The 118,105-nt window shown below is 41.8% G+C and overlaps 1 long non-coding RNA gene across 1 annotated transcript; it reads left to right on the forward strand.

Moving 5' to 3' along the window:
• Nucleotides 1–14,403: 14,403 nt before the first annotated feature.
• LOC112080869 (uncharacterized) lies at nucleotides 14,404–87,367 on the forward strand. Its single transcript, XR_002896252.2, has 3 exons — nucleotides 14,404–14,604; nucleotides 25,655–25,699; nucleotides 87,269–87,367. It is a non-coding gene; the product is annotated as an uncharacterized lncRNA (long non-coding RNA).
• Nucleotides 87,368–118,105: the final 30,738 nt, after the last annotated feature.

Below are 118,105 nucleotides of genomic sequence, written 5' to 3' on the forward strand. Positions count from 1 at the left end.
GAAGCCATCAAGCATTTGTGGGTTCGATTACAGGCTCAAAAATGGCCAGAAAACAAGCACTTTGTTCTGAAACTCATCAGTCTATTCTTGTTCTGAGAAATGAAGGCTATTCATGTGAGAAATTGCCAAGAAACTGAAGGTCTTGTACAACGCTGTGTACTACTCCTTCACAGAACAGCACAAACGGGCTCTAACCAGAACAGAAAGAGAAGTGGGAGGCCCCAGCACAACTGAGCAAGAGGACAAGTATATTTGTCACGCCCTGGCCTTAGTTATCTTTGTTTTCTTTATTATTTTAGTTAGGTCAGGGTGTGACATGGGGATGTTTTGTGTTTTTTGTCTCGTCTAGGGTGTTTGTATTGTCTAGGGGGTGTTTGTAGAGTTCATGGGGTTGTGTTCATTGTAGGGTTTATGTAAGTCTATCGTTGCCTAGATTGGTTCTCAATTAGAGACAGCTGTCTATCGTTGTCTCTGATTGGGAGCCATATTTAGGCAGCCATAGTCATTAGGTAGGTTGTGGGTGATTGTCTAAATGATTGTCTATGTGTAAGTTGCCAGTGTCTGCACTTATTGTCGTATTATAGCTTCACGGTCTTTTGTTTAGTTTGTTTTAGTGTTCTTCATCTTCCTTAAATAAATACATAATGTATTTATATCACGCTGCGCCTTGGTCCTCTCTTTCACCCGAAGACGATCGTGACAATATTAGAGTGTCTTGTTTGAGAAACAGACCCCTCACAAGTCCTCAACTGGCAGGTTTATTAAATAGTACCCGCAAAACACCAGTCTCAATGTCAACAGTGAAGAGGCGAGTCGCCTCTCGAGCAGTACACAGCGTTGTGCGAGATCTTCAGTTTCTTGCCAATTTCTRGCATGTAACAGCCTTCATTTCTCAGAACAAGAATAGACTGACAAGATTCAGAACAAAGTGCTTTGTTTCTGGCCATTTTGAGCCTGTGTAGATATTCCATTCAAAATCAGCCGTTTCCAGCTACAATAATCATGTACAACATTAACAATGTCTACACTGTATTTCTGATCAATTTGATGTTATTTTAATGGATTTTTTTTTGCTTTTCTTTCAAAACAAGGATATTTCTAAGTGACCCCAAACTTTGAACGGACTGGTGTTTTATTTGGTATCATTCAAAGGTTTGGACACACCTACTCATTCCAGGGTTTTTCTTTATTTTTACTATTTTCTACATTGTAGAATAATAGTGAAGACATCAAAACTATGAAATAACATGTAGTAACCAAAAAAGTGTTCAACAAATTAAAATATATTTTTTATATTTGAGATTCTTCAAAGTAGCCGCCCTTTGTCTTGATGACAGCACACTCTTGGCATTCTCTCAACCAGCTTAATGACCTGGAATCCATTTCAATTAACAGGTGTGTTTTGGTGAAAGTTAATTTGTGGAATTTCTTTCCTTCTTAATCTGTTTGAGCCAATCAATTGTGTTGTGACAAGCTAGGGGTGGTATACAGAAGATAGCCCTATTTGGTAAAAGACCAAGTCCATATTATGGCAAGAACAGCTAAAGTAAGCAAGGAGAAATGACAGTCCATCATTACTTTATTAAGACATGAAGGTCAGTCAATGCGGGAAATTTCTAGGACTTTGAAAGTTTCTTCAAGTGCAGTCCCAAAAACCATCAAGCGCTATGATGAAACTGGCTCTCATGAGGACCGCCAGAGGAAAGGAAGACCCAGAATTATCTCTGCTGCAGAGGATAAGTTCATTAGAGTTTCCAGCCTCAGAAATTTCAGTCAAAATAACTGCTTCACAGAGTTCAAGAAATAGACACATCTCAACATCAACTGTTCAGAGAAGACTGTGTGAATCAGTCCTTCATGGTCGAATTGCTGCAAAGAAACCACTACTAAAGGACACCAATAATAAGAAGAGACTTGCTTGGGCCAAGAAACACGAGCAATGGACATTAGACCGGTGGAAATCTGTCCTTTGGTCTGGAGTCCAAATTAGACATTTTTGGTTCCAACCACCGTGTCTTTGTGAGAAGCAGAGTAGATGAACGGGTGATCTCCGCATGTATGGTTCCCCCCGTGAAGCATGGAGGAGGAGGTGTGATGGTGTGGGGGTGCTTTGCTGGTGAAACTGTCTGTGATTTATTTTGAATTCAAGGCACACTTAACCAGCATGACTACCACAGCATTCTGCAGCGATACGCCATCTCATCTGGTTTGCACTTAGTGGGATTATTATTTGTTTTTCAACAGGACAATGACCCAACACACCTCCAGGCTGTGTAAGGGCTATTTGACCGAGAAGGAGAGTGATGGAGTGCTGCCTCAGATGACCTGGCCTCCACAATCACCCGACCTCAACCCAATTGAGATGGTTTGGGATGAGTTGGACTGCAGAGTGAAGGAAAAGCAGCCAACAAGTGCCCAGCATATGCGGGAACTCCTTCAAGACTGTTGGAAATGCATTCCAGGTGAAGCTAGTGTGCAAAGCTGTCAAGGCAAAGGGTGGCTACTTTGAAGACTATAAAATCGAAAATAATTTGACACTCTTCACACTTTTTTGGTTACTACATGATTCCATATGTGTTATTTCATAGTTTTGATGTCTTCACTATTATTATTTGTTTTATTTTCCTGTTTATACTGAATTTATTATTACTTGAACTGTGTATGTATTTCTTACTTTTGAAGTGCAGACCATACCTGTACCCCCTACCCTCGACCAAAAAATGAAATAGAAATAAAATATTTTTAGGATGCCTACCTGTATTGCCTTGTGTATTGAGAAGTGTGCACATTTAAGAGATTGGATGTAAGAAAACTTGAGCTCACCCTGTGACAGACAGTTACAGTTATCTCAGCAGCAACTGTATAACAGTCATGTATGATCAATCTAAATAGCATTAGAACTGCATGGAAAATATTATTCCATGTGACAGCTGGAGGGAATATAGCAATCAAGACACAATCAACAACAATGTCCTGGTATATAGGGACCCACAGCTACTCATGTCTAAAAGAACCATTCAATCACCATTTGCCTGATTGGATTAATCTTCTGAATAGGATCCATTTCTCCTGGATTCTAGCAAACATACCATCAGGCGATTGGAAACACCATTCTCTCTGTGATGCACCACCGTGGGCTTGTGTGAATCATTAAAAGACAACATTTGATTGCATGTAAACATTTGCTCATCAGTTCATAGGAAGTAAGCCCTCTCCACTGTGTTGCACGGATGCCTACAGGCATGATCAGAGCACTTCTTGGGTGTTGTTGCTAGGATACAAAACTTTTACTGTGAATCACAGTGGACATGATGAGGTTTGTGCAGTCCTGAAACTCGAAATGCTTCGCACCATTCCACACACTGTGTACTCCAAAAATACTTGGGATGCAAGGCAGTGTAACATCTAATGAGAAAAGCAGAGTGGCTCAGAGTGGAAAAGTAGTGCACCTTTGGAGGAAATAGGATGCCTGCGGAGGTGTAGGTATCCACAGACTCACACGTTTACACTGCTGACAGGGAAAGGCATGTTTTCTACAGTGTACAGCAGGTTATTCCATGTAGGCAATCTCCTTTTCATGTTCTGACTGGACTTTGTACTGTTAAGCCTATATAGCCTATATACTGTAGCTGGCAGTGAAATCACTGTAACGTGTAGTAAATTGCTTACAACATGTATGATCTGAGAGTACATTAGCTATTCGCTGGGGCAAGTGGGGACACTTCAGGCTAAGGAGTAAGTTTCACACATCCCCATGTGCAACAAAGGCTTAATCTGTGTCCAGGAAACCACCCCTTAGACTTTTCATTGGAGGCTGTGATACATTTTCAAGTGGTTCCTAAATAGGTTTCTATTGAGGGATTTTAACTCAAATGTGTCAACCTAAAACATCTGACTTTCCGCTGGGACCTACCTGATATCTACTCACTGTGTGTATTATCTTGCTTCTTAAGGTCAGTCATCAATAATGTATTCAACAATGGGAATGTAATGTAGCCAGGCCTGTACTACACAAATAATGCAATATTTGTAGTACTGTATTGTGTTAGACAGTACAGTTTTCAAACTGTACTACTCACAAACTACAAACTACTCACATTTCAACTATATTTAATCTTCTGAAGGTATTATAGAAGCCAGTTTGAAGGTAAAAAAAAGAAGCTAAATATACCAAGATGTTGACTCTGGTACGTTTTGTTCTACAACAAATCTTCACAATGCCTGGGAATGGAAAATGAAGCTCTGAGCTGCACTGTAGGCTAAAGGAGCAATCTGCACATCCTCCCCTGCTGTTAACCAAGTAACAGKACATCCTCCCCTGCTGTTAACCAGATAACAGCACATCCTCCCCTGATGAGACAAAGATGGTAATGGTATTATCACCCAGTTGGGAATATTAGCGGATCATTATATGGTGATAAACTCCCCAGATCAGCATAAATATCATACAGTTAGACAAACCACATTTTTACATGTGTGCTAGACATTGGTGGAAATATATTGTTATTGATGCTTTGTTACAGTTTTTTCCAACTGCTTACACACAAAATCTTTTCATGTCACACGATTTTTGAAACCTCTCACTCAAAGAGCAAAACTACACACCAAATATCCAAAACCATAAGCTATTTCTCAGCCTTTGACTCAGTTGTCAATTGCATAAAACACTTTTTTCAAAACACTACACACAATTCTCTACCTAAAACACAAAAATCTAACAGGAAGTGACTTGCTTTCCTTTTCCAAACACAACCAATCAAAATGCTACACTTATTCACCAGGTCACACACACACTCCTCACATGTGCAAACACTAATAGCTTAACTGATCACTAACCAATCACTGCTTTACTGTAGTATAGGCCTATAAATAGGTCAAAGGTCAGATTACCTGTTTCTAACACATGGAGCCATACCAATGGATGCAAATGGACTGAAGAAGAGGGTTAGGAGGAGAGGAAGAGGAAGAGAGGACGAGGGCAAATGAAGAGACGGAAGGAGAGCCAATCTCTGATGAGATTAGGGTAACACTTGTTGATCATGTGATCAACCACGGTTTGACCATTGACGAGAGCTGGACTGAGAGTCCAGCCCAATTTGAGTCGATTTACCAAGTGGCGTCCATTAAGTTCGAACCTTCAGAAATGAGAAAACGGTATGCAAACTTATCTAAGTGACCTATCTTAAGCATAACGTATGTACTGCAAATACGTAATGAACGCATAGTATGGCATTAACTTGTAACTCTAAGCCATCCCTATGAACTGCACTGCATTGGAAATGAATGAGGTTGGTTATCAGTGCTGTACTACATTTTTTTGAGTACATTGTTACAGTTCATGCTGAACCACATACTGTGTATTGGAATTCTGTACAGAGTGGAAAGGTAAAGACATCCATGGAGGACGAGGACGCTTGTTTCAATGTCAAGAGACTGCAATTATAAATATGGTTTTATGGCCACAATGTAATTAGATTCAGAGATAGTGAGCATATCTCTTGATATATATGACACCATATTTAACAACATCAATCTGTAAAGCCTGTTGACCATACAAACGCATCTCAACGGCACGAGTAATGAAACAACTTTACAAGTGCATTTTAAGACGAAACTCTGACAAGCCAAGAATATGCGACTGATTTGTAGTAGTATTGTATGCAACACTACTTCCAGTACTTCAGACATACCATATTTTACTCACTCATGTATTACTTTTGTCGTTACAGAGAGTTATTGGAGCTGATGCCATGTATTCGCACGATGAATTATTATGTGCGATGAGTTGGCTTCAAACCTCACCAAACGGCGCTGTGAAGACAATGTAATAGGACCAGAGGGCAATTACATGTCCCTGAGCAGCGGTGGGGGTAATATAACTATGTGTGCTAGCCATCACTCTCAAACGGGGTCCTCCATCACATGCCACAACTGGGTCCCAACACCAGCCATATGCTGACTTTGTCTGGATGCATTTACACAATGCTGTCCCTGATCCAGATCAGGAGCCTGCTATATTTGTGGTTTTGATGGGACAATGGTTAGTTTTCACCGGGCTGTTCTGGTCCAAAACTGGTTTTGCCACCCACCACAATTTGTAGTTTTGTACTACCCTCCATATTCACCTTTTCTAAATCCCATAGAGGATTCTTCTCAGCCTGGCGCTGGAAGTGTATGATCGCACCCTATGCCCGCATACCGCTTCTCCAGGCAATGGAGGACGCAATGTGGGACACTAGAGGTTGCCTCTGTCCAATGTTGGATACGCCATGCTAGGAGATACTGTCCCCCGATGTTTGGCAAGAGAAAACATATCTTGTTGAATGTGGACGAAGTATTGTGCCAGACCCAGCCAGAGAAGAGATGAAGCGTAGCTTAGCACTGCTGACTGCCCCCCCCCCTAAACCAATTTCCTGGACTGCCGCCCCCTGGACTCCACCACAATTGTGTTCTTTACTGTATTCTAAAGAATATACTTTTGGTTTACATATTTTTATGGTTTTGTTGTATGCTACTGTATACAACAGTAATGTTTGGCCTAATAAATATTTTCTGTTTCTACATTGCATTGGTGTTTACAGTGTACTTGTTACACCTCTCAGGAGATTACTTTCACTGTAGAACATTGTATTGAAATGTAGATATAAGCCTATGAAAGACCAAAGAGCTTTAGATTTAGAACAAAAATGTACTATTATGAAAGCAGTGTTTGCCATTTGATGCAAATGGTTCATTCTGACATGTGTTTATGGCATTTTGAATGCAGTGTTACATTTTGAAGGAGATGTGAGGCATTTTGCATTTTGTGTGTGCAGTTTTGGGAATTGTGTGTAGAGTTTTGAAAAAAGGAGACAGTTTTGAAAACGTGTGTAAGCAGTTGGAAAAAACTGTAATACAGACTAAAATAGATGTTCTAGATGGCAAATAATGATTACAGGACAAGGTATAGCCATAATCCATTGCAAACACACCAAGATGCATAAGTCCACATTTAAATGTCATAACATGTCAAATATAATCACATGCCTTGGTGGTGGGGGTGGGGCATTAGTGATGAACTGACTGTAAATGGTCCAAATAGTTAATGATGTGGGATTGCAGAGCATGCTGGCACATTTGATAATCCCCCTGTAATGAGAATACACTGGATATCACTGGCTTTGTTCATATTCCGGCATTACACACTGAGCTTATTAATGATCACAACAGTAACCATAGAGCCACGAGGCAGGACACGACTACCAGGCATGCAGTCTCCTATTTCCCTTTTACTGCAGTGGGATAAATCAGTGTTTGAAACAAATGTATACACCTCACACACATGGTTATGAGCTTAAAAAATAGAAGACACCTGTACCATGTCAGATATAGAGTTTTAAATGTATTAAATAATGAGTGTGCATCCCAGTATTACACTTTATATACATCACAGAAGACTGATATATAACAAAACTGTTTGGCATTGAAACATCGGATTGTCAACTGGATTTTTGAAATAATATTTATAAATATATATTTTTAAATGTTAATATTCCACCCACTAGGTCACCTTACTGCAGGAAACGGCTACAGAAGAAGACAAATAAGAATAAGAAAGCCTCAGTAAGGCTGTTCCTAAAGGGTACCCTATTCACTATTTAGTGCACTACTTTTGACTAGGGCCCATAGGGCTCTGTTCACTATACAGTGCATTTGGAAAGTATTGAGACCCGTTGACTTTTTCCACATTTTGTTATGTTATAGGCTTATTCTAAAATTGATTAAATTGTTATTTTTTTCTCATCAATCTACACACAATAACCCATACTGACAAAGCAAAAACAGGTTTTTAGAAAAAAATAATGTTGTAAAAACTGAAATATCACATTTACATAAGTATTCAGACCCTTTACTCAGTACTTTGTTGAAGCACTTTTGGCAGCGACTACAGCCTCGAGTCTTCTTGGGTATGACTCTACAAGCTTGTCACACCTGTATTTGGGAAGTTTCCATATGGTCGACTTCAATTACTATTTATTTAGTTTCATTCCACAATGGTATTACATTTCTTCAATATCAACTCACAGGGGTAAAGAAGTGTCCCCACTAGACATTGATTTCAAACAGTTAATTTAGAATCCCATAGAGCGAGAGGTCGAATAGAATGTTCTATATAGAGAGAGACAGGTCATTTTAGTAGTATGCCATACAGAGGATTCAGAAAGTATTCAGAGCCCTTTTAATTTTTCCACATTTTGTTACATTACAGCCTTATTCTAAAATTGATTAAATGTATTTAAATTGATCAATCTACACATAACACTAATGACAAAGCAAAAACAGGTTTTTAGACATTTTTGCATGATATCACATTTACATAAGTATTCAGACCCTTTACTTAGCACTTTGTTGAAGCACCTTTGGCAGCGATTTACAGCCTTGAGTTTTCTTGGGTATGACGTTATAAGCTTGGCACACCTGTATTTGGGGAGTTTCTCCCTTCTCTGCAGATCCTCTCAAGCTCTGTCAGGTTGGATGGGGAGTGTCGCTGCACAGCTATTTTCAGGTCTGTCAGCAAATGTTCGATCGGGTTCAGGTCTGGGCTCTGGCTGGGACACTCAAGGACATTGAAACTTGTTGCGAAGACACTCCTGCATTGGCTTGGCTGTGTGCTTAGGGTCGTTGTCCTTTTGGAAGGTGAACCTTCGACCCAGTCTGAGGTCCTAAGTGCTCTGGAGCAGATTTTCATCAAGGATCTCTCTGTACTTTGCTCCATTCATCTTTGCCTTGATCCTGACTAGTCTCCCAGTCCCTGGCGCTGAAAAACCTCCCCACAGCATGATGCTGCCACCACCATACTTCACCGTAGGGACGGTCCCAGGTTTCCTCCAAACGTGACTCTTAGCATTCAGGCCAAAGAGTTAAATCTTGGTTTCATCAGAACAGAGAATCTTGTTTCACATGGTCTGAGAGTCCTTTAGATGTCTTTTGGCAAACTCCAAGTGGGCTGTGATGTACCTTTTACAGAGTAGTGTCTTCCGTCTGGCCACTCTACCATAAAGGCCTGATTGGTGGAGTGCTGCAGAAATGGTTGTTCTTCTGCAAGGTTCTCTCATCTCCACAGAGGAATTCTGGAGCTCAGTCAGAGTGACCATCGGGTTCTTGGTCAACTCCCTGACCAAGGCCCTTCTCCCCCAATTGCTCAGTTTGGCTGGGCGACCTTCTCTAAGAAGTGTCTTGGTGGTTCCAAACTACTTCCATTTAAGAATGATGGAGGCCACTGTGTTCTTGGGGACCTTCAATGCTGCACACCTTTTTGGTACCCTTCCCCAGATCTGTGCCTCGACACAATCCTGTCTCGGCGCTCTACAGACAATTACTTCGACCTCATAGCTTGGGTTTTGCTCTGACATGCACTGTCAACTGTGAGACATTTTATAGACAGGTATGTGCCTTTCCAAATCATATCCAATCAATAGAATTTACCGTAGGTGAACTCCAATCAAGTTGTAGAAACATATCAAGGATGATCAATGGAAACAAGATGCACCTGAGCTCCATTTCAAGAATCATAGCAAAGGGTCTGAATACTTATCTAAACAAGGAATTAATTTATTTTTGCAAACATTTCTGAAAATCAGTTTTTGCTTTGTATTATGGAGTATTGGGTGTATTGATGATAAAAAATATATATATTTAATCAATTTTAGAATAAGGCTGTAACGTAGCAAAATGTGGTAAAAGGGAAGGGGTCTGGGATACAAACCATGTCCCCACACTGGGAGAATACACTGCACCCTATCAACAGACCAATGCCATTACTAATTAGTCGTAAAAACATGACAAATAAATACAAMTGATGAATGTATATAGCCTACAGTTACAGTATGTAAGCTTGTGTACATGTATGGGTTCAGGCCTAAAGGAGACATAGGCTTATGGGAGAAATTATGAGATGGGTGTTGATTGCACAGTGGTTTGTTGGCAGGGCAGGGGTGGAACATATCACAGGTGAGTGCCACCCTCAGGTCAAACAGACTGCTGTGTTATTACAGATCAGACAAGGCCCAAGGCTGGGTGGCATGTACATATACGGCATGTTAGGTTAGATACTGGATACCTTCTACCAGTCTGATTACATGGAAGACCGAATCATGAGATTTATAGTAGTAATCTAACAAGCAATTCTCAACATTTTCGTCATGATATTTTCAACTCTTCAACCACATATCATTTTGCATTTGATATATTTTATTATGGGAGTGAACATTAAGAACATTTTGGCATTGCTTTTATGCATATTTTTCCTCTTCTCCTCTGTACTGGCATTGTAAATCTTGACCATATCTGTTAAATATTATTGTATTAAATTTGACAGTGACTCCCAGAGAACCCATTAAAAGACTCTAATATGAATAATTTGACAGCTGTAAAATCGGATAATGACTTCTGAGAAACGTAGCTGATGGACAGAAATAACAGGGTATTTTTAGCCACTTGTTAAACCAAGGGAAAGTGGGAGGCAGCCAACTATAACCTCAGTAATTATCTTATCTTTTGTGCATTTGGAAAAGACAGTCATCCAATTTTCTTTGATCGTGAGGGAAAGAGAAGGAAAGCTAATTCTAGACTCAGGAGTTGCACCTGAAAAAGGACTCTGGAGTCTTACTGATAATGTTACTGGAAAACTAATTTAGAGAAATTTCAATTTATTACTAAATACACCAACGTGTTCCAGTGGCAGTATCCATTATTTTGGTTCTATTGCTAGCTTGATTAAGTCACTGGACTTTCATACACACAAACAGACCATTTTGTTTGCCAGATAGCAGAGGCGTGGACTCCAGTCACATGACTTGGACGCAAGTAACAAATTTGATGACTTGATAGAAAATAAAATAAATATCTCCAGATTTGACTTGGACTTGGAACCTCAAGACACAGGACTCGACTTTGACTTGAAACTAATGACTTGAAATGGTTTTGTCACTTCTTTTGTGGCACAGGGTCTCCGTGGATTAGGCCTATTTTCCACGCAGCCAGAGAGAGTATCGCATATTCAAAAAAACAAATTGGCTAGTAAAACGCACACTGATTGGACCAGCAAACTGTCAATCAATACAGGTCGAATAAGGGTAAACTAGTGCACTGAGAAGGTTTTAGGGGGCTGCGAGTGTGAAACTTAATGTGGAAAATATATTTTTTCCATATATAGACTATTTGAATAGGCTACACATAGTCTACCATTTGTATCTTATATTTATACCTGTGCTTATTCGATGTGGTCACTAACATAGGCCTACGGCATTGCATCAAATTCTTGTTTCAAAAACATCTAATCTGTGCATCAGAATCCAAAAATTGCACGTTTTAACTGTTGACCAATGACCAGTTAGCAACATTGGCGCACATATCCAAATTAGTAGCCAGGTTTCAATCCTATTGACGACAGATTTTCATGCGAATATTCTAAAATCTGCATTAAACAATGTGAGTATATTCCCACCAGTTTCAATCAAATGTATTTATTGGGGATAAAAGGCTGTGCGTGATGACGTGTTGCACATAAACAGTTATTGGGGATAAAAGGCTGTGCGTGTTGATGTAGTGCACATAAAAATAACTTTTGRGATTAAAATCCCATGTACTGAATAAAAAAATATATTCAATGAGTTTCCATCACATTTTAAACTCAACTGATGGTTTTGTTACAAAAACTGTTGCGGTATATAACAAACGTGCCCAGTCCGGTCTTGGCACATGACTCTAACCAACAGGTCGCAGATACAGTGCGAGTAGGCTACCTACATTATGAGATTATTACAGATAAGAGCAATATTTTTAATGGTCAAACTGCAGCCAAGAATTGATCACCGTGCACGTCCACCACCCTGTGAAGTTCATCATAATTGATTTAATCTGCAGCCTAATAAACTGCATAGTTTCCTGAGTCGTAGTGAGAGGATCACACATCATATCATCAAGTGACTCCCAATTTACTTCGATATGATGGAATATCATATCAATATTTGCGCATGAAGGCATTTCCATCGCCATTTCTCTTATAATTAATTTCACCAACACAAAAAGATCCCACCATGTCTGTCGGCATTTATAAAATTGTACCGGCATATCCTTTTTCCATCAACTCGGTCTTGACTGTTTTCATGCATCAGGTAATTCATCCTCATTAAATTGTTGGATGGAAACCTGATTGGTGACCAGACATTTTCTTTGGTTTTGCCTGGAAAAAACAGAGTAGCCTAACTACATTCATATTATCCATAAAAATACAGTTTAGCAATCTGCTACGGATGCATCTTTGCCAGAACTTGAGTCTACCTGCTGATTTCATTGATCATTTTCATATTTCAGAAAGACCTAGTTTGGGTGGGTTAATTATATAGCCCTACCTGTGGTCGGTACTGGCTATATGATTAAAGATACTGTACACTACATGAACAAAAGTATATCATGGGCATTAATATAGCCTCCACTCTGTTAGGAAGGCTTTCCACTAGATTTTGGAACATTGCTGTCGGGACTTGCTTCCATTCAGCCACAAGAGCATTAGTGAGGTCGGGCACTGATGTTGAGCGATTAGGCCTGGCTCGCAGTCGGCGTTCCAATTCATCCCAAAGGTGTTCGATGGGGTTGAGGTCAGGGCTCTGTGCAGGCCTGTCAAGTTCTTCCATACAGATCTCAACAAACCATTTCTGTATGGATCTCACTTTGTGCATGGGGCATTGTCATGCTGAAACAGGAAAGGGCCTTCCCCAAACTGTTGCCACAAAGTTGGAGGCAATGAATCATCTAGAATGTAATTGTATGCTGTAGTTTTAGGATTTCCCTTGACTGGAACTAAGCGGCTTAGCCCGAACCATGAAAAACAGCCCCAGCCAATTATTCAAGCTCCATCAAACTTTACAGTTGGCACTATGCATTGGGGCAGGTAGTATTGGTGCAGTTTGGAACTTGGTAGTGAGTGTTGGAACCGAGAACAGATGATTTTTACACGCTATGCGCTTCAGCGGTTCCGTTCTGTGTTTGGTCTACCACTTCACAGAAATTTTACAAACTGACTTGTTGGTAAGGTGGCATCCTATGACGGTGCCACATTGAAAGTCACTGAGCTCTTCAGTATGGCCATTCTACTGCCAATGTTTGTCAATGGAGATTGCATGGCTGTGTGCTCGACTTTATACAACTGTCAGCAACGGGTGTGGCTGAAATAGCCAAATCCACTAATTTGAAGGGGTGTCCACATATTTTTGTATATATAGTGTCGCTGTAACATTGCGCTACCTTAAATAGTTCCAGTAAACCCAGAGACACCTCTTCACTGTTGACGTTGAGACTGGTGTTTTGCGGGTACTATTTAATAAACCTGCCAGCTGAGGACTTGTGAGGCGTCTGTTTCTTACACTAGACTCACTAATGTACTTGTCCTCTTGCTCAGTTGTGCACCGGGGCCTCCCACTCCTCTTTCTATTCTGGTTAGAGCCAGTTTGCGCTGTTCTGTGAAGGGAGTAGTACACAGTGTTGTACGAGATCTTCAGTTTCTTGGCAATTTCTCACATGGAATAGCCTTCATTTCTCAGAACAAGAATAGACTGACGAGTTTCAGAAGAAAGTGCTTTGTTTCTGGCCATTTTGAGCCCGTAATTGAACCCACAAGTGCTGATGCTCCAGATACTCAACTAGTCTAAAGAAGGCCCGTTTTATTGCTTCTTTAATTAGGACAACAGTTTTCAGCTGTGCTACAAAAAGATGCCATTACTATTTCTCTCTATAGTGACTTCGTCCCACCTCTGCCAGATAGGCTACCTTGCAAGTGAGGCAAAGCCTTTATATAAGGATTAGGCTAGTTTAATGTTTATTTTCCAAGTCTGTTGTATCTAGAGATAACTGAGTGGCCAAATTCAATATCTTTGAATTAATTAATTATATTTTATATCGAGGACATTACCTCTTAGATTGAATGGTCATGAGAGATGTAGTCTAATAATTTGTCAAATAGGAAAATAAACCATAGAGACAATATTTATGATCAATGCCTCCTTTCAGCATGAAGGGGTGGCAGGTAGCCTAGTGGTTAGAGCATTGGGTCAGTAATTAAAAGGTTGCTGGATCGAATTCTCGAGCTGACAAGGTAAAAATCTGTTGTTCTGCCCCTGAATAAGGTAGATAACCCACTATTCCCTGGTAGGCTGTCATTGTAAATAAGAATTTATTCTTGATTGACTTACCAGGTAATGTAAAGTTTATATAAAAAATGAAGAGCATAGATTTTCTCTCCAAGTGGTTCTCCGACAGAGGACGCTATTACGCCTTCGACACGTGTTGTTGTCCTCCGGGTTCCCATAAATCAATTTTGTAGTTTATTTTGGCACCGACTTTAACCCAGCAGTAAAATCTCGCGTAATTTGGTCAGCTGACACACTGCCACTGGACAGGGCCGTTGCCAGTGAGTCGCTTGCATCAAAGATTGTGAACTCTGTGCGGCTTGCATCGTGCTATACCTCTGTGGCTTGCAAAGCTATTAGCTAGTAACAGAGGACATACAAAAAGATCCGGGAAAGGGGTGTCGTCTGAAAGCTGGAAACTGTGAAAGAAACAACTGAAGTAAGGAACTTTTAGTGAACAGATATATCGTTATCACTATTCCGCTCTTATAGCATTAGCTAGTTAACTTCCGCGTGTGTAGCTAGCTAACGTTAGCTGGCTAGCTAACGTAGCTAAGTCACAAACCCAGCCAACTAACGTTAGCTAGTTAACTAAGTTAATAACTCTAGGAACGTGTATTTGTTTGGTAGTTAACTAGAAGGCACAGCCCATGCAATATTTCTTGCAGTTCGTATCAATTGGGTTTTCCGGTTAGTTAGTTATCTAACGTTACCTCACAGATAGCAATAAGGCCGGTTATTTATACAAATCCTTGGTTACCTAGCTACGTAGCTAGCTAACGTTAGCACAAAGACCGTAGCAAACAGTTGCAAACGTTTTGAAACGGAAACCGTCTACTCCAAACGTAAAACGTTTTGCAACGAAAACTAGATTTTCTATTGGACAAATTCAGGTAGGCCCCTCCCCGTTTAATTCTGTTTGCTTCCGTCTGGTTCTGTTTGGTTCCTAGTGAATACCTAGATCGAAAATATAAAAGACAACGTCGTCACAAATCTGGGACCAGCGCCCATAGCGATCCTATTCCTAATTCTATACCAGCGTCCTTGCTAACGATGAGTGCCGTAACTAACTAGCATAGTTGGTCCCTCTGGCATAGAAATATAACGTTAAATCCATCCTGCTGGTCCCAGAGCCATGCATTTAGAGAATTGGGCAATGCTATTTATGCAATATGATGCATTTACATGACAGTTCGACATTATAAGGCAGCCATGTTAGCTCCCCATTAACATTTCATGGGGAATACATAACAAATGCGATGTAACAATGTCTAGATTTATAACAATATTAAACATTCTGAAAGTTGGCCTAGCTCTCTGTGTCGCTGGCTGATCCCGTTGTTGAAAATAGTTCTGTGATATTAGAATCCCGTTGTCTTAACCTTTGTCATCTTCAACCTAGGTGTATATACTAGTCTCTACCTGGTTGGTTACTGCTGGCTAGCAAAGAACCCATATGACAGAAAAGTGCTGACGGTGAGGCTTGGTACTGGCTAGTAACGTTACTGCGTACCATAATATTGGTTTATGGCTTAGGCTAATGTTACCTCCTGCTGGGATAGCATTTGGTTCTTGAGCTAGCTTTGACATTTACCAGCTAGCTACCTAAAGCAAAACAACGTGGCTAGCTAAGTTGGCTAGTTACGACCTTTCTAACTCATTATCTACTATACCTAGTGTGTGTGTGTGAGAGACTGAGAAAGAGACAGGGAGACTGTACCAGGAGGACTAACATACAAACTTGTTATTCATATGGAGGATATTTTTTTGTAACCTAGCAACACAAGAACAGCCCCTTACTCACAGCCATCATCAGTTCAAGGCGGCTAAGAGGAATCACTGTCTGAACAGATTAGTAATTGTGGTCTTTTAATGATTCACCCACGGTGCATCAGAGGTAACGATGATGATCTCTGTGCTCATGAATGTGCGTGTAATCCTGTTTACCACTCACAGGCCTGATGTTATGTTTTAAGTTTTAATGTCACATCCACAGGTACAGTACAATTCCATTCTTGCTAGCTCTAAACCCAACAATGCAGTAATCAATATCAATGTAGTACTAAAAATAACACAAGGTAGAACAAAAACACACAAGAAATAAAAATAACATGAGACYTAAGTAAGCTATATACAGGGCCAGTTCTAATACCATATTTACACTGTGCAGGGTTACTGGACTGCTCGACCTTGATATGTATAGGCGTAAGGTAACTAGGAATTTGGTATTTTATTAGGATGCCTATTAGCTGTTGCAAAAGCAGCAGCTACTCTTCCTGGGGTCCACACAAAACATGAAACATGACATAATACAGAACATTAATAGATAAGTACAGCTCAAGGACAGAACTACATCAATTTAAAAATAGAATACGTAGCCTACATATCAATACATACACACAAACTATCTAGGTCAAATAGGGGAGAGGTGCTGTGAGGTGTTGCTTTCTATTTTTTTTAAACCAGGTTTGCTGTTCATTTGAGCAATATGCGATGGGAGTTCCATGCAATAATGTCTCTGTAATATTGTACGCTCTCTTGAATTTGTTCTGGATTTGGGGACTGAAAAGACTCCTGGTGGCATGTCTGGTGGGGAAAGTGTGTGTTAGAGCTGTGTGTAAGCTGACTATGCAAACAGTTTTGAATTTTGAACACATTAATGTTTCTTATAAAAAAATAAGTGATGCAGTCACTCTCCTCAACTCTTAGCCAAGAGAGGCTGGCATGCATAGTATTTATATTAGCCCTCTGATTACAATGAAGAGAAAGGCATGCTGCTCTGTTCTGGGCCAGCTGCGGCATAACTAAGTCTTTCCTTGCAGCACTCGACAACGCGACTGGACAATAATCAGATAGACAAAACTAGAGCTTGCGGGACTTGCTTTTTGGTATGCAGTGTCATAAAAGCAGAGCATCTCTTTATTACGAACAGACCTCCCCATCTTTACAACCATTGAATCTATATTCTTTGACCATGACTGTTTACAATTTAAGGTAACACTGTAATTTTGTCTCTTCAACTTGTTCTATAGCCACACCATTCATTATCAGATTCAGCTGAGGTCTAGAACTTAGGGAATGATTTGTACCAAATACAATGCTTTTAGTTTTAGATGTTCAGGACCAGTTTAAGGACAGGTATTTTTGGGAGAACAGACGCATCGGCAAAAGTCTGTGAATCTCAAGGTCTTAGGGTAAAATATTAAGACACTTTGAAAGGAAGGCTTGCCTACACAAAAACAACAATGATGAAAATATTAATATTTTCATAAATACTTTAGAGGAAAATTGACAGTTATGGATGCAAAATGAGTGTTAATATACACTGCTCAAAAAAATAAAGGGAACACTTAAACAACACAATGTAACTCCAAGTCAATCACACTTCTGTGAAATCAAACTGTCCACTTAGGAAGCAACACTGATTGACAATAAATTTCACATGCTGTTGTGCAAATGGAATAGACAACAGGTGGAAATTATAGGCAACTAGCAAGACACCCCCAATAAAGGAGTGGTTCTGCAGGTGGTGACCACAGACCACTTCTCAGTTCCTATGCTTCCTGGCTGATGTTTTGGTCACTTTTGAATGCTGGCGGTGCTTTCACTCTAGTGGTGTAGTGTGGTTTTCCACTTTAATTTTGAGTGTGACTCCAAATCCAGACCTCCATGAGTTGATAAATTTGATTTCCATTGATAATTTGTGTGATTTTGTTGTCAGCACATTCAACTATGTAAAGAAAAAAGTATTTAATAAGAATATTTCATTCATTCAGATCTAGGATGTGTTATTTTAGTGTTCCCTTTATTTTTTTGAGCAGTGTATTATTCCAAATTTCATCATGATACTGTTGTAGTCATCTGAAAATTCAGTGTACCTCATAAGCCAAGAAATCACCATTAACTTGAATATATTAAGAGAGAATGCCAGGAGTGTGCAAAGCTGTCAAGGCAAAGGTTGGCTACTTTAAATAATTTAACACTTTTTTTGTTTACTACATGATTCCATGTGTGTTATTTCATAGTTTTGGTGTTTTCAATATTATTCTACAATGTAGAAAATTGTAAAAATAAAGAAAAACCCTTGAATGAGTAGGTGTGTCCAAACTTTTCACTTGTACTGTATTTGCGCTCCACAGGAGCGGAATAAGTGGAATACTGTCAAATACATCGAACACGTGGTTTTCCATGTGATTGATGCCATTTCATTCACTCCGTTCCAGCCATTATAATGAGCCGTCCTTCCCACATTTTTTTTTTTATACCCTACCAATGGCACATGGTTCGCACTTTAGTCAATTTCTTGTTAGATTGTAAATCACCTCAGGCTTGACAGCTGCAGTTCTCAAATGCGTGAGTGCCTCTATCGCCGCAGTGCAGTCCACACAGATACAGACCAATATTGTCTCTGGGGGAGTACCTGTGCTTACTCAGGAAGTCAACAAACTCCGCATGACTGGTGAACATTTCTTTAATTATGTTTATGAAATTAAGACTGTTATTATGCCATGTGATGTGATCACATGCAATGCTCCGGTTATCAGAACAATGCTTCATTGCAGTTCATATGAGAACGTGAGTACACCCAAAAGGGATCACTCGCACATATTACGATAGCCAGCTAGCTTTTTAACATAAACACTGAAGGGTTAATAACGGTTACAAATGTTATGCTTAGAACGAGTACTGACAGAAAGCCAACCAATTACACATCACCGAAGCCCTTGATGAAAGTTAGCTTTGCATCAAAAATATGGTTGATTGAAAAGCCTTATTTTGAGACTTTGTATCCTACCTTGTAACAATAACACTACATTTGGAAAATGTAAAGGCCAATTGTAGTCTGTACTTCAAAATACACACATTCAAAGTAAATATGAAAGTAGTTAAAATAAAATAGCTATTTTTCTAATCATTCATGCTCCGTTTGACCTTACAATGGAATTGCCCCAATGCGTATATGGTTGCGTCATCAGCATACATGGGCACACATGCTTTGTTACATGCCAGCGGCAGGTCATTGGTAAAACAGAAAAGAGTAGAGGGCCTAGAGAGCTGCTCTGCGGTACAACACACTTTACATTTTTGACATTAGAGAAGCTTACGTTAAAGAAAACCCTCCGTTCTATTAGATAAAAGGCATAACACATGTTTTTTCAAAAACAGGTTATAGTCAATAATGTCAAAGGCTGCACTGAAATCTAACAGTACAGTTCCCACAGTTAATTTATTTCAACCAATCATCAGACAATTGTCAGTGCAGTACATGTTGAGTGCCCTTCTCTGTAAGCATGCTGAAAGTCTGTTGTTATTTTGTTTACAGAGAAATAGCATTGTATTTGGTGAAGCACATTTTCTTCCAACAGTTTGCTAAGAGCTGACAGCAAGCTGATAAGCACTCTTGGGTAGTGGAATGACTTTGGCTTCCCTCCAGGCCTGAGGACAAATACTTCCCCCTAGGCTCAGATTAAAGATATTACAGACAGGTGTGGCTATAGAGTCAGCTACCATCCTCAGTAGCTTTCCATCTAAGGTATATTATTATTGATCGATAACAATAATTTCCCCACCTCTCCCACACTAACTTTACAAAATTATAACTGGCAATGCTTTTCTTTAACTATTAGTTATTTTTTATGAGTGAGTACGATGGCTCACTTAGTTGTTGGCATTTCCTGTCTGTTTGCCCACTTTGCCAATTTAAGTCATTAAAATAATTGGCAACATCAAATGGCTTGTGATGAATAAGCCATCTGATTTGATTAACCTCTCTGGGATATGTGGGACGGTAGTGTCCTACCTGGCCAACATCCAGTGAAAATGCGGAGCGCCAAATTCAAATAAATTACTATAAAATTACTATAAAAATTAAACTTTCATGAAATTACACATTCAATATACCAAATTTAAGCTACACTTGTTGTGAATTCAGCCAACGTGTCAGATTTCAAAAATGCTTTACGGCGAAAGCAAACAATGCTAGTATCTGAGGATAGCGCCCCAGCTAACAATCACAGACCATCATATTTCAACACTTCCGGCGCGACACAAAACACAGAAATAAAGATATAATTCATGCCTTTGACGAGCTTCTTCTGTTGGCACTCCAATATGTCCCATAAACATCACAAATGGTCCTTTTGTTCGATTAATTCCGTAGCATGCTTTCTGGTCACGCGCCTCTAACAAACAGTACACTTCACTGGAGCCTCATTCTGAACATGGCTACTTCTTAATTTCTCAAAGGAAAAACCTCAACATATGTTCTCATGTTATTTGAGACTAAATTGATTTTATTTATGTATTATATTAAGTTAAAATAAAAGTGTTCATTGTTCATTCAGTATTGTTGCAATTGTCATTATTACAAACGTGTGTGTGTGTATGATATATATATATATATATATTTTTTAATCGGCCGATTAATCGGTAACGGCTTTTTTTGTCCTCCAATAATCGGTATCGGCGTTGAAAAATCATAATCGGTCGACCTCTAATATTTATATCCACAAATCTCGGTTTACATTGGCGCCATGTTCAGAAATGCCTCCAAAATATCCGGAGAAATTGCAGAGAGCCACGTCAAATAACAGAAATACTCATCATACACTTTGATGAAAGATGCATGTTTTACATATAATTAAAGATACAGTTGTTCTTAATGCAACCGCTGTGTCAGATTTCAAAAAAACTTTACGTAAAAAGCACACCATGCAATAATCTGAGACGGCGCTCAAACATAACAACATTTCTCCGCCATGTTGGAGTCAACAGAAATTACATCATAAATATTCCCTTACCTTTGATCATCTTCATCAGAATGCACTCCCAGGAATCCTAGTTCCACAATAAATCGTTGTTTTGTTCGATAATGTCCATTACTTATGTCTAAGTAGCTACTTTTGCTAGCATGTTTAGTGCACATGTCCAAACGCTCGCGCAAATGCAGGCGAACTCGGACGAAAACTTAAAAAAATTATATAACAGGTCGAATAAACTGGTCAAACTAAGTAGAGAATCAATCTTCAGGATGTTGTTATCATATATATCCAATAACGTTCCAACCGGAGCATTCCTTCATGTCGGTAGAAGTTATGGAACGCAAGGCGATATCATGAGGAAAGCGCGTGACCAGGAACTGGCATTCTGCCAGACCAATGACTGAAACACCTCCCATCCGGCCCCACATCACACTAGAGGCTTCATTCAGCGTTCTACAGACTGTTGACATCGAGTGGAAGGCAGAGGAAGTGCAAACATATCTTACAGGGAATTGAATCGGCGATGAGTTGAACATTGACCAGTCTCAGAATTCTCACTTCCTGTTTGGATTTTTTCTAAGGTTTTTGCCTGCCATATGAGTTCTGTTATACTCACATACATCATTCAAACAGTTTTAGAAACTTCAGAGTGTTTTATATCCAATAGTAATAATAATATGCATATATTAGCATCTGGGACAGAGTAGGAGGCAGTTCACTATGGGCACGCAATTCATCCAAAAGTGAAAATGCTGCCTATCATAAAGAAGTTAAGTTCTTGGCTTTTACCGGAACAGCTACCATGTCCTTGAACCTCAGGAAGTTGACCACTATCGGCTTGGGCCGGTGATGGGTTTTCCAGTTCTTTTGGCGAGCATCTAGAGATATGATAAACAAAGTAGGAGCAGCATATATAGTTTGTAGAGTCAATATACAGTTGAAATTGGAAGTTTACGTACACTTAGGTTGGAGTTATTAAAACTAGTTTTTCAACCACTCCACACATGTTTTGTTAACAAACTATAGTTTTGGATAGTCTGTTTGTACATCTACTTTGTGCATGTCACAAGTATTTCTTCCAGCAATTGTTTACAGACAGATTATATCAGTGTTATGACTTGGGGATAGAGCAGGGTTCCCTAATTGGTGACCCACGGGCTGAATTTTCCCCCACAAGCTTTCTGAGCAAAAAATTATAYTCTTATTTTTTATTTTTTTACTGTAAAAACATCAGGAAATCAGCCCCAAATCAAATGTATTTATATAGCCCTTCTTACATCAGCTGATATCTCAAAGTGCTGTACAGAAACCCAGCCAAAAACCCCAAACAGCAAGCAATGCAGGTGTAGAAGCACGGTGGCTAGGAAAAACTCTCTAGAAAGGCCAAAACCTAGGAAGAAACCTAGAGAGGAACCAGGCTATGAGGGGTTGCCAGTACTCTTCTGGCTGTGCCGGGTGGAGATTATAACAGAACATGGCCAAGATGTTCATAAATGACCAGCATGGTCAAATAATAATAATCACAGTAGTTGTCGAGGGTGCAGCAAGTCAGCACCTCAGGAGTAAATGTCAGTTGGCTTTTCATAGCCGATCATTAAGAGTATCTCTACCGTTCCTGCGGTCTCTAGAGAGTTGAAAACAGCAGGTCTGGGACAGGTAGCACGTCCGGTGAATAGGTCAGGGTTCCATAGCCGCAGACAGAACAGTTGAAACTGGAGCAGCAGCACGGCCAGGTGGACTGGGGACAGCAAGGAGTCATCATGCCAGGTAGTCCTGAGGCATGGTCCTAGGGCTTAGGTCATCCGATAGAGAAAGAAAGAGAGAATTAGAGAGAGCATACTTAAATTCACACCGGATAAGACAGGAGAAGTACTCCAGATATAACGGACTGATCCTAGCCCCCCAATACATAAACTACTGCAGCATAAATACTGGAGGCTGAGACAGGAGGGGTCAGGAGACACTGTGGCTCCATCCGATGATACCCTCGGACAGGGCCAAACAGGCAGGATATAACCCGACCCACTTTGCCAAAGCACAGCCCCCACACCACTAGAGGGATATCTTCAATCACCAGCTTACATTCCTGAGACAAGGCCGAGTATTGCCCACAAAGATCTCCGGCACGGCACAACCCAAGGGGGGGCGCCAACCCAGACAGGAAGATCACGTCAGTGACTCAACCCACTCAAGTGACGCACCCCTCCTAGGGACGGCDTBGAAGAGCGCCGGTGACTCAGCCCCTGTAATAGGGTTAGAGGCAGAGAATCCCAGTGGAGAGAGGGGAACCGGCCAGGCAGAGACAGCAAGGGCGGTTCGTTGTTCCGGAGCCTTTCCGTTCACCTTCACACTCCTGGGCCAGACTACACTCAATCATATGACCTACTGAAGAGATGAGTCTTCATTAAAGACTTAAAGGTTGAGACCGAGTCTGCGTCTCTCACATGGGTAGGCAGACCATTCCATAAAAATGGAGCTCTATAGGAGAAAGCCCTGCCTCCAGCTGTTTGCTTYGAAATTCTAGGGACAATTAGGAGGCCTGCGTCTTGTGACCGTAGCGTACGACAGGACCAAATCGGAAAGATAGGTAGGAGCAAGCCCATGTAATGCTTTGTAGGTTAGCAGTAAAACCTTGAAATCAGCCCTTGCCTTAACAGGAAGCCAGTGTAGGGAGGCTAGCACTGGAGTAATATGATCAATTTTTTGGGTTCTAGTCAGGATTCTAGCAGCCGTATTTAGCACCAACTGAAGTTTATTTAGTGCTTTAGCCGGAAAGTAGAGCATTGCAGTAGTCTAACCTAGAAGTAACAAAAGCATGGATACATTTTTCTGCATCATTTTTGGACAGAAAGTTTCTGATTTTTGCAATGTCACGTAGATGGAAAAAAGCTGTCCTTGAAACAGTCTTGATATGTTCGTCAAAAGAGAGATCAGGGCCCAGAGTAACGCCGAGGTCCTTCACAGTTTTATTWGAGACGACTGTACAACCATCAAGATTCATTGTCAGATTCAACAGACGATCTCGTTGTTTCTTGGGACATAGAACAAGCATATCTGTTTTGTCCGAGTTTAAAAGTAGAAAGTTTGCAGCCATCCACTTCCTTATGTTTGAAACACAGGCTTCTAGCGAGGGCAATTTTGGAGCTTCACCATGTTTCATTGACATGTACAGCTGTGTGTCATCCGCATAGCAGTGAAAGTTAACATAATGTGTTCGAATGACATCCCCAAGAGGTAAAATATATAGTGAAAACAATAGTGGTCCTTAAACAGAACCTTGAGGAACACTGACATTTACAGTTGATTTGTCAGAGGACAAACCGTTCAGAGACAAACTGATATCTTTCCCAATTGATTTTTATTTAAGGAATCTGTTCCCAAGTATTCTCTCACACAAGAGATGTGATTGTATACAAATGTGAGCAAGGTTTAAAATTATTGTTTTAGTCAAACATTATATATTCTATTTCAAATTTTCTTTTTTTCTTAGGCTAGCTTAATTTTGTCAAAAATGTCCATTCAATGCAACTGATATCCATGCGACGGAACCAACATTTTTTCTAATTTTCAGATATTTTCCAAAATAGTTTTGTTGGTGACTCTATTGCCAATCTTACTGTGTTATCCACTGACTGACATTGTAAGTGTTTAGTTCAGCATAGAAAGGGATAGCTAAATGGCCTAATTGAGTTTCGCAGTGTACCGTTTCAGGCCTCTGACATCTAGCATCAACTAAGGGGTCTGGAGTCTGGACCTCTATAGTGTAAAGTCAGTCGTGCTCAATAACAGGGTTCCCCAACTGGTTTTATTTGTCCCCGCAAGCTTTCTGAGCAACAAAGAAAAACACCAGGAAATCAGCTCAAAGTGATTTCTATTTAAGGAATCTGTTCCCAAGTGTTCTCACACATGATCATATACAAATGGAAGCAAAGTTTAAAATAATTGTTTTAGTCTAACATATCTGTTTGGTCTTCTTGCAGTCAATTTGCATCCCTCTGAATCTAGTTGATAATCCCTGGGATAGCGGCTGAGTTGATGCACTGGTGCCCCTTTTCCGAGCCTTCCTTTCACACCGCATGATATAGACGTCCTGGAAGGCAGGGAGCTCGGCACAGTTATGTTTCCTAGAGTTCAGGTGAAATGGATCTAATCACTGGATTGTGATAAGGGTCTCTGGTACTGTTAGACATGTCTCTGTCGTGGAGCTTAAAGTTGCTTGATAGAAAAACATTGCTGCTGATTGTGCCTCATCGCTGATTGTGCCTCATATGGAAGAGAGTTTTGTAACCTAGCAACACAAGAAAAGCTCCTTGCTCACAGGCATCAGTTCAAGGCGGTCAAGAGGACTTACTGTCTGAAAGGAAAGGGGATACTTTGTCAGTTGAACAACTGAATGCATTCAACCGAAATGTGTTCCGCATTTAAACCAACCCCTCTGAACAGATGAGCAGCTGTTTACATGCAATCAAATGTGGTCTTTTAATGATTCACGTAAGCCCACGGTGCATCAGAAGTAATGATGATGATCGTTGTGGTCATGAATGTGGATGTAATCCTGTTTACCACTCGCAGGCCTGATGTTATGACTCCTAGAATGTATCTAATCACCAGATTTGTGTTGAGGGTTGCTTGTACTGTGTTAGACATGTCTGTCGTAGAGCTAGTTGCTTGTGAGAAAGAAACATTGCTGCTGATTGTGCCTTGACTTCTATTTCTTTTTCCCCTCAGGGTCACCTCAGAGAGTGTTGTACATCCAAGTGGGTATTTTGTGAGGTGAGTTTTTACATAATTTCTAGGGCTTGACATTCACTTTTTTTGCCACTTGTTTTTCGGACAAGTAGGACTGGTTCAAGTCAATTCATTTTTTAAACGATTTGGATAGGAAACACACTAACGTTTCTAAAACTGTTAAAATAATGTCTGTGAGTATAACAGAACTTATTTGGCAGGCGAAACCCTGAGGACAAACCATCCAGGATTATATTTTTTTGGAGGTGACTTTTCTATTGGTTTCTATGGGTAACTAGATTTATAAGGCACCTGGTTGCAGTTCCTATGGCTTCCACTAGATGTCAACAGTCTTTGGAAATTTGTTGATGTTTTTCCTTTGAGAAATGAAGAAGTACGGCTGTTCAGAATGAGTGTCAAGCCAAGAGTACTCTTTTGTTTGGTGCGTGCTCCAGGTCACGCGCTCCACGTTGATTTTATCCGCTATTGAACACAGTATATTCCGTCTTAAATTTGATCGATTATTTACGTTTTAGGATACCTAAAGTTGGATTAGGAAAGTTGTTTGAAATGTTTGGGCCAAGTTTACAGGTAACTTATTAGATCATTTGTAGTCATGTTGGGCGAGTTGGAACCAGTGTTTTTCTGAATCAAACGCGACAAATAAATMGACATTTTGGGGATAAAAAAGGGAGTTTATCGAACAAAAGGACCATTTGTGATGTTTCTGGGACATATTGGACATATTGGAGTGCCAACAATTATATCGTTATTTCTGACTTTCGTGTCGCACCTGCTTGGTTGAAATATGATTTTCATGTGTTTGCATGGTGGGGTGCTGTCCTCAGATAATCGCATGGTTTGCTTTCARCGTAAAGCCTTTTTGAAATCTGACACGGCAGCTCGATTAACAAGAAGTTAGGGGGCAGCATTGGGAAGTTTGGATGAAAAGCGTGCTCAGAGTAAATTGCCTGTTACTCAGGCCCAGAAGCTAGGTTATGCATATTTGGATAGAAAAAACTCTAAAGTTTCTAAAACTGTTAAAATAATGTCTGAGTATAACAGAACTATGGCAGGCAAAAACCTGAGAAAAATTCGACCAGGAAGTGGGAAATCTGAGGTTTGTAGTTTTTTAAAAGTGATTGTCTATGCAATATCCTGTATCTGTGGGGTCATATTGCACTTCCTAAGGCTTCCACTAGATGTCAACAGTCTTTAGAAGTTGTTTCAGGCTTGTATTGTGAAAGGGGATTGCAATAAGAGCTGTTTCAACAAGTGGTCAAGCTGAAAGACATTAGTTTAGTCTCGCGCGTGGCTGTGAGCGCGACGCTCATTCTCTTTCCTTTCTAATGACAACGGAATTGTCCGGTTGGAATATTATTGGAGATTTATGATAAAATCATCCTAAAGATTGATTTTATACATCGTTTGACATGTTTCTACGAACTTTAATTGACTTTAACCTCTACTGCCTCAGAAACCCGGATCCGGGAGCACCCCCCACCCCCCACACACTGATTAGCATAGCTAGCATAGCTTCACAAGTAAATAGTAGCATCTAAATATCATTAAATCACAAGTCCAAGACACCAGATGAAAGATACAGATCTTGTGAATAAACCCATCATTTCTGTTTTTTAAAATGTTTTACAGGGAAGACACAATATGTAAATCTATTAGCTAACCACGTTAGCAAAATACACCATCTTTCTTTGTCCGCCATTTTCTCTCTCCACCACTAGCTATCACCAATTCGGCTAAACTAAGATATTGATAGCCAACAAACAAGAAAAAACTCATAGCGACAGTCTGATAACATATTTTATGGTATAGGATACGGTGTTTGTAGAAAAAGTGCAATATTTCAGTAGAAATCACAGTTTACAATGCACCGACCATCACCAAATCGACTAGAATTACTAGATAGAGCAACGTGTATGACCAATTTACTATCAATAAAACATTTCATAAAATAGACAAGCATAGCAATGGAAAGACCCAGATCTTGTGATTCCAGACAATATTTCAGATTTTCTAAGCGTTTTACAGCGAAAACACAATAAATCGATAAGTTAGCTACCACATGTGAAAACGTTACAGAGCATCGATTCCAGCCAAGAGCGCTATAACGTAATCACCGCCAATATATAAAATTTTTTCACTAACCTTCTCAGAATTCTTCGATGACACTCCTGTAACATCATTTTACAACATCATATACAGTTTTGTTCGAAAGGTGCAATTTAGCCATACAAAACCGTGTTACACAATAAAAATCTAGGAAATCAAGCTCAATATGTCTGACGTCATCTATCAGGTGATCTAGTTTAATTGAAAGCTAATCATATACTTGACAAAAAATACAGGGTTGACAGGAATCGAAAGACAAATTATGTCTTAATGCAACCGCTGACTTACATTTTTAAAATTATCCTTACTTTTCAATACAGGGTTCGCCAAGTGACGCGATAACAAACAAAATGGCGAAATATGCGTTTAAATATTTCGAAGAACAACGATTTATCATATTAAATATTGCTTACTTTGAGCTGTTCTTCCATCAGATTCTTGGGCAATGTATCCTTTCTATGTTGTAATCTCTTTTGGTCGATAGATGTCCTCTGTCCTTCGAAATGTCCACAACGATTCGAACGGGACCCAAAACGTGTCCAAAGTTTCAGAGTGCACAACAAAGAAATTCCTCAAAATCGCACTAAACGGATATAAATTGCTATAAAACGGTTCAAATTAACTACATTATGATGTTTTTAACAACTATAACGACTGAAAACATGACCGGAGAAATATTGCTGTTAGACAACGATTTGGAATGAGGCAAGTCCGATGTCCTTCACGCTTCAGGCGCGCGACGAGAAAGGGAGGTAACTATACGTTTTGTTCTTTATAATGGCTGTGATTGTGCAATCGTTTCCATTCAAAACGGGATGACGTACAGACACCCAGAGGAAGACCGTAGGCAGTGTCGGTTTCTTCATAGCATTCACTGTCGCCTTAAAAACAGACTCCAGATCAGGGGTAAAAATTTCTGAAATCTGACCCCTGTCATGAAAAGTGCTGTAGATATTGTTCTGTACCACTCAGAGACAAAATTCCAACGCTTATAGAAACTAGAAAGTGTTTTCTATCCAATAATAACAATAATATGCATATTGTACGATCAAGAATTTAGCACGAGGCAGTTTAATTTGGAGACCCAAATATGCTAATGCGGAACAGCACCCCCTATAGTTCCAAGAAGTTAATTGACTTTTCGTCTGGACTTTGGATTTTCCAACCAAGGAGAGGTGTCATAAAAGTCAGAAATAGCGTTAAAATTAATCACTTACCTTTGATAATCTTCATCTGATGGCACTCCCAGGTCTCCATGTTCCACAATAAATGTTTGATTTGTTCGATAAAGTCCATTTATGTCCAAATAGCTCCTTTTTGTTTGCGCGTTTAGTACACAATCCAAACTCACGAYGCGCGTGCAAGTCCAGGCGAAAGTTCAGATGAAAAGTCATATTACAGTTTGTAGAAATGTCAAACGAAGTATAGAATCAATCTTTAGGTTGTTTTTATCATAAATCTTCAATAATGTTCCAACCGGAGAATTCCTTTGTCTTTAGAAATGCAATGGAACACAAGCTAACTCTCACGTGAGGCAGACCTCTGACTCATTCAGCTCCCATTCCCCCCTCCTTCACAGTAGAAGCATCAAACAAGGTTCTAAAGACTGTTGACATCTAGTGGAAGCCTTAGGAAGTGTAATATTACCCCAGAGACACTGTATATTCGATAGGCCAAGCGTTGAAAAACTACAAACCTCAGATTTCCCACTTCCTGGTTGGAATTTTTTCTCAGGTTTTTGCCTGCCATATGAGTTCTGTTATACTCAGACATCATTCAAACAGTTTTAGACACTTCAGAGTGTTTTCTATCCAAATCTACTAATTATATGCATATTCTAGCTTTTATGGCTGAGTAGCAGGCAGTTTAATTTGGGCATGCTTTTCATCCAAAATTCCGAATGCTGCCCCCTACACTAGTGAAGTTAAGGTAATAATTGAGTCAATGTATCATGATATAATTTTTTTTCCATTTCGCCCAGCTCCAGGGTAAAATGCCTTGGTAAAGGGGTTGAGCGGATTCAGTCTGTATTGAGTTGCATACACAGTGTCAGAGGCTAATGTCCATACTTTTCTTTCCCCCCAACCCTCCATCTGCCTGAGAATCAGGGTTTGTGTCAGGAAAATGTGCAGCCTGACATTGAACCGGTACCATTTGAATTTAATGGACTTATATGCATTGGGTGCGTAACCTGATTAGGGCGTCCACCCACGTTGCTCAGAATGACAGAAATCACATTTTAGATTATGGTAATTCATATTAACAGAACAATCAACTTGAGGCCATAGGCTACATGCAAATGTTCATTCTATAATGCAATTAGCGAGAAAACCCTGTTGTCAAAAGCGCACTGCACATGCAAGGTTTCATGTGACAGAGATGAAAATATCCGTTAGAAATGTAGAGAGGGGAGATCTAATGATGCAACAACTAGCATGGATTGCTAATAGAGGTCGACCGATTGATTTTTCAACGCCGATACCGATTATTGGAGGACCAAAAAAGCCGAAACCGATTAAGTCCGCGGCTTTTGTGGAGTGATGGGTAACGATGCTTCGTGGGTGACTGTTGTCTGTGTGCAGAGGGTCCCTGGTTCGAGCCCGGGTATGGGCGAGGGGACGGACGTAAAGTCATACTGTTACATTGATGCTGTTGACCCGGATCACTGGTTGCTGCGGGGAAAAAGGAGGTCGAAAGGGAGGTGAGTGTAACTGATGTGAAATGGCTAGCTAGTTAGCGGTGGTGCGCGCTAATAGCGTTTCAATCGGTGACGTCACTCGCTTTGAGACCTTGAAGTAGTGGTTCCCCTTGCTCTGCAAGGGTCGCGGCTTTTGTGGAGCAATGGGTAACGATGCTTTGTGGGTGACTGTTGTTGATGTGTGCAGAGGGTCCCTGGTTCGCGCCCGGATCGGGGCGAGGGGACGGACTAAAGTTAAACTGTTACATTGGTAGTTAGCGCAAAAGTTCATTTGGAAACCAGTAGAACATGAGAGAAATAGGCTACTGGTTTCAAGTGCATATGAAAGTCTTTATAAATAATTGCCTCCACATTTCTATGGTTGTATTTTACTTTGAAGCAAGGCAAGACATGCCTCATAATATGAATAAAACATTCAGGTTTCAAACAATTATGTTTTCAAAATGCGTACTGCCTCCAGCTAATTGCAAAGTGGTGTGTGACACGCCTACCGTTGCCTGTATGCACTTGAATGGCGAATTGAATACCAATTGAGAAATTAAAATGGTAGCTCTTTTTAATCGTGGCCAAGAACTGTTTTTAACACGTGATTGCATTTAGACTTTTTACGCAATGACTGGACTTATAAAATAACCTTTCACTACAGCTGCAACAAATGAGCTGTTTGAGAAACTGTAGCAGCAGCTCTCGCACTGTGACAGATTTTCCGCTCATAGACTCTGTATCTATATGCTGTACGCTTGTGATAAAATAACTAACGAAAATACACATGCGCCAATTTAATTCCACTTAATTATGCAAATTAGCCWATAGACTGTTAACTTCTCTAGGATAGGGGGCAGCATTTTCACGTTTGGATGAAAAGCATACCCAAATTCAACTGCCAGCTACTCATCCCCAGAAGATAAGATATGTATATTGTTAGTATATTTGGATAGAAAACACTGAAGTTTCTAAAACTTTTGAATCATGCCTGTGAGTATAACATAACTTATTTAGCAGGCGAAACCCAGAGAACAAACCATTCAGATTTTTTTTTTTGAGGTCACTCTCTTTTCAATGGATTTTCATTGGGAATACAGATTTCTAATTGACCTTCTTGCAGTTCCTACCGCTTCCACTGGATGTCAACAGTCTTTAGAAATTGGTTGAGAGTTTTTCCTTCGTGTAATGAAGAAGTACGGCCATTTTGAATCAGGGTCACTTGTTGTGTCCTGTTTTTAGAGGCGACCAGAAGGCTAGCTACAGTTTGTTTTAATCCTGTATTGAACACAGATCATCCCGTCTTCAATTTTATCTATTATTTACGTTAAAGTTGTATAAAGTTTACAGGTAACTTTTGAGATATTTTGTAGTCATGTTTCACGAGTTGGAACCAGTGTTTTTCTGGATCAAACGCGCCAAATAAATGGACATTTTGGAAATATATCGACGGAATTAATCGAACAAAAGGACCATTTGTGATGTTTATGGGACATATTGGAGTGCCAACAACAGAAGCTCGTCAAAGGTAAGGCATTAATTATATTTTTATTTCTGCGTTTTGTGTCGCGCCGGGAGGGTTGAAATATGATGGTCTGTGATTGTTAGCTAGGGTGCTATCCTCAGATACTAGCATTGTTTGCTTTCGCCATAAAGCATTTTTGAATTCTGACACGTTTGCTGAATTCACAACAAGTGTAGCGTTAATTTGGTATCTTTCATGTGTATTTAATGAAAGTTTGATTTTTATAGTAATTTATTTGAATATGGCGCTCTGCATTTTCTCTGGCTTTTGGCCAAGTGAGACAGTAGCGTCCCGCCTAAACTCAGATTTTTGGATATAAATATGAAGTTTAACGAACAAAACATACATGTATTGTGTAACATGAAGTCCTATGCGTGTCATCTGATGAAGATCATCAAAGGTTAGTGATTCATTTTATCTCTTTCTGCTTTTTGTTACTCCTCTCTTTGGCTGGAAAAATGGCTGTCTTTTTCTGTGGCTATGTACTGACCTAACATAATCGGTTGGTGTGCTTTCGCCGTAAATCCTTTTTGAAATCAGACGTTTTGGCTGGATTCACAACAAGTGTAGTTTTAATTTGGTGTCTTTCTTGTGTGATTTCATGAAAGTTTGATTTTTATAGTAATTTATTTGAATTTGGCGCTCTGCATTTTTACTGGCTTTTGGCCAAGTGGGACGTTAGCGTCCCACATATCCCACATATCCCAGAGAAGTTAAGCATAACCGGTCAAATGTATTTCGATCGATGGGTATTTCCATCAATGATTAAGCAAAAAAGCAATATCTTGCAATGCGATTTATTTATTTTTCTTCTCCTGGACTATTGGCCAGTGACAGTTTTTTATTTATTGGCTTTTTATTTTTTTTGATTTGCCAAAATCGGGCTATTACCGGATAACGGAAACCCTGCTGAGGATAAATATAATCCTTCCTTTTTGACTTCCATCTGGTAAAGAAATCAATGGAGCACACTATTGGTTAGTGCTCTGCGTGGGAGGTGTTTGTGTGGGCATAATACTAAACAGTTCCTTACTGTCAAGAAGAGCGTAGCCTATACCACACTGTGTGAAGAAAATGAAAGTAATTTCTTTCTTGGAATAAACTTTTTGACAGCCTCATTTGCATTAGCAGAGATGTTTACAATTTATTCTTAAACTATTGCTATACCACATGCTCCAAAAAAGCAATTTCTGGGTTTTGTAGTGTAAACCTTCCCATAGTGGCTTGTAGATTAATCAGCTATTAGGGTTGCAGTGCCATCTTAAATTGATGGCGCAGCAGCAAAAGAAGCAAGCAACCCATCCGTAATATGACACATTTTGAATGTGTGTGGGAACATAAAGGACTTGAAAGCAGTGGGCTTTTTAGACGACACTTGTGTAAATGCCTGGAAGATGAGCCTTTGATGGGGACACCAAAGTGGAAAGCTCGCCTCCAGATGGAAATGCATTTGGATCATTACCCAAGCAGCTCCGCAAAGACATTAATCTYCAGCAGTGCTCATAAGGTGAATTTCTCCTGAAATTGCCCATCTTTGGTGAGATTTMAGGGATTAGTGGCTTATTACTGGTAATGTCAGTGAAATATGGGGTCTCACTCAGGTCTGTAGATCTCAGTCCAATAATGAGGTAAAGTTTGTCCTTACTGGTCTAATCCTGAACCTCTGACTTGGAGTTCTGCTCCCAGAGGCACGTCTGTTAATCCTAACTTTGATTCAAAACTTGGGTTGGCGCTCGTCTGCTACTCTATGCCCCTGTTGGCAAAATCACTAGGAATGTTAGTCACCATAATCACCAGGCACACAAGAACGACAGGATAGATGTGAAGTACCCTGTGTTGTTCTCCATAATCTAGAGGGGATGAGACGACATTGGCTAATCATTGGAATTTGAGAGACTGTTCTGTTGCAGTGTTCTTCCGTGTCAAGGCTGAAGCAGCTGAACTGCTGCAGAGCTGAGGTGACTCTGGGACAGACTCCAGTCTCTCTCTCAATAGAACCAGCCAATGTCTACAGTTCTGTTCCCATGAGGCTGTGTGTATTGGAGGAGCGCTGGGCAGCACTACCTTGGTGATGATTGACTGGGACAGAAAGCCCCAAATGGAGGACGATGCTCCATGGCTGTCGTTTCTCCTTTAACTCACCACATCTGGAGGGAGTGTTATTATTGGACCAGAGAGGAGCAATGGTTCCCCTGCTACTCATTCTGAATTAGACGTTCATGTAGAGCAAAGAAACTCAATTTAAATCACAAAACCTATTTCTCGTTCACTTTTGCTGTTCAATTTATGCGTTAGTTCCAGCTAAGAGTAAAATTTATATTGCATTACAGTTTGTTGCCAGCCAAAGGTTAAACAGAGCTTGGAAACATACAGTTTGAAGCCCAGCTGATTAAATTCTCTACAGGTGACGGCTACCTGGGTTTGTAAATAAGACTAGGATTAAATGCAAGGCATCTGGGGCTCTTTTTGTGTTTATAAGGAGATCCGTTTCTATTTATACTGTAGTCTGCCCTGGTCTCTTGTGTATAATATGTCCACTTTAGCAGTGTGTGGGCCCGACCTGGTTTCCTCTGCAGATTTCTATGTGAGCTGAGAAGTGGTCAGTTACTGTAGCACCTGGATGTGATGGGAGCCTCTGGATCCGTCATGTCAGCAGGTTCTGCTTCATGAATCTGTCTGATTGATCCAGGGTGCAGGTGGCTCCATGACCGCACACTGCAACAATAACGCATGACGTCATGTCACTGAATATCCTGTTTTGTTGATGCATGGGGGGTCATTTAATGACTGCTCTGGTTTAGGTGTCCTCACTATCCAAATGGAGTAAGGTTACTCTCTTGTAGTCAGAAGAGCTGTAAATGCATAGCTTAGCATTTGTATTTGATATTAGGATGTCAGCTAAATGTACCATATAGAATTAGCCTGCCGCTAGCCTATATTATGCAATGAGTTGAGACTGTCATTAGCAGAGGATCAGCCATGCTCAGTGCTGCTTTGTGCTTGTAGCCCTGACTACTCTAGTCTCCTCAAGGACAGAAATCAATGGCTGTTATGTGTGATTGAGAGGCTGGTATAGAGCGCTCTCACACTTCTCAGTTGACTCATTAGGACTGTGTCTGTTAGCTGTTGCCATTATTTACCTAGGATGTGAATGTCTGCAATGTAAACCTACCCTTATTGGAATATGAGTTACAGGCCAAGTAAGATTTAGTTCCAATGAACCTGTTTGAATAGTTTATGATAATTGGAGTGTTAGCCGTTCATTCTGCGTAAATGCAAAGTGGATACAGGTACAGCCTAGTGTAGGCTACTTTCCATCTTGGCAGAGGAGATTGGAAGCATTGGCTGGGGAATTAGTCTTCAACATTTTTACAGAAATTTCACAGAAACCCTGTTTGAGCCCATATTAGGGAAATGTTTACTCCAGTGTTATTTCTTTCTGAGCAGCTCCCGCAATGATTTTGTCAGTCCTGCCCTGACTCCAAAGGATCTAGTTCTCTTCAGCCCAAGGCCAATTTACAATACTTTGTAAATTGAGAGAATGAGCCAACGTAACGAATATAATAACAATATACTTTTAACCAATATATTAATAACCAATATACTTTTTGTCATAGTCTTTCCTTGTCTGTCATAGAAGCTACACTAGCTCTGCCCTCTGCAAAACATCACTGACACAAACTGTATCACAAGATTTAACTGTGGATACAATGGCATGATGACTGTATTCCCTGCAGCAAGCTAGACCCATTTGTTTCATCAATGGGGAGTCAGGGACACTGGAATCAATATGCTCACAATAATAGTTAAAAATTGTCTGTTAAGCTGAGTCCTGTCTTCATAGCAGTTCTAATAATTGGCTTTAACGGTCACTGGACTGCAATAATGTGCTGCAGGACCCCCTCTCGTGGAGGAATGGTGAGAACTGTCAAATGAGACACGAGCTCTTCAGTCTAATTGGCCTCCCACTGGTTATTAGTGAGGTCTTCTGATCTGATTGGGCGGTGGAGTGTTGCCCAGACTAATGATCTGGAAGGTGCTGCTCCGTACCTGGAACGAGAGACGGAAGGAGGCAGGTGGATCTCTTAAAGTTTGGACACCAAGTTGACCAAGAGGATATGCTGCTGACAGCTGTTGGCCTGCAATGTAGAAGTTAGAGCCAGATTGCTCAAGTCAGTTTTGTTGGCTTTGTCTAGTGTGTGCAGAGTGGAGCTTTTAGTCATGGTYGACACAGGTGGATGGTAAAGTTTGGAAAGTGAAATGGCAAAAAGTCATAAGATCATGTAATGTCTATTCTAGCCTGCCAGTTTTGTTGGCTTTGTTCAATGTATAGTTTTACGTTCCACATGGCCGTACATTACGCAGGTTGCCATTTATTGTCATTAATCTTGCCCTGGAGGCCGCTCTGCAGAGTGGTCTCTAGCTGGCACAGCCACTAAGTAATAAAATCAAATTTTATACCTGACCTTAATCACACTGCTAACCCTAATGCCTCAACCTAGCCTTAAATGAAGACCAAAAAGCTCAGTTTTGTTTCATGAGTTTTTACAATATAACCAATTTTGACATTGCTGCTGGCCTATCTTGTGGAAATTGCTCAGTTTTGCCTCAAAGGCAAGATTCATGACAAACGTCAACCTGCGTACATAACGTCCATCTAGACATGGCAAGCTAATCACAGTAACCCGATGTCAGGTGGTGAAGGCCCTCGTATGCGTACATGTTTGATCACTACGTCAGCGAAAACGTCAGCATGCATATTTCATAGATGAAGACATTTAGTAGGCATACTAACTTACTCATTCCCACCTGGTCTCCGGAGGTCTCCTGTTACACGGCTTCTATTCTACTCCCGTAAAAGCTCTTGTTAAAAATACATCTCCTTCAGAAGTTTAACCATCTTCTCACTACCCTGGACATGAAAGGGCTGGTAGCTGAAATGAAATTYCAGTACTGGAGACAGTGTTCCCCCTCATCCACAAAGAGCTTCAAGGAGGGAGACATGGATGTATGATACGGTATTAAACTAGGCCAAACTGTTGGACTGTTAATTGCATAATCTGTTAGGCTACACATCAACAAGCCTATGTTCTTASTGTGTTTGAAGGTCCTTCATTGTGCAGTTCATTAGGCTATGTTGGGACTTTTTGTTTTGTAATTATTTCTCATCACAATCCAGTATAATGTAACTCTCCTGTACAGCAAAACCAGAAACATTATCTGCCACCCCTTGGTGTCTTTTCCCATTTGGCGTTAAGCTGTGGTAAGTGCTTCCAGCCTCCTGCTGTTAGTCCTCCCATCAGAGGTGAATGGGTCCTGATTTAAAGTCTGCCAGAGGTGTGAAGTAAATTAATTTCATACTCCTAGCCTGAAACCTCCGGTCTCGCTAAGTAGCCTCTCTCGCTGAGGTTGACAGGTGGACTGAGTGTTCCAGAGTATTCCAGCACAGGAAATTCTGCAGTGTCCTCCAGTCAAACTACATCACACATTAGGCCTATTACATCATACCAGAACAATATTCAGGAATGCTTCATGTGTGACTGCAGAGTGAACAATCACTATCAGAAAAGGAAAGGAGTCTCTCTCTTATGTTGACCTTGGTGCTGAAAATACCTTTGGCCCTAACCCTGTGACTGAGGGACCTCACATACTCATAAACAACACATTTGTCATGTGGACAGTTGGTCAATGTTGGTGCTGATTGTATTTTTGCTGGTGGAATTGAACCATATGTACCGGTGATGAATTTGGAGCTCTGTTGACAAAATGATAAGATCATTGCTGTCTCTACTCTGGTATAGTCTGTCCAACAGTACATTACTAAGAGGACATCTTCATGATTCAGCCTAATAAAAGTTGGCTTTCATGGTGYAGTGGATTTGTCATCACCTGAAATGCAATTATGGTTGTTGTCTTGGTATTTAAAATCATTTTTTGGAGTTCTATGAACAGTCAGCCTTAATTCATACTTTCTTGGATATGTGATCCACCTGGGTCGTCTGCATACCACAAGACAGTTAGGCTGCTGAGATAAATCCTGGGCATTAACTTGATGCAAACACAAGTCTTTCAGTCTTCAGCAAAGTTAGCTTCCCGGTATTTATAATGTGAACATGGTTCACTAAACCAACAACAGAAAGGRGAAAGTTATTGGACTAAATCAGTTTGACTAATCCCCTCCGTCTATGTGTTGTGAAGTGCAGATGGAAATTGCCYTCCCCTGCTGGTTTACTTTCCCTGCTCTTTAATTACTGAGTTAAYGGGGCTTTCATTGGGCACATTTTTGATTCTGTTCAGGTTTGCAGTGCCTATGATCAGTATTTTTTTGATCAAGATGTCTGAATCATCCATAAGCAGTCATAAGGGACTCATCTTTTTAAAATATTTTATTTGAATGAAAGCTGAATAATTGAAACCTTTTCAGATTTTCTGCCCTTTGCAAATAAATATTTCAGATGCAGAACTCCTTGTGACTGAATAGCCAGCACAAAAGCTTTGTGTGAAATTCCCTAGAGTGTAAGGTAACATGGCGCTTTGACATGCAATTGTAAATGTTCCTTTCATTCATGTGATACACTGATGATGGAAAATTGTACTCTTTCTTTGATGAAAGAGTTGGGCCGTTCATCCACAAAGGCATCAGAAATGTATACACCATGCCAGAATCTTCATTTCATTCAGCATGACTCACAAAAGCACAAAAAATAATCTTAATATAGCAGCCAGCTGGCTAGATTAAAGTGCACAAAGAGCAGGCATGTTTTCCTCCCTTGGTGTTAAAGGGAGACCCAGATATTGACACATCAAACTGTCATCTGCTTCTCATCAGGCACAAACACGTCCTCTCTGTCCTACTGCTCGCCTGCACAAACTGACATCCATGCTAAGTCATATGCACGGTGGGAGATTAGACGGTTAAACTCCCCTCAGGCTTGTGGCCCAGCATGCTGATGGGTCTCCTGCACTGAGCAATACGAGGCCCACATTGCCTTCCTCTTACCAAAGCATTTTGTGTACGTCAGTCATTTTCTGTGATTTTTTTTCTCTATATAACGTTCTTGTAGATTGTTCAACATTATTTGGTCAACAGTAATAGCGTGTGCATTATTTTGATTCCTGCTGTGAAAGAGTGCCTTCAGAAAGTATTCATACCCCTTGAGTTATTCCACATTTTGTTTTATAGCCTGAATTCAAACTGGATAAAATATATTTTTTTCCTACACACAATACCCCATGTTGATAAAGTGAAATACATTTTTTTTTTGCAAATATARTGAAAATTAAATACAGAAATATCTAATTTACATAAGTATTCACACCCCTGATTCAATGCCATGTAGAAGCACCTTTGGTGGCAATTACAGCTTTGTTGTCTTGGGTATGTCTAAATRAGTTTTGCGCATCTAGATTTGGGGATTTTCTCCCAGTCTTCCCTGCAGATTTTCTCAAGCTCTTAAATTAGATGGGGAGCGGCAGTGAACAGCAAACTTCAAGTCTTTCTACAGATTTTCAATGGGATTCAAGTCTGGCTTTTGGCTGGGCCACTCAAGGACTTTCACATTCTTTTTCTAAAGACCAGTGTTGCTTTTGCTGTATGCTTGGGGTTATTGTCCTTTTGGAACATAAATATTCTCCCCAGTCTAATGTTGTTTGCACTCAGAAGCAGGTTCMTGTCAAGGATTTGCCTCCATTCATTGTTCCCTCTATCCTTACCAGTCTCCCAGTCCCTGCTGCTGAAAAGCATAGCATGATGCTGCCACCACTATMCTTCACAGTAGGGATGGCTTTAATCGGGTGATGCTCTGTGCCTGGTTTTCTCCAGACATACAGGAGCGCTTTCAATTCAGGCCAAAGAGTTACATTTGTCTCATCAGACCACCATCTTTTGCCTTAGGATCACAGTCTTTCAAACTCCAGGCGTGCTTTCATGTGTCTTTTTCTCAGGAGTGGCTTTTGTCTGGCCGCTCTCCCATAATGTCCAGATTGTTGAAGTGCTGTAGAGACTGTTTTCCTTCTGGCAGGTTCTCCCAGCTCAGCTAAGGAACTCTGTAGTTCTGTCAGAATGGTCATTGGGTTCTTGGTCACCTCCCTGACAAAGGTCCATCTTGCTTGGTTGCTCAGTTTGGTCGGATGGCCAGCTCTAGGCAGGGTTGTTCCATATTTTATGAATACTTATGTAAATTAGGTAATTGTTTCTTTTTCAATAAATGTATATGTTTTCACTTTGTCATTATGGGATATTGTATGTAAATGGGTGAGAAAACATATTTAATCCATTTTGAATTCAGGCTGTAATGAAACAAAATGTGGATTAAGTCAATGGCTATGAATACTTTCTGAAGGCACCATCTGCCTGTCTCTGTTTTGCTGTCGGCTGCTTTGTGAGCGAGCCTCTTTCTCCCTCTCCTCACTGTGACACAAAATACAATTGTGGGAAAACACAATTTTAAAAGCAAATATTGTTCTAGTTACAGAGGAGAGTCACATTTATTTCTCACCTCTTAATATTGAGTTCATACCACTCTACAACCGGAGAAGTCTGTAGGATAGGTTTGATCCTGAGGAGCCGAGCGCACCATTTGCAGGCCTAGAAGTAGCCTAGGCATTGTAGAACATTAGTCTACCGTTACAGATATATTCATCAATTTGCTTACATGGCTATATAGCAACAATCATATTTATTGTTAGCAATCTAGCAAAGATTTGAGTTCCCACTTCCTCAGGTGGTGAATAATATCCTATAGGCAAATATGCATAAAGTTGTTAGCAAATTCTCTGAAGAGCTCTAACGTCGCACGTATATGACATTTTTGGCCGATACCGACATGGATCACTATTGTGCCTTGCATCACTGTCAATTACATACTTTAATCTTGAAGGCAAACCGCAAATTCCACTTGTGCCTAATCCTTATTGTGGCTAGCTTCACAACACAACCTGGTCTGGTCGAGCATCACTAGCCAGATGAAGCTAGCTGGCTGCTTATAACGTTAGCTTTGGGCAACAGGGTTAAGTGGCTGGCTAGCTATTTATTTTCATGAACTGAAGTTCAATTTCAATAGGCGAACAACAAGTGGCAGCCTAGCTAATACTTACTCACAAGGATTCCTAAATTATTGCTAAGAATAATGAAAATGACTGCAGTTTCTACTGGTCATTGTTTTCAGGCTGGTTGTATTGGTGCTAGGTACCAAGCTAAAGCMAGTCTTTTAACGACAGTTCCACAGGTGCATGTTCATGAATTGTTTATGGTTCATTGAACAAGCATGGAAACGGTGTTTAAACCTTTTACAATGAAGATCTGTGAAGTTATTTGGATTTTTACAAATTATCTTTGAATGACAGGGTCCTGATAAAGAGACATTTCTTTTTTTGATCAGTTTATGTATGTCGTGAAGCTAATAGTATTTACTCTATTACTCTGTAACTCCGGTAGGGCAACATCTGAAAAATAGCACACTTCATAGTGTGTACCGGTGCTCGACCAGTCGGCGAAAGCAAACATCACCCACGACAGAGAACGGTTGATTGTCAAGGGCAATGAATTCCATTATCTTAGCTTTAATGGATGTCGCCTTTGAGTTGTCTCGCTGAAATTTTGTTACCCTTTCAAATGACTGCTCGACTTGACTACTCGATCCACACAGCAGACGTTGTTAGGTTAGGAATGCTGTTTCATGTGTAGCGCAGAATTTTACGTGCCGTTATTACGTCATGTACCTACGTTTATGTAGGTATGTATGGTACCTTTAACATCGGTTTTTAACATCGGCGCTAAACTAGACATCGGCCGAAACCGATGTTGGCATTTTTAGTTAATATTGTCCGATTCTGATACGTTAACCGATATATCGTGCATCCCTAGTCTCATATCAAGTGGAATGTTGAACATGTCTTGCAGCATGATGGCACACTGTGCTGGGGTAAAAGGCGGCACTATTCAGGCACTGCAGGGATAATGTCTCYAAAGAGGGGGCATCTGAGGGTAAATCCACTCTGTCCTCAATTGTGTACACCAAGACTCGAAGATTGGCAGTACTTTGTGAACTGAATTAAACTATTGCGCTGTCAAGTTTAGAACAGTCACGTTTGTGAATAGCCAGTCGAACTCTGTATTGTGTTACCCCAGCAAAAATCTGAAGGACCCCATAGGTTTTATAAGAACTGTAGAGGATAAATGGGACAATCATGAGAAACATAAGTCATTGCAGAGTGACAGTTCTTTGGCTCAGAGATTTGCATCTTGTCATTAGACTTTGATCAAGGAAATTGCTGCTGTTGTTATGCCAATTGAACTGCTTCCCTTTCACCCGAGAGAAGACGATTTTAAATTCAAGAGGACAGACTGATGCATGCACTGTGCATGAACATAAGGAGGCGTCTCATACTCCAGTAAGCCTGTAACTAATGCCTCCCTCCTATTGAATTCATATTTTTTCTGAATAATAAACTGGAGCTGTGGGCTCCATGTCAGTCTAGTGAAGTCAAGACACTTCCTCAGCGCTGTATTCTGGTCATGCCTCAGCCTGGCTTTGAACTCAAGGAGTGCTGTTGGCCCTGGCTTACCTGGGAGGTAATTGACAGCTGTTGGGGTGAGAATGAGAAGGGACACAGGCAATTAAAGAGCCGGAGCCAACCTAGTCTGACCTGCTGATCAATGCAGTCCATTTGGAGCTGGTGTACTAGAGGCCAGAGCTCTGTTTACAGGCTAATAAAGAGAGCTCAGGGAGCACCTTTTGGCAGTGCAGCCCAGTACTTTTAACACCCCATTGATTCTCATTACATTACACTTAAAGGGAAACTTCATCGCTAGACATTATTTGGGGTGTTTTTCCAGTCTCCCTACATAATTATGAGTGATGAGGTTTTTCAGACATGCACCATAGCGTATTTTTCTGCAGGGAGAGTTCAACCAATGACATGGGTTGATTTGAGCCTGCTGTCTGAGTCATGTTTTGTAGCAATTATTATGGCCTTTGTGTTTTGAAGGAAGGCTTTTATTTATTTTTAATGGGGCAGTACTAGTTTCTACAGGTTCACGGGAACTATGTCACCCCCCTGCCAGAATCCCCCCTTCTAATTTCCTTAATTTTGTGGTTATTTAAATACTRTCTGTGGCACACATCAGAGTCAAATACTTTCTATAGAACAAACTRCACYTCAGGATTGGCAACCAAAATTAATAATTAATGTATGTGTGTTATATTAAACATAGAGGAGGGAGTASGGCGGCATCTTGCCGTGGGCAGCACAGGGCGCCCCCGGGTGCGGGCGGGCGCTGAAGGGGGAGTTCGCCCAGGGCGCCATACAAGCTAGAACCGCCACATACACTTGAAGCAAATAGCCAAACCGAAAACTGCAGACAAAAATGCTCTCTGCTACTGAGATCAGTGAAATGTAGGCTAAACTGACAACGGAGTGAAGAGCAGAAATCTCTACTAGCAAGCAAGTCGCAGCAATGAAGAACGCGAAGTGGGGGGAGAATTCTGGCAGGGGGGAGACTTTCGGCACAGCGCAGGAATTCCCTGAAGAGGAGTTGAGATGGTGAGAACAAGAATTGCGAAACCAACAAGCAGCGATGGGTAGCTATGGCCAGAGTCTGACTTGTGGTGCCTATGCTTGTGCTGTCCATCCATGCCGACAGAAGAGGAGTGTATGAGTGACAGACCATCGAAGTTTCGACGCACATATGGATAGAGGTGTGCTGGAGATGTTCGTCAGAACCTCCATGATCAACTGGTGGAGGCAGCCTAGACCAGCTGGACCAGGAGGTCAAATGACAAACGAGTATGTTGTTGGGAGCTAGCTAGCAACAGCTCTCTCTTCACACGAGGCAGTGTTGTACAGTATAATTTGGTGATTGATTCAGCCATAACGAGGCTTGCTAATTCTGCTACTAGCCAATTTGAGCTAGCTAGCTTAGTTTGCTATACCCAAAATGTACTGTAGCCTAATATTATAGCTAGCTATCTAATGTTAGCTAGCTAGCCTCAGTGCATCTCATTAGGACTCTGCGAGAACTGGAGAAATGCTTTGATGATGATGATGAAGACTAAAGGAATGATTGACTTTATAACTCATATTAGTCTTTGAGTAACTATACCTGTGTTGTAGCTAGCTAATTAACGTGTCTGTGATATGTATAATATTTTGCATCGTGCTGCTACAGTAGGAATACAGACAGTACACATTCATTCCCCATGAAAGTCTAATAGACGAATACTGCTTAGTGGCCTACAGATTCTTTTGGAGTTTCTTCTGCGTGGGGAGAAACAAGGTACACGACACCAAATCCCCTTGCCTGCGTGTGTTGGGGCCATTTTGAGCAATTAAAGAGGAGATTCGAAAGGTCCAAAACAACAATCTCCCCTTGTATCGAAGTGACTCCGAAGACTTCACTGTCTGCAGCCCCCAAACACACCATATGCAAGTATTCCCATTGTAGAACTGTAGTACTGCTTTTTGGTGTTAGTAGTATATGTTTATTCTACTGTATATATGTCATACATTGCATAACTGTTCCTGCATACTGCTGTGTAAACTCGCCTCGGTCTCCAGAGAAAATAAATCTTGAATACAAGCCATGTCTACTTATTTGCTACATTGACAGACCAATCTACGGTTTTATTGTAACATGTTTACTTGCCAACAAATATAAGTTGAAATGATACACCGCCTCCCTGCATAATTTGTTTTAACTAAGATTTTAGCTAGTTACTTCCGAATGCATTTCATGAATATCACAAATTGTGACCCGTTTCAAGAAACTATTTTTATCAAAATTGATTTTTTGATATGCCATTTGAACATGCAAACTTTAATCTGCCTTAACAGATTTACTCTCCCATTGTTCCTCAACTGCAGTCTGATATACAATTTTCTAGCTCTGAGTCTCTACTTTTATCCAAGGAAAAAAACACTATTTCAAATGTTGCTACATAAGTCTGAATCGAGGCGGTCAGTCACAATTGATCCAGAAGTTGAAGTCCACAGTTTGGTTTCTGATGCAGCTGGAATCATTTAGTCACTTGTCAGTACACTTGTAAAAAAATATATATAGTGCAGTGCATTCGGAAAGTATTCAGACTCCTTGACTTTTTCCACATTTTGTTACGTTACAGCCTTATTCTAAAATTGTTTAAATTGTTTTTTGGGTATTGTGTGTAGATTGATGATAAACATTTATTTAAACCATTTTAGAATAAGGCTGTAATGTAACAAAATGTGAAAAAAMGGAAGGGGTCTGAATACTTTCCAAATGCAATGTYAAACGTTTTATATCAAACTCCATTATATACACTGAGTACAAAACATTAGGAACTCTTTCCATGACGTAGACTGACCAGGTGAAACCTATTATCCCTTATTGATTTCACTTGTTAAATCCATTTCAATCAGTGTAGATGAAGGTGAGGATACAGGTTAAAGAAAGATTTTTAAGCCTTAAGACAATTGAGACATGGATTGTGTATGTGTGCCATTGAGGGTGAATGGGAAAGACACGATTTTAAATGCCTTTGAGCGGCGTATGGTAGTAGGTGCTAGGCGCACCGGTTTGTGTCAAGAACTGCAACGCTGCTGGGTTTTTAATACTCAACAGTTTCCCATGTGTATCAGAATGGTGTTGGTACTCCCTGTATATAGCTCCATTCTTGTGTATTTATTTTATTCCACTTGTGTTAGTTGCTATATATATATATATATATATATTTTTTTAGCTGCAACACTGGGAATGGTTTGTAAACAAGCATTTCACTGTAAAGTCTACACCAGTTGTATTCTGCACATGTAATAAATACACTTTATTTGACCACCCTAAGGACATCCGAAGCATTGGCGTCAACATGGGCCAGCATCCCTGTGGAACGCTTTCTGCACCTTGTGGAGTCCATGCCGCGACGAATTGAGGCTGTTCTGAGCGCAGGCGGGGTGCTACTCAATATTAGGAAGGTGTTCCTAATGTTTTGTGCCCTCAGTGTACACATGTACAAGAGCTAGCAAAATCTATACCACAATGCATTTGTGAGCATACTAGCATACTATATTATACTACAACATCAGTCTAACTGAATATGGATGTTGTGTTGGCTGAACGTTCCAGGCAGAGTCCTGAATGTTCTTCAGCTGGTGAACCTCGTCTTGTGTTGGTGATTGGCAGGTGGTCTGGCAGAACTTTGAGCTCCATGGCCTTGGACTCATAGCTCTTGCCAGCCCTGTGCAGTATTTTCCTCTTCCGACTCAGATGATATTGAACTTGTTCCCGGATGAAAACTTTCATCCAATGGGTGTACAGGATCTGTATTGCTAAAGCTGGTGTAAAGGTCATCATCAGCAGCAGGATGTCTGTAGGACACACTAGTTGGTGATAAGCCAACATTTTACTACTTTGTCCCTATCAATACACCCTCAAACAAGGTACTATATCCACCCACCCCACTCGTGTCAATGGATCATGCTGACAAAATTTCACACAATACCCACCCACAACATACACCAGTCAGTCACACACCACACTTACTAATAACTCAGATTTTTTCCAATTTAGACTTCAAGTTTTGCATAAACAATCAACTAAACCTCCATAATACAGAGAACTACAGTAGACGCTGTAGCCTACTTGTAAACACACTAACTATGACAAGACACAAACCAGGTTTATGCCTAGTTCCAGTATATTTATTTGGTGACTTACACTAGTTCCTGGTGCTGAGCTTAATGTTGATGACGCTGCATAAGATCGGACTCTGTAAACAGAACACACAGGCCAGTCACGTTAGCCTCTGCGTTAGTTAGCTAGCTAATGGTTACATACGGTCTGGTAGGCTGTAGCTAACGTAATCTAACGTAGCGAAAGTTAGTTTGCAAAATTACAACTCTCAATGCCAGATAGCAGTTGGCTAATTTTAGTGATTTGTTTTGGACTGTCTAGCCAGCGTATTATTAAAGTAATCTAGCTAGATTTTGGTAAAGGTTAACAAGTGTAGTTCGCTAGTTAGTTAACTAGCTAATTTAGCTACGTTACCTCTGCTCGACTTTAGTAAGGTAACAATTACATTTGACCCCAGCAGCCTGTGCTTACTTGTAGTTTGCGCTACAAGCAACTTTAGATGTCGATGCAAAAATAAATAGTTCTTTGCAAGTTAATGTTCTATGAACGAGTGGCTGGTCTATTGAGTAACGTTAGCTACCTGTTGACACCAATTCTCAAACGGATCCACCTCAACAGGGGCGGTACTACGTCCAGAAATCGCTATGAATTCTGAATATTGTTTGCTTACAACCAGGAAATATAGATGACTGTTTCTGCCTGTGAGATGCAGAAATGCGCGTATTTGCGTCTAGTGAGGAAATCCTAGATTTCGACATTAATGGAGAAATACAGTGAAAGAGCTGCGCTGAAATTTCCCTTTAATAGTTTGCCTGCTACAATCAGCTGGGTGATGGGTGGGTTGGAGGCTGAGATGTGGGGAGGGACAGGGTGTTCTAAACCCCCTCTCTCTCTCTCTGCCCAGCATGGTGCCACCTCGCTCTAACACGATGAGCTTCTTAATCATGTGGAGGAGGGACAGGGCCGTCCATGGCTGATGCCTGCCTCCAAATATTCCCCAATGTTTGGATGAGGTCATGCTGATGATCGCAAGCAGCCTGGATTTGTATATTTGTGGGATTATCCATCGCTTCCATTGGAGATGTAGCTAATAAGATTAGCTAACTAATAGAAATATATAGCGGCATTTTTTAATCCCTTATAAACAATTCTCATTCTGCTCCTCTGCAGTGATGTATAAATTGCTATTGTTATTTTCTGCTTTCATAGTAATAAATAGATTTGCGTATTTCAGCTGATGGACTTTGGAGCACTGCGTTACATTCAAGCCCTTGGCTCTAATTAGTGAGCAGTGTTAGGTTGTTGCTTGAAGCCGAGATGGTCCCTCTGCATCTCAGCTACGGTAAAGGCGTCAGCATGCTTCAGTTCGGCTGGCGCCTAACTCAGCTAGGCGAACCGAATGAGTGTGTTCGCGTACTCCCTTAATAAAAGACCTTTGCATGAAAAACTAGACAAAAGCGTCAATAGTACTGTTTGTCCATTTTGAGATGCCATAGCCAGTATAGACTTCCTCAAAATAGTCAGAATTAATCTAAGATAACATTTACATTTAAGTCATTTAGCAGACGCTCTTATCCAGAGCGACTTACAAATTGGTGCATTCACCTTATGATATCCAGTGGAACAACCACTTTACAATAGTGCATCTAACTCTTTTAAGGGGGGGGGGGGTTAGAAGGATTACTTTATCCTATCCTAGGTATTCCTTAAAGAGGTGGGGTTTCAGGTGTCTCCGGAAGGTGGTGATTGACTCCGCTGACCTGGCGTCGTGAGGGAGTTTGTTCCACCATTGGGGTGCCAGAGCAGCGAACAGTTTTGACTGGGCTGAGCGGGAACTGTACTTCCTCAGAGGTAGGGAGGCGAGCAGGCCAGAGGTGGATGAACGCAGTGCCCTTGTTTGGGTGTAGGGCCTGATCAGAGCCTGAAGGTACGGAGGTGCCGTTCCCCTCACAGCTCCGTAGGCAAGCACCATGGTCTTGTAGCGGATGCGAGCTTCAACTGGAAGCCAGTGGAGAGAGCGGAGGAGCGGGGTGACGTGAGAGAACTTGGGAAGGTTGAACACCAGACGGGCTGCGGCGTTCTGGATGAGTTGTAGGGGTTTAATGGCACAGGCAGGGAGCCCAGCCAACAGCGAGTTGCAGTAATCCAGACGGAAGATGACAAGTGCCTGGATTAGGACCTGCGCCGCTTCCTGTGTGAGGCAGGGTCGTACTCTGCGAATGTTGTAGAGCATGAACCTACAGCCTGTCTCTTATACACATCTAGATGTGTATAAGAGACAGGTTGTAGAGCATGAACCTACAGGAACGGGTCACCGCCTTGATGTTAGTTGAGAACGACAGGGTGTTGTCCAGGATCACGCCAAGGTTCTTAGCACTCTGGGAGGAGGACACAATGGAGTTGTCAACCGTGATGGCGAGATCATGGAACGGGCAGTCCTTCCCCGGGAGGAAGAGCAGCTCCGTCTTGCCGAGGTTCAGCTTGAGGTGGTGATCCGTCATCCACACTGATATGTCTGCCAGACATGCAGAGATGCGATTCGCCACCTGGTTATCAGAAGGGGGAAAGGAGAAGATTAATTGTGTGTCGTCTGCATAGCAATGATAGGAGAGACCATGTGAGGATATGACAGAGCCAAGTGACTTGGTGTATAGCGAGAATAGGAGAGGGCCTAGAACAGAGCCCTGGGYGACACCAGTGGTGAGAGCACGTGGTGCGGAGACAGATTCTCGCCARGCCACCTGGTAGGAGCGACCTGTCAGGTAGGACGCAATCCAAGCGTGGGCCGCGCCGGAGATGCCCAACTCGGAGAGGGTGGAGAGGAGGATCTGATGGTTCACAGTGATAGATAATTCAAGAAATCTGTCATTAATTTTGACATTTTTGCAGAGGTTTTGAAATCTTAGATTTTTGGTTCAGTATTTCTCAACTTTCTTTTTTTGCATGAAAACGAATCGTTTCTTGTTGAATTACTACAAACTTTAGAAGAATCCCTACTGTTGACCAATCACAGGCAAAGGGGCATAGACTTCGGCTACCAACTTTGGCCTACCTTGAAAAAATGTGTGCCCGAACAGCTCAAAAAAACCTTACCGAAGTCCAAAACAAACAACGTCACAATGTAATATATGCACAAACTCTTCCGAACTGTTTCGGCTGGGAAGCATGCGGACACCTTAAGTCTCCAGATATACAGAACAGTGTAAGTGGGGTTTCCTGTTGGCTTCATTACCCACTCACATCTTTAGGGATCAACACACATTAAAGACCCACTCAGATCTTTTGACTTCCCACACAGGTTGAGTTCCTCTGCCCAGGCCAGGATGAAACCATTTAGAAGGGAGGGTTTCCCAGGGAGGCAGATTTATGGTAGACTGCACCTTGTCTCTGCCTCTGTCCCACACTGATCACTACACCTGCTCTTTGAGGCATCTGATAAGCCCATAGTTGCATGGTAAGCCCAGTACCAGTGTCCTCCATTGGGGCTAACAATGCTAAAGCTATCTTATGTAGCAGGATCATCACCTCATTGGGAGACGGTGCTATTTGTATTTGTTAGTGAATAATGTGTGCGCCAGTAGCACTAGTCTCGGGTATCCAGACCTTGGAGCATCATAAGCTCGGTAGCAGCGGCACAAGGTCTGGGGAGGATGTCGGCTTCTCTCAGACATTTTGATATGGGAAAAAATATTGGTCCGGGGAGCGTCATCTTCTGACAGACAACTCTCCCTCCAAATCACAAGTTTGGGTAGGGAGGGCTTAAAATGCGGACAGGAATTGTGATCATGTTTAGTTAGGGCAGCAAGCGTTACCAGTGACGCTTAACAGTGACGCGTTTCCCATCTCCTTACTCGTTCTCTCGGTACCAACTGACGCAAGTTATACAGACGTGTTAAGCTGGATCAATGACGTGTTAAGCAACCCGTCTGTCTAGAGACGACAGCAGCACAGGTGTCTCTGCCTCTCAGGCCAGTGCTATTATAATGGGGCTCCCCTCAGATTCGGCTGAAGGTAGCAGCTATCTCTTCCAATTACCTGGTGCCTGAGATCCACTGTCCAAATGCTGTCTGCATCTCAAGTAGTTTCCATCCTCTGCGATTTCCACCACTACTGCCACACACACCCTGTTCCTGTTGGGTTTATTACACATTGGTTTATTTTCTATTTGCTTAGTCACATTGCATCTTATGGACTCATTTGTTTATTTTTTGTTGGTTACAGTCCAATACTTTAGTCTCCATTTTCATGGAAATAATTTTTGGATTATTTGTTTTTATGTTCCCGTTCTCTCGTGGGATGGTGGGATGCGGCTTTGCTCCCCTTTTGACTTCAACACAATAGAAGAGGTGCATATTGATATTTGTTGCTATTTGTTGCTTGATGATTAAATGTTATCACCGATGACTTTTTGAAGAACGTATTAGAAAAAAGTTATAGATCCATTAAATTCACTGTTGGCTGAAATGCAATCATTACAAAGCTGATTTTAAAGTGAGCATTTAAAATAGAAATTCCGTTTTGTTTTCTTCTCATACATATTTGATTTAGAAAAGCTGTTGGTTCATTGATTGTGATCAGAGCTCAACTGGTAGATTAACTGTTTTATTAATTGTAATCTTATGTTGTTCAGCCAATGCTTTCTACAAAGACTGTGTACATTTCAAATGACCGCCTGCTTTCCGAATGCTTAGCTGGTCTCTCTTTTTCATTACTTCAGCCTACGTATTAGGCCTACTATTTAACACACATGCAAATTAAATAGTTGGCTGACAGCTCAAGGAGCAACTAATCGATTGAAGCCTTTACTTGGTCTAGGCCTATATGTCTTCCCTGTTAAAATATAATACCTTTTCAGACAGCGTGTTCAGGTTGCTTGTTAGTAGAATGCAGGCCTCAGTCTCTGTTAATAGCCCCTCCTGTGCTCCTTTCCCGTCCATGGTTATTGATGTGCAGGAGAGGTGTGAGAGACGGGGGAGGGGGGCTCTCGGTGATAAAGAGCTGACAGGATGTACAGCAGTAGCAGGCTCAGGTTAGCAGGGTGCTGCAGAGCATGGCTCTGCGTCATTACCACTGTCACAGCCCCACGGTTTTCTACCCGGCAGCTCGTTACAGTGTGCCCTCTTCTGCCTCAGCGTTAGGCTATGTCAAAATAAGCGATCATGCTTGACATAACCTTGTGGCACCATGTGAAAGGGTAATCTGAGTGACGGCCGCACCGCAAAACCCCCTGCCTAACAAATATCCTTTTAATTTTATGCAAGATAACAGTTTGCACTCTATACATGGCGATACGCATAATATATAAATGGCGACACATAGCTTTTGTTTATATCTCCACACAACTTTATTGCAGAAATAGTTTGACATTTGCTATCATTGTTTTCTATGTTGGGTGCACGCTTAGGTTACATGGTAAGTCATAGGTATAATTGAACTCAATAATCTAACTTTATAAGTTAACCATTATCATTCTCTAGCAAATAGTCACAGTTCAATGTAATCTCTTGTTTACCTCGCTGTCTCAGCAGTCTCCCCCGGCACCATGTCTGCAGCATGGATGCTGCTGTGTTCTGGTTAGATAGCTGACCGGAATCCCAGGGTTAAAATATGGTTTGCTCCCCTTGGAGCAGGGAATGTAACTGGCCACTCATCTCTGTGCAACGTCCCTTCAGTTAGTTGATTTTTGTACGTTCTGTTCCTGCACGTTAGATCTTAGTTATTTTTTAAATTAAGACTTTCTAGGACAGTCCGTTTCCCCCCAAAAAATTATACCCCGTTTTCTCCCCAATTTCGTGGTATCCAATTGGTAGTTAGTCTTCTCCCATCACTGCAACTCCCACACGGACTCAGGAGAGGCGAAGGTCGAGAGCCATGCGTCCTCCGAAACACAACCCAACCAAGCTGCACTGCTTCTTGACACAATGCCCACTTAACCCGGAAGCCAGCTGCACCAATGTGTCAGAGAAAACACCGGACACCTAGCCGTGTCAGCGTGCACTGCGCCCGGCCAACCACAGGAGTCGCTAGTGCGCGATGGGACAAGGACATCCCTGCCGGGCAAACCCTCCCCTAACCCAGACGACACTGGGCCAATTGTGCGCTGCCCCATGGGTCTCCCGGTCGCAGCCGGCTGCACCACCCTTTGTATATTTTAAAGCACTTTAGTTTATTTCCTTGACATAATTTGTATTTTCCAAGTTTCGAGAAATTAAATAATTTATATTGTTTCCACCCTCCTTAAATAAATCTGTAGCAGTATGAGACACTTTGGCTGGAAAGCTTGAACTATTAAAATTGATTTCAGTCAGTGTTTTCTCCACCATTCGGTGATGGCTCACCCAGAGTGAAAGCTGTGTCTGTGGGCAGAGCAGTATCATGGCCTGGGTCTCCAATGTCGGTGTGGCCTGGGTGGGGGTCCTGGATAAATCACATGGCTGAGAACGTACAGGGAGTGGGAGCCATTCCAGTTTAATGAGAACATGGAGGGTCTAATTCAGGATCTTTTTCTCTTAGACTCCAGGCAGTTTACTGGTGCAAGAGTGACCTCTGTTTGAATGAATTAGACTGATGTKATTTTGTGCTCAAGTGGTGCTGTCACAGTGTTGCAGGCAGAGGAACAATTTGTTGGGTTGTAATGCTCTTTTGGTTTTTACATTGCATTCGAGGGGAGGTTATTACAGTTCTTGGTGGCATTTAAACCACAGGAGAGAAGTGTCGCTATTTTGGACAGACTAATTATGATCTGAGAATGTAGCTAAACCAACTTGTTTGTTCAGCTGCTCCCAGAGAAAAATATTTCTCTTATAAAATCACACTGCTGAGAAATAGCCTAGGAGTTGAACTAAAATAAACCCATAGTTAAACAGTGGAGCATAAATCAACATTTCTGATGAATACCAGGATCACAGATTTGTTCAATACGTCTTTGAGATTTACACAGTGAGCAATGTTTGCTTTGTTTTTATCCTAGCCTGTGTTTCTCATGTTAATTTCAAATGGGTTGGCGATGTGCTATCAATATTAACATCCTCCAGCTGTCCACATCCATTTTAAAGCTGCTTTATTCAGGCTATTTATAGTAGAAGCAACTTTTCCTCTGATTGCCCACAAAAATGACAGCTCAGCGGAAGGAAGCAGCACAAATACATTGTGACAAGTCTCAGTGGATGTTCCTGCTCCTTCTAGCTCCAGTCATGGAGAATTAGCCAAAGCACCTTCTGGACTGTCAGTGAAGAGAGACAATAGCCAGGCAACTGTGTCCCCATGCCTGCCTGCCTCTCCCAGCATCAGCCTGGATTAGTGTGTGAACATTGCTTGCTGTTTGGGGTTTTAGGCTGGGTTTCTGTATAGCACTTTGACATCAGCTGATGTAAAAAGGGCTTTATAAGTACATTTGATTGATTGGATTAGTGTGTGAACAGACAGAGAATGCCTTGGAGGGGCTGGTAGAGAGGAGCACATCATCCAAGACCTGATCATGTAGCTCTGCTCTTTGTCACAGAGCCTGTCTGCTCTGCCAAGCCCTGCTGAAGCTAAACATATATATTCTATATGATGGAGACCGGGGCCAAGCTGCCTCCATGGAAATTATCTACTATTCACTTTGCTTTCAGTACAATCCCATATGATTAATGATGCCTTCTTAATACAGTCCCATATGATTAATGATGCCTTCTTAATACAGTCCCATATGATTAATGATGCCTTCTTAATCTGATCTGCCCCTAATAACAGTCTCATATGATTAATGATGCCTTCTTAATACAGTCCCATATGGTTTTATGATGCCTTAATACAGTTCCCATATACTCTATACAGTCCCATATGATTAATGATGCCTTATTAAACAGTTCATACTCTATTACAGTCCCATATGATTAATGATGCCTTCTTAATACAGTCCCATATGGTTTATGATGCCTTAATACAGTCCCATACTCTATACAGTCCCATATGAATTATGATGCCTTCTTAATACAGTCCCATATGGTTAATGATGCCTTATTAATACAGTTCCATACTCTTACAGTCCCATATGATTAATGATGCCTTCTTAATACAGTCCATATGATTAATGATGCCTTATTAATACCAGTCCAATGGTTTTGATGCCTACTTTATACATCCCGTATTGATTTTGATGCCTACTTTATACAGTCCCATATGGTTTTTGATGCCTACTTTATACAGTCCGATATGGTTTTATGCCTACTTTATACAGTCCCATATGGTTTATTGATGCCTACTTTATACAGTCCACATTTGGTTTTTGATGCCTACTTTTATACAGTCCCAGTATGGTTTATGATGCCTACTTATACAGTCCCATATTTTATACAGTCCCATATGGTTTATGATGCCTACTTTATACAGTCCCATATGGTTTATGATGCCTACTTTATACAGTCCCGTATGGTGTATGATGTCTACTCTACAGTCCCATATGGTTTATAGGAGAAATCGGAACTCCGACCCAAATATTGTCTAGTTTCTGATTGAATTAACTTATTTCACACAGACTGAATACATTTTAGCTCAATACACCATATATTGTGGCAAATAGTAGTTGAATTGTCATAACAGAAATTACTCATGTTTCGATTGAATGTCAAACGTCAAGTCATCTCATATGAACATGGATTCTATTTTTGCCCACAGCAGCCTTTGTGCTAAAATGCAGTGAAGCCATTTGTTACTGAGTGTGAGTCCTGAGTGCAGGGTTTTAATCCTCCTGTCCTACTATTTTGCTTGTGTATCCTTCAAGACAGAGAATCTGTCTCTCGCGTTCGCTCTCTCTCGAAGTGATCCTCTCAGACAGTTTCCAACGACTACAACAAACCGGCCAGAGACCCAATGCTTTGGACTGTTCATCAAACCCCTGATAAAATTAATACACTAATAACTGCCTTTTGACATCAGAGGGACACTTCTCTGGATTGCAGTTAATTTGGCAGTGGACACTCACTACGGAATCCAGAGTATGAATCTGAATTAATTTAATGCACTTTATATTTGAATACTTTTGAAAGAACTGTTTACATGTTTTTGTTCATTTTTTTTTGGAACTGAGTTTAGCTCCAATATAGTTTAGCCTTGAATGTACAACAATGGTATTTTAAGAAATGAATCCAAAAAGGCAGCTAGGCAGCTGTGGGTGATATTGTCTTATCTACTATCAGCTTTTCTCCATCTAGAGTTCAATATATCTGTCCAGAGATCAGTTAATAACATGGCACCTCTGGGCCAGATCTCTCTTGGTCTGTTTCAATTAGAGCTTCTTATTGCCCCAAATTTTCCTCAGGACCCTTCCTACCAAAGGGTATTCCAAATAAACATGTCACTCAGAGGGCGAATGGGTTTGTTTACTGAGATAAGCAAAGGGTTCTGCTCCATGTTAAATTTCATTGAGCCTGGAGGAGTCTCGATGCTTCCATGGCATCCTTCCTAGGGCTGGGTGATATGGCCTAAAAATCATATCTATTGTGTGGGGGAGGGGCTTGGGGGGTGTATATGTATGTGTGTGTGTGTGTGTGTGTATACACACACACACCACACACCACACACACACAATATATATATATATATATTAATAATTATATATATATATATATATATATATATATATATATATATATATATAAATAAATAAATATATATAAATAAAATAAATGTGTGCATAAATGCATGTGTGAGTACATACTAGAGGTCGACCGATTTATGATTTTTCAACGCGATACCGATATTGAGGACCAAAAAAAAGCCGATACCAATTAATCGGCCGATTTATTTATTTATTTATAATATATTATATATATATATATATATATAATATTATATATAAAAAAAAGGGATTTATTTTTATTTATTGTAATAATGACAATTACAACAATACTGAATGAAAACTTATTTTGACTTAATATAATACATAATAATCAATTTAGCCTCAAATAAATAATGAAACATGTCAATTTGGTTTAATTAATGCAAAAAGTGTTGGAGAAGAAAGTAAAAGTGCAATATGTGCCATGTAAAAAAAGCTAACGTTTAAGTTCCTTGCTCAGAACATGAGAACATATGAAAGCTGGTGGTTCCTTTTAACATGAGACTTCAATATTCCAAGGTAAGAGGTTTTAGGTTGTAGTTAATATAGTATTAATAGGACTATTTCTCTCTACCATTTGTATTCCAAATACCTTTGACTATTGGATGTTGTTATAGGGCACTTTAGTAATGCCAGTGTAACAGTATAGCTTCCGTCCCTCTCCTCGCTCCTACCTGGGCTCGAACGAGGAGCACATCGACAACAGCACCCTCGAAGCAGCGTTACCCATGCAGAGCAAGGGGAACAACTACTCTAAGTCTCAGTAGCGAGTGACGCTATTTGAAACGCTATTAGCGCGCACCCCGCTAACTAGCTAGCCATTTCAGATCGGTTACACCAGCCTAATCTCGGGAGTTGATAGGCTTGAAGTCATAAACAGCGCAATGCTTGAAGTACAGTGAAGAGCTGCTGGCAAAATGCACAAAAGTGCTGTTTGAATGAATGCTTACGAGCCTGCTGCTGCCTACCATCGCTCAGTCAGACTGCTCTATCAAATATCAAATCATAGACTTAATTATAACATAATAACACAGAAATACAAGCCTTTGGTCATTAATATGGTAGAATCTGGAAACTATCATTTCGAAAACAAAACGTTTATTACTATCGCATATACCCTGACTCTGCGTGCAATGAACGCAAGAGAAGTGACACAATTTCACCTGGTTAATATTGCCTGCTAACCTGGATTTCTTTTAGCTAAATATGCAGGTTTAAAAATATATACTTCTGTGTATTGATTTTAAGAAAGGCATTGATGTTTATGGTTAGGTACACGTTGGAGCAACGACAGTCCTTTTTTCCGCGAATGCGCACCGTATCGAATATATGCAACGCGGGACACACTAGATAAACTAGTAATATCATCAACCATGTGTAGTTAACTATTGATTGATTGTTTTTTATAAGATAAGTTTAATGCTAGCTAGCAACTTACCTTGGCTTCTTACTGCATTCGCGTAACAGGCAGGCTCCTCGTGGAGTGCAGTGAAAGGCAGGTGGTTAGAGCGTTGGACTAGTTAACTGTAAGGTTGCAAGATTGAATCCCCGAGCTGACAAGGTAAAAATCTGTCGTTCTGCCCCTGAACAAGGCAGTTAACTCACCGTTCTTAGGCCGTCATTGAAAATTCTTGACGCTAGGAGGCAGAATTTTTATGTTTGGAAAAATAACGTTCCCAATGTAAACGGCCTATTTCTCAGGCCCAGATGCTAGAATATGCATATAATTGACAGATTAGGATAGAAAACACTCTAAAGTTTCCAAAACTGTCAAAATATTGTCTGTGAGTATAACCAAACTGATTTTGCAGGCGAAAACCTGAGGAAATCCAACCCGGAAGTGGCTCTTATTTTGAAAAATCCCTGTTTCATTGCCTGCCGATCCTCCATTTTTAAAGGGATATCAACCAGATTCATTTTCCAATGGCTTCCACAGGTTGTGAACAGGCTTTAGACATAGTTTCAAGATTTTATTCTGAAAAATGAGCGATATTTATCAAAACTCGTCAGTGGATGGCCAGGTGTCCTTTGATTAGTTCATGCGCGCGAATGTTGTTGCTTGATATTTTCTTTCTCTCTAGTATTGATAGTTTACCGTCATGTTGAAATATGATCGATTAGTTATGTTAAAAACAACCTGAGGATTGATTATAAAAAAACGTTTGACATGTTTCTACGAACTTTACGCATACTATTTGGAATTTTCGTCTTCCCTTCATGGCTGCTGGATCCTGTTGATTTCTGAACATAACGCACCAACCAAATGGAGGTTTTTGAATATAAAAATTTGATTTATCGAACAAAAGGAACATTTATTGTGTAACTGGGAGTCTCGTGAGTGCAAACATCCGAAGATCATCAAAGGTAAGCGATTCATTTTATTGCTTTTCGGACTTTCGTGACCAATCTACATTGCTTCTAGCTGTTCGTAATGTTTTGTCTAGTGGTCGATAAACTCACAAACGCTTGGATTGCTTTCGCTGTCAAGCATATTTTCAAAATCTGACACGATAGTTGGATTAACAACAAGCTAAACTGTGTTTTGGTATATTTCACTTGTGATTTCATGAAAATAAATATTTTTAGTATTCTTTTTAATTTGGCGCTCTGCAATTCAGCGGTTGTTTACGAAAATGATCCCGCTAAAGGGATCCGTGCGCCAAGAGGTTTTTAACTGACTTGCCCAGTTAAATAAAGGTGTAAAAACTAAATAAAAATCGGCCAAATCGGTGTCCAAAAATACAGATTTCCGGTTGTTATGAAAACTTGAAATCGGCCCTAATTAATCGGCCATTCCGATTAATCGGTCGACCCCTAGTACATACATGCATACGTACGTACAGTTGAAGTCGGAAGTTTACATACACCTTAGCCAAATACTTTTAAACGTACTTTTCCTCAATTCCTGACATTTAATCCTAGTAAAAATGACATGTCTGAGGTCAGTTAAGATCACCACTTTGTTTTAAGAATGTGAAATGTCAGAATAGTAGAGAGAGTGATATATTTCAGCTTTTATTTCTTTCATCACATTCCCAGTGGGTCAGAAGTTTACATACACTCAATTAGTATTTGATAGCATTGCATTCCACAAGCTTCCCACAATAAGTTGGGTGGATTTTGGCCCATTCCTCCTGACAGAGCTGGTGTAACTGAGTCAGGTTTGTGGGCCTCCTTGCTCGCACACGCTTTTTCAGTTCTGCCCACAACTTTTTATATAGGATTGAGGTCAGGGCTTTGTGATGGCCACTCCAATACCTTGACTTTGTTGTCCTTAAGCCATTTTGTCACAACTTTGGAAGTATGCTTGGGGTCATTGTCCATTTGGAAGACCCATTTGCGACAAAAGTTATATTTTTGTTTGATCAGACCAGAGGACATTTCTCCAAAAAGTACGCTCTTTGTCCCCATGTGCAGTTGCAAACCGTAGTCTGGCTTTTTTATGGTGGTTTTGGAGCAGTGGCTTCTTCCTCGCTGAGCGGCCTTTAAAGTTATGTTGATATAGGACTCGTTTGACTGTGGATATATATACTTTTGTACCTGTTTCCTCCAGCATCTTCACAAGGTCCTTTGCTGTTGTTCTGGGATTGATTTGCACTTTTCGCACCAAAGTACGTTCATCTCTAGGAGATGGAAAGCGTCTCCTTCCTGAGTGGTATGACAGCTGCGTGGTCCCATGGTGTTTATACTTGCGTACTATTGTTTGTAAAGATGAACGTGGTACCTTCAGGCGTTTGGAAATTGCTCCCAAGGATGAACCAGACTTGAGGTGGTCTACAATTTTTTTTTTTTAGGTCTTGGCTGACATCTTATGATTTTCCCATGATGTCAAGCACTGAGTTTGTGCGTTTGTGAGTTTGTGCCTATACAGGCAGGCATTTGTAATATTGCGCCAAAACATAGATTAGAATTAATCAATTAATTTGATTTGTCGCCCAGCCCTAATTCCTCTGGGTATCGGGCCTCCAGCCAGGGAAAAAAGAAACCTGATGTGTACCTGAGTGCAAAGTATTAGTAAAATGCCACTAAACCAGCTCCACATATCCCTCTCCTTTGCACTTGTGATTTCCCAGGACACACAAACACACCCCACATGTTTGCCGCAATCAACATTAAMCTAACTATCTCCCTTTGAATAACAGCCATGGCTGTTAAAGGCTACCATCACTTTGCAATATTGGTATTTAGCCTAGGTTGCAGAATATTGGTTATGGCACTGGCGTTATAGGCATAACTTTTGAAATATCAGTTTAATTTTCTGTAATCCATCTCTTTGACAACCTAAGGGTCAGACTGGCTCTTCTGAAACCCACTCTGTAGTGAAATAGCCTACATTTTCTGGTCATTGAACAGAGTGATTCATTCAAAAATGCTAAAGGGAACTGTACCTGATACTAATCTCCCCTTCGTCACGTTGCATTACATTCTCTGCAGCTTGATTTTAAGTGGACAAAGCTGGACGGCCTGACACTATGTAAAAAGTGCCACAGCTACCCAGAGAGGTGACAGAAACCAAATGGCGAATGCTGCCCCACAGTGAGTCTCATGTTACACAGGCTAACATTGTCCAGTCCACCCCCCTATAACTAATTACAATGTGTTCAGCTCCCCCTTAAAGCCTTAGGAATTTTCACAGGGAAGCTAAAGGATAGGATGGCTATTCATTAAAAAGGCTGACTAATGGCAACTCCAGAAACAGACTCTCACTTAACGTTTCAACTTCAGAGTAACTCTCTATTCCCTCCAAGGGAATTTAGTGCATTTGTTAAGTATTCAGAACCCTTCCCTTTTTCCACATGTTACATTTAACCCTTATTCTAAAATTAAAAAACCGAAACCTTATTTACATAAATATTCAGACCCTTTGCTAGGATACTCAAAATTGAGCTCAGTTGCATCCTGTTTCCATTGATCAAAACCCAAGCCATGAGTACGAAGGAGTTGTCCGTAGAGCTCCAAGACAGGATTGTGTCGAGGCACAGATCTGGGGAAGGGTACCCAAATATTTCTGCAGCATTGAAGGTCCCCAAGAACACAGTGGCCGTTCTTCTTAAATGGAAGAAGTTTGGATCCACCAAGACACTTCCTATAGCTGGCCCACCGGCCAAACTGAGCAATTGGTAGTGACGGGCCTTGGTCAGGGAGGTGACCAAGAACACGATAGTCATTCTGACAGAGCTCCAGAGGTCCTCTGTGGAGATTGGAGAACCTTCCAGAAGGATGACAATATTTGCAGCACTCCAATCAGGCCTTTATGGTAGTGGCCAGACGGAAGCCACTCCTCAGTAAAAGGTACATCACAGCCCACTTGTAGTTTGCCAAAAGGCACCTAAAGGACTCTCAGACCATGAGAAACAAGATTCTCTGTTCTGATGAAACCAAGATTTAACTCTTTGACCTGAATTCCAAATGTCACGTCTGGAGGAAAKCTGGCAACATCCCTACGGTGAAGCATGGTTGTGGCTGCATCATGCTGTGGGGATGTTTTTCAGCTCCAGGGACTGGGAGACTAGTCAGGATCGAGGCAAAGATGAACGGAGCCAAGTACAGAGGTCCTTGACATCAGACTGGGGGGCGAAGGTTCACCTTCCAACAGGACAACAACCCTAAGCACACAGCCAAGACAATGCAGGAGTGGCTTCGGGTCAAGTCTCTGAATGTCCTTGAGTGGCCCAGCCAGAGCCCGGACATTAACCCATTCAAACATCTCTGGAGAGACCTGAAAATAGATGTGCAGTGACACTCCCCATCCAACCTGACAGAGCTTGAGGGGATCTGCAGAGAATAATGTGAGAGACTCCCCAAATACAGGTGTGCCAAGCTTGTAGCGTCATACCCAAGAAGACTCGAGGCTGTAATCACTGCCAAAGGTGCTTCAACAAAGTACTGAGCGAAGGGTCTGAATACTTATGTAAATGTGATTTTTCAGTATTTTTTTTAAATACATTTGCTAAAGGTTCTAACCATGTTTTTGCCTTGTCATTATTGGTTGTGTGTAAACTGATGAGGGGTGTAAAAAACAATTTAATCCATTTTAGAATGAGACTAACGTAACAAAATGTGGAAAAGTCAAGGGTTCTGAATACTTTCCGAATAGACTTTAAGCTTAAGAAAAACATCTCAGTTCTTTGCTAACAAGGTTTTTTATTTCTCAACCACTTAAGCTTTGACAGGCACTCTTCAGACACTGGCATATAAAGCACAAAGCTAGTTACATTCATAGCCACATTTTATAATAGGTTTCTGGATGAAGTGAAATGTTTCATAGGAAGTAGTGAAGGTGGTTTTTCAAGTGTCATAGTTTAGTTTCTCTATTGGTATATTCTGCTCTTCCACTTTTAGATGTCTGGTACTCTGACAGTATGTCAAGACATGCCAAATCAAAGGTTTTGTATGAGGCTCTACAGCTCTACATTGTCTAACATTGAGAGAGAATATGCCTGTTATGCATGTCAAGCGCCTACCTCAAGACTCCCAAAATGTACAACAATGTAATCAGAATGTTATATAACTCTCTCTTTGGATCTTTACACTTTATAAATACACATTCTAAGATCTCTCCCATAGAATAATTGTTTCTGGTCATAACGACAGGTTTCGAATCACAACAATTGTTGAGTGTAGCAGCTATAAACCTAGACTGCTTTTGCAACGCCCCAGTGTAGTAGATGTTAAGTTTCTCTAAAAGTTATTCTAGTCTGGCTTCACTGATGGAGAGGGGAAGGGCACTGTGATTAGTTGTCTCCTCTGGGATATCCTGGCATTGAAAAGAAGGCGTAAGGTCATCAGTATTCATTAGCTCTGTCTTTCCTCCAGCAGGGGAACTCCACAGCTCTCATTCCCTCAGGACCTGTTGGTGGCTGGCTGGCCAGCAGTCATTTATTGTCCTGGGTATTAATAGGCTGGCAGGGTTGATGGGGCAGGTGGTCTGATCTGCCCGCACAGCGTCCAGTCCCCTGCCTGGCTGTGTGGCAGGGCACAGAGGGCAATGTATATCCCAATGCCTGGCAGGTCACAGCAGGGGATGTGTATCCCAACTCCGCTTCCTCATCACGTCTATGGACTGCAACCTATAGAAATAGTCCTCTCTGAGTGGCCCACAGTGAGGGAAGAGTCCTGGCACACCTTTACTCTGCAGTCACTCTGATGAATGTTCTACTCCAGACACCTGGTGATCATGTCGATCTGAGTAGAAGCACAGCAGGGTTACAGAGGTGCTGCCGTAGATGGAGGGATAGGCTCAAGTAAAACGAAATGAGTGTACGTTTTTGCATCTACTAACCACTATGTAGAGAATGAAAAATATGGAACGCCGTTTGGGTCTTTGCTGGTAAGAAAAAAAGATACACAAATAAAACTATTTGACATGTCAAATAACAGTTTAATTGTAGAATGTTGTGTTGGACCGCAACTTCTGGGGTGGGTAGCTAGCTTTAGCTTGGTACCTACATTTGAGGTCAGAGGTTTACATACACCTTAGCCAAATACATRTAAATACATTTTCATCATTCCTGACATTTAATCATATTAAAAATTCCCTGTCTTAGATCAGTTAGGATCACCACTTTATTTTAAGAATGTGAAATGTCAGAATAATAGAGAGGATGATTTTTTTCAGCTTTTATTTATTTCATCACATTCCCAGTGGGTCAGAAGTTTACATACAGTCAATTAGTATTTGGTAGCATTGCCTTTAAATTGTTAAACTTGGATCAAATGTTTCGGGTAGCCTTCCACGAGCTTCCCACAATAAGTTGGGTGAGTTTTGACCCATTCCTCCTGACAGAGCTGGTGTAACTGAGTCAGGTTTGTAGGCCTCCTTGGTCGCACACTTTTTTCAGTTCTGCCACAAATTTTCTATGGGTTTGAGGTCAGGGCCACTCCAATACCTTTGTTGTCCTTAAGCCATTTTGCCACAACTATGCAAGTATGCTTGGGGTCATTGTCCATTTGGAAGACCCATTTGCGACAAAAGTTATATTTTTGTTTGATCAGACCAGAGGACATTTCTCCAAAAAGTATGATAATTTTCCCCATGTGCAGTTGCAAACCGTGGTCTGGCTTTTTTATGGTGGTTTTGGGCAGTCTCTTCCTTGCTGAGTGGCCTTTCAGGTTATGTCGATATAGGACTCGTTTTGGATTATAAGTGTATGTAAACTTCCGACTTCAACTGTACGTACAGTCACTGTGGGGACGACATCCTTGATGCACTTATTGATAAAGCCAGTGACTGATGTGGTGTACTCCTCAATGCCATCGGAAGAATCCTGGAACATATTCCAGTCTGTGATAGCAAAACAGTCCTGTAGTTTGGCATCTGCTTCATCTGACCACTTTTTTACAGACCAAGTCACTGGTGCTTCCTGCTTTAATTTTTGCTTGTAAGCAGGAATCAGGAGGATAAAATTGTGGTCGGATTTACCAAATGGAGTGTGAGGGAGAGCTTTGTACGCGGCTGTGTGTAGTACAGACTTCCTTCAGATATTACACAGAGGTAGAGTGGCACATGGCAATATGTCATCTCAGCTACACGCATACACACAGATCCCTGTGTCCAAAGACCGCTATGGTCACATAGTTCAAAGGACAGCTTAGGTTTACAGGGTCAGAAGGACAGATGGGCCACAACATAAAAACAAAACCCTCAAGACCTCTATATTACACTTCAAAATGGTCTACAGCCAGCTCAGGTGAAGTGCCGCCTTGCTATCTTCCAAATGTAATTTAAAGTGAGTCAGGCTTCTTCATCACCAGAGGCCATGAGAGGAGCTCCATTGTCCTTCCCCATGTCTCCTCACACATTGGTCAGGGCACTGAGCAGACTGCTCATCTCTGTCTGGCCCAAATTGACTGATGAAGTTAAAGCCTCTGCATCGGCCAAAGCTATTAAGTGGTCTGCTGGAGCGAAATGGCTTTACTGTTTCCCAGGGTGCTGCCATTGGCTCGGKGATTCCTGCTTGCGATTGTCTAGGACCGCTGTGACTAAGTACATTTCTTGCTAGACAAGCAGAAACACTTTAATATCCCGATGCACACAATACATAAACAAAAAATGACCCAAAACAAATGAATTTCCCTCAGGCAGTCAAAGTAAAGAACATTTTCTAAATCGATGTCTTTGGGGTAACAAAACAACATCAATGTAACACATTCTATTATACTGTGATTTGTACTGCCTCAGTTTTCTACCACAGTTCTCTATGATTATGATGGTGTTCTGCAAAGCTTGGTGACACATGCAAAGGTTCAATCGGGACATTCAAAAAAGGTAATGAGCAACAAACTGCATTCAAGTGAACGTTTGGTACACACAGTACCAAGAAAAAGTCAAATTAAGCATGATTGGCATGCTGCTAAGGATATGTCAGATTTTACTCTAAGACTGCATAAAAAAAGGGGGAAAGACTGACTCAATCTGCACCACAGACCTAATTATTTCCACATTATTACTGGTCACATCTGTATTATCAAACAAATCCTCACTTTTTATTCATGAGACAAACGGGTTGGATGGCCTGGGCCTCTTCTGGGTCTCTGTAATTTAAGTGTGCCCGTCATGGTTGGGAAAACGTCAAACTGATTCCCACTCCTCAAACCCACTGACAGTAACATTTCCCACAAGGCCGTCTGAAAACACAGGGGACATTTAGTAGCAAAGCAGCAGTAGTCGACAAGGCTGAGGAGAAAATAACCACAAAGACGAGACATTGTCTTCATGTTGCATAGCAACTGAACTGACTTCAAGTGGTGAATCCATAGAAATATGTTCTCAGAGTCTCATTTAATTGATATGGGTACATCTGTTTCCAGGTGTTTAGAACAAAAAGCTAAGTGTTTCAAAAAATCTGACATAATGAACAGATATCTATAGCTAAAGAGTAATGTCCTGTACAGCATGGCCTGCCTAAACAAGTATTATGCTCGGATGCAGAGAAAATGGTATGCAAAGCCATGTGGTTTAAAGGTATGTCTAGATTCTTGCTTCCCTGCGAGATCAATTACACGTCACTTCTTCAGCTGACACACACAATTCCAATTTATGGATTAAACAGAAGGCTCAACTTTGAAAAGGGAGTTAAACTAATTCAAAACGTCCAGGTGTGTTGGTCACGCATTTCCCTTTCCACTCATTGTAGGGATTGGGGCCAAGCAGAAAGGACCTGTCTGGGAGCCTTATCTTGCTGTGGAGCATGAAGGGCTGTGCAGCATGTGCTGTGGTCTCTATTGGCAGGATGATGGAGGGAAAGCCTGCCTCCCTAGATATAAATTCCCTCTGTTCTCAGAACAGATCAGCAGACCTGCTGCTGGCGCTGGAGAAACTGCTCCTACAGCCATTTGCAACCTCCACTGGAGAGATGCTGGTTTACCTGACTGGGGGAGGGAAAATGAGGGCAGTTGGTTAATGAGGATGGATCATGGGGGGAAAAATGGGAATGAGGAAGCGGAGACACTGGTGCAGGGAGGAAGGAGAAATATATTGGGGAAGGAGAAGTAAGAGAGAGGGGAGGATGGAGGAAAGATACTGGGATAAAGATGGAGGGAAACAGAGACACTGACTCCCAGGAATGTCTCCTACCTGGAACCCAGCGGAAAAGTCTTAGCACATCCAGAGAGATACTCCAGGAATGCTAATCGAGTTCTTTCATAAAACTCATTTCAAAATGTTGTCCTTCAAAAGCAATAGAATCTCTGCCTCAACATTGCCTAGGCAAGAAACATAGGCTACACAAAGATAAGCTTCAGTCCAGGTTAGCTTTAAAGCTTTGCTTCTTTGATACTAAGCAGTTAAGTAATAAATGACCTCAGTGAGAATTTAAACCTGACCAGCTTAATGGGTGTATGAACCTAAGTAAATCTGTAAGGCTGAGCATTAATGTGCAGTAGGGATGTAACGATTCACCTAGGTCTCGGTTCAAATGTTTAAGATGTGAGTGCATTGTCTGCGGGACCCCAAACTGATCCAGATGTAGCATGCATAGGTCAGGAAATCTAGTCCAACTTTACAAATCGCTGGTTCACAAAAATGTTTTACTCAAATTAGCCTACTTTCTACCATCCATAAATACCTAATATTTTGTGACAACTGCATCCTCTACTTCATTGTGGAACTAAGCATGCAAGCATGCAATTATGTGGACAGTCATCTCCTGGATGGCGCAGTGGTGTAAGGCACTGCATCGCAGTGCTTGAGGCGTCAATACAGACTCGGGTACGATCCTGGGCTGTGTCAGCCGGCCGTGACACGGAGACCCATGAGGCGGCGCACAATTGGTCCAGCGTCATACGGGTTAGGCCGGACAGGATTTCCTTGTCCCATTGCGCCCTAGCGACTCCTTGTGGCGGGCCGTGCGCGTGCAAGCTGATTTCGGTCGGCAGCTGGACTTGTGTTTCCTCCGACACATTGGTGTGGCTGGCTTCCGGGTTAGGCAAGCAGTGTGTCAAGAAGCAGCGCGGCTTGGCATGGTCGTGTTTCTGTGGACACATGGCTCTCGACCTTCGCCTCTCTCAAGTCCGAAGGGGATTTGCAGCGATGGGACTAACTAAAAGACTAACTATCAATTGGATATCACAAAATCGGGGAGAAAACGGTGTAAAAGTTTTTTAATAAAAAAATTTAATAAAATTGCATGTAGAATAACCCCAGTCAATACCAGTAGCCTAGTCAAACTGCGCACAGCTGAGCATGCGGACCAACAAGAGGTAGGCCTAATCCTGATCTGGCACAGCTGTGCGTCACCTTCAGCATTCAATTGTTTGTAAAATGGCTTGCGCAATATCAGGCTTTATTAGTTCGTTTATTGTAATTTTCCAGGTTATTTTTATTAAATTCGCTCATAAATTGTGTTTTACCAGAATAAAAGTAGCCTCCGCTACTGCTGTAGGCACAAATCATCTGGCTATAGGTAGGCTACATGCTGATCGGGGCTAGAGTGTGAATGGGCAAGACAAAAGATTTAAGTGCCTTTGAAGGGGTTTGGTAATAGGTGCCAGGTGCACCGGTTTGTGTCAAGAACTGCAACGCTGCTGGGGTTTTCCACGCTCAACAGTTTACCGTGTGTATCAAGAATGGTCCACCACCCAAAGGACATCCAGCCAACTTGACACAACTGTGGGAAGCATTGGAGTAAACATTGGCCAGCATCCCTGCGGAACACTTTCGACATCATGTAGAGTCCATGCCCCGACGAATTGATTTTGTTCTGAGGGTAAAAGGGGGCGGTGCAACTCAATATTAGGAAGGTGAACCTAATGTTTGATATACTTAGTGTCTATGGTTATTTTTAGATATACAGGGTAAAGTTTAATTTCGTAATTTAACAATAATTTCTGCTACCACCACTGCATGGTCGACGCTAGAGAAGATGCGCTCATTGAGTCATCAACCATTCCAAAAGCTCCAAATCATTTGATTATGATACCGGAATGAACCTCTTCCTGGGGTCCACATAAAACATATAAATAACATGACAAAGTAAAGAACAGTAATTGACAAGAACATAAGATATTACTGTCAATTCAAAATTAGCTCAGGGGCCTACATACACCAGACAAATATACCATGCAGGCAAGCTAATTCTAAACCTAACCCTTAAGCCAGCAAAATGTCCTCACTTGTCAGCATTCTCCTTGGTTTATTATTCTTGTGAGGACTCAGAAGTATAGGAAAACAGGTACACACACAGACAGAAATCAGCGCAGACAAATCCAGCTCCTAGAGTCCCAGCTCACAAACTCCCATCAGCAGCAGATTTTTATTTGGAATGAAAAATGAATGTGTTTATGCAACAAATGTTAGTGAATCGCATAGATACGTTCCTTTAATCAAACCGAATAATTTCAAACTAAAACGTATCGTTCCTGTATCGTATTAGAGCCCATGTATCTAGATATGTATAAAAACATATTGAAAGGGAAAGATGCACATCCCAAATAGGCAAATTGAGACTTTGGCAGTACCTTGATAGGGGCTTCCTTTAGGCCTTTTTCTATGGAAGGCCGGTTGGGTTGTTGCGTGTCAAAAAAGATACATGTCAAATAACACAATTTGACGWGTCAAATAAGCTTGACCAATCAGGACCTGAATATGACTGCATGTCACAATAATTTAACGCGTTCATCAATTTTTTACGTAGTTATTACACATTGAGTACACTATCACTCGTATTTCATGTGCTATGATGCTATGATGCTGGTAAAGTTGTCTCGCGCACCTACAGTGCTGGTCATAAAAAACCGCTAGCTAGCTCATGGATGCAAACAATGTTCTTCCCAAAAACATAGCAAAACGACAATCTGTTTCAGTAGCTATAGTTAGCTAGCTAACTATATCGCTAGGTGTCATCTAAAATAACCCTAATTTATAAGACAGTTCTTATTTGATTAATGGTGGTCGGACCCATCAATGTGAAGCTAGCCACAATAAGGATGAGCCACAGTAGTGGACTTTGCGGTTTGCCTTCAAAATTGAAGTATTTCATTGACAGTGATGCAAAGTAGAATTATGCCAAATTGAGTAGATCATGGTAACGAGGTTGGAATGTTACATGAAATCAACAGAAGACAATCATTTGTTAATTTGACAATCTGAAATCACACAGGATATATTAGACTTTAGAATTGCATTGGGGGCATACTTATTTCACTGTACAGCCTTACCCCATGTCATTGATCCACAATCCATAGGTATCAATCTACTCAGTGACACCCAGAGAACATTAGCGTCGTAGCTCTTATTGTGGGACTCTGAAACAACTGTGGATTGAGAAATATTTGTCAACCTATGTATTGAACACTATTCCAGAGGAAAAATATTGTGTAGATGTTTGAGTCTGATAACTTTGAGGAGGACGTTGTGAAAAAATATCTTGGGTATTGAGTAGACTGATAATGAAAATGATTGCAGTTTCTACTGGTCATTGTTTTCATGCTGCTTTTATTGGTGCTAGCTACAGTTGAAGTCGGAACTTTACATACACTTAGGTTGSAGTCATTAAAACGCYTTTTTCAACCACTCCACAAATTTCTTGTTAACAAACTATAGTTGAGGCAAGTCGGTTAGAACATCTACTTTGTGCATGAAACAAGTAATTTTCCCAACAATTTTTTACAGACATTATTTCACTGTATCACAATTCCAGTGGGTCAGAAGTTTACATACACTAAGTTGACTATGCCTTTAAACAGCTTGGAAAATTCCAGAAAATGAGGTCATGGTTTTAGAAGCTTCTGATAGGCTAATTGACATCATTTGAGTCGATTGGAGGTGTAKCTGTGGATGTATTTTAAGGCCTACCTTCAAACTCAGTGCCTCTTTGCTTGACATCATGGGAAAATCAAAAGAAATCAGCCAAGACCTCAGAAAATATTGTAGACCTCCACAAGTCTGGTTCATCCTTGGGAGCAATTTCCAAGCGCCTGAAGTTACCACATTCATCTGTACAAACAATAGTACGCAAGTATATACACCATGGGACCACGCAGCCCGTCATACCACTCAGGAAGGAGACGCTTTCCGTCTCCTAGAGATGAATGTACTTTGGTGCGAAAAGTGCAAATCAATCCCAGAACAAGGGCAAAGGACCTTGTGAAGATGCTGGAGGAAACAGGCACAAAAAGTAGCTATATCCACAGTAAAACGAGTCCTATATCGACATAACCTGAAAGGCCGCTCAGCAAGGAAGAAGCCACTGTTCCAAAACCACCATTAAAAAAGCCATACTACGATTTGCAACTGCACATGGGGACAAAGATTGTACTTTTTGGAGAAATGTCCTCTGTTCTGATGAAACAAAAATAGTACTTTTTGAAGGGAAAAGGGGGAGGCTTGCAAGCCGAAGAACACCATCCAAACCGTGAAGCACGGGGGTGGTAGCATCATGTTGTGGGGGTGCTTTGCTGCAGGAGGAACTGGTGCATTGCACAAAATAGATGGCATATTGAGGAAGGAAAATGATGTGGATGTATTGAAGCAACTTTTAAAGACATCAGTCAGGAAGTTAAAGCTTGGTTGCAAATGGGTCTTCCAAATGGACAATGATCCCAAGCATACTTCCAAAGTTGTGGCTAAAGGACAAAAGTCACGGTATTGGAGTGGCCATCACAAAGCCCTGACCTCAATCCTATAGAACACTTGTGGGCAGAACTGAAAAAGCGTGTGCGAGCAAGGAGGCCTACAAACCTGACTCAGTTAGACCAGCTCTGTCAGGAGGAATGGGCCATAATTCATTGTGGGAAGCTTGTGGAAGGCTACCTGAAAAGTTTGACCCAAGTTTAACAATGTAAAGGAATTGTGTAAAACTGAGTTTAAATGTATTTGGCTAAGGTGTATGTAAACTTCCGACTAAAACTACATACCCCAACCAGAATCCGTGGATTACAGGCAACATTCACACTGAGCTAAAGGGTAGAACTGCCACTTACAAGATGCGGCACTCTAACCCGGAAGCTTATAAGAAATCCTGCTTTGCCCTCCGACGAACCATCAAACAGGCAAAGCTTCAATACAGGGCTAAGATTGACTCGTGTTTCGCCGGCTCCGACGCTCGTCTTATGTGGCAGGGCTTGAAACTATTACAGACTACAAAGGGAAGCACTGCCGCGAGCTGCCCAGTGAAACGAGCYTACCAGACGAGCTAAATCACTTCTATGCTCGCTTTGAGGCAAGCATCACTGAGGCATGCATGAGAGCATCAGCTGTTTCGGACGACTGTGTGATCACGTTCTCTGTAGCCGACGTAAGACCTTTTAAACAGGTCAACATTCACAAGGCTGCGGGGCCAGACGGATTACCACGATATGTGCTCCGGGCATGTGCTGACCAACTGGCAGGTGTCTTTGATGTCCTTTATTGATTCTGTAATACCAACATGTTTCAAGCAGACCACCATAGTCCCTGTGCCCAAGGACACAAAGGCAACCTGCCTAAATGACGACAGACCCGTAGCACTCACGTCCGTAGCCATGAAGTGCTTTGAAAGGTTGGTAATGGCTCACATCAACACCATTATCCCTGAAAGCCTAGACCCACTTAATTTGCATATCGCCCAAACAGATCCACAGATGATGCAATCTCTATTGCACTCCACACTGCCCTTTCCCGCCTGGACAAAAGGAACACCGACGTGAGAATGCTATTGATTGACTACAGCTCAGCGTTCAACACCATAGTACCCTCAAAGCTCATCACTAAGCTAAGGACCTGAGACAAAACAACTGGATCCTTCCTGACAGGCCACCCCCAGGTGGTGAGGGTAGGTAGCAACACATCTGCCGCGCTGATCCTCAACTTAAGGAACCCCGCAGGGGTGCGTGCTCAGTCCCCTCCTGTACTCCCTGTTCACCCACGACTGCATGGRCATGCACAACTCCAACACCATCACGTTTGCATTTGACACATTGATAGGCCTGATCACCGACAARGACGAGGTAGCCTATAGGGAGGTCGTCAGAGACCTGGCCGTGTGGTGCCAGAATAACAACCTATCCCTGAACGTAAACCAAGACAAAGTAGATCATTGTGGACTACAGGAAAAGAGGACCGAGCACGCCCCCATTCTCATTGACGGGGCTGTAGTGGAGCAGGTTGAGAGCTTCAAGTTCCTTGGTGTCCACATCACCAACAAACTAGAATGGGCCAAACACACCAAGACAGTTGTGAAGACGGCACGACAAAGCCTATTCCCCCTCAGGAAACCAAAAAGATTTGGTATGGGTCCTGAGATCCTCAAAAGGTTATGCAGCTGCAACATCAAGAGCATCCTGACTGGTTGCATCACTTCCTGGTACGGCAATTGCTCGGCCTCCGACCGCAAGGCACAACAGAGGGTAGTGCGTACGGCCCAGTACATCACTGGGTCTAAGCTGCCTGCCATCCAGTACCAGAGGAAGGCCCTAAAAATTGTCAAAGACCCCAGCCACCCCCAGTCATAGACTGTTCTCTCTACTACCTCATGGCAAGCGGTGCTGGAGTGCCAAGTCTAGGACCAAAAGGCTTCTCAACAGTTTTTACCCCCAAGCCATAAGACTCCTGAACAGGTAATCAAATGGCTACCCGGACTATTGGCATTGTGTGCCCCCCCCAACCCCTCTTTTACGCTGCTGCTGCTCTCTGTTTATCATATATGCATAGTCACTTTAACCATATCTACATGTACATACTACCTCAATCAACCTGACTAACCGGTGTCAGTATACAGCCTCGCTACTGTTTTTTTTACTGTCTTTTTTACTGTTTTTATTTCTTTACTTATTGTTCACCTAATACTTTAAAAAAAAATGTTAAATTGTATTGTTGGTTAGAGCCTGTAAGTAAGCATTTCACTGTAAGGTCGACTAAACCTGTTGTATTTGGCGCACGTGACAAACTTAGATTTGATTTGAAGTTTATGTTTGTAGCCAATCATAGAGAGTAACACTGGATTATAGTCAGAGGCCTCAAACATCAGAATCAGGCACTCTGGCCCCATCTATAAAACAGTAATTGACAATTACTGGTTTGTGGTGATATTGAATATGTAGCCTACATTTGATGAGTGCTGAAACATATTGTTTTGCCCCATAATATCAGTCTGTTTCTGTGGTTAACTCTACCCAGTTCCTAGTCATTTTTAATGCAGAATCCCACCTCTTGCAGGGGGCAAGAGTCTGAGTCTAATGTGAAAACAATTTGAAACCAGAAAGTAATTTCCTCTCCTTATTCCAGTCGGCTGGCCAGCAGACAGGCCCTCTAACTCTACCAGGTTGCTGTGTAACCTTGGTGTCAGCATTCTGAACTGGAATTTGCAATTGCCGGCGCATTGCCACAGATGAAGTTAATGACATCAGGTATTGCAATCAGCCTTGATGATAGTGCTCTGCAATATGATTGAATTGGTATTCATTGTGTTGGTTCCAAACAATGAATTATTTATGCTTTGCTTTAAGCTACCGCTCTGCTCTGTAAAGAGGTGAAGGACTCTAGCAAGGTAAGTGGTGGGCAGAGAAATGTTGACAATAGAAAGTCTATTCCCATATCCATACTGCAGCCATGTTGAGCTAACAGTGAAACAATTCAGCCATCATTAATGGTTATGGGTCATCTGACTCATCACCATTTAACGTTCTGTCTAAATTGAATTTCTTGGCAGATCTTTTTACGGTTCACTGGTTAAACAGGGTTGGAAACATTTTACGAAACTATGTTTTTCACTGAGGCAGCAGGAGACGAGCCCAATCTTTCATGATGTGTAGGTAGGTGGTTAGAGCACTTGCAGCATGTTTACCAGATTTACATTCAGCTGTCATGCACTGTTTACCTGTGCTATTGTACTCTGCTAGATTTAAATCTTTATGGATGCACGTGAATCTTTATTCACAGGATAATTTGTGATTATTTTGCACAACACTATTACTACTACCCTTACTGGGCTTATGTATTTTAAAGCCTGTTCATCTCAATGTTGGGTGAATGGCACAGTCAACAGTCCCTGAAAAGACAATGTAATTATCTAGCCTCTCTTATTAGAAAGAGAACAGGCTCCAGAGCATATTGAGAGGGTAATTGTGAACATCTGACCAGACTCATTAGCTTCTAAATCAAAGACAGCATTCTGGTCTCTGCCTGCGTGAAGAGAGAAGAGCTAGCCCTACAAACTGCAATGGCTGTATCATGAGGCCTCTTTCATCTCAGATATTACCTCTGGAGTGTCCAGCTGTTATGAATAAAGGGTATCATATTATTATTCATGGAACATGTACTATCCAGGCCTTTCTGTTTTGACTTTAGTCAAACTTTTTAACTTTGTCCTCACCGTTTTGCACCTGTTTTGTCTTACTTGCCAGTGACCTTGTAACCATTTCATGTGTCATCTGTTGTTATCCCTCTATAAAGGCGTGTCAAATCTCCAGGGAGGAAGAGAGGGGCAGAAGGGTAGGACAGAGGGTGAAAACTGCCTTTTTTCAGCGGTATTTTGGACTCTGTGTCCGTCTCCCACCTTCCTCACACATCCATTAATTTCCAATGAGAATCTTCCTTCACAGACGTGAGTAGTTGTGACAGGGAGAGTTGATCCTATCTGACGCTTCACACGCAAGGCTGCTTTGAGGCCCTTTCTTGGGAAGAGAAGTAGAATTTTATTCCTGCTAAATTTGGTAACTGTAGATAACACYGCCAGGTACTCTCAGGAACCTCACATTACTTCCATATTGTTTCTGTTCAATATAATACCCTGAAGTCATCAATCATGCTATTGTGAGGTTTCTATGAAATGTTTCCATTCAATATCTTTTTTGTTGATAATTAATATAAAACATTTACAGCAGATGCTTGATGTGATTTTTGGAGGGAAAGAATTCCACACAGGGTTTGTTTAGCCCTGTCACCAGTTAGCTTTTCCCTAGCTGGTACTGAATTTTATTTACTTTTCCTGTTTTTTATTTTTTTGTGGGTTAAATTCAGCGTCCTCGAGTGCTGCCAGGATCGTAACCTGCCAAATTCTGGGCTGGGGCTGTGTGTGATAGAGCTGGGAATGATTTCCCTGTATTTCTATTGGCCATCGATGCAAGGTGAACACGTGCTTATGGATGTTTAACAAGGCCCACTGGCTCCCGGCCCACTCGTAAATAACGGAACTGGAAACTCTCACAAGCCTGCCTTCAGTGGGAGGTGCTCAGTCTAGGAGGCTGGATCCTGTGGGATGAGACTGTCTGCTATGACGTCTCTGTGGCTCAGCGGAGTTACGACGCCTCTGTGGCTCAGCGGAGTTACGACGCCTCTGTGGCTCAGCGGAGTTACGACGCCTCTGTGGCTCAGCGGAGTTTACAAATTACTATGGAAAGTGTTTCGGCTGGGTCCGTTCATTTGTTGATTGCCCTCTGTTGCTTAAGGCGTGGTTTCTTAAACCATGCATAGGCCCGAAGTAAGATCAGATTCCAGCATTGCTGCAGCTTTCTCTTTCTACTAATTGGTTATTGGGTTTACAGTATGCATGGATTGTCTGAAGATTCTCTCCCTGGATGTTGGATTAACAAGTAAATATTTGGCAAGCAAATCTTTTCTGTCGGTTTTGAACTTCTCTGAAGATTAAGTCAATTCAACCAGACGGAGGTTCCCTTCAAACATGGAATTGCTTCAAATGTTGTCAACTAAAATCATCCCCTTCAATCCACTTTAATATTATGAATTCTAATTAGATGACAACTATTTATGTCTGGGAGTCTGCCTTGCAACATGGTGCCGTTGCCAGATATCCAACACGTCTGTCACTGGCGCTTCGTGACCTTGTTTCCCTGCGTGTGTAGAAGCCTGACAGACTCGAGTCTAAAACGTGCCAGCAGGGACTCCAGCAGGGACTCAGAGTTATTTATTTATTGTATTTATTTTTTATTTAACCTTTATTTAACTAAGCAAGCCAATTAAGAACAAATTCTTATTTACAATGACTGTCCTTTTTAGAATAGGATTTAGTTTTTGTTTTAAAGGAGTCAGACATGTAATAGAAACCAGATGTATTGTTAGGCTGCTGTTGTTCCTGTCACTCTACCTATTTGGAAGCCTGCAGTTAGTTGGGTCTAAATCTGTATGTAACTGCACAGTCATTTCCTCCAACACTGCACTTAGAACTCCTTTTATGGATTTGAATACTGTCTGTGCCAATTATCCTTCTGCCCTTTGGGTACAAAGATTCCCGAGAGGTTTTGTCTGAAAAGGTTAACTGGCTACAGTACGTGGCGGATGCCAGGGCAGAAATCCTGCTGTGACCGTCAGATCTCAGCACCTCGGTGGCCTAGTAGGCTTTAGGATAGACTGAATTGACTAGCTACAGTGTTTAAAAAGTGAATGGTTGACAAGTTGTAATTTAGCATACCCCTTTGTTCACCTGATGATCTGGTTCACCTGATGATCTGGTTCCCATGACACCTTTCCCTTATCATCTGTCATAACTGCCATGCAGTTACTGATTCAGACAAGCTTCTTATTAGGCCTCCCATCTTCTCTCCCTAATCATCAACTCCAGCGTGGAGGAGAAAGACCTGAAATGAAGTGACGGGCTCTAATGGTATGACTTAATTATATAACCTGCTATTCCCTTACCTATAGAAGGCTACCCATGTTAATGAGCAATATCAGGTTCAGCGTCCTCTAACATGGTTTGTGGTGAGAAAATGAAACCTTTGGGAATGGTTGTCAACCAACAGGCCTAGAGTCCATTTATCTGAGCAGCGTAAGATGACATGCAAAGGTTCATCTCTAGGTTGAACATGGAAGTATWTTTTTCCTAGAGGACTAATAAAGGTAGTTTTCTTTAACATACCATCACATTTTTTTCATGAGGCTCTTCGCTCTGGGCTCAGTCTCATCTCGTTCTGCTCTCTTCAATCAAAGAAAAGCACATAGGCCTAGTACAGTTGTCATATCTCCCTCATTAGGAACCATACCTTTAGGTTGTCTGTCTGCATGCTGGCTATATGCAGCACCACTCAACTTTTAGGCTACATTATGTTTTCACAGCCAGTGTTTCATGTCCATTTGAGGGCATATTGCCATTTTAGACTATTCTGTGTCCCTTCGCAACTCAATTACCTCATCTTTTCTTTCTCTGTTCTCTGTAACAAGCTGTATTATTTGGTTATGTAAGACCTCTTCATGTAATGATGCTGCTCAATTGAATTCCTATTTGTGTCTGTAAAAGTACTGTAGCAAACAATCCGAAATGGCAGTTTAAGAGACTGTCTTGAAAGACTACTGTAGAGAGCTACTGGGACTCCATTACCCTCCCAGAGACATACTGCAAATTTAGAGGCCAACTTTTAGAATGTTTAATATTGTTATAAATCTAGACATTATGTTACATCGCATTGTTTATGTATTCCCCATGTAATGTTAATGGGGAGCTAACATGGCAGCCTTAGAATGTTGAACTGTCATGTAAATGCATCATATTGCAGAAATAGCATTGCCCAATTCTCTAAATACATGGCTCTGGTTCCCTCATATCAGGAATAATAGTTGCAACAATGAATGCAATATCTACCAGTAGGAAAAGGGATCATGCTTCCTCCCACAAGCTGCTCCCCAAGTCCCAATCACACTGCTTTTGGTGCATTATAAGTGTACATGCTTTTCTACAGTCGGAAACTGGTATCATTCCCCAGTCACACTTTAGGCCTACATTATTCTATTGTTATGAATCATTTTATGAGTTCTGAATCGTGACAAATAGCCCATTTCGGTTTTTACATTGGACACAATGGGAGGCATGCAGCATGCTATTGTATAAATCCCCTGCTAAACAATATTCTAATGTGGCATCTGCCCTTCCCTCGCTGCAGTGGAACGGTTGCCATGACAGAGCCACATGAGGATAATAACCTCGGTAAAAAGGGCCATTTGGATTGCTCATCCTCTCCGGAGACTGGACACCTGGGCGTTCTGCTCGGTTAACCCCGGCAGTGAACAACGGAAGGGCAAAGGTCAACTAGAGCTCCACCTATTCTAATACTGTATTTGTGAAGTCTGGTTCAGAAATCCTTAGGCCCTACACCGATGCCTCCTGTTCAATTTGTCCTCCAGCCCTAAATGAATGTTCCCATGGTGGAGCAGTGTTATAAAACAAAGCCACTCGTATATTATTAGGATTACGAAAATGTATGCACTCACTACTGAAAGTCTCTCTGGAAAAGAGCGTTTGCTAAATGACTCAAATGTAAATGTAATTGTCTGTATGAAGCTGTGTCTGATTAGCATAGGTCTAGGGAGTATACCAAATTTAAAAAACAAATTGAGCTGCAAGTGGAGGTCGAGTTTTGAACCGATCAGGAAAACCTGACATTGTTGACTATGGTAACTGATGTACAGTACTATGACAATGGTATGCTTAGGGACTTGAACCTGGATAGGTTTCTATATTTCAAGGCCATGAGGCTTTTAGTACAGCTGAGCACTGTTTTGACATATACAGGTATTAGGTAAGATTTTCCTGTGTTATACCACTCAACGTCATCATGTTAAGCACTGCCTTTCCCCTCAGCTGAACCAGTGTAGTACRTTTTTCAGTGATCTCAACAGAAGGGAAAAATGCTTCCTCTTGTAGTCCCAGTGTTGAAGATGAGGTACTTCATCATACAGATAACCTGGCAGACAGAGGCAGAACTACGGTATAGGGAATGGGGGAAAGTGGTGCTTGTGAAGTATAGTTCAGCTTGGTTTAAGTTTTTATGATTAATCCAATGCTCAGTAGGTAATCCACTGATACTGAATCTCTGTTGGTCTGCATTGCCTCTGCTGCTAGTCCCCTCCAGTGCGGCCAGAGAAGATTAATGGAGTCAGATGAGCTGATGTGTTCTCTCTCCTCCATCACAATGTGGTCATGTTGACTCTCTCTGATAAGACTGTTCACTGAGGGGTCCTCTGATCTCTGCCCGCCACAGGCTTTTGTTCCAATTCTGAATGAACCTATGATGAATAATGTGCTCAACATTGTTAAAATACCTGTAAACAATATACAGGATTGCCTGAGAAAGACAATGAAAATTAATTGAGTATGGTACAGTAGCTCTGCTTTTGATTGGTGGAAAGTGTGTTACATTCTCAGCAGCTCTATCCCGCATCGTTATTTATGCTAATTAAATATAGCATTTTAAACTATTTGATCATTAACCAGCTAGGCTAATATTCAGTTGTGATGTGCTTCCATCTTAACTACCCAATTTCCCTTTTAGTTATTCCCATGATGATGCTACTGTTGTAGGCAAGGCTGCATTTGTTACGACCACCATCTGAAATTTAACCTGATGTATTTGTTAATGTTACCGAATAAATCAGGTTATAGGCCTAAACTATGTAGTGGAAAGATCATTCGCACCAACCATCTCTTTCAAAGCACTTTGTTAAAAAAAAAATGTTTCTTCTCTTCTTCCTACCTTCAGTTCTGGGATACTTTCATGTTTTCAGGAACATCAATTCAAGCAGGGATTTTACTTTCAGTCCTCTAACGAATTTAGATTTTGGGTCCGTTTTCCATTTGAATGGCATCCACGCTCTCAGCAAGACTGTCTGGCATAATGATGCAATTCTCTCTGGAGCCAGTCTCCCCTCTCAGCGTCTCACGTTTAAGCCTGGATCAGAACATGCATTTCATAGCGGCAGAAAGATTTCAAAGAACTGTGCTAAAATTCTCTTTTCCCAGACCAAGGCTTGTGTCATTAATAATCATAACACAGTTGCTGTCTCTGAGTCTGCAACGTGAGTTTTTTTTTTTTGGACTGCAAGAAATTCGTAGCCTAGGCCTGTGGGTGGTAAGATATGAAAAATGTCACGGGTAATTAATGTGTAAGGGAAGTGGGTGTTTTTACAGTAAATAGTAAATAGCTCATGGTTATTGTGTTTTTGGGTGGTTTTAATGGATTTAAGATGTCTTGGTCCATTCTAGAAAACAAAAATGTAAAACTACCAGAGATCCCACTCTGGGACTTTGATATGGCAGTAGAGTATTATTTGTTCACTAATATATATCAAAATTAGACAAATCTAAAATAGTGAATTATCAAAATTCATTTTTCATTGAAGTCAAAATACTCATATTAAAGAGCAAGCAGGAAAGCATCAGATGACACAATTTTTTACTTTGTGTAGCACCTACAGATGAAACACTGGAGTTTTAAATGAGGCCTGGGGAAGGCCAAAATGTCACACGTTCCAACTTTAATGCATTCTCAATTATGCTTCAAGATATGTCAAACAATCCTTCCTCATAAGGACCCTTCTATGGATTACATTTCAGGAAAACACCCCAAATCATGGTCCTGTTTTCTCCTAGTTTCATGAGGAATCACCAATATTATCACCCATATGATTTGGTGTCACTCCAAATGAAAAGGAAGAAGGGACCCCCTCTCTGCTGTCCCATAACTTCCACTGCTGCTGTGTTTCCCCAAACTCGCTCCTCGGGACCTCGATTTTTTTTGCACTAACACTACATGGTTGATTCAAATGATCAAAGCTGGATGATTTAGTTGATTATTTGAATCAGCTGTGTAGTGCTAGTGCAAAAAAACTAAAGGTGCAACCCTTGAGGTTTGAGGACTGAGTTTGGGAAACCCGGCATGACAGCCTTCATCTGTTTACCCACCACCAGAACCAGTAGCCCAACATTAGCTTGGGAAGCTAGCTGGATGCTACACATTGATAGACGAGTTACCCCATAAAGGATATTGAGCTTTTGGCGAGGCTAAATGCAACTCATCATGCATTCATTAATTAGTGCTCTTTGGTCTGAGTTCTTGTATATAGCGTAGCCTAGTCTGGTTAGCAGTACTCCTCACTTTGCATAAGCCTAGTTAGTGCACTGCCCTCATGCTGTTTGCCTCCGTCTCTTTACTGCTAAATATGTGTTCATAACCAGCCTTAAGTTAAAGTGCATGCTGGAGCCCAGTTAGTGCACAGTGTGAAGGGCAGACTGTAATTCATCCATGACCTTTACATTTATTAGAGTGAAGAAAAAGAGGGCAACATTCAGGTGGCTGGTGCCAGGAGGAACATATGGTCTTGTGGTTATCTACATCAGTCGAAAGATCCTCAGAGGGTCATCAGGGTGTGAAATTAAAGACCTGTTGAGGATCTGTGTCACATGGTCAGCCCTAGGACTGGGTATTGCCCGGGGCATCACGATACGATATTAGTACCATACTTAGGTGCTGATATGATAGGTATTGCGATTTTCACAATACTTTGATTTTGTTGCTATTTTATGTTCCAAACATATTGCTCAGCATATTTCTGCTACATATAGACACAAGAGCATGAGAAAGCAAGTTTTGATCAGCCAGGAAAATGAAAGTGCTGAAAAATGAGAACAATCTTTAGGATGAAAAATACCTGCGTTTTGGCGCAGGTACTGCCGACGACTGACGCTAGCTAACGCTAGGTACGTCATTTATTTTTACAAATCAAAAATCGATATATCGTCCAAAAATAATATTGCGATATGTAACTATTGATTTTTGTTTCTCCCCCCATCACTAGTCAGTCCTGCACTGACTTGAACCCTTTCCTTCCTTGAGCCTCCTTGTAGTAGGCTGTTACTATGAGTACTAATAATGAGCTGTTTGCCTGTTTGTACAAAGTGTAGGATGCATATTTGTAATATGTAAAATCAAAGTGAGTTGCTTTTAGGCTTCCAGCAGAATATCCTCACAGTTCCAGGCGTGTGGTTTAAAATACATGTTTGTGGTCCTTTGTAGCTCAGTCGGTAGAGCATGGCGCTTGCAATGTCAAAGGTTATGGGTTTGATTTCTGCTGGGGCTACCCATACGTAAAATGTATGCACAAATTGCATATGCGCAGACCATGTTGCTATTTCCCCTGTCTTTTGTTTAGTCTGGGTTAGTTACATTCACACAGAGGAAGAATAGATAAAAGAGAACGATAGACTCAACAACAGAACAGCTGTTTCTGTCCTTATTCACCATGACACTTGAGGTGTACTGGTAATGAACAGATCTGGACCAGTGTTGAAGCCTGACCTGGAACTCTGCTGTCTAAAGACAAAGAGAGGCTGGTTACAGATCCCACATCACCAGCTCTCACTCTGGTCTTCTGTGGTCAAGGGTAGTGGATGAACAGATCTCTGAAGCTATGTGGAGGGATGGACTGGAAAGAGGGGTGGAGGAGGGAGTGGGAAGAGGGATTGAGGGAGTGGGAAGAGGGATGGAGGGAGCAGGTGAGAGGGATGGTGTGGGAGAAGCAGGTCAGCGATGGAGGGAGGGGGAAAGAAAGAGCAGGTCAGAGGGATGGAGGGAAAGTGTTGGAGGGAGTGGAAGAGTGGTGGAGGGAGCAGATGAGAAGGATGGTGTTGGAGAAGCAGGTCAGCGATGAAGGGAGGGATGGAATCAGAGGGGTGGAAGGAAGGATGAAATCACAGGAGGGGTGGAGGGAGCAGGTCACAAGAACACCTGTGTTCTATCCTCCTAAGGGAAACAGTCGCCTGGCATTTCAAGGAGAAGGTAAAGTAAAACCAAAGCATCCGCTAACCGGTAACTGGCTGTCAGGGAAAATTATTTAAAAAGTCCTTCATTACAATACATGGTCACAATACTCGTTGAGACGTCTTCTTGGGTCCAAGTTCAAGGACTGTCACCTGCAATACGTTATAGAAGTTAATATTTTTATTCAAGTATACATTGAGTGTATAAAACATTAGGAACACCTTCCAAATATTGAGTTGCACCCCACTTTGCCCTCAGAACAGCATCAGTTCGTTGTGGCATGAACTCTACAAGGTGTCAGGTCTTAGAGATCTTGGCTGATTTTGTCTCCAATGCTTGTCAAGTTGGCTGGATGTCCTTTTGGTGGTGGACCGTTCTTGATACACACGGGAAACCCAGCAGTGTTGTAGTTCTTGACACACTCAAACCGGTGCTCCTGGCACCTAATACCAAACCCTGTTCGAAGGCACTTAAATGTTTTGTCTTTCCCATTCACWTTCTTAATGACARAACACAATCCATGTCTCAAGACTTAAAAATCCTTTAACATGTCTTCTCCCCTTCATCAACACTGGTTGAACTGGATTTAACAGGTGACATCAATAAGGGATCATACCTTCCTCATGGTCTGTCTGTCATGGAAAGAGCAATGTTTTGTATACTCAGTGTACATGCACAAGCATTCAATACAAAGTCAGACACAGAAATATGAGGTAACAGGCAGGAGAAATTCACTGAGGCAGAAAAAAGCCTTTGTTGTTCAGGAGTTGTTGTTTGTGAGTAGTAGAGGAAGCTTTGGGGATCTCTGTGCCCTTTACAGTGGCTTGAGTGTGTGTTGGCATCATGGCATGACTGATGCAGATTGTCATAGCAGAAGAAAGCCAATTACTCTGGTCATCACGATACCCTTAGGGCCTCTTTCAGTCTATTATAATACATCACAGTGAATATTCTCTGTGRGTCGGTCTCTGGCAGCTTTGTGTTTTTGTATTTTCCTCCATGGTGTCCCCTCCAGACGAGCTTCAATACCATACAACTCTCCTTCCGTGTTCTCAAACTGCTCTTAAATGCAAGTAAAACTAAATGCGTGCTCTTCAACCGATCGCTGCCCGCACCTGCCTGCCCGTCCAGCATCACTACTCTGGACGGTTCTGACTTAGAATATGTGGACAACTACAAATACCTAGSTGTCTGGTTAGACTGATAACTCTCCTTCCAGACTCACAAACATCTCCAATCCAAAATTAAATCTCGAATCGGCTTCCTATTTCGCAACAAAGCATCCTTCACTCATGCTGCCAAACATACCCTTGTAAAACTGACCATTCTACRGATCCTTGACTTCGGCGATGTCATTTACAAAATAGCCTCCAACACTCTACTCAGCAAATTGGATGCAGTCTATCACAGTTCCATCCGTTTTGTCACCATAGCCCCATATACTACCCACCACTGAGACCTTTGCTCTCGTTGGCTGGCCCTCACTTCATATTCGTCGCCAAACCCACTGGCTCCAGGTCATCTATTAGTCTTTGCTAGATAAAGCCCCGCCTTATCTCAGCTCACTGGTCACCATAGCAGCACCCACCCATAGCACGCGCTCCAGCAGGTATATTTCACTGCTCATCCCCAAAGCCAATTTCTCCTTTGGCTGCCTTTCCTTCCAGTTCTCTGCTGCCAATGACTGGAACGAATTGCAAAAATCACTGAAGCTGGAGAGTCATATCTCCCTCACTAACTTCAAGCATCAGCTGTCAGAGCAGCTCACAGATCACTGCACCTGTAGATAGCCCATCTGTAACTACAGTGGGGCAAAAAAGTATTTAGTCAGCCACCAATTGTGCAAGTTCTCCCACTTAAAAAGATGAGAGAGGCCTGTAATTTTCATCATAGGTACACTTCAACTATGACAGACGAAATGAGAAAAAAAATCCAGAAAATCACATTGTAGGATTTTTTATGAATTTATATGCAAATTATGGTGGAAAATAAGTATTTGGTCACCTACAAACAAGCAAGATTTCTGGCTCTCACAGACCTGTAACTTCTTCTTTAAAAGGCTCCTCTGTCCTCTACTCGTTACCTGTATTAATGYCACCTGTTTGAACTTGTTATCAGTATAAAAGACACCTGTCCACAACCTCAAACAGTCACACTCCAAACTCCACTATGGCCAAGACCAAAGAGCTGTCAAAGAGCTGTCAAAGGACACCAGAAACAAAATTGTAGACCTGCACCAGGCTGGGAAGACTGAATCTGCAATAGGTAAGCAGCTTGGTTTGAAGAAATCAACTGTGGGAGCAATTATTAGGAAATGGAAGACATACAAGACCACTGATAATCTCCGTCGATCTGGGGCTCCACGCAAGATCTCACCCCGTGGGGTCAAAATGATCACAAGAACGGTGAGCAAAAATCCCAGAACCACACGGGGGGACCTAGTGAATGACCTGCAGAGAGCTGGGACCAAAGTAACTAAGCCTACCATCAGTAACACACTATGTCGCCAGGGACTCAAATCCTGCAGTGCCAGACGTGTCCCCCTGCTTAAGCCAGTACATGTCCAGGCCCGTCTGAAGTTTTGCTAGAGAGCATTTGGATGATCCAGAAGAAGATTGGGAGAATGTCATATGGTCAGATGAAACCAAAATATAACTTTTGGTAAAAACTCAACTCGTCGTGTTTGGAGGACAAAGAATGCTGAGTTGCATCCAAAGAACACCATACCTACTGTGAAGCATGGGGGTGGAAACATCTGCTTTGGGGCTGTTTTTCTGCAAAGGGACCAGGACGACTGATCCGTGTAAAGGAAAGAATGAATGGGGCCATGTATCGTGAGATTTTGAGTGAAAACCTTCCATCAGCAAGGGCATTGAAGATGAAACGTGGCTGGGTCTTTCAGCATGACAATGATCCCAAACACACCGCCCGGGCAACGAAGGAGTGGCTTCGTAAGAAGCATTTCAAGGTCCTAGAGTGGCCTAGCCAGTCTCCAGGTCTCAACCCCATAGAAAAATCTTTGGAGGGAGTTGAAAGTCCGTGTTGCCCAGCAACAGCCCCAAAACATCACTGCTCTAGAGGAGATCTGCATGGAGGAATGGCCAAAATACCGAGCAACAGTGTGTGAAAAGCTTGTGAAGACTTACAGAAAACGTTTGACCTCTGTCATTGCCAACAAAGGTATATAACAAAGTATTGAGAAACTTTTGTTATGACCAAATACTTATTTTCCACCATAATTTGCAAATAAATTCATTAAAAATCCTACAATGTGATTTTTCTGGATTTTGTTTTCATTTTGTCTGTCATAGTTGAAGTGTACCTATGATGAGAATAACAGGCCTCTCTCCATCTTTTTAAGTGGGAGAACTTGCACAATTGGTGGCTGACTAAATACTTTTTTGCCCCACTGTACCTCATCCCAATACTGTTATTTATGTTTGCTCCTTTGCACCCCAGTATCTCTACTTGCACTTTCATCTTCTGCACATCTATCACTCCAGTGTTTAATTGCTAAATTGTAATTATTTCGACACTATGGCCTATTTATTGCCTTACCTCCCTTATCTTACCTCATTTGCACACACTGTATATAGACTTTTTTTCTATTGTGTTATTGGCTCTATGTTTGTTTATTCCATGTGTAACTCTGTTGTTTGTGTCGCACTGCTTTGCTTTATCTTGGCCAGGTCACAGTTTGTAAATGAGAACTTGCTCTCAACTAGCCTACCTGGTTAAATAATATATATATTTTTTAAAGGCTGAGTGTAAATTCTACAGTCACTGGGACCCTCCTGATCCACAGCTCTTTCTGGTTCAGATGAGTGTCTCCTCTACAAAGCAGAAGGGCCATGCCTATCAGAGAACCACAGTGACATCCTCCTTTAGTTATCATCTTTCTCTACTCAAGACAAAGCACCTTATTGTGGCCCTTATTACCCAGTCCTCTTGGGTCTTATTACACAGTCCTCTTGGTGTCCTTGAACCAGCCACAGAAATGATGAGCTGAGATCCTGGTATGGCATATTGGTGCTCTCTTGAACAGCATGGATCTAAAGAGAATGAACAGAGAATCATGGGCCATTGTTGTTGATGCTGTTTCTTCACAGGAGCATCACTGAGAGACCAGAGGGGCTGAGATCAGAGGAAGCATCACCACACCACAACTCCATAATGTACATGGACTACAGATCAGGATGAGCAGCAGGTAAGAGCTCAGTGTGTGTGTTTGTGTGAGTGTTTGTGTGTGTTTGTGTGTCTGTGTTCGAGTTTGCATGTGGAAAGAGAGTCTGGAGGGGTGCATACACACCACAGCCCTGGAGGCGTTCTCAGGTGCAGTGTCCAGATTTCATGGCTCTTAAGGGGATTTACTGCCAAAATTCCTGCTGCACACCTGATAAGACTGTATTTGTCCCATAGTGGTTTCCTTCTATCCAGTAGAGCCTCCTCTCTGCTGCCCAACCCCCCCTGGAGCTACCCCTACTATTACACTGGCTCTCCCCAACGCCCCTGGAGCTACCCCTACTATTACACTGGTTCTGCCCAACCCCCCTGTAGATACCCCTACTATTACACTGGCTCTCCCCAACGCCCCTGGAGCTACCCCTACTATTACACTGGTTCTGCCCAACCCCCCTGGTGCTACCCCCTCTTACTCTGGCTCTGGTTACCATGGCAACAGGCCCACTGGAGTCCTGTCACGTGTCTGAGATTTGGGGTCTGACTAGGGTATCTTTTTGCTATCAGTTGAAGCAGCAGACTCAAACTAATGTCGAAAAACAACCGAGTTTGTGAAAAAAAACAATGTAAATAGCCAAGGAACATGACACTTTCGAGTAAATTAGACCATATTTTATGCCTGTGCACAGCGCCTCCAAAAATGAATATCAGCACTAAAGTCCGTGCGCTCAGCTCCCCTGCCAGGCAGTGTTGCTGTGCAAAGTGGGATATAGGATTAGTGTTTATTAATGTAATTAGCAGCTATGAAACAAAACAGCAGAAATACTTTGAAAACAGCTCATGCAGCATTTTTCTAACTCCATGTGCTTATTTCACTTTTGACTATTTTTATTCAGGAATGTAATGCTCATACTAGATTCCTGCAAATTAACCACCCGCCAACGTGGCTGGTGAAATAGACATTCTTACCCGCCAATACCTAAATCTACCGGCATTTGCCAGGTGCTAATTGTATTCCCTGGTGGTGTGAGAGCATGGGGAGATGGAATGAAAGCGTCTCTTCTCTTGCCGGGCTTTGGTAGATGAGTGTGTCAACTCCTATTATGTTCACACAGTGTGGTGCACAGGTTGGTCAGGTGATAATGAATGTACAGTCTGGTGTCTGGCCTATTTCTCTCTCTGGCCTCCCCCATCCTCTCTATCACTCTCTCTGGCCTCTAAAGGCATTGTATCTCCGGTCTCTGGTGATGTTCCATTTTCCTCTCTCTTCTCGTCCTCTACACTCTGCCTCAACCTACAGCGGTCTGGTGTCTGATCTCTATCGATATCCCACTCTCATCCTCTCCCTCTTTCTGGCCTCTCGCTACAGCATTTTTGTAGTCCATCAGTGTGTGGTAGTATATCTTCCCTCAGCACTGCTACTCTCTGATATATACTTCATCTCTAACTGGCCTCTGTTTGTCTGTTTTTCTGGCATCCAACAACGTCACGTCTCTGTGCTTACTAACTGGAGCTTGAGAACCTTGTCCTCTCAGTGGCCTTTGATGGCAGAGCAACAGACACCATTAAAGGAAGGAAAGTAGAGGTATGAAGTTCAGGGCTACCACTGTGATCACAATATAGTAGCCATATCTAGAAAAAACAAAGGCTTGGCCTAATATAGTGTCTAAGAGGTCATACAATAAGTTTTGTAATGATTCATATGTTGATGATGTAAAGAATATTTGCTGGTCTGTGGTGTGTAATGAGGAGCAACCAGGCACTGCGCTTGACACATTTATTAAATTGCTTTTTCCAGTTACTAATAAGCAACGCACCCATTAAGAAAATGACTGTAAAGACAGTTGAATCCCCTTGGATTGATGAGGAATTGAAAAATTGTATGGGTGAGATGGATGAGACAAAAGGTATAGCAAATGAGTCTGGCTGCCCAACTTGATTGGCAAACATACTGCAAGTTAAGAAATCATGTGACTAAACTAAATAAAATAAAATAGAATCTATACTATTTAACAAAAATGAATGATAATAAAAAGCTTTGGAGCACCTTAAATTAAATGTTGGGGAAAAGGCAAACTCGGCTCCATCAGTCATTGAATCAGATGGCTCATTCATCAGTCATTGAATCAGATGGCTCATTCGTCAGTCATTGAATCAGATGGCTCATTCGTCAGTCATTGAATCAGATGGCTCATTCGTCAGTCATTGAATCAGATGGCTCATTCGTCACAACTCACTGATATTGCCAACTACTTTAATGAGTTTTTCATTGGCAAGATAAGCAAACTTTAGTATGACATGTCAGCAACAAACGCTGACACTACACATCCAAGTATATCTGACCAAATTATGAAAGACAATTGTACTTTTGAATTACGTAAAGTCAGTGTGGAAGAGGTGAAAAAAGTATTGTCTATCAACAATGACAAGGCACCGGGGTCTGGCAGAGTTCTCGCAGAGCTAACATTAATGACATGCATGTCAGTCTCTCATGGCTCAAGTGGAAGAGATTGACTTCATCACTACTTGTTTTTGTAAGAGGTGTTGACAAGCTGAATGTACCGAGCTGTCGGTTTTTAAAATACTTGCATACAGCTCGGAAACCCATGCATAACCCTTAAGAAATGCTACCAGAGGTCCAGAACAGACTGTGAGGTGTACAGTACTACATAGAGCCGTGACTACATGGAACTCTATTCCACATCAGGTTACTGATGCAAGCAGTAGAATCAGATTTAAAAAGCAGGTAAAAATACACCTTATGGAACAATGGATACTGTGAAGACGCACACAAGGTACAGACACATATCTAACAATACATTGTGTTATTGTTTTATGGTGGTATTGAGCATTTTGTATTGTAGATATGTAGTGGTGTAATGTTATAAGATGTACTGTTATCTTTTGTTTTATATGTAATGTGAGTGCTTTAATATGTTTGGACCCCAGGAAGAGTAGCTGCTAATGGGGATCCCTTACAAATACAAACTACATCCTCTTAATTGGTGAGTGTCAGGTGCAGGGCAGGTGGTGGTGTTGGGCTGGATATGCACTGACTTAATAGTTTCCTCAAGTTGTGACTGGAATTGGAATGCCCTGAGATGAGAAAAAGGTCACCAAGACCTTGCTTAAATGAGTGCAACTGGATAGTTAGTGGACTATCATTTCCTCATTGTAGGCCTATAATCTGTGTACACACTCTTTTCATTGGCCTATGCTAGTGGTTGCATTTAAGACCTGGGTCGTTGGTTTTATTGATCCCAGTATCTTGTCACTCGCGTGGTATTCAAAAATATTATTGTAATGTTTACAGTCATGTAAAATGAAGTAGAATAGCAGGAAATTATTTTTGAAAAGGCTATGTTTTTCTCAGATACAATGATTTGCGGGTCCCCCTGTCAGCCCCTGGTTATGAAACAGTTTGTCAGTTCTGCTGAGAGTTTTTAACACTTGACCTTGAGTCTGATTCACCAAGCAGATGCTGTTAATGTTGTGTAGGGGCCAGAGTTTCTGATGCTCATCTAGGCAGATGGCACATTTGGTTCCTGGACCACAGCTAGCTGCACTTCTCTGGAGCCAAAATGCATTAGAATACCCACTTGTTCTGATGAACCACTTGTGATTGTGTAATAGAGGACTTGCTGCACTCCAGTCTGCATACTGTGTTGTGCAAACACAAATCATTATATTCCCCTTCCTCTGTGTTTTTTGGCCAACGGTGTGTTTGGACGGTGATTTTGAGCACCATGACCAGTGTGGACTGATGGTGGGGAGCCCCTGCTGTTGACTGGGGTTTAGCTATAGACTGAGGTAAAGAGGTATTCTGCACTCTGTATGAAATCTGCTACCATCAATATTCATGCTGGTGGGGACTTCCTGGAGATCAGCTTGCCTCTGTATCTTTCACTTAATCCAATTTACAGAATGTTGCCAAGGCTTCCACTTCCCCCCCTTCTCACCCAAGAAAAATTTGATTTCAGCAGAAGGTTCTGGAACACAAAACTCCACAGCCCCAATGTCTTTTCCATGGTCCCTCTCTCCTCCCAGAGCTCATATACCAAGTATTCCACCAGGAATAACACAATCTGGCCAGTGGAGACGCTGACTTAATGAGYTGATAATCTACTAATCAGCACTCAACGAGAGGGTGAGGGTGGGAAACAGAGAGGAGGAAAAGAGAGAAGGAAGAGGGAGAGTGTGATACAGGGTCCAAAGGAAGGATGGGTAGTGAGAAAGAAATAGACGGACAGAGGAAGTGGTGAAAGAAMGGAGGGCTCCATCCTTAGCTCTGGTTCAGATCGATGGGCAGTCTCTCCATCCACAAAGGGCAGTGGAGCTAATGAAACACTATGAATCGTTAGATCTGACATTTTCCCCTCCCGGTCTGAGCTATAATAGTARGTTTCATTGATCTCAAAATGGATGACACCAAATACCAGCGCAGTCCTTTAAACTCTGGCAGGCTTTCTGGTGAGCAGAACCTTCAAATATCATCCACTCTCAAATTCTGAAAGCTTTGCAGAGCAGGGATCTGACACCTCTGTTTGATTGGAAAGGGCATATTAGTATAGCATTCTACACTATCTACTCTTCTGATTCCACTGTGTGCAAGGGGCATCATCAATTCTGGAATCGTTAAATGCAGACTTTACAATACAACACAAGGCATCCGATTTACAATCTACTGAGAGTGGATATAAAGGCCGGTGGAGAGACAGAGACATCTGTGATTTACAGCTTCTCTCTGTGTGATGGTTCAACATTTACAGAGGGACCACATTAGAGCTGCACAGTATCTTTTGGAGACATCTTTGAAACCATACCCCAGGAACCCTTTTCTTTCAGAGATAAAAAAAAAAAAAGAAAATGTTCGATCAGAAGAAGACTCGGTTAAAAATGTATCACGTTAGACGTTAGTGATGTGTTAGGTGAAGAGGAGGCGGAGAAAGAGAGGCCGGAGGGTGGGCTGCCTTCTGAGGAGTAGGAGGCAATCGAATAAACCCCCACTCCCCTCAATTCTGCTCGCAAACATGCAATCGTTGGACATAAAATGGACGACTTATTGGGAAGATTGAACTATCAACAGGACATTAAAAATTMTAACATCTTATGCTCCACGTGCTGAACGACGACAATATCAGCATACAGCTGGCTGGTTATACGATGTATCGGCAGGATAGAACAGCGGTGTCTGGTAAGACAAGCGGCGGCGGTCTATGTATTTTTGTAAAAAACAGCTGGTGCACAATATCTAAGGAAGTCTCCAGCTACTGCTCGCCTGAGGTAGAGTTTCTCATGATAAGCTGCAGACCACATTATCTACCCAGGGAGTTTTCATCTATATTCTTTGTAGCTGTTTACATACCACCACAGTCAGAGGCTGGCACTGAGATAGCATTGAAAGAGCTGTATTCCGCCATAAGCAAATAAGAAAACGCTCACCCAGAGGCGGCGCGCCTTGTAGCCGGGGACTTTAATGCAGGGAAACTTAAATCCGTTTTACCTATTTTCTACCAACATGTTAAATGTGCAACCAGAGGGAAAAGAACTCTGGACCACCTATACTCCACACACAGAGATGCATACAAAGCTCTCCCTCGCCCTCCATTTGGCAAATCTGACCATAATTCTATCCTCCTGATTCCTGCTTACAAGCAAAAATTTGAGGAAGCACCAGTGACTAGATCAATAAAAAGAAAAGTGGTCATATGAAGCAGATACTAAGCTACAGGACTGTTTTTCTAGTACAGACTGGAATATGTTACGTTATTCCTCCAATGGCATTGAGGAGTACACCACATCTGTCATTGGCTTTATCAATAACTGCATCGATGACGTCATCCCCACAGTGACCGTACGTACATACCCCAACCAGAAACCATTGATTACAGGCAGCATCCGCACTGAGCTAAAGTCTCGAGCTGCCGCTTTCAAGGAGGGGGACTCTAACACGGAAGCTTATAAGAAATCCTGCTATGCCCTCCGACGAACCATCAAACAGGCAATGCGTCAATACAGGACTAAGATCGAGTTGTACTGCACCGGCTCTGACGCTTGTTGGATGTGGCAGGGCCTGCAAACCATTACAGACTACAAAGGGAAGCACAGCCAAGAGCTGCCCAGTGACACGAGCGTACTGGACGTGCTAAACTACTTCTATGCTCGCTTCGAGGCAAATAACACTGAAACATGCATGAGAGCACCAGCTGTACCTGAAGACTGTGATCATGATCTCCGCAGCCGATGTAAGACAGGTCAACATTCACAAGGCCGCAGGGCCAGACGGATTACCAGGACGTGTACTGCGACAATGCGCTGACCAACTAGCAAGTGTCTTCACTGACATTTTCAACCTCTCTCTGTCCGAGTCTGTCATACCACCATAGCGTTCTTGGGCACTGGCACTAAGGTAACCTGCCTAAATGACTACCGACCTGTAGCATTCACGTCTGTAGCCATGAAGTGCTTTGAAAGGCTGGTCATGGCTCACATCAACACCATCACACGGAAACCCTAGACCCACTCCAATTCGCATACCACCCCTACAGATCCACAGATAATGCAGTCTCTATTGCACTCCACACTGCCCTTTCCCACCTGGAGAAAAGGAACACCTATGTGAGAATGCTATTCATTGACTACAACACAGCGTTCAACACCATAGTGCCCTGAAAGCTCAACAATAAGCTAAGGTCCCTGGGACTAAACACCTCCCTCTGCAACTGGATCCTGGACTTCCTTACGGGCCGCCCCCAGGTGGTAAGGTTTGGTAACAACACATCCGCCACGCTGATCCTCAACACAGGGGCCCCTCAGGGGTGCGTGCTCAGCCCCCTCCTGTACTCCCTGTTCACTCATGACTGCACGGCCAGGCACGACTCCAACACCATTAAATTTGCCGGTGACACAACAGTGGTAGGCCTGATCACCGACAACAAAGAGACAGCCTATAGGGAGGTCAGAGACATGGCCGGGTGGTGCCTGAACAACAACCTCTCCCTCAACCTGGTTAAGACAAAGGAGATGATTGTGGACTACAGGAAGAAGAGGACCAAGCACGCCTCCATTCTCATCGACGGGGCTGCAGTGGAGCAGGTTGAGAGCGTCAAGTTCCTTGGTGTCCACGTCACCAACAAACTAACATGGTTGACTTTGTACCGGCACCCCCCTGTGTATGTATGTATGTATGTATGTATGTATGTATGTATGTATGTATGTATGTATGTATGTATGTATGTATATATATATATATATATATATATTTTTATTTTTATTTTTTACTGCTCTTCTTTAACTACTTGTTACTTTTATCTCTTATTCTTATCCGTATTTTTTGAAACTGCACTGTCAGAGGCTCGTAAGTAAGCATTTCACTGTAAGGTCTACACCTGCTGTATTCGGCGCATGTGACTAATAAAGTTTGATTTAATTTCGTCTTTCTTATGCTCTGAACATCTTCAATAATGAGACAAAATATCTCCATCTTAACTAAACAAGTTACTTATTGTTCAACAGGTGTCTCTTAGACGAGGTGATCAACTATGGCTGATTTTCCAGCTCAACGATGAGGTACGGATATGGACTGGCTGATATCTCGTTGCGCTCTGCGATTTCTAATTAGATTTATGACCCAGTGATTGAAGAGTTGGCTCACAATTTATTTATTTTTTGTCATGGCAGTATCTTTTTTCCCCCACATTTTTTTGGGGAGTGGAAATGTTCCAGCAAAGTGACTTTGATTTATCATACCCCTCTTTCAAGCCACCCAGTTAATTTGGCTTAAGATGATCACTAATTTATAACACTAACCATAAAAACCAGTGAAAATTTGTATTTAATCTGTGGTAGCAAAAAGGCAAATGTAGTATTTGATTTAAATGCACTTGAACCAAGAAAGCCTTTGAAAGAACATCACGGTTTGAAAAACGGATAAGCAGAAACACTGTCCCTTAGGCCTAGGGAGAACTGAACTGAATAGGAGCGCCAACTCTTTCATTTTCTATTTGGTGACAGAATTAATTTAGTTCTGTCTGGGAAGCATTTAGTTTATTTATGACCAGTCTGTTGTGGCGAAAAACGAGGACACAGAAAAAGGGTCTGTCTGAATGAGTGTTTCAGCAGCTCCATCCAATGCAGCTACTTGGAAGCCTTTTTAGATCTTACCATACTGTGAGCTGTCATAAAACAGTTTCAGTAACACTCCTGCTGATTGAGTCCATGTAGTGGGCTTCTATTTGAGGATCCATGATCCTGGACCATCAGACAAAGCTAGTTAATGTCAGATTTTAAAATAGCTTTAGGTCAAGGGGCTCAACAGATTTGGCTGTCCTTTAAAACTGTCAACTGAACTCAATATCATTAGTACATTCTCCTTATGATTCTGAGGGCATAATACAACTTATTATAGTCATATTTACACCCTCTAATATGGATGATGAGTCACTTGCCATGCACTAATTTGACTCTTAACATTTCATCTTTAGAATTTGTTTATACATTGAGTTTTGGCTCTAATTACTTTTTGTTGCTGTGACATACAACCATACTGAAAGGGCTACTACTGACTGTAACCATACAATTTCTATATGCAGGAAATTACTCTGCAGATTGAGCAGGCAACGTTACTGCTCCGCCAACAACAGACGCCTCATTTATTTCTCTAATTGGTTAAGGTTGTTTAAAAATCAATGCTGGGAATGTTTCCATGCTCAAGTACACAGTCTTTGCCTCGTTCGTTTCCACTTTGGAATCCGTTTGACAGTTCTTGTGTATGGGCTGTGGGCTTTGAAATTTGTTTTTGGAAGTGCAGACAGGCTGTTGAAGATAATATTGTTTGACCCATCAAACATTTCTCAGACACTTATTTTTCATCTCAAACTTTGTAGACGAGGGGTGTCAAACAAATTTTGCTCGGGGGCCACATTTGGTGATCACTGAGGTCCGGAGAGCCGCAGTGAAAATTGGTTATAGAGTATTGCTTCGACATCAAAATCTGGAGAGGAAAAAAAAACGTCCCGTTTTTGCAACTTTTAATACGTCCCGACTCTAACTTTTGTTTCTGTCTTTGAGAGATGGACACAGTGAAGGAATTATATACATGTAGGTCCATTTATAATTTCTACACAGTTTCGATGTGGCTTTAGGCCATGATTGACACCCCAATTCTTGTCAAATCAAGTCTGTCACATGCGCCAAATACAACGGGTGTAGACTTACCATGAAATGCTTACAAGCCCTTTTCCAACGATGCAGAGTTTAAAAAAATACGTTTTATCATAATTTACAAAAAGGAAATAGTAGCACAATACAATAACAAGACTATAGACAAGGAGTACCGGTACCGAGTCAATGTGCAGGGGTACGAGGTAGTTGAGATAATATGTACATGTAGGTCTGGGTAAAAGTGACTTGGCAATTAGGATAAATAATAAACAGCGTAGCAGTAGCGTGTGGGTGTGTTGGAGTATTAGTGTAGAATGTGTGCATAGAGCCAGTGCAAGAGAGTCTGTGCAAATAAAGTCTAACCTCTACACAATTTTATTTAGGTTGTTTTGATATTTACTCCATTTAGAAAAATGTAGGTATTAGTGAACCAGTTTGACTTGTTTCACTAAGCTAGACTCTCCGAGAAGGTGAACAAATCAACATGTTCAATGATACTCTATCTCTTTACCATTGTCGTTATCTTTCCGCTGATTTCAGTGGACCCATGTGGATCTCTGATAAGACCACTCCCCTCTACGCTCATCTTCCATTACTAATGTGTTTTTATGGTTTTACTCCTTGAGGGGGGGGGGTGTATATTAATGTAGTATGGATTTCTGGCTTCTTTTTGAAATGACAACCCAGATAGAAATGGACTTTGAATGTTTGCTCCTTTCCTTCAACTTACTACATGTTTCATTCTGAGAAAAGGGACACTTTGAGGCTCATTTGATATGAGTGCTGTCTCCATGGTGAAGAGGTTCACAGGACTGAGATTAAATCATCACACTAGACTGCTCACAGTCTGCTTGGTTGTCTGCAGTAAAATGGTGCATTATTTATCAGGCCTTGAGTTCTGCGCTGCATGGTGGGAGAAGCTCACAGTCCATATGAACATCACTGTTAATGACACATGACCTAACTTTGTATGCTAACAGTGGTGCCCCCAGCTGGCACTCCAAGGTACTGTCTTCGTATGACTGCACTTCCCAAGGCTGAAGATGAGACTGAAAATGACTTGTACTGAGAGAGATTGTTATAATATATTAATGGGCTCATCAGTGCTATTTCTATGTAAGCAGCACCAACCCATCCATCACAACACACACAGGGTTGGAGTAATGGATTACATGTTACTGAACAAAAAAATGAATCCGTTACGTTACCAGAAAAAATATGATCAAATTTTACATATTCCATAGATAGTTCAGAAAGGCTGTTTGAGGGAAAAAAATATGACGCCTTTCTCTTTTCTTAATGACATTCAAATCAGCAAAGCTTAATGTTTTTTTCCCCCCCTGAGCAAGTTTTACCAGGTCAGAGACCACTATTACACACCAAATGGAAAAAAAGCAGGAATAAGCATTTTGTAGGCTACAGTCCAAGCTATGTCTTCCAATGGTGTGACTGCTGTTGGCATCCAAAATTATTCAACTTGAACAAACGCTTGGAGGTGAGGACGAAAGCAGTGGTGTAGCCTATGGACGGGGCAATACGGATATCACTTATTATAGATATCTACATGGCGTTGATGTGAATCAAACTGCTGCTATTTGTGCTTTATATTGTTTTGGTTATGGATGGCTGTTCACAAATGCATATGTGTATTTTAACCCAATGGCTGAGTTGAAGTGGGGCTTTTATTGCTCAATCTAATTTGTGCTGATTCAGAAAAATGCCCGTAGGCCTAACGGACACATGCTCAAACTCACACAAACACTTAAACTGCTGCAAATTATTGAGATATCCAAGTGTCGCCAACAAAACATAAAAAATAAGCCTAAAGCAAATGCAGCATATGGTATATATTTTTCAAATGCAAATAGCACTTTTCGGTAGTGTTCGAAGCATGCCATTCCATGAGAGAAGCATTTTTAAACTCGAAGTAATGACCCCAATCAGTCCATGACAGCAAAATCATAAACGACAGAGTAGACTAGTAAATCCTTAGCTTTTGGGTTATGCTCGGGTAAATTTAAATTGGCTAATCTATATTTCCAAGTCCTATTCTTGAAGATCAAGGTGTATTAAATGAATTGGGATTGACTGGAAATCTGAGATGTTGGTTTTTAATGTAAAGATATAGCCTAATCATGTCTAATAGAAAGCAATGGATTAGAAGAAGCCTACATAACCAAACCAATGGATTAGAAGAAGCCTACATAACCAAACCATACAGTAAAATGCAACATCCATTTATGGCCAGCTATGTAAACTCTAACATTGATTTATCCTGTAATAGATTTCGTTAAATTGGTAATATTCATGTTTTATATTTTAATCCCTTTTAAAGGGAAAGTAATCTAAAAGTAGCAAAGTAATCAGATTACCTTACTGAGTTTGTGTACTCCAAAAATGATGTTACTTATTTACCATTTTGAACAGGTAACTAACAGATTACATTTAGAAAATAACCTACCCTACACACAAGCTCACTCTTCTATAGCAACTCAAGGTTAATTACTATTGTACTTTAACATGTTTTTCCATAATAAAAATGCTACTTTTAGATTTGTACAATGTAATACTCCGGGTTTAACAACAAAACCTATTGATATCAGAACCCATGATGATTTGTCAATGGCCCTGCAGAGTCCCTTTAACTGGTCCGCCTTAGCAGACACCGACAAACTGTAGCCTACAGTATTTTGTCAGCTGTGGGAAAACGGGATTGACATATTCTTGAGCATATCACTGGTGCCCTTTGCGCACTCTCAGTAATACACCCTTGCGGGTACCATCTGGCAGGCTATACTTTGTTCACTTGTAAACGTAGGTTACATGTATTCGGGAATGTGGTTTATATGAGTGCGAGGCTCTGCGAGCTGCAAGACCCTCCCTCATTCTCGCGCTACAGCCCAGTCTGCAGAGCGAAACGGACTGGAGAACAAACTCCCTTTCTCTCAATCCAACGGATTTATATTCTTGACGATTCGCGTTGCAGTAGGCGACGAGGGCTCACCATCCTCTGCTGTACGGACTGTAAACAATGTTTCTCTTGCAGTATAGAGGTAAGATCTAACGTGTGTTCATTTTGTTACAGTATTACATAATACCAGCTCTTGTCTGCTCCTCTCGCTCTGTTATGTTCGGGGAGTTTTGCCYCCTTCTATATGGCTGTTATCTCAATCGTAGAATGAATGAATGCACGTTGTTGTAGACGAATTTCGAGGAGGACTAGGTATTTGATTACTGCAGGTCCATTAAGTATATTACTGACGGAAGCAACATGCGAACATCTTAACGACAGTGACCAAGTAGAGGTCTTTGCGTCACTTTGTTATACCTGCTGTTCATGAGCCTAGTCGGTTTCGATGAGACAAAAAGACTACTCCTCGTTAACATTTTTATTCACAGATTGATGTAAACCTAGCTGGATTAAATTGTTTAACCCTTGTAGAATGTCTATTAATTTAATTTAGCTTATTTTTTACAATGCATTTTGAGTAAAGTTGATAAGCGTCCTCCCAAATGCTCTATCTTTGGCACTGTTCTGAAATATAACACTGGTCAGTTCCGTTATTGTTTGTCCGAAGACTGTTTTCTTGTTTCATTTAGTTAATGACCATGGTTGCTTTTTAAATCTGTCTTGAAAATAATACGTCACCAGTAGCGAACTGAAAATAGGCTACTGTCTTCATCTATCTGTTTTTGAGAATATGCCGTTGTGCGCAAAAGTCATTCAAATATATGGTGAGCGTGTGCACTTTGCACTGGTTTTGCACACTGGCTTCTTTCAGATTTCCTTCTCATTTATTCACTTATTTTCTCGTGATATATAAATAGCTGCTGGTAAATGGAACGTTTTCCACAGTTAGTGTAATTACAGGAGAAGCAAATTGAGCCTTCAAATTAACCTGCTTACTCAAATCAAATTTATTTATATAGCCTTTTGTACATCAGCTGATATCTCAAAGTGCTGTACAGAAACCCAGCATAAAACCCCAAACAGCAAGCAATGCAGGTGTAGAAGCACGGTGGCTAGGAAAAACTCCCTAGAAAAGGGACTTTTACTCTGCTTCTCTTGCACTCTGACTCTGCATCTTAAGACTTTTTAGCCTCTGCTGTTTCTGACCATGGAGAATTTACTCCATCTCTCACAGCCATCCAATGTTGGATAAGTGTTCATAATTGCCGAGTTCCCTGGGCCCATCAACTCAGAGACCAGAGTGGTAAGCATACAGTATGAATGCTGAAAAGGAGAACGGCTATAAACACAGCCTATGCGTTTTCTGTAGGGGAATGATGCTGATGCTGTGCATTAAGTATGAGTTTAGCTTTCTCCCCTAAGTAATTGACTTCACCTGACATAAGCAATATTTTGTTTCTCTGTGCCATACTTTCAATTCAGCTATGGTGACAAAATGGCTCTGGAATATTGCATACTTGCTCCCACTTTTCTTTCCATGGCCAGGGGCACAAACATTTAATGAGCATCTGAATGAATCAAGGTTGATTGCTCGCTTTCAACAGGGCCAACCATGATGAAGAAAAGGTCCACCATGCACTCTGACAGACATTTACCGTCACACTGTACYGCTCCCCACTGATCAATGGAGAGGGCATCTGTAGATTCCTCATAATGGAGGGAGAAGGAGAGAAATGGAGGGAGCAATATAGATTTGAGGAGCAATGTTTCAGAAGGATCTTTGTGATTTGAGTTCACTGTGGCCCCAGGATAATGGTGCTGTGGAATAAATGAGGGGAATACTGAATGCAGAGAGAAACCGTGTAAAATGAGGACATTTGGTAGCTTTGGAAAATGGTTGTTTTTTAATGTGGAGACTGAGGTTCAGTTTTGCTAACGATTCAGCAGAAAGTGGAGCCATGGCTTTGGGGAAAGAGAATCAGCATAATGCAATCTGAGTCAGAAATAAAGAAAGCGTTTTCTCTGTGGATACCTCTGGCAGTCTTTTGGTACAGGGGTTTCAGGGGTGTACACTGCTAAAGGGGTGTAAAGCACAGATCTGCTAACCTTGTTATGGTTCCTTCAGGAGGGCCTAGAGGCCCCAAAAAGAGATGGGCTCTTTCAGGGTTACTGAAATCCCAGATACTGAGTTGCTATAGATACAAGCCTCATTCCCTGTCAGATTTGTGGCTACTGGCTATTTGCTAGTTTTTGCCGCCATGTTGTAGAGGGAGTAGTAGGATTAATGGTCTGCCCCACTGCCAAGTAGTTCATTATGAACTCTAAGGTGTTCCAGCTACTCTATTTGGTCCCTTAGGAGTCTCTACCAGATGCATCTCAGAGACAGGTGGGTTTCCACTCTAGAAAGAACCCCAGACTCTACTCTAATCATATCAGCGTTCCATCAAATCAGTGACCATTGTTTTAATAATTGATTGTCAGAAGCAATTCCTCCTCTTTCCATCAACATCTTTATTCTATTTCCCCTAACTTCCACCTCAGCCTGATAATGGATCTACCTAGAGAAGCTTTTAAACTGGCATTCCCCCCAAGGTCAAGACTTTAAAGTGTTTTAGCCTGATGAATCTCTCTCTGCTCTTAAGACTTTGAGAGATTGTGTTCGGTCTTAGAAAACTGGTCAAGTTCATTATTTAATTGCAAAGTAATGTATTTTTATTGTTGTCTGAATTTTTATTTGACATACAATTCAACTGTTATTACATCAAATTGATTACACTGACCAACAATTACCTCTTTTAGGGGGTAGGCTAGTCAAGTGAGATAGTACTCTGTCTGAATTCGTTTATATTACTAATTAGAAAGTCTAAGCATAGGGATTTGCCATATTTGCAATACTTCCCTGATCCAAAGCTCATTTGAATGCACCCGGCCTCCTATATTAGAAAGCAAATAATATATAAGGCTGCCTTTCCGGTGTTTTCTGTAACTGAGTTTCTTGTTTTCATACTGCTCTCCTCACGGTGGACAGGTATGCAGATTTTCCACTTCTCCAGCTCTGTGGATTGGCTAATTGAAAGATGTGGTATCTAGGGCAACGGTGTAACTGATCATTGCTAATGCAACAAACCGTGCTCTATCCCTGATAAGGAGACTCTCACTGTTTTGTGCCCTGCTGGGTAAGCGATCTGAGGACTATTTTTACACTGCGTTGTGTTTCCTGTCGGAGGAGGCCATTTTACTATGTGATGAGAGTAGTTAGATATTCATCCTCTCTGCCAGTTTCAACTCCCAGTGGAAATGAGATGTAAATATGGAAACGATAAAAGTAAAATTCAATTTCAGCAGGTGCTGTTAAAGTAATGTTTGTTTTCTGATTTAATGGATTGAGCGTCATCTAACTAGTGTGGAGATAGCATCACAATCCTTGGACTACCCACCTACTGCTCAGTAGCCTACACTTAAATATATCACAGTGAACTTATTTGACCTTCCAGAAACCATCATCAAAATACCAATTTCCAAGCATCATAGCAAAGTTTCAAAGCACCCAATGGGAAAAATGTGTGTTGGTTTCAGTAATACATTTTTACTGGACACTTCATTTGTTTTTCAAAGTTCTTGTTTCTCAAGGGGTGCCAGAAGTATATTATTGTGGTGATATCACCCATTGAACCCTTCCCCATCTGTTGAGCCGATGTTGTAGATTTTGTTGTAATAACGTAATTAAGATTCTATCAATGCCTCACCACTCTTGCTTAATCTGTCGGTTGCTGGTGTAATAGTTGTTTTACTTCCTTTGTTCCGATGTCTGTGTCAGGTAGAAAACCCATCTGGGTCGGCCTGATTGTTCAGCCGTGTGGGCCAGGCTATTCCAGATGAGCGGTTCAGGAGATAACTGGGTTTCTGGAATTGGTTCAGTTGAAGGGTGTGTAGGAGTGTGTGGCAGTCAGATCCCTGAGAGCAGCAGCAGTCAGCCAGCCACTCGTCTGGTCTAAAGCAGTGGAGGGAGCGGCATGTCTGTCTGGGAAGGGAACGTCTCAGGATCAACTCTGGGGCTCTGTGGAGCACAAACCACCTGATTGAGGGAGGCCTCTGTACTCAAGCACTTTGAGCCCCAGATTTGGGCTCAGGTCTCTGCAGTAGGGTTAGTGGGATAGAGACGTATTGCTATTGAATAAGGCAGAATTGAGGCTGTATAGCTATAGTTTAAAACCTTACTGATGGTCTCACAGAGGAGAGGAGGATGGAGGAAGATTAACTTTTCACCAGGGAGGATCATCTTCTCTGCTCCAATGGAATCGCTCTGTATCTCTATTAGGGTTGTAATGGTTCACCAATCCCATGGTTCGGTACTTATTGCGGTTTTGGGTTCGGTTACGGTACAGCAGGAAAATGAAATGCCAACAGTAGTTAATTTTTGTTTATTTTGCAAAAGACACACAACTCAAAAACACCCTATTTTTGGTCTAGCTTCTGTGACGTTTTCTTTTGTGAATGGGGTTATGTTTGGCCTCTTAAGTAGAGGTCTTCGCAGGTCCAAATGTATGATGTGTTCCGAAATGGACCTGTGGTTTTTCCACCCGGACCCTATATGCATACATTTATTTAATGTACAGGTAAACCTGGTTTGATCCAGACCTAGTCCAATCCGAGTGAGGGAAGCAGCAGAAAATTCACTTTGTAAGCTACCTTTTTTATTAACTAGAGCTGATAAAGTGCGAGGGAGAGAGCTGCCACTCTAGCAGGCGGAGGGGCCTTGCAGTGTCTACTCCGAGATATTATAGAAAGGAGGAGTTTGGGATCCCATTGGGCAATGAATGTAGAAATGTATAATGCCCCACACAGCAGACTGTCGGCCAATCACTTCACATTGTCATCCTGCATCACACGGTTTCTAAGCTAATCGGCACGCAACCCTTCTCAAATTCTGGGTACGAGTTGAGAAACCTGCCTATTTTCCTCAAAAGTATCTCATCTCTGAAACATTTTGTAGTATTGTAATTCTTTTTGACAAAATGCTTATGTTGGGTTTTTGATCTAGCATCCAATTGACTCCCATTCACTCCTTAAAACTCCCCAGTCCTTAACGATTACAAGCATACCCATAACATCATGCAGCCACCACTATGCTTGAAAATATGGGGAGTGGTACTCAGTAATGTGTTGTATTGGATTTGCCCCAAACATAACACGTTGTATTCAGGACAAGAAGTGGATTGATTTGCCATATTTTATGCAGTATTACTTTAGTGCTTTGTTGCAAACAGGATGCATGTTTTGGAATGTTTTTATTCTGCACTGGCTTCTTTTTCAGTGGTCTCTCCAGAGATAAAGTGAACCCAAGTTTTTGTTGTTGCTCATGCACTTTTCCCTTCCCAACACTGCCAGGAAAAACAATTTGAAGTAGCACAGCACATGTCATGATGGATCACCAGAGGGGTGCAAGACACTCCATCTCTGAGTGCGCCAGTATATCCGCCACGGACTCTGAGAAGGTACCCGCATATAACTGCTGGCTAAATACAGATCATAAGGGGAAAAAATCACCTATTCTTTACCAATATCTCATTGGATGATTAATTTGCAGCCAATTCACATTTTCACAAAGGTTGCATTTTGCATGAGTATTATCTGTTTGACGAATGACGAATTGCCATAATTATGCATGCTCATTTAGTAGTGAGTAATATATTGTGGAGCATAGCACAGATTTAAAGGCCAAGTGCAGTCAAATAGATGTTCCTGTGTGTTATATATATTTCCACACTGCGGTTGGAATAAGACAATGAAATTGTAAAAATGAAGATGATTCCCTGGAATTTCAGCCTGTTTTGGTTTTGGCCTTCCTTGGTGACTTCAGCAGGTGGTAAAATAGTCAATAGACCAAAAAGAAAGTGGCTTCCAAACTTCTTTGCCAATAACAGCTAGTTTTCAGTGTCCCCCTCCCCACTTAGACCACTCCTCAGACAGTCCTAACAAAATTGCTTAAGAAAGTGCTCTTTGCTAAGAAGCTATTTTTGTATCTTTTTCACCAGTTTAATTGAACTTAATCACAGTAAGGTACTTAATTCTGAGAAATTATTTAATATCGAGTTAGAAATGGCTGCATTGTACCTTTTTTTAATCCTCTTGACCTGTACTTGTCTCATCACATTGACATGTTGAACATAGAGCAAGGAGGAAGCGGAGGTTGTGGTTCAGTGTTTAGGTCCATGGAACTGAGTTGTCCACTGAGATTGCCTGTCTGGAAAGCAGCCATCATTCTACAGTAATAGAGATGGAGAGCCTAGATCTCTATGGCCCCTGGTTAGAAGGGAGAAAAAGCTCTAAGGAAAAAATGGAAAGTAATGAAAAACAAAATGGCACCGGAAAATGGCTGCATCATGACAAGAATGCGTTATTAATAGAAATAGCAGAGACGCACGCTCAGGATGTGTTCAGTTTACAGGGGCGTTGTGGGCATTGATGAAGGACATCTCACTCTCTTTATTTTCCTTTGGGAAATCATTTGTCCCATGAACTGTTAGCAAACAAGACTTAGAACACATTTACATCAAAGGTTCTGTTTACCTCACTGCTCTGTGAATGTTCAGACGAGAGTGAACCACAGAACTCTAGTGCCGGTAGTTTTCCATTTGCTTCAGAAGGTATTTGCGTTGAATCTTATTTGGCGTTAACACACGTCTACCTACCCCCACTGTGAAGAGTCTTTCATGAACATTGAAAAAGTCCAAATTCATACATTTGGAGAAGCTATGAAGGCCTCTGTGTTTGAATTGAAGGCACAGGAGCTCAACGTAAGGCCTGTACTTGCCTGTCTACTGCACCCAGCTCGGTTTATAATGGGCTGCCTTTACTGAATTAACACATTTTACAGACTACGTTTGTTCAGCTACTTTTTACTCTTCTTGAGAAATGAGAGGTCAGCATTTATGGGAAGTGATGCCAACACAGGTATACTTTTCAAGGGATGAGAACAGTATGTAGCTTTTCATTTGGTTGCCTGGTTTATTGCCATATCTATTTTAGACCAGTGAAATGCATGTTGAGGTCAGCAGGAATGCTTGATGGTCAAGTTCGGACCTCCCTGGCCTGTTTCTGACTGAAGAATTGAGCTGAGGACAACTCTTTAGATCACAACCAGTCTGATCATGTCTCTTACCATTTATAGCACTTTGTGCAATATTGTAGATATACTACAGTTGAGTTGAGGACAGTTCATTATTTCAGTTCTAAAATGTCATCATTGATCTCCTCCATTTATGAGTGCTAGATGTAATCTGTTCTGCACAATACATACTCAAACTCCATTTTATTTGTGTAGAACTGCCGGTGAAGTTCTAACTTCTATGTCATCGTTAGTTACATTTATTAATTGCAGATTGAACGTTTTGGTCTTGTATAGATTTGAGCTTTGCATTTGTTTAGCTTGTATACTCTTGTCTGTTCACAACTGTCATTTTGTTACCTGTGTACAACTCTCAATACAGTTCTCATTGCTATGTCATCTTTAGTTCATCTCCTCTTTAGTTGATCTTTTGTGGTCTCTAGTACTGTTTTGAAAACTGTGGTATTTCTTCAGAAAGCCTAACAGGAGTTTTCTGACTAGCTTTGATGTGGAGTCCTTTCTTTGTGTTCCTGTGTTGTATCTGTTAGGCCAGTGGTTCCAACTCCGGTCCCGAGTATCCCCAACAGCACACATTTTAGGAGGATTCTTCTTGGGGTGCTGTACTGAGGGGTTTTAGGAGGATCCTCCTGGAGTGCTGTACTGAGGGGTTTTAGGAGGATCCTCCTGGGAGTGCTGTACTGCGGGGTTTTTAGGAGGAGTTCCTCTCTGGAGTGCTGTACTGAGGGGTTTTAGGAGGATCCTCCTGGAGTGCTGTACTGAGGGGTTTTAGGAGGATCCTCCTGGAGTGCTGTACTGAGGTTTTCCGAGGTTCTGCTGTTCTCTGTGGAGGTTAAAGCCCCCCGGCCAGATGCTGACAACCACTAACTTAACATCATGGGACTGAACACAGCCATTACAGAGGGAAGGTAATTGGATCCACAAATCAGCTGACGGCTCCGGGTTTATAGTGGACCTACGGCTTTATGGGCTGTATTTCAGGGTCTGGTGGGGGAGGCTGTCGGGCATTTTGAGGTAGTGGGGGGCCTCAGAAGAGCTGTTAGAGAGGAAACGTTGCTTGTTATGAATGAACCACACTGGAACTCAACCCAACGAATCAAGCTCTACTCTTCATCTGTCAATGACAGAGCACCTGCCCTCTATGCAAACTAAGTCTTCCTATTAGAAGTGTTTGGCTAATCTGAAATGAGGCAGTTTTAGTTCCTGTATTTCTGTCAGATTCTCTGGTTTGTAGGCCCACTTCAAACGCGGGTTCATTTTGGAACACTTTGTCATCTCAACTGAACTGAAAGTGATTCATATGTTTCCTGGACATGAATTGCCTATAAAGTCTTGACCTTTATAAGGAGTGAAGACAAGTTCTGTAAGCTTGTAACAGAGACATGGACCGTGTTTTAGTCATCTGCTACACCTTACATTTCCTTCCCTCTGGAATGAAAGAAGAGGTCAGTGTGTCTGAAGCAGCTCAGTGGGAGAGGATCAGCTCATCTCTACCTCTCTGCTCCTCTCTGCTCCTCTCCTCTCTGAACCCCTATATTTTTGACATTCACTCCCTATTTCCTTCTCTCTTTTCTTTGCGTGCAACTCATGTCTCTATAAACCTCTTCTGGTGTGTCTGTTTCCTTCTCTTTTAATAAAGGCTTTTATTTCCAGCTAATAGAAATATGAGTCTTCCAGAGTCATGGACAGGTCACTGGAGAAAAGTGCGTGGGCTGGGTGAAAAGCCAAAGAACATCGCTGTGCCTTCATTTTTACACAACTCTTTTCTCCTACCTCAGAGCAACAAATTAATGCTCTCTGAACCTAATCTATCATCCATTTTTCTCCATCTTTTTCCCTCCCCATCTCCTCCGCTCTCTATTTCCTGCCCCCAATAGTACAAGACAGTAGTCAGTGAGGCAGAGAACAGTGAGGATTAATTGTTTTCTGTAGGTACAGAGGGCATCTGCAGCGGTCTGCTTATTTTGGGCCCTGGTGAGCCTCCATATGCTGGATGAAATCTGTTCCTCCTCTCCTGGCTTGTTAGCTTTAGTCTGTTAGCGTGCTCACTGACCAGCAGCTGCAGTGAGACAGACAGGACTGGGCCAGGCTCCAGGAGTACCACAGAGCAATGCAGCTCAGCCCAGCCCAGCCAGCAGAACCAACAGGCAACCCCCAGTTCCCATATCACACCCCCACAACCTAATMAATCGTTCTGGGAACCTTTAACAGACCCCATTCTGTTTGCCCGGAGGCAGCAGAGCCACCAGGCAGTCCTTCAGCATCCTGGGCCGTTAGTCTCTGCTGTGGAGCCGTTGTCTGAAATAGCCTTTGACTATCTCTGAGACACAGAGCCCTGCAGGATCCTCTCCTCWTATCATTAAAGGAAAATAACTGCTCTGAAGATGGACTCCCCAGACCCTTGTTTTAGAATGATTCTGTTTTAATGCAGGTCTTTATTTATACATCGCCTGTGAAATATATTGGCACCCTTTCACTTTTATTACATTTTTTCCTATTTCTTCTCAAATAATTTGAAATTGAATACAACTTTTGGTTTTCACAGCATATTGGATTTTCAACATTGCAGAACCACGTTTATTTTTGTAAACTTAAGTTTATAATTTAAATTTAGAAAATATAGGCAAATGGCATTTACAAAAATATTTTTATTTGCCTTTATTTAACTAGGCAAGTAATTTAAGAACAAAATTATTGGCACCCTGGAGCTAGTACTTGCTTGCACAACTTTTGGCCAAGGTAACAAATGCTTCTTGTAGCCATCAATGAGCTTTCTGCACCTTTCTACTGGCAATTTGGCCCACTCTTCACCAGCCAACTGCTCTAATTCTTCAATATTTGTGTGGTGCCCTCCACCAACTGCTGTTTTCAGCTCTCACCATAGCTTAAAGATGTGATTCAGATCTGGACTCTTCGCTGGCAGAACAGTCCAGAGTTTCTTCTTGAAGCATTCCCTTGTGCTTTTGATGTGTTCTTGGGGTTGTCCTCCTGCTGGAAGACCCATAACCTTCAACAGAGACCCTTTTTGGACACTGGGTTGAACATTGCACTCCAAAATACCTTGATGATCAGCTGTATTCATGATGTCTTGCACACATTCATGGGCGATTAAGCCTGGCTCGCAGTCGGCATTCCAATTCATCCCAAAGTTGTTTGATGGGGTTGAGGTCAGGGCTCTGTGCAGGCCAGTCAAGTTCTTCCACACCGATCTCGACAAACCATTTCTGTATGGACCTCACTTTGTGCACGGGTGCACTGTCATGCTGAAACAGTAAAGGGCCTTCCCCAAACTGTTGCCACGAAGTTAGGAAGCACAGAATCCTCTAGAATGTCATTGTATGCTTTTGTGTTCACTGGAACTAAAGGGCCTAGCCCAAACCATTAAAAAACCAGACAGCAGTCTTTAAAAATGTAAGATTTACGGAAGTAAAAGTTGTCAAATATAAATAAAGTACAGATACCCCAAAAAATTACTAAGTAGTTCAAAGTATTTTTACTTAGTTACTTTACACCATGGGCATTACCTCATACTCTGGCCTACTATSTTTGCTGGGCCAGATGTGCTACTATSTTTGCTGGGCCAGATGTGGCTAACAGCTATATGATAAATGTCCCTGAAGGCCACTGTAGCGTGACGGTGCTGATTTAAAGGGTAAACAACAGAGAAAGAGCCTGACTGATGGAGGCGGGTGGCAAAGGCTGTCTGAGACTGGTGATGACACTGGGGGGCACGGAGCCGTCTGATTGGAGAGATGTAGGATGCTGATGAAAAAACAAAGCAACCCCTAATTCTAGCAGGATTTGTTCCATATAGAGGGTCATGCAATCTCTGTTCATACAAACTAATCCTCCATCTCACTCAACATCACTGTTTTATAACAGAGTTCTTAGGTCTTGATTATATCCCTCAGCCATAACTGAACTTTGAGCATTACAATATAGTAAGCTACATATGAATGCATCTTCTCAGTTTTAAAGGATAATGTCTGTTTAACTTCAGTTCATATACGTACGTAAATGATGGAAAATCCAAGCCAAGTTACGATAACAGAATGAGTTAATCTGTAGTCTATRTTAGTGTCAGATCTTGTAGCATGTGCTTCATAGTTATAAGGTTATCCAGTGATTTTGTTTTATTAGTATACCTATTAGCAGTTATACGTTTTTTTCTGTTAATGTTAGTGTTTCCCCAGTTATTATTAGACAGTTTCTATATTCTTATTACTAGGTTTGTTTTATTTTAAATTTGGACCCTCTTGGGCTCCTGAGTGGCTCGGCGATCTAAGGTACTGCATCTCAGTGCTAGAGGCGTCACTACAGACCCTGGTTCCATTCTAGGCTGTATCACAACCAGCCGTGATTGGGAGTCCCATAGGGWGGCGCACACTTGACCCAGTGTCATCCGACTTAGGGTTTGGCTAGGGTAGGCCGTCATTGTAAATAACAATTTGTTRTCAACTGACTTGCCTAGTTAAACAAACAAAAAACGAGATGTGCAGTTCAAGAAATTTCTTTCATGTTGCAACATTTCAAATAAATTCCCTTTCTTGGTCAGTAATTAAAAAATATACACAAATGCTTCCTCTAAGATTTTCTTTCTTTCAATGCAATGGTTTTCTTGTAAGAATTAGGCCTAGATAATATCAAATGAAATCAAAGTATATTTGTRACGTGCGCCGAATACAACAGYTGTAGACCTTACACMGAAATGCTTACTTACAGGCTGTAACCAATAGTGCAAAAAAGGTATTAGGTGAACAATAGGTAYATAAAGAAATAAAACAGTAAAAAGACAGTGAAAAATAAGTTGCAGCTGTAGAACCTTTTGAGGATCTCAGGACCCATACCAAATCTTTTTAGTTTCCTGAGGGGGAATAGGCTTTGTCGTGCCCTCTTCACGACTGTTTTGGTGTGTTTGTTAGTGTTTGTTAGTTTGTTGATGTGGACACCAAGGAACTTGAAGCTCTCAACCTGCTCCACTACAGCCCCGTCGATGAGAATGGGGGKGTGCTCGGTCATCCTTTTCCTGTAGTCCACAATCATCTTCTTAGTCTTGGTTACGTTGAGGGATAGGTTGTTATTCTGGCACCACCCGGCCAGGTCTCTGACCTCCTCCCTATAGGCTGTCTCTTCGTTGTCGGTGATCAGGCCTACCTACCACTGTTGTGTCGTCTGCAAACTTAATGATGGTGTTGGCCATGCAGTCGTGGGTGAACAGGGAGTACAGGAGGGGACTGAGCACGCACCCTTGGGGAGCTCCAGTGTTGAGGATATGTGCGTGGCATATGTGTTGCTACCCACCCTCACCACCTGGGGGCGGCCCGTCAGGAAGTCCAGGATCCAGTTGCAGAGTGAGGTGTTTAGTCCCAGGGTTCTTAGCTTAGTGATTAGCTTTGAGGGTACTATGGTGTTGAACGCTGAGCTGTAGTCAATGAATAGCACTCTCACATAAGTGTTACTTTTGTCCTGGTGGGAAAGGGTAGTGTGGAGTGAAATAGTGCAATAGAGATTGCATCATCTGTGGATCTGTTTGGGCGGTATGCAAATAGGAGTGGATGTAGGGTTTCTGGGATAATGGTGTTGATGTGAGCCATTACCAAACTTTCAGAGCACTTCATGGCTCCACATCCCCAACTCAGTGGTGCATCAGTATTCACACAGCTCAGCTCTCCATACACCACCTTACACCATTCCCCCAATACTCTGCCTGGCAAGGCTTCAGATGATCTTGACTTTAGTGTGTGTGTACCTGTGTGCATGCTATGACAGTGTTTGCGTCATGGATCCGTGTGAATGCAAACCGTTGACGCACTGACAGCCCCACATTAATCACCTTTTCTGCAATCAAATGTTTGCCTTCTCCTGAAGATCTGCCTCCCTCTCAGCAGCCTGGACACCGCAGGGGAGGGAAGAGGGAGGGACTGCTGCAGCTGTTGCTCTGCTGGTGTCTACACAGTCAGACATACTCCTCCACTCCCCTCCAGCCYCACACACACACTGGACTTGAGATGGCTAACAGCACCAGACCACCCCTAGCCTGTCTCTTCGGCTGATTGAGACAGATGGATGAATGGAGGGGAGAGAGAGAATCTAAGCTGAGCCAGACCAGAGCCACTGAAGCTCTTCTGTGCGTGATCCATGAGTCTCTGTTTGGACTCTGTGTTTCTGCTGGGTTGGTAATTAAAGAGGGGAGGCCCAGTAGAGTCTAGCTGTGTGTTATTTTCCCTATCTCTTGTTTTCTCTCTAATCTTCCTGTAAGACCAGATAATTAATGGTGGGGTGGCAGGAGAGCCTGTGGTCCTCGTGTTAATGGAGCGGATTGGGCTTGTTTACCTAACTTCCTCTTGGTCTCTCGTTAGGGCCAGTGCTAGTCATTGTCATGGKCACGTTAATTATCCTAACCTGCTGTGAAAAGTCACATCTGCTGGCCCTGAGAACAGTCTTGGTTTCCACTAACGCGATACAGCTTCGCGCTTGCTTGCCTTCTCTTTCTCTTCGCTAATGATGCGAGTGTGTGTTCAGTCTTCGGTCTGTTTTGTGTAGAATATTATAGCCTATTCATTGATGATAGGCCCTGTTTTGCTGAAGGTGCGAGACATTGCAAGCCAAGAAATTGCGACATACAGAATTCCATTGTGAGACAGCATTTGATTGCTGCTAGATAGGCCTAGTTTATGGTTCTGACTGTCTGCCTGTTGGCCGACCTGCCTGTACTGTGCCCCTCCCCTCTCTCTTCGTCCCTCGCTATGAAAGATGCAAGTGTTTGTGTTCGAGGAAGTACTGCATTTTAGAAGTCGATTCCTAGTGAATGGTCAACAATCAGAGTCGAGGAATACATTTTTTGGAGTCGACTCTCCACCACTACGTCGTCGTTAKCAGTMGGGAAAATGGCAGAGAAAGGCAAGCGACAGAAGCCAAGTCCTGTATGGCAGTTCTTTGAGAAGTTAAATGCAAACTTTGCAAGGTTGAATTGAGTTCCAGTAATGGCAGTACAGGTGCATGGTGAACCAACTGAAAGGGATGCACCGTGAGACCCAAACCGTTGCTAGCAGCAGGGCAGATGCATTGTCAATTAATGTGGAATCTTATACATTTTTATCATTTTAATGGAAAACTGATAAAGTGGCCGTTTTTAAATGTAAGAAAATTACAATTTGTCACATCCCTACATAAAACCGTAACTCTCAGCATGGATTTGTTTATGCAGTGGCTTAATTATCCAACTTTCTGTATAATCTATTTATTCATGAGTGATTATAAATGGATAAGGAGAAGGGTTTTTGGTCGCATTCAAATCCCAAGCTGTTTACCAAATGATCAATCACAATTTATGCTGGAAGCGATAGCTCTTGTAAATATGGGTGTCAGTATTTCTTACTGAGCAACATTAGACTGGATGACACTACATGATAGTTTTATATATTTTTRTGTATAGTTGTGTACATGCGTACTCATCCATTCTGCCTTAAAGGGACATTCAGTAAGAATTCTGTACCTCAACTTCAAGTAGTGGTTATGACACCCAATATGGATAAATGTGGATTGGCAGCGATTTGAGTAGCAAGACATGTAGCTGCAGGTTAACAGACCAGTGTGGAGATGTGACTGGCATTACGGGGCAGCACTGCTCCTCTGGGAAGATATAATGGGCGTTACTGGGCAGCACTGCTCCTCTGGGGAGATAATACGGGGCGGCGTTACTGGGCAGCACTGCTCCTCTGGGGAGATATAACGGGCGTTACTGGGCAGCACTGCTTCCTCTGGGCTACTGGGCAGCACTTGCTCCTCTGGGAGATATAACGGGCGTTACTGGGCAGCACTGCTCCTCTGGGGAGATATAACGGGCGTTACTGGGCAGCACTGCTCCTCTGGGGCGTTACTGGGCAGCACTGCTCCTCTGGGGAGATATAACGGGCGTTACTGGGCAGCACTGCTCCTCTGGGAAGATATAACGGGCGTTACTGGGCAGCACTGCTCCTCTTGGGAGAATACTGTTTGGGCCAAAACCTGGCAAAGGCCTTTGGAGAGCCGTCCTGAGACACAGAGCCCTCATTAGTCCACAACAGAGCAGAGAGAGAAAGAACAGGTTCACACCTCTCTAACAGGTGTGGAGGAGAGAGAGAGACAATGTGTAACTGGCAGGTAAAGGAGAGTGGATGTAGGCTAGAAGAGGAAAGGAGTGGGTGGGGGAGATGCACAGAGGACCACAAAGTAGATGTAGGGGGGATGTAGTAGAAGGCAGAATGTCCTCACCTCCCCATAGAAATCATTAGAGTTACAGAGGTGGTAATGGGATAATCTATCTGATATTATGGCCTAAAAAATGACCGGATTGTGTATCTAAAATGTAGGCGATGAGAAGGTACATAATAATTCCATCTAATTTCAGCCTTTTCTCAAACCACCAACTGAAGAGAATGTTCTTGTGGGGTTTTTCCCACTGAATTAGAACTAAGCTGTTTAAGCTTTCTTAATTTTATAAATATATACATGATCCTATTGTGGATTAGGTATAGAWAAATACAATGTTACTTACTTCCTCCTTCAAAACATGTGTGAAATATAGCTGGAAAAYCACTGAGGTCAACTTTGAGTCACCAAAGGAGTTATTTCTGTTCGGGTCTGCTCTGGTGGGTACATAAACAATGTGGCTGGTTGGATTGTCATTCAGATAGGATTGCTGTTCCTTAATMGTCAAACACACACAGGACAGCTGTAATGGTATTGGGGAGCTACATGGGGATTTAAAGGAATTGACTATTCAACCGTGGCACTGTCCATAGGATGCCACCTTTCCAACAAGCCAGTTTGTCTAATTTCTGACCCTGCCATAGCGCCCCGGTCAACTGTGCTTTACAGAAGCTCACAGAATGCGAGTGTTGAAGCGCTAGGCTCGTTGAAAAATCGTCTGACCTCGGGTGCCAAACACTCCACTCGATCATGGCGGAAGGCGCACGAGGTATAATGATCCAGACCTGGCTGTAACCGATAGCTAGGCGGTCGAAGACTTCGGATGGGTGCACGGTCATGGATGCCACCTTTCCAACAAAGCCAGTTGTCTAATTTCTGCCCTGCCATTAGCTGCCCCGAGTCAACGTGCCTGTTAACAGAAGCTCACAGAATGGCGAGTGTTGAAGCGCGGTAGCTCGTGAAAATCGTCTGACTCGGTTGCAACACTCATACGAGTGTCCCAACCTGCCTCCTGAAGCAACGTCAGCCTAATAACTGTTGGTCGGAAAGCTTAATGAAATGGGTTTCCATGGCCGAGCAGTTGGCTCGAATCAACCAACTAGAGTCGTTGCCATGAGCGGAAACCCCATTCATTAAGCTTCCGAGACTCAAACTAGTTATAGCGCTGCACGTAGGCTTCCAGAGCAGCTCAGGTTGGAAACTCGGAGTGATGGTTGGAACCTCCTCCCGAAGTCAGCGCTTTCCACCCGAGGTCCGAGCCCCATCGCCGGACGTGTGTCGCTGCCCGTAGGAACACAGTACTGGCAGTTAAAGAGGCGAACAGACGTTAAAACGAATAACATTAAAAAACACATACATATTTTCCACCAGCTCCCGCGGGTTATGAGTCTTCGTGGTCGATGGAAACGCATGGAACCGGAAGGGAAAACGGCCTTTAGAGACAGGAAAACATGACCAGGCATGGGAGCCATTATGGCAAGTAAAGATCAAAGGGCCAATAGCCTGTCCATAGATCACACCTGATGGCAGCTTGTGAGAGTATGACAGCCGTGACATGCGTGGCCCCAATGGTAGTTTGCCTATTACTTGACGGTACCCATTATTGTGTTACAAGGTCATGTTAAACGTGGACGTAGGTAAAGCCTTCAGGTCCCATATAGGAAATTGCTCCCAAGGGAATGAAACGCAGACTTGTGGGAGGCCCTACAATCATTCTTTACTAGAGTTCAGTGGGCTGTATATTTGTTGACTTTCCACGGATCTCAAGCATAGGGGCACTGAGTTGAGAGGTAGGCCTTGAACCAATTAATCCACAACACACTCCATAATTGCATAATGATGCAATAGCCGATTCAGTAAGATTCTAAAAGCGCCTATGACACAGTCAATTTTTCTGGGAACATTTCACAAGCTGTTTAAAGGCCCAGTCACTTGGGGTATGTTAACTTCTGAGCCCAGCTATGGAAATGTAGTACATCAATTATAGTAAAATAAGCGTTGTCATGTAAATTAAACTTACTTGTTGCTTCTCTTATTAGTAAGATGTTCCTATCGACTTGCCAAAACGTATAGTTTGTTTAACAAGAAAAACAAGTTTTAATGACTTCCCAACCTAAGCTGTATTAAACTTCCGACATTCGAATCCAACTGTACAATAGGTTCCTTAAGTATATCTTTCCAGTCCAGCAAGTCCACTATGAACTAGATAGACATGTAGTGGGTGTGTGTCTATATGTTCCTTCCTGTTTAAGAAGAATGTGACTAGATGACTCAAGACAATTCTCCCATGATAACAAACGTATTGCTTACACATTAGACTTATTATATCTATTTTTGACCAAGTAATACATGAGAGTAGGACACTTTAGAAATCAACATTAAAACATGTTCGGACAAAACTGAAATAACTTCTAATCAAACTGTTTGTAGCTGCAGGGCAGTGAAAGCTGTCTTTGCTACCACAGAGCTGTGGCACAGCATAAATTAGATTTTTTAGTATTTCAGCATTCTTTGAAATACGTACGAGGGGGTTGATATAGACAATATTGCACAAACAATAGTCTTTGTACTTAATTATCTTTATCTCTATATGTCTCTCAATTTTGAAGGTGGACAGACCACCTTCTCCAAAATAGTCTATTTTGCGATGGTGGTGGAAGAGAAGTGTTCAGGTCACACTCCACATCGCCTACACTTCTATATCGGGAATATGCCTTTGCGGTGATGGGGGAAACTACATTCTATGAGAATGCCTGATCAGTTCCTCATATGGGAGACATGCTTTCAACTGAGTTCTGATTAACACTGCTACCAGGAGGAAGGTTCAGCATCCTCCTTTACAAAACCTGTGTATGAGTGACGGTTTTAAGCTGTAGAATTATGCCATTATATTAAGAATCAGTTCAAAACCATAATCTACCTTCACTTTGGGGAAAACGGGTAGAAATATCATCGTCAAACAATTGACCAATAGATTAAATACATTTTAGAACCAATTTTATTGAAACGTGGTATAGATGATGACGAATGATTTGCCGACAAAATATGGGCACCCCGGAGCTAGTACCAGTATCTCTCTCTCCCTATATAACTGCCAACAAATGCTTCTTTAGCCTCAGATGAGCTTGCTGCATCTTTCTACTGTGAATTTGGCCCACTCTTCAGCAGCAAACCGCCTCTAATTCGTCAATGTTTTGAGGGGTGCCCAACTGCTGTTTTCAGCTCTCACCATAGGTTATGGATGTAGATTCAGATCTTGTTCTCAATGTGCTGTTTGGGGTCGTTGTCCTTCTGCGAGACCATAACCTCCAAACACAGAGACCCCGTTTTGCGACACTGGTTTTTTTGAACAGTTGGACTCCAAACACAGTTGATAAT

Source organism: Salvelinus sp. IW2-2015, unplaced genomic scaffold (genome assembly GCF_002910315.2).
Source record: "Salvelinus sp. IW2-2015 unplaced genomic scaffold, ASM291031v2 Un_scaffold16544, whole genome shotgun sequence".
NCBI classification, from domain to species: Eukaryota; Metazoa; Chordata; class Actinopteri; order Salmoniformes; family Salmonidae; genus Salvelinus; species Salvelinus sp. IW2-2015.